Consider the following 144179-nt stretch of genomic DNA (forward strand, 5'->3'; position numbering starts at 1 on the left):
ATATTATTAGTTGGTAATAATAAAATACATTATTACCAGTGGTAAAGGGGCACTAAGCGATTACAGGGATGCCCTAAAACCGACTGGATCGATAAACTAATTAATATTGATATACTCGCGTATACCTACGTAGCAGTAAATAACTAAGGACCGAGACGAGTGGAAGGAGTGAAAAAAGGCTTTCATTTTGCAGTAAATTGACCCAGGTTGATGATAATGATGACATGTCCACTCCTTATGATTCAGAAAACATACACTAACTAGAACATCCAAATCCCTCTTATTGACCAGTTCTCCAAGTCATGTATCTTGCAGCTCTATCGTCACCGTGCTTTCGATGGTATTAAGATATCTATAAGATACTACAGAATATAGTTGGATTGAAGAAATAGCAAGGTAAGTTGGGATTCTTTAGAGACATCAGTACCAAGTGATCGAACTGAGTCAAATATCGTATCTTCGCCCTACATGTGAAGGGTGAGCCTGTGTTTGACACACATTTTTTTTTTAAATAGAGCTCACAATACTTTTGACAAGCAAAAAGAAAGAATTGAAAACATTTCCCATCATTGTCTCCTTGCATAATTGCATTGAATATAATTATTTCTGGAAATTAAACTCGACACCCAGAACGTATACTTTTAAAACCTCTCAGTAATATAATATCATACTAGAAAAACGTTTTTTTTAAACGCCCACAGTTGCCGCGCGGCTTAAGCGTTGGACTATCATGCCATGGGTCCCGGGTTCGAATACTGGGTCTGGCAAGTACACATATTCTATTTCAATTTGTGTGTGAGTCAGGGTATGGACCTAATAGGTTGAGCAAGTGGCTGACATCCATTTCTCTTAAAAAACCAAATCTGATAATACAAACCTCTACTCTGTGGAGGCCCATATGATCTTATTAGGATCGGAGATTTTCGAAAAATAAAACAACGCAACAAGTGGCAGTGCCACCTGTCAACATTATTGGATGTGGCGATATGATAGTAATGAACTGTAAGTAACTGCCAAATTATTATGAGTACATATATATCATTTGTATTCTTTCACGAGCCGATTAAAATAAACCATTCCTTTGTTTGTTTGTCAGCTTATTTTTCAAATTTAGAATTTGGATTTAAGTGTATGTTTACTCTCATATTAACCCTTCAAAAACGTTTTCTTACTATTTCGCTCTCTCCTAGAAATTATTTACACATTTTTTTTCTCGTGCGTTATAGATAGACATTTATACATAAATTAAGACATATATGATAATTCTTTGAATATGTTATATCATAAATACTTGAAAAGGTACCACGAAAAATATATTTTACCGTGTCCGGAAACTTGTACGTGTGCATTTTGCCGTATTATACTTCACCGTGAAATGTTGTATCGGAAATATATGGCCGTATATTATGAAAGGCCGTCTAACCTATTTTGGGTCGTATAGTACTGACATAAAATTCATGTCAAAATAAAACACGGTTCTTATCGGTTTACACTTTACAAGAAGCCAGCAGTAAATAAATTTTGAAAATAGTGGATATATTGGACTATTTTTAGGTAAGGTTAGGTTAGATTAGATTTTCATTCTTAAATTCATGAATTTTGCAAAAATTAGCTGTGATAATTGAATAATTTTTCATATTGAATCTAATAAAATTGGAGACCGTATAGTATACTGTCATCTTTTTCCGATAAGAAAACTTACGGAGAACTGTGATATGGTAAAATGTTTTACGTACAGTATACATGCAACCATATTTTACACGTTACAAAAACCGAACAAAAACACTCTTTCGTGTCTCAAAACCCTACTTGCGGAAAATATTCACCGCGACACGAAACAATAACCCTGTCTGGCTATTTGCAAACTTTTGTAATTTGATAAACTTAGAAAAATATTTATTAAAATGCGGGCAGCGTGGCAGGGGCGTCGGCGCTTCGTAATAAAGTTACGCCACCAGCTATCGCGGGGGGCACTGCGGGACGGAAAGAAGGGGAGAAAGAGGGTGAAGAGTTCATAAGGGTTGTTAACGACATATACTTTGCTTGCTCTTAATTCAAATATCAAATATACACCCCGATGTTGCGATGGTCATAGGCAATATCTAAGAAAACCGAAGTTAGTTTTTGGGTATGAAAAAATATTAAACCAATGCACTTAATAAACGGACTAATGTTGAAAAATTACATATAAGATTAGATAATATAATTTAATTCAAAAATCGATATTTTATAGAAGCGATTAAGATAGTAAATATGATTAGTTGAATTATTCTATTATTTTATCGCTTTTGCTATGAAATTATTTTTTGCTTTGTTGATTTTCTTCACTAAGTTGATTTACCTGTACGTTTTATTCTAAATGTCATGTTGTGAATGTCTTGAATTAATAATTTGTTACGTGCTTAATGTGTCTTGTTTAAATAAATATAAATTATAAATTATATTAAGACATTGGATTTTTGTCATGAATCAAACAAAACATTTTTTTTTTCTTCAGTTGGATCGAAACCAGCACCAAAGCATTCAGAGACGGTTGTTTTTCCAACCACCATTTCATTTGTTAACTATTATACTTTTATTATCTGAGTAAGTAGTTTATGAAGCAAATCAATAAAATTATTTATTTACACTATGTAAGTAATTACATAATATATTTAGATGCATATAAACATAAGTTTAAATTAAATATAATTATTGAGGCTATTGGTTTTGACGTCGGTAACATTTTTTCAAGATTTTGATACTACTAAAGTACTTTTCCATTGTACAAACTATGTATAATCAAATATAATATCAATTCCAGCTTCGTTTGTTAGTAAAATATAATTAAACAGGAGGTTGATTGCAAAGTTGTTTATTTTATATTTTACAATTGTAATGATTTCATGATTTCGAAGAGCGCTGAGTGGTAGGTATTTAATAGCCAATAGCTAAAATATTTGTCGTTATTAGTATGTCTTCCGTAGCATAATGGCTGAATGCGACGAGTTTGGGGCGTTTACCCGTTGGAGATGCCGGTTCGATTCCCGACCGGTTGGCTTACTTTTTTCAAAAAAGTTTTTTCTATTAGTTGTGATATATAGAGATAAGTTCGAAACGCTGAGCGAGTAGGACGTACATTGTGTTGTACCGCGCCTCGTTAGTGAACCATTATCATTACCAATTTTAATAGTGCCAATATAACTGTTAACAACTAATGACAATTGAATAAATTTAAAGCTAAAATTTATATCGCAGTGCAAACATCAAGCAAAACTACTTACGTGATAGTGTAATTAAGCAATCAGTGTTAATCTGCAATTAAGTGTTAGTGCTGTTGTGAATGTTGGTTCATTAAATGTCAATAATTTAATACTTAATGAGAAGTAGTAGTCGAACAACAGGGGTTATCAACTTCACTGAGAAAGGTCTCACACTCGAATACGCATAAAAAAAAATGAGTGACACCGAACTGAAGAAGCGGCGTTCTCCACGACGCCGACTCATAAATAGCGACACCCGGGATGACTCTTCTTCATCGAGGGAAGACTCACCATTCACCCCCAGTACGCTTCTTAAGAGAACACCAACCTATTCAGAACCAAACAGTACCAAGATATGCTCAAAAATAAATTCCACTGAACTGCTGAATCAAGCAAATGGGCTGTTTATTTCCATCAAGGAAGCACTGGCTGCTCTGTCGACTAAAAACCTAAAGGAACAAAAAACAATAATCCTAGACAAGATGGATACACTGATGCATTTGTTCGCCGCAACAGTTGCCGAATCAGCAGAAAATTCAGCATCTGCTAGAATTCTAGCACAACAAATTTCCACGAATGAAGGAACTGTTCGACAAGCAATGGAACTCATAAAAATGAAAGCCTTTAAAAGTTCCACTTCATCATATGCAGGTGCTGTAAAACAAACAATTCCACCACCTATATCCCGTCTAGGCGCTGCAGTACGTCCGACCAAGCCTGCAGTACTGGTTTTCCCGACAAATGACGAAATAAAAGATTCCGCATCAACAAAGGCCATCATACAAGAAGCGATAAATCCCAAAGAGTTAGGAGTGAAAATTACCGGCGTACGATTGGTAAAGAATCGTGGGGTCGTAATAAATACTGCCACAGAGTCCGACTCAGAACGCCTAGCAGCCGCACCAGGCTTCACATCAAACAAACTGGAAGCAAAAATCCCACCCAAAAGACTGCCACGTATAATCATTTATGATGTACCCCGGGAAGTTGAGGACGTAGACTTCCTACAAGGCATTCATCAATCAATCCGCGAAATACAATTACCTGCCGAAGTGTTCACAAAAACAACCATCCGCAGTCATCTTGCAGGACCTCGAGAAGGCCCTACATGTCACCGAGTATTTTATGTCCAACCAGCAGTAAGGCACCTATTAATAGAACAAGGTCGGTGCTATTTTGAATGGTCGTCACACAGAGTGCGTGACTTTACTGGTATAACATTGTGCACACAATGTTGCATGTATGGACATCCGAGCAAATTTTGTAAAGAGCCTCAAGTCTGTTCCCACTGTGCATCACAGGGTCACATATCTACCGAGTGTTCACAGTCTAATAAAACACCAATATGTGCAACTTGTACACGCTATGGGAAGCCCGCTAGTCACAAAACAGGGGAAAAACTATGCCCTGCACAAGAAGCATATTTAAAAAAGTCTCTCAACTCAATTGATTATGGCTGCTAAAATAAAATTAGTACACGCCAATATCGGTCATAGCCAGATAGCAACAGTCGACCAATGGACATCAGACCAAAAGAAAAATCAAACTTCTAGGAATAAGGCAGTCAAAAAAATTATTTTTCTTCAACAAAATCTTCAGCGATGTCGCTCAGCAATGGATCACATAATAGCTCAGGCCAAATACTATGATATATTACTTCTTCAAGAGCCTTACGTCGGAAATACGGGCAGAGTAACATCTCCCCATAATCTAACAATATATCAGGCCGACGGAACATCGGAAAACCCCTGCAAAGCCGTAATAATCGTCTCCAATCCTAACCTCCGCCTTCTTTGGAGAAGCGACATATCTGACCAGTGCAATGCATTTGCAACCTTGAAATCTGGAACCTTGCAGCTAACGATTGGATCAATTTATATACCACCACCATCCTCAACATTGGTAACACTCCAAAAAATTGAAAAATTAGGAAAAGATAAAGGCGAATATATAATAGGAGGAGATTTCAATGCAAAAAGCAGCTGGTGGGGGAGCCCGAAAAATGACAAAAGAGGCGATGAGATCATCAGTTGCCTAGCCAGCATTGGGTGGCACGTATGTAATGAAGGATCAGTTCCAACTTACAGCACCTGGCGGAACGGGAAACATTTAAAATCTCATATCGATATCACTATCTCTTCACCAAACACAACACACAAAATTGCTAACTGGACAGTAGAAGACCAACACAACCCCATCTCAGACCACAACCCAATCACCTTTACTTGGAACAATACAATTAGCGTACTCTCACCCATGACCGACTCAACACGCATTTTTATAACAAATGAAAAAACCGACTGGAGAAAAATAAATGAATTGACAAGGGAAAACATGGCCGAGCTTAACATAGATAAACAGTTCCTTGAAAACATACATACAACTCCTGAACTCGACACTGCAGTGGAAACGGTCACCTCGGCAATCTCTATCGCATGCCATAAAATACTCCCACAAAAAACGCAACATGATATTAGGAAAAATCCAATCTGGTGGAACGCTGAATTAACAAAAATGAAAAGAATAACTCTCAGATCAAAACGGAAATTACAGAACTCAAGTGACATCATGCGACCACAAAAGCTCACTGACTATATCGACAAAAGAGAAGCATACAAAACAGCCATTGAGGAAGCAAAAATTAAAAGCGCTAAATTATTTTATGAATCTCAGACGCCAATGACAGCATGGTCTTCGCTATACAAAATAACAAAAAAAACTAATGCCAGCAATATTCAATCGACACTTACTACAGAGGGAGTAAAGCACTCATCCGCAAAAGACTCTGCAAAAGCCCTAATGGAAAAATTCTTTCCATACGATGATCCAACAACAGATACACCGATTCAACACTACATCAGACACACATCAGACAACCATATTCCGGGCGGAGAGGATGATATCCAATTCACACTTACTGAGATCCTATCCGCCTTACAGAATATGACTCCAAAAAAGGCACCTGGACACGACAACCTCACATTAGATATCTGCCAAAATTTCGCAAAAAACTTCCCTGAAGAAATTCTACTACTATACAATAAATGTCTGACACTCGTTCACTTCCCGAAATCCTGGAAAATAGCGATCATTAAGGCCGTTCCTAAGCCTGGGAAAGATGCTATGGACACAAAATCGTACAGGCCTATCGGCCTCCTTCCCGTTTTCGGAAAAGTGCTAGAAAAACTAGCAATTCAGAGAGTGCACTGGCATCTTACAAAAAACAACAAATTGAGCACTAAACAGTTTGGCTTTACCCCTCAAACATCAACAGAACACGCACTAAACAAAGCCGTACACATAATCTCAACGCATCTCGAATTGAAAGAATCACTCATAGCAATTATTTCCCTAGACATTCAAGGTGCATTTGATAACGCATGGTGGCCACACATAAAAAACGCCCTTGCAATCAAGTCAACACCGCCTAACTTGTACAAACTGTTTTGCAGTTATCTACAAGATAGGGAAGTAAAACTAAAGTATGCAGACGAAGAAATAAAACAAGACCAAACCCAAGGTTGCATCCAAGGCTCAACTTGTGGCCCAACACTATGGAATATCGCCTTAGACAGTCTATTAACAATACTCTTACCCCACAATACATACATACAAGCCTTTGCTGACGATGTGTTAATATTGATAGCAGCAAAAGACACCGACGAACTGGAATTAAAAACCAATAGCGTGCTTCAAAAAGTAAACTCATGGGGTGAAGACGTAAAACTAACCTTCTCAGATATTAAGACAAATATAATGTTTATCAACAAAAGGAAAATACGAACACCAGAAATCCAGTGGAAAGGAAAACCGAAAGAGTTGGTCGATTCCTTTAAAATTCTTGGCATAATACTAGACAGGCACATCAATTGGGCGAAACACGTCGACTACATATGTAAGAAAGCAGCTCAAATGGGAAAATTCTTTTTAAAAACAGCAAGAGCCACTTGGGGGGCGTCTCCTGAAGTTTTAAAAATTATATATCATGGAGCTGTGGAGCCAACCTTAACTTACGCGGCATCGGTCTGGAATAAAGCAACTCACAGAAAGTCGATCCAAAAAAGACTGAATTCCACGCAAAGACCTTTCGCAATATCAATTTGCAAGGGATATCGCACAATATCGCTAACGTCAGCACAAGCCCTGGCAGGAATAGCGCCAATAGATATAAAAATACAAGAACTTACAGGAATATACCAAGTTAAAACAAGCCACATACTTCCCCGACACTTACCTACAGACAGAACATACGAAAACAAAATACACTACACACAACTTCCACATCCTGGTAACAGACATCTAGAAAATATAGAACACATAGGAACAGTTGACGAAGACACTAAAACAAAATACCACATCACAGGATTGGAGATCTACACAGATGGCAGTCTAATCGATAACAAAGTAGGGGCAGCTTTTGTAGCCTACGAAAATGGAACATTAATAACACCCCGAAAATTTAAGCTCGAAAGCTACTGCACTGTTTTCCAAGCAGAAATATTTGCTATCAGAGAATCTCTCGAGTGGACACTCAAAAGATTAAAGTTCCACAGACACGACTATGTAAACATATTCTCAGATAGCCAATCCAGTCTGGTAGCTCTCCAAAACCCATCATCGACACACCCACTTGTAAGAGACATTTTAACACTGTCAACACAGCTTCGAATGATAGGAACAAACCCCAGATTCTTCTGGATAAGAAGTCACACAGGGATAGCCGAAAACGAGGAAGCTGATAAATACGCTAAACAAGCCACAACAGACAAAAGACCTTTAACCTATACACACTTCCCTCTGAGTTACGCAAAACAAAAACTAAACGAAGATACCATAGAGCTATGGAACCACAGATACACAACATCCGCCACAGGATCAATAACGCAGAAATTTATTCCAAACATAAACTGTGCCATCACTCTTGCCAGGAACTTAAAAATATCACACGAACTCACACAGATACTAACAGGCCACGGATCGGTGCGAGCTTATCTAAAAAGATTTAAATTGAGGGATGACGACTGTTGTCCATGTGACGGCAACACATCTCAAACTGTGTGGCATGTCATCAACGACTGCCCTATACTAGAAAGGGAGCGATGGACTCTCAGGACTCGATGTAGACAACATAATCACGAAATTGACCTCCAAAAGCCTCACGAAGCACTAAGCAATAGAACAACACAAGAACACTACACAAAATATTTAATCCTGGCCATAAAGAAAATTAAAGATATAAATGGAGGCACCTAATTAGCCCCACATCAATGCAACTAACCCACCCAACCACCTTGTACGAAAAAGCAAGGGTATGGTTATTATAAAAAAAAAAAAAAAAGATTTACTCTCTTAGTTAGTGTTTTTCTAAATTATATAATGTAATGTATAAGATATTGTGTTTCGCTAATCACTTTTTCTAATTGTTTACTAATATGTTTGGAAAACGTAAACATTCTACTTGCAGCCCTAAATTTAATGTGATCTACATCTATATCAAAATGGTATATTATGAAGGTTATCGAATTTTAAACTGACAGCTTCGTATAAAAGATAATTAACTTTAAACATTCAATTATCGGTCCCATTTTTGTATTTACGATCGAGTTTGTTTCTTGAATGGGTATTTTATGATAAAATATAAAATACCACAAGATTATAATCATACTACCGTCATAGATTATTGAGTTCTCAATACGTGTTCTTCTTCCTTCTTTGATTGTGATGTATTGAAGTGTATTGTAAAGTGTATGAATGTGAAATCCGCACTAAGGTTGTCGAATAGGAATTTGTTTTATTGACGTTGTACTATATTAGCTGATCAGATTTACCAAATTAGATAGTGGACTTTGCTTAAAGTACCGGAAGCCATGACGTTTTTAAATGTAGCCCACCGTCCCTATTAATATAGTCGGTGTTCTTATCCTATTCTGTCTATTATATTTTATTTCTATCATTGGAAAAGGGAAGGAAAAACACGCAGTGATAATTCAAAAATCTATTTCTGTAACAAACAACTGCGAAAGTCTGAATTATTATACTTTAATATTTAGTCGACATTGACGTTTTACTTTATCACTGTTTTACTTTTATAATTAAATTATTGTCACAATCCTCATTTAATTTATCATGAGATTGATTCAATGAATAAAGATGTATCTTATCATAGAAACTTTCTAATTTAAAAGCTCTCATGTATAGTAAGTTATTTCATTGCGTCTTGTTTTTTTTACTCTTATACTTATATTTACAAAAATCTAAAATAATCGAAACAAGAAAACATATTATATAAATCAAGTGACTGGGTTCATGCGATAAACAAGTTCTAATGTTACCAAGATTTAATTTTTTTATTTAGAATATACATAATACAATATGAAGCGAAACATTACAATATCTCACTGTTACTAATTCAGACACTAAATTCTTGGTGGGGTGACCTCAAGTGATTGCGAATATAAAACGCTAAACAGATGTCACCTACAAAACGGGTGTGTCTTGCCGGAAAAGCTATGTTTAAGGTTACGATTTTATTTGAAGAATAAAAAAATAACAAAATACCTACCTGTTTTTAAATTGTGTACAATAATAGATATCAGAGCTCAACCGTATCAAATTCAAATTATTTTATTTACATCTTCATAAATTACACCCACAATGGCTGTATGGCTTAAGCATCGGCCTATAGCATCGTGGGTCCTATTTTAGAACCCTGGGTCTGGCAAGTACACATCATATTTTTCAATTTGTGTATGAGTCAGAGTATGGACATGATAGGTTAAGCCAGTGATACTCAACCTGCGGCCCGCGGGCATCATGTGGCCATTTAAGCTTTTATGTGCGGCCCGAAACACATTTATTATCAGGAATTTCGTATATATTGAGATTCGTTTCGACTTTGACGCACAGATAGTGATACCCGAAGAGGATTGTCATTATGGTTCAAATCAGATCTGGTATAAGAGTGTTGCTATTGCACACGATTAATTTAAAAAACACGCATAATTTTTAAAATTTCAAAAATATTTTGTAAAAAAGGGGGGGGGGTTTCATGATTTTTTTCGTCACATCAGTAGTGATGCGGCCCGCGTTACTTTACAAATATATGTATTTGATCCGAAGAAAAAAAGGTTGAGTATCATTGGGTTAAGCAAATGGCTGACATCAATTTCTTGTAAACATGAAAATCTGTTGATAGAAACCTCCACATGTGGAGGCACATAATATGATCGTATTAGGATCGGACATGGTCGGGAAATTACAAAATTCACAACGTTCACTACATGTAATGAAAAACAAAGAAAATTAGAAGAATACCCTGTTTTAAGAATTTATAAAACAACGTCCACCTATATCAGTTATTCTTACGTAGGTAGAATATATCAATATGCGAAGCAATTTTGTTGAAAAGAGTTATTGCCCTACCAATTGGAATCATCAATGACAGGTTATATTTGCACCTTAGGAGAAGAAATAACTCTCAATGAAACATGCTCTCGATTTTTATCGATTGTAATCAGAGATACACAACCAAATATTACATAGAATTCAAGCACATTCATATAGCAGGATAAAATATACTGATAGAAAATTCAAATAAATCTTGTACTGTTATACAACCTCCCAAGTTTCAGAGTAGGTTATACCTACAAAACTTTGCAAGTTTATAAGGGTTGATAAACAATTTCCATGTGATATGATGCAGTACCTACAGAATATTCTAACTTGATAAACACAAGTGTGGGGCATCAGACGGTCATTGGACTATGGAGCTATGCCGAATATCATACATAAGACGTCAATAAACTAATTAAAATGATATCACCAAAAATGTATAAAAAAGGACACGCACCTTGCGCCCTTCGTAGTTTAAATATTTGTCACGCGTATATGTTATCCGCTGTATATGTACTCGCATTTCCGTTGAATAAACTTTAATGTTTTAAATTTCGTGAAAGCTTATTGTTTCAAGATCATCTTCTCGCCATCTAATTTAAATACATCCTTGAAGGAAAATAACCTGACAATTACCTTCAAGACGACAACCTTAAACGTAACAGCTGTGAATACTACTACTCAAGAGTTGCACAGAAGTCCCGTTTTTGGTTAGGAGACGAAGAAAGGATCATCAAACCACATCAGGTTCCTATCAACCCAAGCTACTTTTGCCTTCCTCCTTAAGGGATATAACAGTACGATGGTGAAATTATTTCGACTAATAGCGAATATTCGTCTCTGTTCTGGCAGAACACACTAACTGGAGAATACTAGTTTTGAGTAATTTGACTTTGAAGTTGTTAAAATGTTAGAAATGGTCTATCATGTGAGTTTATTAAGTAATCGTAAAAAGGACGACTTTAAAATAAAGACTGTTTATTTATTAAAAAGGTTTCCAGACGGTAAAGTTTGAAATAAGGAACATTTTGGTATAACTAACTCAATATGTCATTTTTCGAATTAGTGTCTTCTGCCAGAATAGTGACGAATTATGAAGTTTTTTTTATTACTATAAAGATCACGTAGCCTTATGAGAGTAGTGTAGTAGTATTGACACAGTAATGTACTAGTGGGAGTTAAATAATCACAGAAATACTCAGGATTGGGAAAATCAAATAGGTCCCTCGCAATGAGAAGTCGATATCTTACGTATTGGATTACAAGGATCACCTTCAAAAACGAGTTAATCAAAATAAAAGATGTTGAAAATCTTCTTCTATAGAGATCAATCCAAAATATATTAAATTTAAGTAAATAAAAACCACTGGTCCACTGATTAAGTTAGCTACAAATGAATTCGCATTGAAGAATCATTTGCAAAGAGCTTCATACTACTGCTATGACATTTATTTTTAAATTTGCAGGGTGTATATAATCGTATCCGGAAATTTGCACGTACGCAGTTTGCCGTATCACACTCCACCGTGAAATATTGTATCAAAAATATATGGTCGTATGGGCCGTCCAACCTCTTTGGGTCGTATACTACTGAGATAAAATTCATGTCTAAATAAAACACGGTTCTTGTCGGTTTACAGGAAGCCAGTGGCAAACAAATTTTGAAAATAGTCGATATATTGGATTTTTGTTAGGTTAGGTTAGGTTAAGTTACGTAAAGTTTTTTTGTTTTAAAATTATTAATAACTATGTCTTTGTTTTCTCGTACAAGTTGGTTGTTAGTAATTTTGAAAAATCACACAAATAAAATTTTGCGTTTTATTAAATCAAACAACAATTATTTAGTTAATAATGTATCTAATATATGTTTAAACCAGTTATAAGCGAATAAGTGGTCATAATAAACAATAAAAAATTGCCGCCATATAAATTGAATAAGAAAATTGGAACCAGCGTTTATTAAATAATTTCAAAAGTCATAACAGAAATAACGTAAAAGTCTCCTAATATTTATAGTCGAAATTCTTTGATCAAAACAGAATAATAAAGAGTAAATACTCAAATGGAATAGGCAACTTATTAATGTATTCATGAGCATGCGTATAATATTGAATTAATTATTATAACAATCCAAATACACCCAACTAAGTAAGGGGTGGTTATCAATAATATTATTGGCAAAATTTCAATGACTTCGGATTAGATTGTTTTGGTCAGTTTGGGATGCCAAACCAATTATAGATATTGATCTTAAGTGTTTGTTAACTTACTCCGCTAACGAGATATTTGTTAAGTGTTTACACTGGGGGGGTTAAGCCATGACGTTAAGTCACTCTGAGTGATTTAACCTCACTACTTTACTTACTTAACTTATGGCTAAGGAAAGGGGGGTGCTTTAAGTGAACAGTTTATAATATCCCATGGTTTGCTGAATATCATTTTGATAAGTTAGTCTGATTATAAATCACTTAATAAGTTACATTTTGTACACAGCCGGAAAATTAATTATTAAAAGGCTTATTTTAGTTTTAATAAGTTTCCTGAAACCTTAATAAATTTAACAAAAACACGATTTAATTAGAAAAATATTATGTAAACAGTATTGTTCACTAAATATATAATTCACTAAATATACTATTAGTCTTTGTTTGGCCGCACTTTGGTTGAAGCATTTTGTATATGAGGCGTCTAATTACAAAAAGCGACAAGTCCGCAATTCAATATTTTCGGGAAACAACGTTTTTATGTTTCAAGCTTCAATTATTTGTTTTAACGTGAGATTATTTTTTCCGTTGTTTTCCATGTCAAAATTAGAACCAAATGGCAATTTGTTTCAGCCGATAAACTCTTAAATGTAATAAATATAGGCAAAATAAAATTGGACGTAGCGCTATTTGTACTTCACTTTTTAATTTACTCTGCATAAGGCACATATTTCCGTGGCACTGTCATGAGTTTACCAGATTCTACAGCATGGGAGACGTCCTTTTCAATATTAAATGTTCCCTTATTGGTTGACTTAAACACGCGCGAAATAAACCAAGCTTTAAATAATATGAAACACGGACTTATCGCTTTTTGGAATTAGACGCCTCATATCCAAGAATCCGTAGCAGTATTCTAATATTTTCTCAGGAAATAACAGAATCCTGTAGGTCCTCTGGAATATTATGAGGTTCCAAAAAGGTAGACCGGATTGAGACTTAAAATAATGTATAACAATAAATGTCTAGTATACTTTTATACATGTGGTATTTTTTGATTGAAAGACGGTAGTACTTGTTCGTGATGATGGAGGAGGCGCGAATTTATTTACTGTTTCAAATAACTACAAGGGTACAATCGATGCGATATAATAAATAGGTATAACGAAAATTCGGTGCGATGTGTCTTTGGTGGAATTTTGTAATCGAGTGAGATGTCCAATCAATTATGACCCGGTATTTATACATATTTACACTGTCAAATAATATTATGAAATAAGCAACAAAAGACAAGCACAATTTTGCATTTTTATTTTAAATAAGAATTATAGCCTAGATTTATGTAAATAAAGTAGGTAAAGTTTAAATTTCATTTTCCCAAAAATGACTAAATCAGAGTTATCTAGTTGTATTATTGTGGTGACGATATAATTATAAAAAAAAGAAAAATTCAAAGTTAGATAGACATATATATTGACAAAAACCACTATGAAGTAACTTAAAAAGAAGTTTCAATATGTTTATAATATACTTACAATATTACCGGGTAAAACTGAGTAGCGTACAAGTTCCACTTACCTAAAAGAAAAAAGAAAAAATATATAGCATTAGTATATTTTATATTAAAAAAAACACATGAAAATTATACTCATAAACATAATTAAACTTTTTTAAACTTTTAATTTACTTTCATAATAAATAAAGTACTAGGAGCTTAAAATACTTATCTACAGAGCTTATTCAAAATGAAAATAGCGGAGCGACTTTTAATAGCAGATTGTTTATTAGATAATTTGGGGTTCATGAGGGGAGATGGCATGTGAGTTGATTGAGGCAGCAGTGGTGTAGATGGATGTAGATATTTATTGTCCTGATGCAGAGTAGAGAGAGTTACAATGGCTGGAGTAAAGATTAACGGTGCGAGCTTGTACTCAGACCGAGCCGCGATCCGGTAGCAACGAATATTGACGATAATACTGAGAGTGACGATGGTCGTGTGAGAAATTAGGTGACTATATCGCGAGTCAGGAGTGACTGTATTGAGTGACCGTACTCGAGATGAGTATTAATGAGTTATGGATCGTTCTCGCTATTTATACAAATTAAATCAATACATTACAAGGGTCATTGTCGCAATTATATAAATCATAATAAGCACTATTGATCTAGGTTATGACTGAGAAAACTGCTGACGATTGCTTGTGCCACTCTCGTTTGTTTTGAAAACAAAACATGAATATCGAAGTGTGTCACATTTGTAATACTGAGTTCTATGATTACTACAACAATATATATGATGATTTGTCGTCGGGTAGGTACACCGATGCTTTATTGTGTTAGAGGTAAGTGTTTAACCAAAAGATGCTTGGCTAAATTTTGTAAATTTAAAATGTCCCGCCATTTGCACATAGTATACAAAAATACACAGAGAGAGACATAAGATTGGGCACTCGCGAGCGCTAGCTAACAGGAATACCTGATCGAACCTTATCAAAGCTTAATTGAAAATAAAAGTACTTTTAATATTTACCAATCAACAAAAAAAGGTGTTTAAAGGTATTATAATAAATTTTCACACAGTGGACGTTACATAAAGGAAGTTGGTGTTAACGATTCACCCAACTCATTCTGTCCATATTATGGAATTAACATACATTGAAAAATCTTAACTTAATAATACTTTTAATAATATCATTTTAATAATACTTTATGTATTCCTTATTATTTTGTAAATTATATTTGTAGCTTCCGGCCTGAGATTGGTCCATTGCATGCCTCCGGGCGCAACACACTCTACATTAATAAAATACAAGTCTTAATTAACGTCTTCATATGTATATATATTAAAGCTATACCTCAGTTGATGCATGGTCGAAAAAGATCGTGGCTAGGCGATGCGCGGATTGCGGGTCGCGGGTGCAAATGACGCATGCCGAACGAAACATAATTTGTCATATAAATCCAAAATGCGTCTATTTAATGTTCTGTTTATTCCTTAACTCTCGTGAGACGCGCACTACTAAGCGGGCAGCGACTTGCGCTGATCTCGCTTACCAAAGCCTACCGCACAACTTCTACTGACGCGCTTGCCGTACTCGCGGGGGTGCTACCCCTCGATCTGCACGTCCAAGTCAAAGGATCGATCACCCTCCTCTTGAGGGGGATCAGCACAACACTCGTCGGTGTCCATCTGACACCACCGCAGAGATCCGAGGACGTTCCTTACAGGAAGACTGTAAGTGACATTGTGTACAAGACCGCATTTGCGGCATGGCAGGCGAGGTGGACCGCCTCCCCCAAGGGGCGGCACACTTACCGTTTTTTATCCAGACGTATTTGGCAGGCACCAAACTACAAGACTCCAACCTTCGTACTGGATTAGCCAGTTCCTCACCGGCCATGGCAACTTCGCCGCCAGACTCCACGAGTTTGGCTTGATAGTAGATGGGCCGGGTTGTACCTGCGGGCATGACCACCAAGATGTTGAACACATCCTCTGGAATTGCCCGCTTATGGAATTCGAACGAGCGGAGCTGTTTGCCAGGGTCCGTCCTCACACGGGTCTAATTGGTCATGGAGATCTGGCAGCAACCAAGGCCAACTTTGCGGCATTTGAGAAATTTGCAGCGTCGTATGGGGAGCGGGATAGTCCCGACTCTTTTGTAGACTCATCCATTTCAATTCGTGACACTCAGTATGCGGGTACACAAAGCGCTTAACGTCAGCGGACGGCAGAGCCAGTCCAAAAAACAAAAATTTTCTTTCTTAACTTTCTTCTTTAAGCACTACGGTGCGTGGTTGCAGCATCAGTCCCGTGCGGCTCCGTCTCGGGACGGAAAAAGCACTTAAAATCACTTCTTTTAGACACGTTTAAAGCGTTATAGAAAGCGGCCGTGCATATCCACGGTTGTGCATATATGACGGGTGGTCGTGGGCACTTTAACGTGTTCTATTAGTCATAATAATAATATATTCATTCACATGTTTTCTTTTTCAAGTAAATGCGTAACGTTTTTTAGTCATCTTTACACGATTTAAGAATTAATACCCCCGTCGACATCACGAAACAAATTGACGTATTCACACCTCGATGTTCGCTCTCCGACTGCCAGCTAGTCCGAAATTTTGTTGCGCCTATAGTTGAAAATTATTTACCGTTTCACTGATGTATCGTCTTAATATTATACACTTCTGTGAATAATTCTGTTGGTTAACTTTAATTTAAAAACATAAATAAACAATATTAAACTACAAAGTAGAACAAATTTATTTGATATACTCTTATTTTGAATTATTAATATATAACCAGTACATAACATTAAACCTGATAAAATTGAATGAGAACCTTTTTCCTTTTGAGGAATCTTCTAATATAATGTACAAAATATATTTCGTCGGAAAGCTTGTTGAAAATTAGTGTCACCATGGGACCGCAGGTGTGCGAATTAAAGGTTCAAGAAATTGAATAAACTAATATAACGTAACACACATTATAGAGGCTTTTGAGGAGGACCATGTGTGATTCATAACGCGGGCCGAAGGGTTGAATTTCCCGCGGGGGGCGAATTGGTTCGCGGATTATATGCTCATAATTCGTTTTGAACGTGTTCAAATTTCAATTTGTCTGTAGCGACTCGATTCCTCTGGGAGCGTTGGAAGGTTTCTTATTGTGGGTGAGTAGTTGTGTATTTACAAAATATTATTTTTATCGAGTTAGTTTTGATGCGAATTATAATAAATTGTTTAAGATGAAAGTAGAAAATACTTTTTAAAATTATTTTGCTGTCAAAATATATTGAAAGAATCATTATAGGTACAGCTGTAGCTGTTTATTCATTTAGGGGAACACCATTTGTAGTTTAATTTTTGATATGTCGATACAATGATTAATAGACAGAAATATTTGTATGGTTGTATGCATTGTATGCACTTGAACACTTTATTACATACACAGGATCTGTATATTTAGATAAAACTGATTTAGTTATCTATGTGAATTTTGTATTTCATAGTTTTTCGTCATTCTCGGATAAACACAGTATTTGTAAAACGACTAGTTAATTGAGAGATTAACTGCTTGATTGAAAGGTTTAATATCGACTAAATATTATTATCTAATAATATTATGATAAGTTCGAGTGACAAGTACTTAATTATCGTCTGAGATCGTTAGTTATATTTTCTGTTGAAAGATGTTACTAAACAGAGATGTTAAAATAAATAATCTTGCAATGATTTTTCCGTAATTAGGAGATAAATGTGTCTACTCTAAAACAAAGAAGCGAACCCTTTTATGTTGGAAGTCCGCATTAAGTTAAGTAAAATAATTACGCTGCATTTAACAAACATCAATTAGATGCATTTCAAGATATGCATTTATATAAAAAATCTAATTGGGTAATACAACTGTGTAGTCAGGTACTAAATAACTTCTACAATAAAGGAAACAAATTAAAGCTGGTCTAATTGACTAATTATAAATACACAAAGTAGTTTTATTGCTAATGGATCACTGATATTTATTTTCGAAGACTAATATTACGTCATTACCTTTATTTAAATAACAAAAATGTTAGTAGTTTGTTGAAGGTAAAAAAAGGATAAAACATCAAATACCGTAGTTATTAAAAATTATTTGAAAGAAAAACACTAAGATTAGTGAATAAGTTAATTCAGTCTTAATGATGCTGCTAAAAGTACCTAGGTAAGTCGATAATTTATGTTTTTAAAATTAACAATGGATTATGTGTCTATATATTATTATAAATATATAAACTAGAGAAAAATATAGATAGAACACGCAGATAAACCATAAATAAATTATCAATATGCCTGATTTAGAGGGCACGTAAAAGTTAAAATTGCAATTACTTTACAACTACAATACAACTTTTGGCAGTAACCCCACGAATGTATGTTGAATTCCCACTCAGTCAATATTTTTCCTATGCGTTTCTAATACGTTTATTCATGCAAATTTTAAAATCGTGGAATATTTATATTATATTGAATTAAAAGTAATTTATTATCTATACTATTAGCTTACGCTGGATTATAATTTAAATTCATGAATTGCTCATCTATCAAGAGTCAAGTTATATGCCAAAGTATTTCCCTTTATCCAGCCCCCGTGTTCTTGTAATTAATTTAAAATTGTGTTAAGTTGCGGCGAAGGAGAGCGGGAGATAAAGGGGGTGGAAAGAAGGGGGTTGATAAACTTCGAAACAGAAAGGTAATACCAAAAGCCGAGCGGGTTAAGTCTTTCCTTTCCCTCAAAGCACATTAAAATTTTATTTAAAAAAAAATGTTGAAAAAAACCTTTTTCTATAAAGATGTAGCCTAAATATTTGAAATCGAACCAACAAAAGAGACTCGTGTATACTAATTAAGTTAGCTACAAGTCTATTTCACAAATTTTCCATCAGAAGGTGCATTCAGACATAAAAAACTTTTCAAAGTTTTGTAAGACCTAATTTAAGCTTTCAAAATCGAATCTTACAAACCTACAATAAATTATTTTTTTGTATTAAACAAATATTAATTATTGGAAAACTAAGTTTGGAAATACCTACACATTTTTTTAGTAATATGAAAAGTTTATTTCGACAATAAAGAGGCCATTTATAGAGAATTAGTGTATTGTGAATATAAAGAACCCAATATGACGTAATGTGCACTTTAACACTCCCGTTACTGTGATGCCACCTAAGGTTACCAGTACATAACTGCAAATATTTTAGTTAATATGCACTTCGTTATCTTCATATTTAAGCTATTTCTAGAATCATTAATATTATTACATCTAACGAAAATGTTATTTTTTTCAAAATCGATAGCATTATCCAGTAATCATCATCATCATCAGCCAAAATCTATCCACTGCTGGATGAAGATCTCTTCAAGCTGCTTCCACTTCTCTCGTTCCTGTGCATTGCGTTGCCACGTACTTCCGCAGAACTTTATCATTTCATCAATCCAGCGGCCTCTAGGTCTATCTTGCGGACGTTTTGTACTTCTTGGATTCCACTAGATGACTAGATTTGTCAACTGTCTCTTCTTTGAGCTATGTGTCCAGCCCATCTGCATTTAAGGCTTTAATGAACTCTATTACATCGCAAACTCTTGTCTGCTTCCTTATCCACTCATTTCTCTTTTTGTCCTTTTGCGTTATGCCCAGCATGCACCTTTCCATACCACGTTGTGCTACTCTAAGTTTCTGGATCTCTCTTTTACTTAGGCTCCATGTTTCACAAGTATATGTCATCACGGGAAGCACACACTGGTTGAACGCTTTGCGCTTTAAGCACAGTGCAAGGTCACTTTTGAAGATATTATTCAGGCGGCCAAAAGCACTCCAGCCTAGCTTTACTCTGCGAACACTTTCATCAAATATTTATCCATCTATAGACACTTGTTGTCTCAGAGAGATGTAGATTTTTACCTGTTCGAGCTGAGTGCCATTGACGAGGAATATATATATAATTATAAATATATATAATTGTAATCCATATAATCAATAATATCAATATTTATTATAATATCCGTCAGATTTCATTCACCTGGCATAAATTATAAATACACATCGCAAACAGAGCGTCGGATTCCATTACGAATAAAAGAGACAGATCTTAAAGTATATGCGATGAAGAGAGACATCATGCTCAATAATTGTGAGAAAGATATATTATGAAAGTACGGGGTAAGATCAAGATAATAATATGACTAAGAGGCTGTAAAAATGTATAGATTTTTTCGTACGATTGTAGTTAGGTTTTGATGCGGTTTTGATTATATTATTATATGTCAAATATTGATGATGAAACCTTATAAGACTTAAACATTATAATGCCAAAATAGGCATTTTCCTTTGAAAGTATACAATACAGAACTTTGGACTAGGATGAAAATGATTTAATATATTATAAAAATACTTTTTTTACATAATATTATTATATTATCTATTTACTTACTTATTTATTACTACATAAATTATATTAATACAAGTGAATATCATTTGATCTAATAATTTTATAAGCTTATCAGTATAGTAAAAAGTGCAAAAAAAATTGCAAATTTATAAAATATATACTCTACCTACTGTAATTTTATGTAAATCACGAACGGTAACCTAATGTGACATCACTGGAACGAACGGAATTTATTAGTATCGTAAAAAGAAGGTTACAGATGATTATGAAAATGATTAAATAATATAAAATTTTAAAACAACATTTATTATTTTTATTAGTCAGAAATAACAAACAAATATATTAATAGTAGTGTTTTATAACCTCAGTAGATATAAACGTCAACTTATGAGATCAGTATCATTATTTTATTCACGTTTGTAAAATTTTAATTGCATTACTTTACTAGTTTTCTACAATGGCATAGTAAATTATTATGATAAAATTTTATAATGAGTTTAGTTAAGCTCCGAGGTGTAGTTTTGTATTATTTTCTCAGAACTCCTACAAAGCTAAATTGAGAATTATAGAAGGTCACCAAACACCGTGTCATTTTGCAGAAACGTTGTCATAACGAAGATAAAGTAAATAATATAATATATTATAAGAGCTTCCACGAGAAGTGTAATATTAATTTATTGCATTTGAGCTTTCATAGATACGTTATGAAAATTGGTAAGTTAAATGGTTTCTTAAACAGAGCTTTTCCACAGTTTTTGTGTCAAAAACAAAATGTCAGATGTCTTATACTCTGACTACAATAAACATACTCATTTCTTCCTCTGCCATGTATGTGCGACAGATGCGCCTCGATTATACTGGTCAATGACTTGGCAATTGCTGGGACGACCGCAACAATTATTTTCACCATGTCGTTAATGGTGAAACTGCATACAGGACGCGGTCAGACTATTAGTCGGCTCTCACATCTAAACTCGCCTCGTGTGCCGCACAGCCATAAACCAAACCTTCCAAGAACGGCGATCCAGTGTTGCTTGTGAAGACCGCGCACATCTACCTAGCGACAATCGCGCGTATCCTTCGAAACGTACATAGATATTATATATTTGAATACGTCGATCGGCGAACCGGTATAGGAATGATTGATTCGTAGGTATTTGTCTGCGACCTGGCATCTTCGACTCGAAGCCTGAGAAGTATGCAACTTGTCGATTGCAACAGCAGATGTTTTTTTCAAACGAAACAGTCGCATTCGACCAATCTGCGGAGATCAATTTAGAAACGTGTGTTTTATGAATAACGGTGACGTCACATCGATGTATTCGACATGTTGGTACGTAGGCGAGATGAGCTTTCATGTGAGAGTCAGCTTACGTGCTTAGCAATTTCATCAACGGCTTACTTCCTCGTTTATTATCCTTTCTTCTGGCATCTTTGGTTTATTGTTTTCCAAGTAAGACAATAAAGTAGTAAGATAATGCATAATATACAGAGTAAAAGATATCCCTCTAAGGTTTTAAAAACATATTATAATTATTATAATAAAATAAACGTCACACTGTTCTTACAATATTTTATTATTAATAAGTGCGATTTTTTCTATGTTAAATATTATAATGAATACTTTCATTATTTTCATTATTTTTTTGTAATAATTATTAATTTTTTTAATTAACCTATATCATTCTGTGATATCAAAACACGTTACACAGCTTCATAATATATAATAATTATTACATCTTGGTGAATATGGTCTTGCGTACTTCTCGGGTCTTATTGGATGATATTATATTAAAAATTCTTCACAATTCCTCAGTTCGAAACCGGTTTAAGTGTGGGTCGATTATTTGGGCGCCGCATCAGTTCAAGTACGAATTTATGGTAAAGCTAGTTCAAAATATATTTTTAATATTTCTTTACTTGAGATCGTATGGATACTATCCGTGGCTATACGCAACTGACGTTTTATTAGGTATGCTTACATGTTGCATGGTAAACGCTAGATGAAATCTATATTTAACGCGGAATAAATGAGAACTTTGCAATTCTTGGTAATATTGACGTGTATGTCTTTGATAACTATATTATAAATCGGGAGTATCAGTTGTTTGTTCTCCAAAGATGACAAACTAATCAACTCTTAGAAGAAATGAAAATATAATTAATATTAAATTCTACAGGTTTTTAAAAAGGTTTGTCGATAGCTATTTCGGTTGTAACACCAATATCTTCTTATAGTCTTCCATATAGTCTTGATAATGGCGATAAAACCGAAATAGATATCGACAAACCTTTTTAAAAACCTGTAGAATTTAATATTAATTATATTTTCATTTCTTGTAAAATGGAATTCTACCAAGTAAATGCTAACTCAATTAATAATCAACTATTGTTGATGCCAAATGGGAGAGCAATAACTCTGTTCAACCAAATCGCTTCGGATATCAATATTATACTCCAATAAGTTATAACTTATAACCAACTCGGTTATACTTCTAGCGTAATTCCTCGTAGCTACTTTTATTGTTTGTATTTACTCTTTATAATTATTTATTATTCGTGGGGTGGGGTGTTACTGCCGAAAGTTGGTAAGTTTTGAAATCATATTATGGAGTAATTTCAATTTAAAGTTTGACATGCCCTCTAAAATCAGGCATAATGCTAATTTCGTTGTGCATTATGTGCATGTTCTATAATATATTGGATGAGCTTGAATTTTTTTCTAGCATACATATTTATATATATAGACACATAATTCGTTGTTAATTCTTAATTACTTAAGTTATCGACTTGACAGCAACCCCACGACATTATATTCTAATACTGCTAATATTTTTTTCATGTCATGTTGTGAAAATTCACTATAAGTAAATATATAAATTGAAAATTTTCTATTGTGTACTGTTTATAGAATCATTGACAGAATAATAATGAAGAAATATATATAAATTTATATACCTACGTGATACAACTAGAAAATTTATTCCAAAATACAGTTTGTAATTAGTAATGTAACGCAATGTGACAGCACATGAAGTAAATTAATGTATTAGCTTGGTAAGATAAACGTTATTATCTTCATGTTTCCATGAATGAATAATTTTGTGATTAAAAAGAGTAATTACCTTTTATAGTTTAAGGACGTTTTTTTAAATATAACCAAACTCAAATGTTTAATTTCCCTTCCTTGGGATTTCGGGACACTTAAAAACTTAATTATAATTACCAAGTCAAACATCATCTTTAATTATAAAGAACTAAGGAAAGCAAGCGTGAAAACTAAATAAGTTTAATGAGAGAGTAAGCAGTGGAGGAGTGAATAATTTATTCCGAACTTTAAAGGTTTAATTCTACTAGACGGCTTGTGTTAAATGATAATTGTATTAAAATACTTTCGGTAAAGTCTGTCGCAATAAAACTCAAATATAAAGTGAAAATTTAGGGAATGGGACGATTTGGCACCGCAAACTGGCCTCCGCCGATTGGCCTCCGGTAATTGGCCGCCGGTACAATCGGACGCCGGCCCAATTGGGCGCCGACCCAATTCGACGCCGACCCAACTGGCCTCCGGGAGATTGGACGCCGCACAGTTGAATTAAATGCGCAAAGGAATAGACGTACGTTACGATTTGTTGGAGTAAATAAGCAAGTCAGTTTAATATGCTTCTATCTTCTCAGTAGGTGTACCTTATACATTTTGCGCTTGACACATTTTTAATATAGATTGAGAAAAATTATTATGCCTGATGATGTTTATTAAAAGAAAATAATTCTTCCCTCGCTAAAACTTAAAGATGTGCATAATCAATTAATTTATTGTCTATACATGGGTACTTATTTATATTTACAACAAATATTTAAAATAATGTTAGATGTTAGAATGAAAATTACATTATATTTCAGCGTTTTATCGACTTAATATTATAATAAAGCTTAAATATGTATATTATTATGCATAAATGCGTATTTTAAGATAGTATGAAATTACAAACAAAATATTAAGTAAGTTATCTGCTAAGTATAAATGTTTCAGTAGTTTGATTGATAAACTACTTAGGTACTGGGTGCCGGACGAAATCCCGAAGGCCGAAATCCCGAATGCTGAAATCCCGAATGGCCGAAATCCCGAAAAATGAAAAAATACAAACATCAATAATTGCGCAATTTTTGCAAGAGAGACAAAAACCCATTTTTTGTGGAAATATAAAAAATGTAAAATACAAACATCAATAATTGCGCAATCGTGAGCGCAATTTTTGTAAGAGAGACAAATCCCATTTTTTCGGAAAATGGGTTTTTCTGATTGCGCAATTTTTTTCAGGAGAGACCATTTTGTAGAACGAATGGATTTTGTGCATCTTACAAAAATTGCGCAATCCACAATTGCGCAATTATTGATGTTTGTATTTTTTTTATTTTTCGGGATTTCGGCCTTCGGGATTCCGGCCATTCGGGATTTCAGCGTTCGGGATTTCGATATTCGGGATTTCGGCTTTCGGGATTTAGGCTTTCGGGATTTCGGCCTTCGAGATTTCGTCCGGCACCCAGTACCTAAGTAGTTTATCAATCAAACTACTAAAACATTTATGCTTAGCAGATAACTTAATATTTTGTTTGTAATTTCATACTATCTTAAAATACGCATTTATGCATAATAATATACATGTTTAAGCTTTATTATAATATTAAGTCGATAAAACGCTGAAATATATTGTAATTTTCATTCTAACATATAACATTATTTTTAATATTTGTTGTAAATATAAATAAGTACCCATGTATAGACAATAAATTAATTGATTATGCACATCTTTAAGTTTTAGCGAGGGAAGAATTATTTTCTTTTAATAAACATCATCAGGCATAATAATTTTTCTCAATCTATATTAAAAATGTGTCAAGCGCGAAATGTATAAGGTACACCTACTGAGAAGATAGAAGCATATTAAACTGACTTGCTTATTTACTCCAACAAATCGTAACGTACGTCTATTCCTTTGCGCATTTAATTCAACTGTGCGGCGTCCAATCTCCCGGAGGTTAGTTGGGTCGGCGTCGAATTGGGTCGGCGTCCAATTGGGCCGGCGTCCGATTGTACCGGCGGCCAATTACCGGAGGCCAATCGGCGGAGGCCAGTTCGCGGTGCCAAATCGTCCTAGACCCAAAATTTATGAAGAAAAGCTTGGCATTTAGTAATATTAGATATACCTATTATATAATGGAAATATCTTTATAATATTTATACATTTTTTCCATCGCACATGGGTATTGGCGGATGATCTGGCATAGGAAGCTTGCAATTCAGGAGTACCATATCAGTGGATACCAGAAAACCTGGACTGGAATGAGGCTATAAAAAAATGGGCCAAAGTATGTGGATAGATTTTTACCATAGGGCATTATTAGAAAATTGTAAATGGAGTAAGTCTATTCTACCATCACCACGAGAGGTGCCCTGGTTTGTAGAGTCTCCTTTAACGAGGAATGAGCTTATGTTAATACTGAGGCTAAGAACAGGGCACATAATGGGCAAAAGATTTGATGTCCTCATGGTAAGAAGCGAATCGCAACTCTGCGATGAATGTCACGTTTTAGAGGATATTGTACATATAGCGCTACAATACCCTAAATATGAACTTCACAGAGTACAGCTGCGAATTTCGGATATCAATGAGAATATCGACGAATTGAAAGGTGTCCTGGCGGTGGGTAAGACGGAAGAGCTAGGCAAAATTGTAAAGTTATTTAACAGAATAGGAGTGAGGACCTGATTGGCGTTTCCCCTTCTAGAAGAGAAGAGGCGATATGACAGCGAGTCGCAGTCAAAGCCTCGGTAAAATCACAAAAAAAATATATTTATACGTTAGAAGAAAAAAATCTAGAATTCCTTGTACGCTCTCCCTGTATTCACACATTTGTGTGAGCGAAATCGGAAAAAATGCCCTCTTGGACAATTTACTGTTTGGTGCTTGGCACAGTTTTACACTAGATAGACGATATCTATCGCATAAGGCACTCGTATGAATATCGAAACTAAAACGCATTAAAAATACACTTCCGTTTCATTTTAAACTAATACAAAGGTTAGTACCACAGAAAAAAATTGATTGAACATAATCCCAATACGGTACATTTTGACGCAGGTTTTTGAATGTTCAAAAATGTCCTAAAAAAATGAACCACGCATTATTATAGACGTACAATAGTGTATGTTGCAACTTTCAATACACCAATATTAAATAAGTGTCAGTACATAAATCGAGAGCAGTACCACAGAACAGATTAATAAATAGAATTCCAAACCAGTATATTTAGACGCAGGGTTTTGAATGTTTGAATGTCCTACGAAAATGAACCACGCATTATATACGTGCAATAGTGTGTATTGCAACCTTCAATACACCAATATTAAATGAGCATCAGTGCATAAATCGGGAGCGGTTGTCAGTATTCGACGTATGACGTATTCTTGACACGCTCGAAATCGGTTGCCTACTTCTCCACACCCATTAGGTATTTCAGTTTCCATTATGTCTGAGTTCTCTGGTTTATACTTTGTTTCCTAATTATATAACATAATACATATTATATACATATGACGTGATTGCTCGCAGAAACCAACTCGCATGGAATGTATTTGAGCGCCTGAATAGTATTTTCGAAAGTGTTACCATTGTGTGATGCTACCAACGCTCACGTATGCATGTGAAACGTGGATTCTTAATGAAAGATGCATGCTAGGCATAATGCGTAAAGATCACAAAATAAAGCAATGGATAAGGAAACGGATAAGATTACGCAATGTAATAGATGTCGCTAAGCAGATGAAATCGGTATGGGCAAATGTGTGTTTGAATTTTGGTAAAAATCCAGCCAGCGTTAGGATCTTTCCAAACCGCGTTCACTAGCTAATAATTTAATAAACTTTTGGTTGCTCCAAATTGCGGTGGCCGTAATCCTGACTTTCCACCTCCTAAAAACCTCAAATCCCTCTATTATTGTCACAAGACCAGACGATGAGCAGTCGCGGTCATGAGAGACCGTGATGCAAATAACATTTAGTGACTTCAAGGCAGCCGTTACGTGTAGTCAGCTCAAGCATCAAGTCAGCTTGATATAGTGTGATCGTCGTACAAGAGATATTTCTGAATACCACCTGCCAAGCCGTGATACTGGCTCTCATCATTTATATCACCAATCATCACCATTTATCAATCACATTATCATCCATCAAACAGTGTACCGTCAAGTGCCGCGCACTGGGTAACCCAGACAAATAATACCGCACGAGTAACAATGCAACCAGACCACGGAGCCACTATAAATCATCATTAAGGTCAGTGTCTGGCATTTTGTTTAATCCCATCACCCCTTGATTCGGAATCCACATCATCCTTAAAATTACAGTCCACTTGCGAAAAAGCGCCACCAACTGTTTTTTTTATTCAATGAATAAATTCACAAGATTTAAAAATGTTATACTCTAAATGGAGCGATAACGAATAATACGTTAAATAAAGAATGTTACATTATCAAATATTTTGAATTATTCATTAAATAATATTAAAAAAAAATATGTTTCAACTCAAAGATATCGTTTACCGCAAATATTGAAATGGTTCGGTATTATAAAATATTATATATTATATACATTGTCAAACTGCATTTTAAGTATTAATTACGCTCCAACAATAATTGCACAAATGCAAGCTGCACTCTGTGTAGCCTGTCGCTGTCGACATAGTTCAAGCTCCTCTCACTCTCGCTTCCCCGCTTCGACCACGCCCATATCCGGTTCCGGTGCTAAAGGCGGCAGGAAGGAACCCCCGGAAACCTGCGTACAACCGGGCCACGGTGCTTTGCCGTTAGCCAAACACCCCCGGTTGAGTGTGTGAAGTTTGGTGGATACTACGGTTAAAACGTAGGTACAATTGGGCCGCTGACACTGTTCGCTGCCAGTTTGACTCTGCGTAGTTAACTGCAACACAACTTGTCGGAAAATTTCATTCATGTGTCGTGTTTTGTTATAGCTATAGGTTTACTAACTGTAGCATTATAGTAGATACATACGAATTACAAAGAGAGAAAAGACTTTGAAATCAATGTAATTTTCTTCATTCATAAAACTTATTAATACTTTCAAACCGATACTTATTTTTTTTGGTTTGCGTCTGAAATAATAGCTTTTTTCTATATAAAGATTATAAAATACACTCAACCAATGACGGGAATATCGCAATAAGCAACATGCGTGTTTACTAATAGAAAAGTAAATGGATTAATCTCACCTGCTCCTTTAAATTGTTATTTTGTTTATCTTGAAAAATAAGGTTAAATTGGAAAGTTCTATTGTTTTACAATACCTATTGAATCCCAAAAAATGCTAAAATATTGGATTGAGGTTTATATGACTTTTTAAATCTATTTGCATAAATAATTGTTGGTAATTTTCTTATTAGTAAACAAAACTAATGATAATCATTATCTAAACAAGTTAATTAAGTACCTACTTAGTACATATTATACCTTACACCAATATATCAATGCTATACTGAGATATGTCGATAATTGTTACATTTTAAATTAATTATAAGATTATTTATCTTGCCAACCATTATATTTTACTAATTTGACTGGTAGTTATTAATAGAACAATGGCATATTCAACTTATCTTATGAGTTAAATATCAGGAATGAAAATAATGTCCTAGATTAGCTTTGGGGTATCGATATAATTTCTGTATTTTGAGGCTTTAGTATCAAAGTCGGTAACCTAATTTTAATATTTCACCATAATTTCGGACTACTTAAATAAAATATTTAATTTTTTTAATTATATTAGTAAACACGCACCCGGGGAATAATAGTGGCACAAGTGCAAATTTGTCATTTTTGAGTTAAGTATGCAGAAATGTTCCAAGATATCATTTCTATCCGCACAAATAACGGCATAATTCTTAAAAATATAATGGTGGCCTTAAAAGAATTTTTGTCATTATCATAATATTATAAAATTTTACTTTAATTTAAGCAGAAATAGTGGCACAATGATCATTGTGCAATTGTGATTGAGGATAACATTCAACATAAGATGACTCAAATGTGCCAATTTCACGCTTTTATAAATTAACTGATTTAACATACAAAAATAAAATATTCAAACTGCTCTCCTGCAAAAACAAGATTTCGAGTTGTACCACTATTATTCCCCGGGTGCGACAGTTAGAAAGAGCGAATAGCAAAATAAAATTACTAAATAAAATAATTTACGTGCTCCCATATTTATATTACAAGCGTATTTTTTACATAAAAATAGAAAATAACTTTAAAAAAACTGTAAAAAATTATAATAAAGTTTATTATGATAAAGTGAATAACATAACGTTGCCAAAGTATTCAAAATTTGTCTCCAATGAGAAGCGAATTCAAAAACACATTTGAAACATGCCGGAAGTCCCATATCATAAAGTAATAATATATTTCCCCGATTTAAATTAAGCCCCTGCTGTTTTTCAGTTAGAAATCGACACACTGAAAATGTCCGTGCTTTAAATTCTTCCAAAACCTTTTTACCCGCGCGTTTTTCCCGAACAAATATTAAAAAGGTTTCGTTTTCCCAGCAGTCAATGTCCGTTGAATTTTCTTTTGTGCCCATAATGTATGAAAAATATTAGGGGACATAAAAAAACAATGGTTCTTTGAGCCACCACAGACAAATAATAATGTTTATATCATCACATTTAATGGCATTGCTGTGATTAAAACGAGTTTAAAATCATATCATATTACATTTAATAATATAATAATTATGAGAAAAGTATCATTAAACAGTAGAATATAAAGTAAACTAGAACGCTCGTATTCTATTCCATATGAAGTATGGCTAAATTCTATGGTTTGAAATTTTCCAATGAACGTGTATATTGTTCCATTGCAGGACAGCACAGTGGTATGGTGTGTTGGGTCACTTGTGTGGTGTTCGATGTGTAGATTGAGAATGATGATAATGAAGTCTACAATGTAGCAGGGTGAGATTTATTAGCAGCGTATCGGTACAATAGTATATTATACATGATAGTTACGAGCTAAGTACTTGGATTCGAGTGACATCTAGATAAATTATTCTTCGTTATTTATACAATAAAAAGTAACACATTAACATAAAATTCTGGTACATAATCATATTAGACTAATTATAGAATCAGCGTTTTAAATTGAGTAGCGAAATGAAATATTATTTGTTATTACAGTTGTAAGAAAATATGATACTATGAAAAATGAATATTCGGCTAATACACCGTAATGGTATATTGTGCTGTGATATGATGTAATAATACACCGTCTCTAATTTCGCCAACCGACTTGCTGATCTAGCTCAGTTGTTTACTGGAAATGGATTCGCTGGGAATATATTACTGCAGAGTAATTTTAAACCTTTAAACAATAGATATTTGATCGCTATTATCGCTACAGATGCAAATGATTATTACAACATTTTAATTAGTCTACGTTTTTATGTTACTATTTAAATCGTTTTCTTTTAATACGGATTTTTCCTTTCGGCATGTTTGGGCACTATGCACACACACCACTGGCAAACGTACATCATTTTATTGAACGCAGATGACTCAAACGATTCGTCGGAAAATTTAAAAAGAGGCCTCGACACAGTTAAAATTAGATATATAAATAAAACAAATATCTTTTTTAAAAATTGCGTATTTCTAAGTATTGTACACATAAAAATAAACCACCAAAATCTTCATTGTCATCTTTAATATTTAATTATTTTGATGTACATAATGTGTTTATAGAAAATAATTGATGTTTTTACTGGAATCGTTGGTAGTTGAAATATAAATTCTGTAAGTGGTTTGGCCATTCACGCTACTAAACCCACGATATAGGATTACAGTTATTTTGTGTTATGTGTATATTTGTAGGTACAAAATTAACATACTAATTAATAATCGCAAAATAATATTATTTTTAATTAACAAAACTTTGTACATTAAAAAAAGTGAAGCTCGGGTTTCACAACAGCTGATTTAAATAGAAAAGTAAAAATATACATAAAACAATGTGAATTACAATTCAAATTTCATCAGTTACCTACCCTCAATCGATAGTACTTACTCGTCAATAATTCATCAGTCACAGTAAAAGTAAATATTATTTACATGTTTTTCTAAAATAACGTTTAACACCTAAATATAAATAAATAATTCACCGCACTATCCCTCAAAACTGTTGGTTAAGTTAATTTGAAAAAAAAAGATTATGTACCTACAGTATTATTATTAATTTATCATTGGCTCAGATGATAATGTAAAGTGAGTGATGTAAAAAAAATCACCGTCATCAGCCTGTTTTAATCCACTGCTGGGTGTAAGCTTCCTCAAGCTGTCTCCACTATTCTTGGTTTAAGTCATTTTTTTAATGTGAAAATTCTTTGTTTTGACTTTTTATCATAACTTTATTTACCTGTTCTTTGTAGCATGTTTTATAAAAATAATTTTATTTGTAATGTACCTACCTACTCAATATACTTTTTTTTAATTAAAAAAAAATATTTTTTAATCTTTGACACAATAATATGACGTTGAAGTTAATGGTCCTACCAAACCACAACCGTCCCGCACCACACCCGGTCTACGAAACAGATGTTAAACGTATTTTTTTGTATGACTGGGAATGCCTCTGGAGCAGTAACCTAAGAGCGGAATGCAGAAACATTTGTCATAACTAAAATTTCCTTAGCAGAAAACACTATGCAGAAACATTGTCCTTAGTTAAGATCATTTCTATTGAAAATAATACCATATTTAAAAATTCTCTTTCCTATAGTTTAGGTAAATTATTTTATAATTGTTAAACGATGACAAACATATGACAACTGCATTTTATAAATGCAATAACTATAAATACATATTAATATTTAATTATATTACTCTTATGTTTCCGTTATAAGTCATTATACGTGATTCCACAGGCACCGCAAGAATTTTTTTAACATGGTAACATTAGCGTCAAGTGTCATTCTTCACCTGGCATTTTGTATTTCTGCGGGCTGGCGTATAAAAGTAAAATAATATTCTGCAAGTACATGCCAAACGAATTAACACTATCAATATCCATATTGAGATACATAGTTAAATGAATTTGAGAGTATGGACTGTTTTTCTGATCTGTCAGTGGTAAATGGTAATACAGAAGGGGGCGTGTTCATAACAAAAGTAGTCTATGGTTAAGGATTCCTTAACTCTATACTCAGGATTGTCTATAGTTAAGTCATGCTTTTCGGCGACTTATCCTTAGGATCGAAATCTTAGATTGTGCATTCCGCTCCAAGACTGAGGTCACCATGTACTCAATGTGTGTTGACTGAATTTATAGGACTTTAAGTTTCGCAAATTTTATAAATGCAACAAAAATGGCCTTTGTGGCGACCAAGTCAGACGGTTTGATGGGCCTAACAGTTGGTACAATCAATTAGAAGAGCTATTCTCTTTCCGTAAATATTTTAGGACATTCCCAGAGGATGTGGTTTGCATCCTGTATTTCTCGGCTACATGAATAATATGCTGAAGGGAATGGGACAACTGGACGCTAGGAGCTTTAAGCTAGATAGCAGAATTTCAATCAGTTTCTATCTACTTTTTAGTAGTTTTAATTCATTTTACTCTTAACATAATATTTTTTTTATTACCATGCTTAAGGCTTTATATCTTGTCTCACCAACTATTAAATCATAATATAATAATTTAAATATAAATAATAATATTGAATATATTTTTTCAAAGTACATATAAGTACGTAACATCTATTTAATTTCAAATTGCATGGCGTCCAGTTGTCCCGGCGCCAAATCGTCCTAGAACCTATGCTGAACAGGTAACAATACCAACTTCATACAAGTTACCAGCGAAGCCACCATGTCCAGTCATTACCTTGTCCATCATTTCCAGGTTAATGACGATTTTGTGTAATAATATAGTAAAAAAATATGGCCAGTAATAAAAGTCTATTGTTAGGCCCACATTTTATTGCCGTGAAAAAACGCCGATATTAAAAAGTTTAAGGACAGTGTTTATGCCGCGGTCCGGGAAAGGCAACCTTCGTCAATCCAGATAGACGGGGACTTACAAACACACTCATGACGCGCATTGTGCGTCAGTGTTTTGTGGGAATACAAATGTCCGAACGAGATTCTATCATTCCGGGATATTTCAAGAATGCGATAGTAGTGGGCATCACGTTGGGCGGATACTGCCGGAAAAAGTGGGCCGGAGTACACGTGTTGGAATAGGTAAGTATGCTATGTAAATAATTTTCGATTCTGTTGTTTATTGAGATTTATCTCGAGAAATAAAAAGGTCATGTTTGTTTAAAAGAAAGTGAATTGAAAGCGGTTTTGTCAGACACAAAAAAATACGGAATACAAAAATTCATGCAATCACGATACAGTTTCTACAAGGGTTTATACCAGTGATTCCTAACTGCGGCACATAAAAATAATTAATAGTTAAAATTATAGTAAATTGAGAGGAAAAAAAGGTTTATCGTGGCATAATTTTTAAGTATTTTATAAGTTTACAGTGAAAATCCATAAATAATATCACCGCCTACTACGCACTGTTCCCTGTGTTTCTAACAAAGCGTTTAATGGAATGGAAAATCTTTGGTTGAAAATTAATGTTATTTAAAAAACAGGTAAATCTGTAATAATATTGCATTATTGAAAACTGACTAGGTAAAAATCTTGATATAAAGTTTTAAATTGATTAAGGCTATACCTCAGTTGAGGCATGGTCTTAAAAGATCATGGCTAAGCGATGCGCGGATTGTGCAAATGACGCGTGACGAACGAAATATAATTTGTCATATAAATCCAACATGCGTCCATTTAATGTTTGTTTATTGTTCTAATAGTAACAATTAATAATAATATATTAATTGACAAGTTTTCTTTTTCAAGTAAATGGGTAACGTTTTTTAGTCATCTTTACACAATTTAAAAATTAATACCCCCGTGGCCAACATGAAACAAATTAACGTGTTCCGACTTTTGCTCTCCGATTGCTAGCGAGTCCAAAATTTCGTCGCACCTATAGTTGAAAATTATTTGCCGTTTCACTGAAGTATGCTCTTAACAAAATAGTTTGGAAAAATGTTGTAATAAGAGCACAGGACTACTTCAAATTTGAAATTTGAAGTTTGTGAAAAAGTCGTTGATAGTTTACGCATTTACGCATATACAGAGTTTAAGTGAAGTTACAATTTTTTATTTGACTCTTACTTACGGACAGGTTTATTGCAGATTCATTTACTGAATAAACCGGAGGGTAGTGGCAAAACCTTTTATATTTTACGAATAATTTTAAACATGGTAGTTATACATCTTAATAAAGTTAATGACATTTTATTTCGTTATTAATAAATGTCAACTAAAAGAAAATATTCATAAAGTCCTAAATGTGCATGACAGTTTTTTGTGATTATTGCAAAAAAAATTACAAGATAAAAAGAACTTTTTATATACAACGTTTTTAAATTTTCTGTTGAATCATATAAACTTGACTTGACTAGCTTCAACGATCAAAAAAATGTGTACTTGATAGAAATAATACTGAAATGTCATCTTGACATGTCATATTGATTTCCATAGTAACGCACGTATATATTAATAATTTTATCGCCAGAACCCCAGACCCTTAGCAACCAATGGTTTTGAAATAACTTTTCATACAAAACAGAATTAACTGAAAATGAATTCAATTCTACTTAAAGATGGCTAAAAGTATTAAAAAAATGCATTGGCATCGTGTTCTGATATATTCTTAAAGTTTCACATGTCTAGCTAGTCGGGAAGTTAGTTAAAAAATAAGAATACGAGCCAAGAAAAACGTTGTAATTACGAGTTATACAGATTACTACTTTTGAAACTAACGATATGAAATAATATATTATATATTATGCTGTAATTTTTTAATGGAATGAATAATTCACTTAAACTTTTATTTTTTAACGGCATAGAAAAAGAGCAAAGCAGTTTCATGCGCTAAAGCTTGGTAACCTCTGGCTTAAAGTATAAAAACACTCACCCTACTCGATCTAACTTTGAACTAATACGTGTGTGTTTCTGAGCTTTTTTAAAATTATGTATTTTTATTATTAATAATCTAACATTTTTTATATTTAATATTATGTAGTTAAACTCAGTATCGAACAAAAAAATATTAATTTACTCAGTAACTGAAACGTTAACAAGTTCTGAAGTCTTTTGGGCACACTGTGTGAATTATTTAATCCAAACGTCAGGCAAGTGTAAACAGTGTTACATATTTATCACAAGCTCGCAATCTTTTACACTCACTTTGACGTATCACGTATACACGGCTACAAATTTATGTACCGAAAGTAAGAGGCGGACATTTTTCAATGATGCCCCGTATCTTTTGAAAAATCGACGAACGGGCGGGTATTATTTATACAGAACACCCAATTTTCCGGTACTCAGCCTTCGAATATTTGACATACCGTTCGACTATTTGCTACTTTTGGATTCGGGAAGTAAACCGATTTGATATCTGATGGTGTTTTTCTCGTTATTTGTGCGTCGAATTATGCACTAAATGAGAAAATGTTTCATGAGAAATAGTGGTCATAGTAACTTAATCATGTTTTCTCCGAGCAATTAAAATGCAGCAAGTTAGTCATTCTATCGTAGTAGATTTTTGGGTTTTCACCGTGTGTCATTCTTCCTTCTTTACTCGACGTCTCGGGCTCGTTGCAGAGGCCATTATCAAGAGATGATATGTTGATAATTTTAACACGTAAAAATGACTCATTATTATTACGACCAGCTAATCTTCTAACTAAATATTTTTAACTTGCTTAATTGATTTTTTTTTTTTTGCATCAAGCTTAAAGGGATGCTAGTTGCAAAAGCTGTTTGTAAATTTGTATTATCCTTTTTTTAATTATTCTTAAGTTTTTTTAAGTATACATTTTTCATCTCGTGCTCATTGCTCGCAGAACTAAACTGGCAAGGAGTACATTTGGGTATCTGAATAGTATCTTCAAAAATGACCTCTCATTGGGTCTTAAGGGTATAATGTTCAACCAATGTGTGCTACCAACTCTCACGTTTGAATGTAAAACATGAACTCTTAATGTAAGAGAAATCGAAGTAGCGCAACGTAGCATGGAAAGGTGCATGTTGGACATAAAGCGTAAAGTTCACACAATAAATCAATGGATAAGAAAGCAGATAAGAGTACGCGATGTTACATAGGTCGCTAAGTAGATAAAATCAGCTAGAGATGTCGCTCGGTGAGTGGAAATTTTTGTGATAAATGCCGACATACAGTAATACACTAAACGCCCTAAACCCTGCTTGGTAGATGAACTCATAAAGTTTGGTGGATGTATGTAGTAGCAAATAACTAGGGACCGAGAAGAGTGGATGGAGCTAGAGGAGGCCTTGATACAGCAGTGATCGACCTCAGGTGATGATGATATTTTTCATATAAATATTTTATACATTATTGTTACAGCTAAAAGGAAAGGGTCCTACTGACTTGTCTCGAAACACATTAGCCATTGGCGACAGATTTGCCACCATTCAAACATACGAGCAGGTATGACAAAGTATTATCAGAATGGTCGAGTTAGAAAAGTAAAATGTGTTTTACAACAATCATTTCTAAATCTAGTTAAATAATAATATGTAGAATACAATATATAACGAAATCTTTGTTATAATGCCACGAGATGTCGGTTTTAGCCTAATTCTCGGAGGAAGTCATTTGAGTGAATGTTATTATAAATATCCACCAGTATAAGTTGTCGTAGAAGAAGGCGCCACATGCTAAAATTTGACAAATCATTTAACACTTTTTATAATTTACAAAAATAAAATAATCTATTTGTAGTCCTAATGTGTTTGGTGATTTCTAATATATTTTTTATAATATTGAGGTTACCAATATTGAAACTAACAACCTCAAGTGTTTGACCTAAACATGCTGTATTTGATTCTTATACATTTCATACTATGACCAGACACAGTAAAACAAAAATCTCAAAAAAATCACGCGATTCGGTGACACTAACGCCCACAGTTTCCGCGACCACGCCGAGTTAGGTTAGGTTAGGTTAGGTTGACCGCTACCTGTCAAAATAGATAAAGGTAGAAAACGAATTAGAGGATATCAATATTATGTCAAAAGGTCTCTCCAAAGATTTTCGAGAATTCATCTCTAAAGCTATATCTCAAAAGCATCAACTCTCCTAAGTATCCCCTGGTTTAATGACCATACCTTCATGACAAGGAACAATGTTAGAATACAGGTAACAGTAACCAATACACAATTTTAGGCCTAAGTTAAGGTCTTAATTGCTAAGGAAGTGTCTTATTTTTAGAAAACCTCTCCTTGCTATCTTAATTCGGTACTGTTCGGTTAAAGCGGATACAGCGGAAAACGCATTTTGAAAACAGCCGATAAACTGGATTATTTGTTAGGTTAACCTAACCAAACCTAACCTAACTCAACCTAACCTAACCTAAACGAACCCAAACTAACAAATAATCCAGTTTATCGGCTATTTTCAAAATGCGTTTTCCGCTGTATCCGCTTTAACCGAACAGTACCCTTAATTCTTGTTTTTGCTATTTTTTTGAAACTGGACCAATTTTATAATTAAATAATAATAATAACACAGAATAGATTACACATAATTACATAATAAATATAATATACAGATATATGATCATAAATAGTCAGGTTTCGAATTTGGAATTAAGCTCATCACACAATAATTATTATAAAAAGCATAAAGTGTCCTAAAGTTTATTAAAATTAATAAAATAATTACAAGACCAAAAGAACTTTTTATATACAACTTTTTTAAATTTTCTGTTGAATCATATAAACTTGACTTGACTAGCTTAAACGATAAAAAAATGTAAGTACTTGATAGAAATACTAAATAATGAAATAATGTTATTCCATATTGATTTCCATAGTAACGCACGCATACATTATTAATAATTTAGTTGCTAGGACCCCCTAGAAAACAATAAACACAATCAACTAAAAATGAATTCAATTCTACTTAAATATGGCTAAAAGTATTTTAAAATGCATTGGCATCGTGTTCTGATATATTATAAAAGTTTCAAATGTCTAGCTAGCCGGGAATTTAGTTAAAAATCGATTGCAAGATTGGTACCAGACAAATAAGAATACGACCTAAAAAAAACGTTGTAAAAATCATGTTTACAGTTAATTATAAAATATGAAATATTGTAGCTGTATAATATAAACGACTTTATAATCAATCTCCCATTTAATTATATTCACCCAAACACTAATATGATTATTGATAATTAATGAACATACATAAAAAAAAAACAAAAAAATACTTGCAGAATTAGAATCAAAAAAAAAATGTCAAAAATGTATAAATAGAGATTGTCAATTAAGAAACTAATAGCTTTACTAATATTATCAACAATAAAACAATCATCGGTTTAAAAGTCCTCTGGTATCTACATCATAATAGCAACAGTATACTATTACTATAGGTGTATAAATAAATTAAAAAAAAAGTGCACGTTGGGTGGACGGTTGAATTTTAATGTACGTAAAAATATCCTAGCAGCACATCAATGTACTACGGTACTCCTGTTGGAAAGCTCTACCCAGTGGTAAGATATATGAAATATTTTTCCGCTACATCATGACGAGCAAAACCCACAATTTCAATAGTTTCCCAGTTACACAATCACCATTGTAACATCCTAGTTTGAGGGTTAAGCGATGTAAACCGCCACGGAGAAAATCCACCCATACATATTATTCCATCACAATCGTAGCCTGAAGTCGAAGGCTTAGCACGCTCAATCAATCGCCCAGGGTGCTGACAGCAGATGCTAGCCGTTTATTTCCACCCCGGGGCGCAGACGTTTAGGGGTGGATGGATCTCTGTTACTGAGCACCCACCGTGTTACAATGAACGGTGTGCCGGAAGTGATTGACTCATAATGGGGTGATATTCACAATTAATCGTTGCGATGAGTATTGAACCAACCCCCCCCCCCACGTAGGGTATTAATTAAAATAAATTCAAATTAATACTGGACGAATCTTAGTTGCGTAATGCCAAAATACATTTTTAACAAACAGAAAATTAACAATATACATATTAATTATACTTCAAATATGGGAATCATTTCATGTTTTTCAAAGTCATGAGAAATAATACATACCTATTTCAATTATTAACCATTGTTATATTTTAGGTGTCAAACATAAGGCTAGTATAATATATATACATATATAAATGAAGGAGTCCCCAAAATATGGGTCTATATTATTATAATACCTACATCATGTCAAAAAGTGATTTTATTGACTAAAACGGGTTTATATATAGCATTGCTCACGATATTGGAAAGTTTTATTATTTTAACTGCCACACTTTTTGAGAAATTAGCAACACTAAAATGCTTACCGTAGAAAAAGGGTCTAAATGATTATTTTACTATCCAAAAAAAAAATGTCAAGGCTAAAGAGTGTTTTCATGAACATAATTATTATCACAGATACACTCCAAAAGTTAGCATGATTGAATAAAACGTTTTTTTCCTCACCTGAACAATTTCGTTTTTGCATATAGACCCCTTTTCCGGAGACGCCCTCAGATATTAAATTTAAATTTTTATTCACTAATATGTGTTGCGTTATGTGTTTCTGAGTAGTCATACGTTCTTTTTGTAAGTAGTTAAAACCCTAGTTGCTTTCATTAAAATGTAATTTAAAATTTTTACTCTCTGATACTCTCAATTATCACCACATAATATAATGAGGGAAGGTTGCTGATAAAATATATGCTCAAGGCGTTGTATTTCGAAAAGGTTTACGGGATTACTCTGAAGTCTTAAGAATATAAATGTCCTTTTTTTGAACAGCTGACTGATATTTTTTTAAATTATTAATAACCATATCCTAGCTTATTTGTACAAGGTGGTTGTAAGTAATTTTGAACAGTCGCAAACACACAGGCTTTGAGAAAATTATATAAATATATTGTGTCCTCACCGGGATTGAACCCAGAGTTCCCGGATGGAAGGCCAGCGTCTTACGCTCTGTACCACGAGAGCAGCCTTACTGACTGACAATAATTTAAAACTATACCCAGGACTAACCAGCCTCGTATTTCACATAGTCTAAAGCGTCAATTACATTGAGCTTTTTTACGAGTTGATTATTGGCAAATTTATAATCTGCCTGTAAATTCGCCCAGTGTAATCATCGAATAAGCTAATAAGCAGGTTGTAAACACTCCACCGAGAAAAGTTGAAAGCCGGTCAACTTTTCACACTACACGCCGGCGTGTGGGCTTACTGCGTCTGCGCAGTAGAGCGATGGTGGTGGAAAAACGAACTACTCATTTTGAAATTTACTTTTTTGACGTTTAATGGAAACATTGTTATGGAGCGTAGCGACCTCCCGGTAAAAAAACGAACTACGTTCCGTCAAAATCGCTCGCTGGCTTGTGGCTTATCAGAGAATGGAAAGTTTTGTGTGTAATCATGAAATCGCAGTAGCTGAACCGCCCGCTTTTAAATTCGCCAATAAACAGCTCGTAAAAAAACTCAATGTAATTGACGCTTTAGTGAAAGGTAGATATTAGTTTTTGGGTCTGGGAATGGTTAGAAGCAACTACTTAAGAATTCGGTTATCAGAGTTTCGAGTATAATACTTACCTATTGAATGATTCTTTAATGCCTTGTAGCAAAAAATAAAGTGTAAAATCAAAAATAAAGAAGAAAAGTTGTCGAAATGCTATTTAGCTAGCCGCATTTGTGGCAATTAAGGTTGAGTAAACATCTGACTGGCATTTATATATTGGCATTACGCTCATTGTGCACGATATTGAAATGCGGTTGCCTAAATACTACTTAAGCTCAGCCACTAAACTTTAACATTTAGTATTGAGGTATACATTCTAAACCACATAACTGAGCGTTTCTTCATTAGTTTTAAATTTTTGAGACGCTCAGTATATCCACGAACACGGTCTGTGTGTTAGTTTGTATATTTGAGCTTTCTAGTTAGTAACGTGAAAGCCTTTTTTTCAAAGAATGGATTGATTGATACCCGCCTCAGCAAATGACTAGCTGTTTTTTTAAAGCTCCGTGTGTGAGAAATAGCCATGCGTGAAAGTGTTTCTCACTTCACTGAATAAAGTTTTAAGCAAACCCGTTGGACAGCAACTAGAATTGGTCTTATATGAGCTTTTTGTCTTACAACGTTTTATGAAAATTCCACAAACTTTTTAGCGTAGTTAAATTTGTTACCATAGAACAAAAAATCTTATGTATGTAGTCACATTGAAAGACCAAGCATATATATAATTATTTATTGCTTTTTTATTACGTTGGTCTACAACAGGCATTGACACTCAATAATATAGTATAACAACTTAACTTAACGCAGATTGCGATTTCTTCCCCTGCGCATGGATTAAATAGGATAAATTTAATTATTTTTACCATAACTATTTTCGATTGCTATTTTATGTAGCTTAATATATCATATTTTTCTTTTACTCGGCGTCGTTCTACCTACGTAATATTTTCTGTCAAAACTATTAAACTTCACCCTTAATTTTCCAATTCCATTTTACAAGTGATAATATAAATTAATATAATATTAATTTCTACAGCATGTGTTCAATAGTTTATGCAGTCTTTCTAATGCAAATTCTTTGATTCTGGTACTAGTAAAATATATTTCATTTTTAAATTGTGGTAATAATTAATAATAATAATCGTATTCGGAAATTTGTACGTAAACAGTTTACCGCAGGACACTGTCTTATTCGTGCACCGCAGTACGTAAAAAATGAGTTAGTGTAACATTTAATCAAATAACGAGTTCCTCGTTGAACATTTCACCGTAGAATACAAATGTACGTATGCTACAACATGTGGAGATGTCTTTACTAGGTTAGGTTAGGGTTAATCTAATTAAAACAGTACTATTTGCAAACTATCGCCGCATTTTGTAAGATACGTACAGATGTATTCCACGGTGAAATATTAAACGAAGAACTTGTCATTTGATAAAATGTTATACGAACTCATGTTTCACGTACTGCGGCGCACGAATAAGTGTCCCACGATGAACTGCATACGTACAACTTACATGTAACCAATAATAATACGATATACTTATAACAAACTAAAGGTTTCAATAATTATCTCAGACATAGTATGTCTATGTTAATAATATATAGAATTTACTGAATGAGTTAAATTAAAAGAACATTAAAAGCTTATGGTTTTTGACAGATTCGAGCAATTACAATATGGCAAACCAGTACTGTTAGTTAGCTCATATATAAATCGATACCATAGTTCAATAGGGGAACAATTCAAAAAACCTTGTTCCAAGATAATGTCGTTTGAATTTTTTGCAGAAATTCTCATTTTAATTTTAAAGCCTTGATTTCGATGAAAGTGTGTATTTTTTATATTTAATTTAGTGGAATTTACCAATGCATAATGAAATTGTACAGTTTAATAAGGAATTAACCAATAAATTTGATTATATAACGGAATTACTGATTAATGTCAGAAAAGGTTATTCGATTTTATGACACATTGAAGAAATTGTTGACTATTTTATTTGCTGCATTAAAAAGAAAATACCTTTATACATCGAATGGCATTCTTAACTCAAAACCTTTAAATTATGAGTTGTTCCCTATTGCACTAAGGTATCGAAATATAAACAGGTAAAAATTATGGTTAAAGGGCTTCTTCAACATTTTTGGTATTAAATTTAACGTAGTAACAATGATTAAATTTCATATGCGGTGAATTCTATTCGTTCTTTAAATAGATACATAATAATATAATACTAAAGCATTTTATTTTTTTCCAAAACATGGTTGAGACATACAAAATTTACAACAAAATTAAATAAAATTAATAAACAAAAGCTTTTCATACTGATAAAATGAAATGGAACATTTAATAATGTATTAAATTTCCGTAGACTCCTTTATGAAAATGTTTATTGTTGATAAGAATATAGGTATTCTTTTGTGTTTCTCTCTGATTATTTTTTGATAATATACGTTATTTTTTCATAAAATGTTATACTACTTAGACGGAATTATTAATTGAAATACAATTTGATTATACTGATCAGTGTATTATAAAATAATTCGTCTCTGTTCTGGCAGAACACACTAACTAGAGAATACTAGTTTTGAGTAATTTGACTTTGAAGTTGTTAAAATGTTTGAAATGGTCTATCATGTGAGTTTATTAAGTAATCGTAAAAAAGATGACTTTAAAATAAAGACTGTTTATTTATTAAGAAGGTTTCCAGACGGTAATGTTTGAAATAAGGAACATTTTGGTTTAACTAACTCAATATGTCATTTTTTCGAATTAGTGTCTTCTTCCAGAACAGTGACGATATACGAACTTTAAACTACAATAATTTTACATGTAAACATATCTAACAGAAAGTCAAACGAATATAGCTACGAATGGTGTCAATTAATACTTACGTAAAAGAATCTCAAAAATCGATATAATATTTTTAATAACCATTCCTATATTAAATTTAATAACACAATGAATCCGTACTGAAATACCCACTTGTTTATTATTTACAATGTAGAGTAGCTTTTCCTTAACCTATCTCATATGAGTTTAAAGTTTGCCGACCCTGATCTGCATACTCTACAAGAACCCAATTTCAAATAACATAATACAGAAGACCAACCGAATATATTCTTTTGTCTAGTCTCGTTTCTAACGTTTTGTATATTATTTATCTCTACCTGTATCGAGTTGACGTTACGAATATACACCGCAAAAGAATAAGGGAGCTGTGCAACGGAGCGATCGATTCATGAATATGCAATTTTAGGTTAGGGTAGTGTTACTGAGGTATGGGCAGTGGTATTTAAACTATCCAAAGTAGAGTAAATTATCTATATATTGATTGCGCTAATACTGTTGCAAAACGCCCACCAAATATGTCCATCATAATATACCTTCCCAATCATGTATGTCTCCCTGGCACCTAACCAATTGTTCAGTTATAATTTGACTGCTAATACGTCAACACCAATGTTATTTAGCTATAAACAAATAAACAGCAACACGTACAGGGTGACTCGTTGCGAGAGTGATAAACATAAAAATAGTCAAACCAAGTTTTAATGGAGAAAAAAGTGTACATGCGTTTAAAAATTAATAAATGTAAAAAATCTAAACACCACTGCACATTTATGTACTGAAATATGACTATATTCTAAAACATTCGAGTGAGAGGTTTAAAAGAATACTATTTTATGTAATACAAATACTTTATGCAGTCATCAAATGTTTAAAATAAATATAACGGATAATAAGGCTTCAAAATTATATAAATAGATTATCTACAACGTTTAAGCTATGTCCAGGATCATGCTTTAAAAATTGAAAAAAATAGCTCCATTTTGACCCACGCTGAGCACGTCCGCCCTTAATGAAATGCTACAAATTTAAGAAAACACTGTTATTAGAATTGGCAATAATCATTTTTTATTACCAGCTAAAACATAAATAAAATAAAAAAATAGATAGATATATGGAATTTACAGACAATGGAGACTCGTGATCAATGTTTGCAAAGACAAAGAAACTATACAAAAAAAAGGTATACAAGTGGGTACTCATTTGTTCGAAGATATTCACTGATTCTATCATATGTAATAAATAGTTTAAATGAAAACTGAATTTAAGATTGGCCACCGGCCGACGGCAACCGTCAATGTCAACTGTTTTAAAGCGATCCGTCCATGTGTGCTGCCAGGGTTAAAGTGACTGACTTAGAAGTATATCCCTTAGTGCCGCAAAGGTAATAGTGACAGAATCCAAGGAATATAGAGTCGTTGCAAAACCGCAGCGTTGCAAATGTGTGTAAGAGAAAATCAATGTTGCGTTCCTTTCTACTTCATCCCATTACTTATTTATGAAAAGGTATATTTTGCAACGTTTCAAAGTGTACGAGTGAGTGTCACGACATTATAAGCTGATGCGTAAGCCAGTCGACCATCGTGGGCTTATAACTGCGTTATCTGTAATAATTATTCAGTATCAGCAAGAAACAATAATTTCTAATCGTTGTTCCCTCCAACTGTCAAGCGCCGGTATTATCTTATCAGAAATGACCCACACGCAGAACATTCAAGTAAAGATATGTTACTACGAGTATCTTGGAGGTTATCAAATTTATACAGATAAAATATACAATTACATATTAATATTATTACATATTAAATTTACGTTAACATCCAGTTGCAAGATCACCTGAAGGGTTCCATCCTAATCACCAAAAGGGAATCAATATAATAGTAGATGTCAGTAAATCTTTAGAATAAGAGATATGACACTCACATAACTATTATTAAAAAGCGACCAATTGAAAAATATTATTAATGAAAAACAAAATAGATCAAAAATATAATGCAGTTTATGTAATATTATTAAATTAACCTCTCTGGTTGTGTAACTAATGTGGCTATTTTCTTTTACTAGAATCATTTATTTTATTTATTTATTTATTTATAAAAAAGAGTATTACGGCATTACAGCTTTTGGCCAATGCGCCATAATACATAATACATACAAATATATAAAAATATCTTAATTACAAATAACAACTAATATGACAAGAAAGTGGAAAAGACAGCATGTGTAAATATTAAAGAAATATGATAATATATACAATTATAAATTTATCCTATTTAAAACGTCTACAAACATTATATAATTAATAAAAAACAAATCAACCTTTATGGTGTCATCAAATAAGCTAATTGCACGATACACAGCATCATGAAACATAACATCTGTCCTGCGACGAGGTATCTTGAAGACCGTGGAGCTGCGAGTGATATTGGTGGGAACATGAAAATTAATATTTGCCAGTATATGCGGATTGTAAATGAACCCACGAAGAAGTAAAAAGAAATGCTTTAAAAGAACAATCACTCTTCGGGTAGACAGGGATTGCATTGATAGCATACCCAGAAGAAAACGAGTCGGGAAATTCATTTTATTGTCATTATCATAAGGAAAGAACCCGTATGTTCTTAAGTAGAGAAATCTAAGAAATCTATTGTGGACTCGATCCAGCTTAATTGTGTGCATGAACCTATTAGGACTCCAAATAATGCTGGCATATTCAAGAATGCTCAACACAAATGATACGTATAATGTACGTAGCACTCGGACGTTTTCGAATGATTTTGAAACCCTCATAACAAAACCAAGCATTTTGCTAGATCTAGTACTGATGTTAAGAATATGCTGATTGAAAGTGAACTTTGTATCATACAATACTCCCAAATCTTTTATCTCCGTTACCCTACTCAATATTATACCAGACAATGTGTATGGGAACAATAAGGTGTGCCTTGAACGATTGAATGAAATAATATTACATTTGGAGGTAGCGAATTCAAGTTTATTTAAGATAGACCATTGCGAGATAGCATCTAGGTCAGACTGCAACATCGCACAGCATAATGGGGTTTCAATAGTTCGAAAAAGTTTAAGATCATCTGCGAATAGCAAACAAGAAGAATTGGTTATAACTTTGACAATATCATCAAAAAATATTAAAAACAAAATTGGGCCAAGATTTGAACCTTGAGGAACACCAGAGTTTGTTCTAAAAATCCGCGATTCATTCCCATGGTAATCAACAAATTGACGGCGATTTTTCAAATAAGAAGCAAAAAAACATATTATACTATATGACGCGCCAAATGTACAAAGCTTTTGTAATAAAATATCGTGATCAACACGATCAAATGCCTTGGAAATATCTGTGTACACAGAATCAACTTGAATTGACTTATCCATAGAATTTGAAATAAAATTATTATACACTATAAGATTTGTTACTGTGGACCGCCTGAGTCGAAAACCATGCTGCGAATCGGAGAGGCGAGAGTCTATTTGACGGTTGATGTTTATATGTAATATCGATTCAAATAATTTACATGGAGCCGAAAGAACTGCTATTCTCTGTATGCTGATCTCTGATCTAGATCCCTTTTTATGAAGCGGCCTTAGGCGGGTTATTTTCCATGCATCAGGAAAAGTGCTGGATGCTATGATTAAATTAAATATATGTTTAAGCGGAAAGGATATATGTTCGTAACAGCCCTTAACCACATAAGGTGGCAAGCCATCTGGACCAAATGAACTTTTGGGAGACAAATTTGAAAACCCATATTCCATATCTTTCTCGTCAAAAGCTGAGATTTGAATATCTTGCGTTGCAGACGAAGGACCAGCAGAATCGGGGTCAAGTAGCGGTTCTATTGAGCTATAAAGTGATTCAAAATGCTTAGCAAATGCATCAGATATAACATGGTTCTCTATAGGATCATTATTCAACGTCATCATGGCATTGTCTTTTGTAGTACTACTGGAACTAAGCGAATGAATATATTTCCAAAAACAATTAGGATCTGAGACAATATTTCGACTAATCGACGTTAGATATGATTTGTGAGCCGAAGAGATGTCACACTTCAATGAGTTTCTAAGACAGGAAAATTTACTATAATCTGCAGTCCGTCTATGTTTTTTCCACAGTGCATGATAATATGCCTTTGACCTTAGATTATAAATAATTTCTGGCGTAAACCACTTAGGATATGAGTACTTCGGTAGATGAACGAGCCGGCGAGGGAAACAGGAGTCCAGACTATTATAAAATGTATTATAAAAAATAGCTAATGCCGTGTTTACATCAATTTTTTCATATAAAGAGGTCCAATCTGTAGTACTCAAAGAATTATACAGCGCTAAAAAATTTCCATTTGAAAAATTCCATTGCGGATTATGCCTATTCAGTGGAGGAATCGACGAATCATTTCTGTGCGATACATGCTTAAAAGATAAAATTGTGCAAGTAGAGGGATGATAGACATCTTCAGGAACGAGAAGCTCATCACACGCGCTGACCACCGTGCAACCAACGTTAGATAGCACCAAATCAAGCGTCCGACCGAGACTATTTTTCACAGAAGAAAATTGTTTTAAATTAAATAAATTATTAAAGCTGGTATAATCAGATTCAATTATACCAGCGGAATACAAATTAAAATCTCCCAAAATAATTAGTTTTTTGTTGGGCAGTACCAAATTTTCTATTATGTGAAAAAAGTCACTGTATGTAGTCGCTGAGCTGCCGGGAGGGAAGTATACAGCGGCCAAGTACAGTGAACAAAAGTTAAAATAAACTTTACACAAATTAAAATCGAAATCATATTCAGTTAAATTTGATCTGGTTGGATATAAAGTTTGTGTGGATAATGCTACCCCATTTCTAATTGCCAGCAAAACGCCCCCACCTCGTCTACTATTTCGACGGTCTGTTCTATGCACAGAATATTCACTTCCGAACAGCTCATTGGCCGATATGGTGTCGTCGAGCCATGTTTCGCTTAGAGCAATTATCGATGGTCGGGCACACAATATACCCTCTTTAAATGTATTTACTTTAGTTTTTAGGCCTCTTACATTTTGATAATAAATCTTGCATGACCGAGGTGCGGAAGTTGTTGAATGATGCTTATTATAAGCGAGTCATGCTGAGGATGGGTGAGGGATTTCAATTGAGTAGTCCGTCATTGATCGCTCCCTCTGCTCCGCATACAGGCGAGCCGGACATGTTGCACTATGGGTCGGGTGGTCATATGGCCGCTTGTGACGGCGGCAGGCAACGCATTTTGGTGAAGCTTCCTTCACGGGGCAGTCCGCACGGTCGTGGCCTGGTTCGGCACAGTAAGAACAGGTGACGTCTTTTGCCGAGCATGATTTGGCCATGTGCCCATATAAGTGGCATTTATTGCACTTGGTTACCCCTAGATAGTTCTGGAGTGGGAAAGAGTCCCATCCCATGTACAGTCTGTCATCTGCAATGAGAGCAGACCACACCGCGGCAGGTACATACGTGATATAATGGCATCTGCCAGTCCTGGGACCCGCCTTGTGGCTGAGGCGTACGGCCTGGTAGGCCTCCTCAGATAGACCCGTTTGCTCTCTTGTAGAGTTGTAAATTGCCTCCCGAAGCTGGGGTTCTGTAGTGGAAGCCAGCATATTAAAAATAATAATGCGAGGCTGCTTTTTTCCTGCAAGTTTAACACTCAGAGCAGTCTCTGAGGTCTCCAGAGCACTGACGAGACGCTTGGCCTCGTCCTCAGAGCGGGGGTGTACGATAACACCTCCGTTTCTGACGTTTCTAATTTCCGTTATTTGTACCCCAATATCCCTGGGGTTAAGGGACTTTTTGATGAGCTCTCTTGTCGTTTCCGATCGTTTTTCTCCTTTTCCCGTAGGGAAAAAGAGGACTCCAGGCCTTGGTGCTAGCGGCAACAGCGAAGGAAATGCTGACCCGGTGACAGCAGGTGCCGTGAATGGCGCCGCTGCCGGACGCTGCCGCCTTCCTAACGCAGTAGCCCAGGTGGTATCAATAGGGGGGGCAGTGATGGTAGGCTCCTTGTTGATTTGTAATGTGGCAGTTTTGAGAGTTTTCGTCTGCTCTCTTAAATCAGCAATGGCCAGGTTTTGATTTTCAATGCTTAATTGCCTATCACGAAGTTGAATCTGCAGGCCCTTAATCTCGCATTCCTGCGCTACGACTTTTATCTCCAGCTTGGCCATGCACAAATTCTGCCTTCCAACAGCCTCAGAAAGGCTTAGTAGGGCATTATGTAGCTTATCTTTAGAGTCAGCCCTAAGGGAGGAGTGCACTTTATGTGAGCACGTTTGTATGTCATCATAGATGACATTATTTTCAGGCTCGGTTGTGGTGTCCGATACTGCTGAATCTATAACGACGTTGCAGTCGCTTTCGACATCCGACGTACTCGGGGGTGCAGGCTGGTGGCTTCTTTGTTTGGTTTTCTTTTGCTTTGGCTCTCTTTCTCCATCTTCAGCAGTAGAGGCCTTATCTTGTTGTGATTTGGGGCTCTTCGGCGAGCGTTCCTTTTTTGACCGCTCGCGTACGCGTGTTCCGATTCCTGAAGCAGTTTTTGCAGGGCCTGGAATGTCCGGTAGCGATTCCCCACGAGGAGGGGACCGTTTGAGCGGCATATTACTATGCCTTTGCTGCCAATATGATTTAAATGTCTGAACGGTTGCTACCTTAGGATTTTGCAAGATCACTTAGTTTTACCGGAGTGTAGGTCATTATAACTAAACACAAAGTACGATATTAAATTGTTGCCTTAATCCATAATAATAATAAGAAATTACAAAATTACAATATTAAACTATCCCGTTTATTTATTAACTACAAAATCGTTATTATTAATAATTATTATAAATATAAGATGAACTAAATCGAAACAATTTGTACAACGTTAACAAATTTTTATGAAACACCAAATTTAATTACTAGCTTAACACTAATTTAACGATTTATAATGATCGTTTATGAGCGAAATAGCTAATTAAGCAAAGCAATTATTTGTAATTAGACGGCGACACAAATTTATTGAAAACACGTCTGTTCACGCCGAAGACTCAACACTCAATCATGTATTTATATCCACTCTAATGAATGCGGAACATATTCGAATTGAAGCATGGAGATATTTATCCCATAGATAAGAAGATAATTTAGACATTTAAGAAATAAAAAAGTCAGTATAAAATGTTGTATGGTTATGCTTCCAAATGAAAAATTGATTATTCTTCCATGTTTTGCAAAGTATTTTAAAATTCTGTAATATTATAATCAAAAAAAAATATATATTCTTCAATGTTTCATTATGTTATATTTTAAATATTTCCATCTTTAGATAGTTTGGTATAACATTGCCACGTGCCATGTATAATTTATTATTTAAACAATTGAGTATAATATGAGAAACACACGGCCCGCGGGCCATCGTTTGTTTATCGCTTGCTTTATATTATTAAAGTTAACAGAAGAAAAGAGAAAACTCCAATGAAAAACATGTTGTTATGTGAGGAAAGAAAACATAGTGTTGGCTCGGTAATATTTATATTTCTCAATATAATCCTATGCTTGTGAGTAAAATATGAGAATTTTAATTCGTCGCGTAATAATAGTGCTTAAAGCTTGTCAGGCGCTTTTAAATGTTAGAAATATTCCCCAGTTAAGCAGAAAGCTTATTCTAGCTGCTCGCTGCTCCAACTTTCAGAAACTCCATAATATAACAATGTCTCCTCTGGCCCGTCGCAGATCTCCCGTTGAACTTTTCAATACAAAGTAAACATTTTTATGAATCATATCTCCATAGTGAATTTCCCGAGCATCGAAAGTTTTTATTGGATTTTTGCCGAGCGCAGACGTTACGACTAACAAGCTTGACTTACAAGTGAACATCAGTAGCTCACGCAGCTTATATTTATATAGAAGGGGTGCCGTTTATAATTTATTTGATGGTGGTATTTCAAAATGTTTCATTATATTAAGACGGTACTTCAGTGAAACGGCAAATAATTTTCAACTATAGGTGCGACAAAATTTCGGACTGGCTGGCAATCGGAGAGCGAAAGTTGAGCTGTGAACACGTCAATTTGTTTTGTGATGGTGATGGGGGAATTAATTCTTAAATCGTGTAAAGATGCCTAAAACACGTTACCCATTTACTTGAAAAAGAAAATATGTGAATGAATATAAAATTATTATTACTAATAGAACAATAAGAATAACATTAAATGGACGCATGTTGACGTTTTATGACAAATTATGTTTTGTTCTGAACGTGTCATTTGCAAAATCTTTGCGTCGCGTAGTCACGATCGTTTTAGACCGTGCCCCAGCTGAAGTATAGCCTTAATTCATCTCATAGTTATATTGGCATTGTTTTAAACTAAGTTAAAAAGCATAAGAGAAAAATGCATATACGTGACAAAGCGATTTGCATGAGGGGCTGCAACATGGGTGTTCAAATTAGTCGATCATACATACCTTTAGCAGACACATGTATGTTTGTATGTGCGCGTTACAGATAGACAGATAGATAAATCAAGACAAATATAGTGATCTGTTAATATTATATTATTCAGGTTTATAAATATTTACATTTTTCAAAGTGCTGATTGACGATATCCAAAATGGCATAAAGATCTGGAGCCTAATGCTAAATGAGCATTATGTCAAATATGTAAATTGTTAAATACATCAAAAATCTATTTGGCCAAGTTCTATGGTGATATTTCATGATAATATTATAATTATCTAAGTGAATATAAGCACTTCTTACACAATATGGGGGGGGGGGGGGGTTACTGCCAAAAGTAGGTAAGTCTCGAAATCTTTTTTCTCGAAAAATTTTGGTTGCAATTTGAAAGTTTGACATGCCCTGTAAAATCAGGCATATTGCTAATTTCTTTGTGCTTTATTTATGCATGGTCTATCTATCGGATGGCCGTGATTTTTTTCCTAGTGATGTGCTCTCTGTTCTGGAGAGCTCTATGGAGCATTCTGTTCCATCGCCTCCACCCCTAGATCCGACCTCCTCATCATTCCCTCAAAATAATTACAGTCCACTTAAAAAGCTCTACCAAGTCCTTTATATTATATTTCGTATAAGTGATGGTCTTTAATAAAATGTACTGCTTAAATATTCTACTAAAACAAAGAACTACAGTATTGTTAGAGATCAAAGCTTTATTCATGTGTACTTAGTAATAGTATGGTTTAAATTGTAAATTTGAATAGTTAATATTAACCCTCCTCAAAATGCATAGCAATGTATTGCATTTGAATGCTCTCGCATAATGGTTCGCCTCGTTTGAAGATCAATGCATGCAGATAACCTGTATCACTCGAGAAATTTCCATGTGCAAGCATTTATTTAAAATATTCGGATTTATTTAGAATGCGCTGATATAAGCCATCGAATATCTCGAACGGTGTAAGTCAACTAACACTAAAAACATTTTATATCCACAGATAATATAAATAAGGGAAATATTTATATAAGTGTGGCAATAAACTATTTTTAATATTTTTTTATTCAATGAAATATTCACAAGATGTAAGAATGTAACATTCTTTTATTGAACAGAGAACACCTCGACTTTGAGAAATATATAACCGTTATTTTTTTTAAATACAACACTCAGCGGGGTTTGCACCCGCGCCCATGTGCTCTAACTACTAAGCAATGCATGTCCTATCTAATTGTGATGAAATTAGGTAGTATTTTTTTACAATAATTCTCACTGAAGCGTTTTCTAAATTGCGTTATTGTTTTGGCAATATTCTCACGAAAAATATTTTTTTTAATGGTTATATTATATTTCTCTGTAGTGTTTTCAAATTATGTGTGTTCAAAAAAAAAATGTGATTGATTGAGTGAATGATTATAGATTATTTGAAATATATTATACTATAGAAATATCCCAATACAAAAAAAAATATTTGTAACAAATAAGACTCGAACCATATAATCAGAACATTGTTTTTTTAAGCATATGAAACTTGTTTTAATTATTATTAAATTATGCCGACCAAGTTCTATATAGTATTTTATTTTAATTAATATAATGTCTTTATAGCGTGAATCGGTAGTGAACAATATTAAAGTGATTAATGATTGAACTGTTGGGATTCAAACTTACTAAAATTAACAGTAGTTGACATAGATTTTATTATGGATTGTATTGTACGTAGTTTGTCAGTAAACTTTACTAATAAAATGATAATATCGAATGTTTATAAACATTTTCAAATTGATAAAAATAATAAAGAAAAATACCACAATACCTGGTTGTAATAAGAATAAGACTCATGTTGGTGTCGCCACTGTGGTGCTCGATGTGTGGGTTATGGTGTTGAGGATGGTGATGAAGAAGTCGAAGATGTATACAGGAGCGAGTTTTATTTGCAGCGTAACGATCGATAAAATAGTATAAATACAATGACAGTACATATTATCTACTGAGATAGTTACGAGCCAAGTACTTAGATTTGAGTGACATTTTGATAAATCATTATTCGTTATTTATACAGTCAAAAGTAATACATTGACATCATATTCCCGTACATAACTATATTGATCGAGTCAGCGGTTTAAATCCGAGTAGCTAGTGAATTTTATTTATCATTACAGTCATAATATAATATGATACTATGGGAAAGGATTATTCGACTAATTTTCCATTGCGATACCGTATTTCATATCGCTAATCAATCTGCAAATCCAGCTAAACACTAAACTTGTTTTCCGTTATATGAGTCGCTGAGAAATTATTATTGCGGTCGAATAATTTGATACATTAAAAATAGATATTTGATCGCTAATATACTGATAGCTACAACACTCATAATATTTTTATTTAAAATGTATATATATTTATAAAATATCTTTGGCACAAGTTTTCAGCCCATGAATAGTGAGGTATTTTTTAGGAAGTCGTAAACTGAAAAAAATTGATGATGTTAAATTCATTATTTTTATTCAATGTAGATTTTTGAATAATAATTGGCAAATGTGTCTAATTATTTGCCAGAAAATGTGATGTTTTATTCTGTATGAACTATGTGTTACGTAATCTCAGGATGTCTGGAGTATTTCATACAAAATGATAGGTTCTGATGAGTAAGCCGAAATATTTGCGCATAAATTATTATTAACACACTTAATTAAAAAAAAATCCTATGGCATTAAATCATAATAATATATAAATAAATAAAAACAGAAAATACATAATTAAAACTGATTGCTCAATTTTTTGTCGTCAGTGAGTTATTAAAATGTCATCGAAAATATGTCGTTATCATTAGTGTGTACCTATTCATCAATGGTCATATCGTATTATTTTCTTATTTCCTCTAATTTTACTTGACAAGTGGATTCTTTTCTTTGATCGCCACAGCCTACCTCATTCCAAAATTCACCCTTCGCCACTGTTATATACAATATATTTTATCAGATCACACAAAAAAATCAAGAAACGTCACATAAAAAGTCATAGTGGAATCGGTAAGACATCCAAATCACTAAAACGCGATAGCATCTAATTCAGTTTAATCCAATATAACACAAGTACATCATGTTGCATACCTTCATATTATTTTTCGTGATCTAAATATCATCACATTTCTAAAGTGGGGACTTTCAAATCATATTAATATAACCAGAATAGCCATAGTGAAGTCGGTTCAGATACAATTCTGATACATGGTACATTTTTGTAGAAACCTAAAGTCATAAAGCCTTTCCAGTAGATCCATAGTAAGACAGGTGTTCTTCAGAACTGACGCTTGCCAGTCACGTCACCAAGATTCGTCCTACTTGTGCCTAATCTGAAGCAACCGACAACATGTTATCTATGATGATGACTATACGACAGTGACAAAGGGTGGAGGTAGGCTGTTAAGATACGACATAAACAGTGCACATTAAGCTTTATCAGTCATTCCTTTTTGTTTTTACTGAACCAAGACAACAATTTATTTACAAATAGTGTTGGTTAGTTTTTTTTTCAATCCATTAGGCCCCGCCTAACCAAAACTTAGTAGACAAAAAATATTATTATATCTATAAAATATTCATGGTTTAATGACATAATTTTAGATATTTTAAAGATAGATGACAATTTTTTACTATTATGTACCTATTAAGGCTTCACAGTGTTTAATTGAATTTAAAAAAAAACTAACCGATACCATCCGTAAAATTTTATTGTAAAGTTTATTGTGGACTATTTATGTCGAATCTTAACAGCCTATCTCCACCCTTTGTAACTGCTATACGAAGGTACTAATAAACTCACTGAATTGTAAACGATATTACGATAATATTTCAATTCGAAATTTAGGAACGAAGAAATAAATTCACCAGACAAGCTTAAAGCTCGCTTATATAATATTCCGCTAAGCACAAAAAGTATCGTTATACAAATAGCTAGTATGTTTTGCTGGAGGAAACGGTTGAGTTTAAAAATGTATTAACGAGTAAATATTTTTAAAAATACATCAACTCACCTACCATTGAATTCGCTGCGGCGAGCTTTCCGTTTGCAAAATGCTTTGTGGCAGGCGCTAATGTACATATTAGAGGAAATTTTCTAACGCCGGCTGTTTCAAAAGAAGTGGATTATGTAAAAATATATTATTATTATTTTGCAAGGTATGATACCACCTTGGGGCATTACTTGTTTAGGTAAGTAGGCATTCTTATTTTACAGCTGTGTAAAACATAGTGTTTTTTTGCGCACGCGTTTTGCTGTAGTTATAAAAAAAGTAGTTTAGAGTAATAGCAATGTTGAATTATATAGACAATTTAGAAGGCATTTGTAATTTGATGGTAATAGCTCCGTAAAGCATCAGAATAATGTAAGAAATTTGTAATAAATTAATTTCAGTAAGCTCAAATGTCAGGTCTATACTTAATGAAACTAATAATATTATAATATACTTCACTATAACAGTCTTTAATAATATTTAACCCGTTGAAATATAGGTAGATACTTCTGAATAAACAATTTTGTAAAAATAAATAATTGGTAACGAAAACATTTAACAATATTCATGATCACCTTTATCATAAATTTCACTACGGTAAGTAATAGTCAAGATAAATATTAAAAGAGTTGTTAATAAACCAACATGTCGACTGGGTTAAGGAAAAAGGGCGTAACCCTCGATTTTTCTAAAAGTTCTTTTATTAGATATTACAATGTATATACCTAACTAAATACACGTTCTGTTAAAAGGAAGTCAGCCATAAATGTCGATTTATTATCTTAATTCAGGTTTTAATTAAGTTTTAATTTAAGGAAAAAAGCATTTACCCTCAATTTTAATGATTTTTCTGTAACAACTTCTTTAATTATTAGTAGATCGAAAAGATATTACACCAAATTATCAATCATTATGCACCTAATGTCTGTGCCTATTTTTTTTTGTTAATATTGAACCAAAATCATTCAAAAACGTTTTTTGCTTCTCCTGTAAAATTTGATCTGTGTGGGTTACGCCCTTTTACCACTCTAAAAATTAATGTTGCACCACCCAGGATAATGCAAAATTTTTTTTTGTAACAGGACGCTAAAATGTAATAATCTATATTACAGTTTAATCTTCCTTTCTTCATACTTCTATAATATGGGAATGTTAATACTATCGACCGACATTCTTATTTTCTAAAACATGTGTATTGTATTACCCACTCACTATTAACATATTATAAACTAAACGGTTAAATAAAAAAAAACCTTATTAATGGTACATCGACTGTTAGACTATCAGCGATTCTATTCTAATATATCACCTAACATCTAAAAAGAGCTACATATGGTAATTATATCACATTTATCACTTTACGTATTCAGGCGGTTAATTATTACAATAAAGTTAACCGTCTGAACTGTCAAAAAGTAGTGTCTTTTAACAGGGCGTCCCTTGGGTATGTTAACTTTTAGAGCGAGATAGCGTACGTCAATTTTACATATTGGGAATTAAAATGCATGAATCATATATTATTTTGAAAAATAATTACGTCACGGCTGTCTTAATTTATATTTCCCCGAGAACTGTCAAATATCGAGTGACTAGTAGTAGCTAATTTTTTTTTTGACCATGTCCGATCTAATAATAAGATCATAATTGTGAGCCACCACAGAGTGGCGCTTTGTATTAACATTTATTTGTTTTTAATTAATAATAACCATGCCCTTGCTTTTTTGTACAAGGTGGTTGTTAGTAATCTTGAACAATCACAAGCACCCAAACTTTGAGAAAAACACATAAATATTATGTCCTCACTGGGAATCGAACCTATACCTCTCGGGTGAAAAACCAGTGCCTTACGCACTGCACCACGAGAGCCACTAAGAAACGGATTTTAGCCACTTGCTCAACCTATTAAGTCCATACCCTGACTCAAACACAAATTAAAAAACAATAAGTGTATTTGCCAGACCCAGCATTCGAACACCCACGAGTAGCAGCAACTAGTAACGTAATATTTGTAAGGCGGCTCTCGTGGTGCAGTGGATAAGGCGCTGGCCTTCCACCCGAGAGTTCTGGGTTCGATTCCCGGTCATGACAAAAACATTTATGTGTTTTTCTCAAAGCCTGGGTGTTTGTGATTGTTCAAAATTACTAACAAACCACCTTGTACGAAAAAGCAAGGACATGGTTATTAATAATTCAAAAAAAAAAAACGTAATATTTGTTTTACTACATGCTGCAATCGCAATGACATGACTAATAACATTGTAGGTTATGTTGATATATTAATTGACGTTGCAATGCAAAATTTTCGGGTTCGGGCGTATCCGCCAGCACGAACATACCCGAATTTTACTGACATGTCTACCAACCTAAATTTTTGCCGTATTATGAATTTACTAATTATTATTAGATAACTACCAATAACCGTCTATAACTGCTTTGTGGAATCCATTCAGTGTAAATGTGGACCAATTTAAATAACGGAATAACGTGTCAAGAATAGCTGAGCTGAAGCCAGTTTTGGCCTAATCCCCCGAAGTGGGGTCAAATTAGTGGATGTTTGTATATTACAAAGCAATTTGATAAATTATGTAGGTAGTTGATACACTTGAAGGTAGCTTATAGCGTAGGAAACTCATTAGTATTTATTATCGTTAAGCTATAATTAATATATCGAGAGTTTTATTAAATATTTATAATAATTCAGGTATTGATTACAGTATTTTAAAATAGTACAAACTTAATAGTTTTATTAAATAGAGCTATGTTTACATTGAATACCATAGCCTGCCAATGGCTTTGCATGTAAAATTTATGACATTAAAAACCCAATATCATCAATAAATAACAAATTGATGTTCGGGCTAGTTTACACAAATATAATATACTCCAATAAATATCACACGAGCATAAAACATACAATTTAAAGTAGCAATATCAAAATTTATTCGTCTCTTTCTTTTTTGATAGAGAAGACAGAGATGTTAATATGAATGATGATCAGGCGTAGGGGATAAAAGTGTTGGGTTTGTTTGTTTTAAAGGTTGGTTTACTCTAGATGTCGGTAGTACCAATTTGCATGTAAATTGGTGACCCGGGATCAAAAAGGCAGTGAACGTCAACTCTATTGTATTTTATGGAAAAGTCATTCGCTTTAATGAAAAACGTACTAAAACATAACAGGTAAAGCTTACGAAAGTAAAATATAAACGAGGTTTTGCAAGAGATATTTTCAACCTACGTAGTAGTAATATTAAATGTTACCAGTCCTAACTTGTCTTAATTCAGTAGTTAGTGTCATTGTCTGATGAAATTTCCCTTATTATAATGCTCTTTATTTATATAGGTAATATGGAAGTTTGGCTGATTATGCTTATTAACACCTGTTGGCGGACATCGGTATCAATATTTTCAAAATAATCAATGGTTTTGTTGACTCGCCAAGCCTACTCGAAAGGGTGAGTTTCCATTGTACATCAAGATTATTTACCCAAAACCAAGATTTATACCATGTCAGTCGTAGTGATTCTAATTATGGACAAAACTCATTTATTCGACGCTCTAGTTTAAATTACAATATGTATTTTCACATCATTGACCTTTTCAATAATTTACCTGTTAAATGCGCTGTCTCCAAATTTTGTATAATTGACATTAATCGAATTTTAATCGAACATTTTTTTCCCTTTTCTGTTCTATCTTAAATTTACTCACAATGTTATATTAAATGTAAATTAAAAATGTAAATTACTCATTATGTATAAATTTCAATAATTCTTAACACACATAATATAATAATATATACTTAAATATTTAAAAAATGTCTTTTTTGCCTATAATTATTCAATATTCATTCTCATTTTTCTTATGTATGTAATTTATTTATATTTTATGTTCTTCTTACTTTCCATCCTGTTAGGATTAACTATATTATAATTTATATATATAAGGAAACATTGCTTGATGCAATATCTTTTTTCTAATTTATTTTTAGACATATTTGTCATCAATGTAACTGTTTGTTTCTCTTAATAAATAAATTGCATTTTGTGTCTTTATTTAAAAAATATAGTAAAAAATTTAATTGTTCACAACATATATGGAACGTACACCTATGAACAGTTTTCAACCTTTTCTTTACGATGCTGAAAAAATCCATTCATTCTGGTGATTTCACCTTAGGTTACCGTTAGAAATTCACAATAATATAGTAAGAAAAAGGGAAATATTTATTTTGGCAATATACATAAATCTAATAAGGTTTCTTTATTTGTTTTTTTTTCTGTAAAATTATCTAAAATGCATTAAAACTTAACCTAGAATATATTATATTATACAAGTCTTGGATCAATATAATATTATGTATAGCATACTTTATCATAGCATGGTTAACTGAAATCTGACGGATGTCTATAAATTATATGTATTTATTGGATAATGCCATAGATTCTTAAAATAGTAATATTGATGATTTTGTGAATAGCTAAAAATATAAAAATGATGAAGTGCATAATAACTTAATTGAAGAGGCTGGGTAACCCTATGTTACATTACAGCGATGGCTTACATTTACATTTACATTACAGCAAGTACGGTATTTGGGAAACATTGGCCTACGTAGACTTTTCTCAAAATAACTTTTATATAATTGGGCTTCATTAATTAGTTTTAGAGTTTCTTTAATGTATTATAAAAATTCCATTAGATAAACAGCATTTATTATTAATATTACCTATAATACATAATGTTATCTTATATCTAGTCAAAAAATAAAAGATTAGATTCTAATAGTTTCCATAGAAGAAAGTATTCTTTAAAAGCATTCCCTTGAATTAACTTTGGCGCTTCTGTTCGGTGTCATTTATTTTTATTTTTATTTTTATTAGCTCTAGAATCCAATGTTTATTTTGGCCGTCTTACAAGAAGGTTTCATAATATCAGATTTTTTTGCACTACATAACTTAACCATCCTATTATAATATAGAGTACATGATCTTTATCAAAATACGCATTAAAAATAATACATGAATTAATCATGTCATAACATTTACATGTGTTTATCTATAAGTAATCACGTCCCTTTTTCTGAATTATAACTTGAAATTTTAACAACGATCCCTTTTCCACTTTACCATCTTTTGGACCCCAGCACTACATTATTGATAATAATAATTATAACATTATAAAACAGTACATTGACCAGACACGGGATTCGTGCGAATGAAGCAAAATAAATATCCATTGAGGGGTATATTCTTCTTTGTCGTTCTCCCATGGCTGACAATCGTAAAATTATTGTCTTTTTTTTTGAGCAACCCAAGACTTTCCACCCCTCTCAATCTTCTGCTTCTCTCAGGGCAGAGTGAAGGCTGTCCAGTCAGCTTCTTCACATGGTCGCTCCAGCGCACCGACGTTTTTCCTCAGTTTCATCTTCCCTGGAGGATACTTAAAACCACTAGTCTCTCCAAGTTATCTTCACCGAACAATATGTCCAGAAAACTGTAGAATGCATCTTATGCACGAAATGTGATGTTGGTTCCAAATGATTCGGATTTCTTGGATAGGATAAACCAGCCAATCATCCAAAGACTGCAGATAAAGGAACTGATTTCGAAGGGTGTGTTTTCTATAGTAATTATTCCACTTATTTAATAACTAATATGTCCGGTTCCATTCACATTTTTATTTACATACAATGTAAGACTTCTGTTCGGTGTTACTTGTGCGGTATGTAATTTATTTTCCTACCAGCAGCAATCTTTAAATCCCCCACAAAATGGCAACACATTGTTTATCCCTTGTCCTTTTGTAGCTTGTTCAATGCTGTGCATACACGCTGGCAGAACAAACTATATATTTGCATCCAAATTCTCCGCAATAGACTTATTGGCTTTATCACACCATAAAGTATGATTACATAAAACCCGACCCAACGACGAGAGATTACATCTTTAACATGTAGACAGTCACAATACAAATCTATCGCAATGGTAGGTACCTAAACTGATTATTATTATATTACTACTATCGACCGAAGGTACTTGATGGAATTTGAATTTAAATTCTAATGGATTTAAGCGTTGTACTATTCAATTTGAGTCGTTTTTTGCGACCCGGGTCTCGCCTGCATCTTCAGGTGTACCTCACCAAAAGGCAAACACATACTGACAACGAATATTATTAACTTCAACTTATATAACAAATTAATACAATAAAGTATGTAAAAACTTATCACCTACCTATTAAACATACATAATTTTGAAAAACACTTTCTGAGAAAATATATTATAACCAATAGAAAAAAATCTTTTTGAAAAAAGTAAGCCACCCCGGCAGAGAATCGAACCCTGCATCTCCTGGGTTTACTGTTAGCCCCGTCCGTACATTACCTATATGCTACAAGGCGACGTACTAATTGCGACAAATTTTAACTATTGGCCTTTTTAATACCCACTCATCAGCGTTCTTCTAAATCAAGCTACTTTGGCAATCGGTTTTTGTTTATTTAATCAAAGTAGATGCCTATTACTTCAATTACTAACCGACGTCGTGGATTTCTCCAATATTTTTTATGTTGTAACTGACTTGCACTTGCTAATAATTTATAATTAACTATTTCTTTTATTCAACGAATAATTCACAAGATTTTAAGAATTTACTATTCTAAATAATTTGAATGGTACATTCTTAAAATCTTGTGAATTATTCGTTGAATAAAATAAATAGTTAACCTACCTATTAAATTAAATCAAGGATCCAATAAACATTATAACAAACAAATTATGAATAGATGAAGTGTTTGTAAAACGTAAAGCGTAAATCGTCAAAACCTAATAATAGATCATTAGTAATTATTATAAACAATAAAAATACTACACTCAAGAGGTGTAAAATCGTCCATTCTGTAGGAATTGGTAAATTCCACTCAATAGTTAAATAATTATTTATTATATTTTTTCTTCTTCCTGAATAGTTTGCTCAAATGGAGTTAGCCGATTAAGCAGTCGTAACTGTGTTTTATTGTAATCAATATTATATTTATTATAATACTTCAAGTGTTATATTATAAAATAAAAATGGGTCTATGTCTTAGTTTTAACCAACTTTTTCAAACGTATTTTATATGATCAAGGTAATCGTTGTAAAACACTGAAATTATCCGGTGTAATACTATTTTAATACTATGTGATACGCCAGAATGTAGTCATTTCATTTCTTGTGTCAATCTCCCGTGATCCTATTGAAAAATACTGTGACAGGATAAACAAAATTTGAATGTCGGGAAAAAAATTCCCGACTTCTCGCGTCATGAAATATGGCCAAATTCATCCCGTACATATTTTTGAGGAATATGTATGACATACTGAAATATTCCGAAATCGATCAGGCTCTTGTATTGGTATTGTATTCAACACAATATGGATTCAGAAATATATAAATTTACTGATCGATTTTTGTTTGAAATTGGTTCGATATTACATTCGTACAATTTAAATAATACGAATAGAAAAATTAACAATTATCCATATTCATATTTTACTGCCTACAATATTATTTTTAGAGCAGCCAATAAAAATAGTATTTTATTATTTAACTTTCTCAAGTTTTTAAAATGGAAATATATAGTGTGAAGGTTAGAATAAAATTATTATTATAATATTTTTGTATAAAATAGGTATTACCTATTTGTCCAACATATTTATGGGGCCCTTGCTCTTGATAACAAATTAAAAAAAATATATGATTTTTTCTGAAAACAGAAATATTATTATTATTATGTTGTAAACTGTTATACACACATACTGTGCAAATGAGTACCTACCTAAACTGTTATAATTAATCATTATTTTTATAATAATATAATGAATAATTTACAAGACTTAAGAATGCAATATTCTCTACTGAACACATATAATTTGAGAAGCGATTCAGTTGTATGAATATCTGCTGGTTAAGTTCGTCGTAATTAGGTACAGCGCAATTGACTAAATTTGTAAAGCATTGTGGCTGGAATCTAATGGATGCAGATTCCAATCTTATCATGCGATAATATCTTTTTAAAGACACCTATATCCTTATGTGTTTGTGGTACTTCCAAGCTATATAATATGTATTATAATCTACGTTCATTAAATAATGTTACATTATTAACCCTTAATTACATGGTGTTGATTTTCAGCATCAAACTGTATAATTTGTTATATTTTTGTGTGAATATATTTTTATTTAAAGATTTGCAGTTAAATGCAGTTGACAAAATATGCTGACAAAATAATTATAATATTTATTCACAGATGCCACTGTTAATTTATAATAATATTAAACATTAAATGTGACTGATTAGAAAAGTAAAATATATAAATTAAAGGCTTGCCATCATCAAATTAATATTTTTTTGAATAAAAATAGTTTATTGAATTATTATCAAGTGCAGGTACTACAAGAGAGATTTGTGACACCGGCTATGAATCAAGGTAAGTATTTATTATTAGTTATGTACCTATTTCGATTCAAACCACAAACGCCGAAAGCCAATATTAACGAAATTCGAGAAATGCTTCAGTTACATGACTATTATAAAGACTACTACAGTTTCCAAATTATTTATATGTAATATATTGTTGTAAAATGAAAATAAATTAAATTAATTTATATTATCAATAATAAACAACATATTAACTATGTAGGTACTACATTATTATAATATATTTATGAAGTCGTATAACTGATTATTAAAATGCACATGTACTTAATCGCAAATGTGTTAATGGTAATTTAACAATAGTAAAATGTTTACGACTGCTCATAAAATTAGGATTTTAACTGGATACTATTTGATTCAGAGGGTTTAAAATGCCATTTTTGAGATCAGTATGACATGGTGGTACATATAAAAAATATTTAACGGTCTCAAATAAGTTTATTGTTATTGAAAAATAATAGATTATTCAATAATAATTAATATTACATTGAGGTTTGTATTCATAATACACCTTTAATTGATATTTAATAATATTATTAAGCATTTGTATAGAATTAATAATATACACGGTACATAAAATTGGATTATTTTACTATAAACCTGGGATAGAATTACTTTGTGATACAATTTATGAATGGATACGTTCATTGTCACACTGTACCAATTGATTATGTAGGTACTTTTATACTATAACTTAAATAAGAAAATATTGGTAACTACAACTAAGAAACTGTACACGTGCATGGGTTTACTTGCATCAATAGTATGCATTTAAAACTATCGCGATAATAACTGTTTATACGTAAAAGTGTTGACTGCTGACTGTCTTATCAATCTCAGTGTCTTATTCGTTGATTAAAAAAACAGTTTATTAAAATATAATGCTTATACACCGTTGTAACATCAGTTTCTTGTTGTAGATTCATAATATATTTATACAATTTATAAACTGCCAGAAACTGGTAAGCCTCAAAATCATGTTATGGAGTTATTTCAATTTATAGTTTGAGATGCCCTCTAAAATCAGGTATAATGTCTTTGTGCTTTATGTGCATAATATTCTATAATATATCGGTAACTTTGATGTTTTTTCCAACATACATATTTATATCATCATCATCAGCTTGAATCTATCCACTGCTGGATGAAGGCCTCTTCAAGCTGCTTCCACTTCTCTCGGTCATGTGCGTTGCATTGCCACGTACTTTCGCAGAACTTTATCATTTCATAGATCCAGCGGCCTCTAGGTCTATCTTGTGGACGTTTTGTACCTCTTGGATACCACTGGATGACAAAATTTGTCCAACGATTGTCTCTTCTTCTAGCAATGTGTCAGCCCATTTCCATTTGAGGCTTTTAATGAACTCTATCACATCACAAACCCTTGTCTGCTTCCTTATCCACTCATATATTTATATATAGATACATAATCCGATGATAACTCTGATATCAATCGACTTACCAACTTTAGGCAGTACCCTACAAATTGTCGCTTGATGAATATAATGTTATAAGTTAAACGTAAACCTTTCAATGCTCCCGACATTTAAAGGGATGGGAGAACTAGAGTAGACGTTTGTTTAGCAGTGTATTCACTCCAAGTCATGATGATGATGATGACGATAATAACTGTATTACTTTATTACAGTTTACTTCACAAATTAAAGCGAAACAAACAATGCGAAACATTTTGTAATTTTGGTAGGAAAGACTGAGTTATTAAATTTTATGGAATTCTCGAAACACACAGCGGAGAGACAACTCTAAAAAGTAAAAGCCTATATATTATTTAATTCGCAGAGAATGTAGTTATTTAGAGCTAAGGATTAAATTGCTTTATATAATGTAGCAAACAAAACTACATGGAATTTTTCGAACATTAAAAAAAACACTCGGGCACAACTTTATAACTTGAGTAATACCGCGTTCTCACATGTCGATTTTTGTTGCTCAACTTTATATTGAATGTTGAAAAAAATATAGAAATATTCCCGCGTATCGATTTAAGTTGATCAAATCTTGATCAAGATCGTTTAACCAATTAAAACTTTTTTTAATAAAAACGTCATATTATTTAATTCGGAAACTAAAAAAAGCACAATTGTAACACACGGTAGCCTGACTAAATGAAATAAATACTAAGTATTAGTCTAACAGCTGCAAAAAAACAGCCAGTTCACTCAGAAAACAACCGAAAAAATAGGCATTTTTGTGTTAGATCTGATCTATCCATGTGAATAACTTTTGAGGAGATAATATTTTTATGTTATTTTGATGGTGTTGTACTAACCATTATTGGCAACTGACACCGTTCAATCATCCGAGATTTTTTTGAACTCATTTAGAAGTTAAGAATCTGACAAATTAATATGTGGTTGCAAATGTAATGGATATGGATTACCAGATAAAGCATTCAAAGATCACTAGTTCTAATTGAATAACCACATTTATATCTTAAAAAATATTATATATATTGTTAACGTATCTAACTTAACCTGACCTAACTTAACGGAACGTAACCTAATCTAACCTATGGCGTGCTACTGCCAAAAGTTGGCAAATCTCGAAATAATGTTTTAAGGTAATTGTAATTTTAAATTTAACAAGACCTCTAAAATCAGGCATAATGCTAATTTCTTTGAAATTTATGAGCTGAGCAGGATGATCTTGAATTTTTTTCTTACCTACATAATATGTACATATAATTCGTTGCTAACTTTAAATTTCTAAATTATCGACTTAACAACTTTTGATAACAGCCCCACGATATGAAAAATATCACTTTTTTAACTGGGTGTAGCTATTAGGTACTTATTTACATATACATTGGGGTAAGTGGCTAAGTATTACTCAAAGCGAACTAAATTTCATCCGTATCACCTGCTTTATTCAATTCAGGCAAGTTGGATCTTGATAAATGACTGAGGCGCACGATTAGGTAATTTGTAAGGCTAAAAGCTGTGCTTCATAAAAGTAGCTACTATGAGTACCTACTCTGAACTAGCTTTAGAGAAACCGTTATCTACCCACTTGTCATACAACTTTACTGCTATAAATCTTTCCGCAAACGAACAGTTAATTTGAGTGGTTGATGCTATTACTAAAAGTATATTTTGAAGGATTAATGCTGTAAAAAATAAGCCTATTTATTATACTTACTGATGTTTCTTTGTGAATAATAATCTCTAACCGTACAAAATAAATAATAAAATAGCTTGCAAATAAAATTTAATAGTTTTGAATTCTGATTTAAGTCCGCACTGTTTATTTTGAGAAGGTTTTAAATTAATTACAATGATTAACAAAGTATATTTTTCGTTTGCATTTAAATTGAATATTTGGTTCCGGTACAAGTCAAACGTCGTGTTTAATATACGAAATGGTCATAATATAATAAAATACGTAAATATAGTAATAATGTCCATTTGCAAACAGGGGGCTATCTCTTCAATAGCTGCTCATTGGTTAATTTGTGAAATGTATTATTCTAATGAATCTAAAATTCAACGTATTTATGCAGAATGTAGCCAGTCAACAATAATGTCGAGGTGAGATAATGGCACTTTAGCAACAACATGATATTAAAAATGTAAAAATGTAAAATTGTAAATAGTAATTTATTTCAAGAATATTTTTTTGCGGCTTGGCTATTTTCAGCAGAACGTAGAGAAAACCTTCTCGCATCTGATCTATTTATCATATCTCATGTTTTTTTATTTTTTGTGGACTGGCTACTTTCTACATAACTACCTATGTCCAATTATGTAATATTATATTTTTTTAAGTAGTACGGTAAAGTTTGAGAAACAGATCCTCAATGAAAAATCACTTAAACATAATTCTAACATTACTCCATTAGCCCCGTTTTCAGTATAAATTTCATAATATAATAGTTAAATTCTGTTTGATAAAGAAGCTTTTAATATAATATAATATGTATTTTTTTAAATATTCAATGCGATAATACACTAATTAATAATTTTAAAACCTTAATTGCTCCCCATTTTTTTCATATTTAAAAATGTCACCTCATTCACCTTATAATTGAAACTTGAATTTTTCCAACTACCTCTTTCTTCGACCACATACCTCTCTTTCTATCTGTGAGATGTGTCGATGGACCGAGGGAAGTGGCATGACATTGTTCTTACACTATTCCCCAATTCTGGGGCGTAAAGGTTGAAGTAAGTACCTCTTTCTTGAAAAATGTGACTCTTTCTTCTAGTTCTATCTTACTGAAGAATTAATACAGAAGTTTGTTGTATTCTTCAACTTGTTTTACTATAGTATAGCTGATAAGTCTATGCACTAGGCAACCTCCATTCTACACGTCGATACTCGTAATTTTGATTGTTCTTCCTAAAGCACTCCTAGGACAATTTAAAAGGGTGTATCTTATTTGTTATTCTACAGTATACATATTAAAGAATTTTTAATGATAACATTTTACGTTACATCAAATTGAAAAAGTGAAATTCATTAAAAAAAAATATCACATTAAAACATTTAAAAATTAAGGCATTTTGAGACATAAAATTATTGCTCGTTTTAAATCTTTTATACATTCCACAAAGCATGTGTTTGAGTGTCGCGAAAAATCCTGTTTTAATCCTTGCGAGCTCATTAATAACAGGAGGCGAGAACAGGCGCCATCAAACCAACAAGTAAAACGCTTGCAGTTTCAAATTTAGCGATCCCATGAGCTTTTTCGGCGACGAGTATCTACGCCCCGCTAAGCTTTGCGCCATGAGCTTTTAAATCGGGGCCCAAAGTTTGTATAAAGCGCTTTTATATTGTTCTGCATAATAACAAATATTTTTGTTATCATGTTTAGGTAGAATATTTACATATTATTTTTATAATTTTTTGTACGTATATATTTTTAATCCATAGTAGGTAATAACTTTAAGAATGTATTTTTGGTATCTGTTGAGAATTTTATTTTAAGCAGATAGTTCCGGTCCTGATGATTATTTAATTTACTGAAATTAGTATTACGGATAATTAAAACATATAATTTAATATATAACTTACACAAAGAATATTTAACAATAAATATCGCGAAGACAAAAGTAACGAGAAACTGGTTTTCCGAACCAAAAGCGATCCTGATGAATGGTAATAAATTTCTTTTATTTTGTTAACTGTCAATTCATGGTGGAACTGCATTGTATTGTTGTTTTTATTTAATAAAACGCATTTTTTTTGTAGTACTTATACCACTTTTAATCAATGTCCCACTGAGGCGGACGAAACCGGTCCTAATCTATTGATTAAAAGTGGAATAAGTACTACAAAAAAAAATTGCGTTTTATTAAATAAAACAAAAATGGTAATAAAATCGTGCGAGTCAGCAACTACGTCTATCTTGAACTACAGATGTCAACCGATAGTGGTGTGTGTGGCGAGATTTCTCGTAGAACTTAATTGGTATATTATATAGTGCATTTGTGCGCCTGAATAGTATCTTCAAAAGTGTCCACCCATTGTGTCTTCAGCCTTAAATGTTCAACCAATGTGTGCTACCAACGTTCACGTATGCGTAACAGCAATCCATAAATTAGGAGTAGCGCAATTTTGCATGGAAAGGTGCATGTTGGGCCTGTAAATATCACGAAATAAACCAATGGACAAGGAAGCAGACAAGAGTGTGCGATGTGATAGAGATCGCTAAGTACATTATAATGCATGTCGCTCGGCGAGTGGACAACTGCTGGATGTTTATCCCACGTTGGTACCCAAGCGGCACTAAACGCCTACAGGGTAGCACTAAAACCCGCTGAATAGACGAACTCATAATGTTTGGTGGATGTACGTGGCTGTGAAAAACTAGGGACCGAGAAAGGCGGAGGAAGCTACGGAAGGATTTCATCTAGCAGTGGATTGATTAGTTAATTATTATTATTATTATTATCTGTGTATCAAATACTAATCTAAAATATTACAATTATTGCTTGACGTTATCTGCCTTCCACGGCTTCTACAAAAGGAGCGATAACAAAAACTGATTAATCATATTATCACGACGTGTGATATTGCATTTAAAGAGAAAGGATTAGAGACAGTGACAGCTTGCAATTAATTGCCTTGTGATTGTGCTACACCATGTGAGGTTTCCAGGAAATGAGCATCTGTAGACCATTTCCGCACAAGCTGGCTGTTCGGTGACTACAGTCAGATGCATGCAGAACAAGACACTATTATTAATGGATGTAATCACATAATCACTCATATTTTTTCTACCTACCTTTCCTACCTAAAATATCCTATAGTGGTTTTCAAATGTATTTGTTTCATGGTGTATTTATTGTAAACAAAGTTTTTCACGGCGCGCTAAAATTATACAAGTTAAACATACCTACATAATTTTGAAAACTCTTCTGAGAAAATATATTATATATAACCAGTAGAATAAAATCTTTTTGACAAAAGTAAGACACTCCGGCGGGGAATCGAACTCTACATCTCCTTGGTTTACTCCCCGTCCGTGCATTACCTCTATGCTATAAGGTGACATACTAATTGCGACAAATTTTAACTATTGCCCTTTTTAATACCTACTCACCAGCGTTATTATTATATTATACCAGTTAATATTATGTTAGGTCAGTTAGGTGAGTATTTTGGGTGTTATACTAGCTAGCGGATATCGATTCATGTGTACTCTAAAATTTTAAAGATATTCGTTATTTACTAATACTATATTTTATAATTTCACATCTAAACTCGTTTCAATTGCAATACCTTGAATAATTTATCAAGAAAGCTATGGAAGTTCGTCCAAACACAGGTCAAACGCGACATTTTAGTTAACAACAAGTTAGCAAGCAAAAAAATTCATTCGACATGACGCGCAGGTATCATACCGAAATGTCACATTGGTACATTTGCAGAAGCTGTTTTTTCCCTTTGATTTCAGTTAGGCCCGTTTCAGACGGGACACCGGTGTCGGGCTCATATATAATATAGGAAGCCTTTGTATTCGAATAAATAGATCGTTGTATTATGTTTATGAATGCTCCACAGCTAATGAGTCAAAGCGTGTGCGGTACACTTTTCCGTCAGCCGCTACATACTTAAGCCGCCGATACACTTGTTTTTATTACCGCAGCCAGTTTTATGTTCTAATTTGTAACGCGAAATTATGCGTTGACTCATTAGCTCTGAGGCATTCATAAACATAATACAAAGGCCTCTTTATTCGAATACAAAAGCCTCCTATATTAAATACGAGCACGACACCGGTGTCCCGTCTGAAACGGGCCTTTACCGCATGATGTCAGTGTCTCAGCATGTCTACGCTTGTGCCTATGGAAGATAGTTGCAACATTATGTCTGATTTTAATTTACGATCATATCCCAGTCGAGACGATCTTAAAACCCATAAAATATAATATGCCAAGAATTTTTGAGTATTATGATATACCTACACACGACCACAAACATACATTTATACAATTCGTTATTGCTGCTTGTATAAACTTTGGTAACTTTGCAAAATCATTTTTTAAGTTGTATCATTTGAGTTATTTCCTTAATTTGTATAATTCAGTGGTTGACTTTCAAAACTGGACATGTCCATATATGCCGAAAATGATTTATTATCGGGATATCATTCTATTTCATCATACACACTTTGTTGACTTTCAAAAATAGCCGCAAAACACCAATTTCATATTGAAAAGAGGTTTCAAAAAGTAGGTTGACATTCAAATAGGGACACGTCCAACGTTGTTGACATTCGAAATGAGACATGTCACTATCAGCTAATGGCGGGACTGCACTGAGTCACGTGACCAAGTATTTTGTCATACAATCTGACAGTTTGGTTTTTGTCGCGTGCGTGTTTTCGCTCTGTGTTTTTATTTGGAAAGTTCATTTATCTTGGAGAAGTGAATAGTGGACATGTCCAGTTTTGAAAAATAACCACTGAATTATTAATAGTTATAAATTCATATTTGAACCCATTAAGATAATATACGTGATATAAAAAAATAATATGATTTTACGTGGCAATTCAAAAGTGTTAAAATAAATAAATGAAAATCTTTAAGACCTATGAGAATATTGACAGCTTATTGGCCAGAAAATCAACAGTTATATTCCTAACGTAGAAATAAAAAAAAATGTTTGGCTAGATCTAGTCTGTAATTTTAATACTCGTATAATAGAGCTTTCCCATACGTCGTATAGTAAATCTTAGTTAGAAACAATTCAAACAGATGTATGTTTCGAGTTGTTGGTAATTTTCAGCAGTCTTATCTCGCGAAACCACGTGAACGCTTTTAAGGCTGTACAACTACCGACGTCTGACGGACAGTTCCGCTATTAAAGGGCTGCTTAGCGCCGTTAGCTGTTAGACATCTCTACGAATAACGATACAACGGATCCGTTAGAACGTGGAACACAGTTCGAGCTAGACGGCTGTTCTTGATGGATAGGAGCTTTAATTTCAAATTACTTTGAACTTGTATAGACATATTTTGGAATATACGATTGTGAGCGTGTGTGAAATAAATGCATCAATTTTCCTATTCATTTAAAGCATAAGTGGTTGGTTTTAACGTTAGATTATTTTATCTATCGTCTTGTATTTTTTTTCAATGTTATAAGGTGATAAACGCATTATTAATAATGACCATATTCTATGCTATAACCGAAAAAGAAAATACTTTATATATTCAGGCTGCTTAAATCCACAAGTCCTGAAAGTAGAACAGAATCAATGCCTCGATACTGCAAGAGCTGACTCTGTATACCCTCGTTGTATTACGGGATTATTCTTATAGAATATTCGATGAGAGCCAGACTACCTCGAAAGATTAGTCGTTGAAAAAATATGCGAAATAAAAATTGTAGAGAACAAACACCGAGGAAATAGAGTTACCAATAGAAGAAATTCACTGAAAAACCTTTAACATCCAATACAAAGCTTGTAGTGTAAAAGAAAATAATAAGAAGAATGCTAAAGCTTATACAAATCATGAAAAAAAATTAAACCGGGTCAGCAAATAGTTCATAAATATAATATTTATTTATTTTGTATTCTATATGAAAACTGTGCAATTTATTAAGGCCATGCATTAGTTGAGGCACGGTCTAAAAAAATCGTTGCTAGGCGATGCGCGGATTGCGGGTGGCGGGTGAAAATGACGCCTGTCAAACGAAATATTATTTGTTATATAAATCCAACATACGTCCATTTTATGTTCTGTTTATTGTTCTATTAATAACAATAATAATATATTCATTGACATGTTTTCTTTTTAAAGTAAATGGGTAACGTTTTTAGTCATCTTTACACGATTTCAGAATTAATTGACCCGTCGCCATCACGCAGCAAAGTGACGTGTTCCTGGGTGAACATTCTCTCATTGAATGGCAGCGAGTCCAAAATTTCGTCGCGCGTACAGTTGAAAATTATTTGGCGTTTCACTGATGCGTCACCTTAAGAGATATAAACGTAGGAAAGTATTATTTTCATAAGTATTTGAACCAAAAATGCAAATTTCAAATGGTTTGGTCAAATGCCTAACCTTACCGTAATTCCATTCAATCGTACATTATTTTAGATATTTTATAGATATAAGAATATTGTTTATCTAATATCTAGCTTGCCGCGCGGCTTAATACATTGGACGCTAAAGCAAGGTGGCTATTCGATATAATTAGCATGCTATTTAAATGTGGTGATTAAAAAGTAATTATCTAGTCAGCAGTCAATGTGTCGCCTATAACGTAGTGGGTCCCTAGTTTGAATCCTAGACCTGGCAAGTGCACAAAATTATATTGTCTTTCAATTTATGTATGAGTCAGAGTATGGATCTAATAGATTAGACAAGACTAAGATCCTTGTTAAAATACAATCTGGTAATTATACAAAACCTCTGCACTGTGAAGGCCCATTATGATCCTATTAGGATCGGATATGATCAAAAAAATCTATCATGGTTTGCTAGGGTTTAATTGAATTTTAAAAACTAACCAATACTATCTGCAATTTGTATTCTTAGTTTAATAAAAACAATTAAGTACCTATCTGTGTCTGACAAAATTTAGTTTTCACTATTTATTATATTATATTATTATATCCTTCGCCACTGTCTTATATTTTTATGTTTTGGCAAAAAAAAAATAAACTAACATTTGAATACATACAAACAGTTACAAATTATAGCGGCGTGACTTCGAAAAGAGACCCAGAGATGGCGCGTCCCATTGATTGGACGTCGCAAGCGCTATGTAGACAGATTAGGATTTAACTCTATGTTTAACCCGTAATTGATATCTCTTACAGTTTTACAACCAGTGCTCAGCTTAGTCTGATGAGCTCTGACCCTTTTGATCATACAGGTAGTCTATTTTAAGACTAAGCATCTTACACTATCGAGATTCGTTTCTAGTAATAAGTGTGTTATTTAATTGTCAAATGTGATACCTACCTAAACTGAACTAATCCTTTCGAAAGTTCATCTGGTTATTTGGTTGAGCGAGTCATCTTATTTTGTTAATCTGTTTTACTGTACCGTTTGAAGTATTCTCTGTTATTGTTGATTAATCTTTGTGAACTCTGAATAAATACTAAAACCGGAAGTGTTTTTATTTTAAAAATAAAACATACTATAACTGGCGACCAACGTGGGCCCAAAGTATTTTTATTTTATAAATAAAACCATCCTATAAAATATAATAAATAAGCTTTGGCTTGATTTAAAAAAATACATATTTGAACAATTAATAAAAGAATCTAAAAAATACTTACAATTAATAACACTTAGCAGTTGTATATTGAAATTAAATTTATGTGCATAATTTATTCTGCTAAGAGTACACTGCCTTACTTAGTCCAGCTAGGTAATTATTTTTATTATTTATTTACTCGTAGCTAGTAAATAATTAATTATGACATAGTACACGTGCGTGTTTCAGTGCATTTCCTAGTATGCCACAAAACGCGAGGAATTTCAACTAGGCAATATATTATTATTAATTTAACCGTTGGCAATATTAATTGCCGAGTTCTAACAATAGTAAATCAAGCTTCTTTTGTTAAATAGGGAAATATTATATTTATAATAAAAAAAGATTCACTGGCGCAGTGAACGTAGAGCTATCTAAGTTTGCCAAAGAGGGCGGTTTTGACGAAATTACTTATTTCACCCTGTCACGCACAAGTGTTGGGACATAGGGCAAGCTCAAGGTCATACCACTTCTACAAATATATCGCCACGTCTTGCGCATGTGACACCTGCAGTCACAGAACATAATATAATAAATATAATTCTGATTGGTTATATACCAATACAGTAAATTTTGACGCTTTTGAATATGTGAGTGTCCTACTAAAATGAACCACGCATTATAGACGTGCAATAGTGTGTGTAATACACCAATATTGAATGAGAGTCAATGCATAAGCCGAGAGCAGTTGTCAGTATTCGATGCATGACATATTCTTGACCACGTGTTTAAATTTATCCCGTATTCTCCCTTACTCGAGATCGGTTGCCTGCTTCTTCTTACCCGTTAGGTATTTTAGTTTATTTCTAAGTTCCCTGCCTGCAGTGCATAATATAACTTGAAACTTGACCATGGCGATAGAATCCTTGTGGTTGTGCCACAAAGGCCCATAGTCACACTTTCTGGCTGCAACGGGAACGCATGTACCAACCAAGTAAAGCATCTCTTCATACTTATTTCAATCACCAAGATCTGGCATGTCTGCTCACGAAATCTGGTGTTAGTAATGTGTACCCCTAATATTCGCAAATATATCGATTCTCAAAGCTCAAACCTCAAAGGTCAAGACCTTTGTCGCTTGATAAGATGCCATGTCTCACAGCCAAGACTACGCAAATTAAATGTTTTGAGTTTATTTTGTTTATTCAATAAATAATGATAGTTTACAAAGTCTGTGAAATCTCACGGAGTTCGGCAGATAAAATGGTCGATAATACGCAGTTATCAAGGCCTCTTCTCCCCCACCTGTTACGTCCACGTTAAGGGTCCGACAGATTTAGTACTGACATTTACCGTCAAGAGACTACTTATCTACACAGTTGTATAATTTTTACATAGTCGAATAATATTTGTTAGGCTATGTTTATTTCTTCAAAAGTTAATAATTGTATTGTACCTAAAACTATTTAGATATCATGACCATGTGGGTAGCGACTTTCTTTGTCGAATATAAAGACGTACATCTACGTAAAAAAAAATAGATGTTATGTTATGAAACTGATTGATAACTCAGGTTTATAGAATATAGTTAGGTACTGGCCACATGAGATATTTTCAAAACATTAATTACAATTCAAGATAGTATTTATATTATAAAAAAACAGCTTAGATTATTTTTACTAATTAAGAATGATTTAAAAATAGAAATAAAAATTGTCAAAAAATATTATTAATGATAACTTAGTTAAAAATATCTAAGTAAATTTAAAAATAACAATTTTATTGTGTATTATAAAGAATTTTTTTTTAAACTTTTACATTTTGCATCAATATGCGTTCAAAGAAATCTTTGATGCAATGTAATTCCTGGTTAGATACATATTACATGTCACCCACGATAGTCGAGTGGTTACGCATTAGGGTTATAATATCGTGGATTACTAACTTAATAAAAATCTATGGTTACTTTGGAAGCAATTATTGAAATATTTGTAATATCGATTATATACGTAAATACGAACAACTAGCAGTATAACATAATATCTCATTGTATTTATTACCAATAACGTTCACATTTACTTTCATTAACACAAAATATCTCAGGACAATAATATACCTACGAATCTATTAGGTACCATATCACTAAATTAATAATATATATGTGTCACTAGGTCCACCTTTAGGTATTTTTTTTACTTTTTTGTGAATTCCTGAAGAACTAATGCTTTCTAACATTTCTGCATTATAGAAATGTGCAATTTATTAATTTAAAATATTCTATACTCGAAATAATATAAACTTTCACCCTTGTGACTGTGTACTTGAGAAAACAAAAAGCTGTTTTTCTCCTATTCATCTATTATGGACTTGTCTGATTTTGAAATCTAGCGACACATATATGAATCTAGTACACATATCTTACTCAAGGCCGAGAGGTTACCGCGTCGGCTTATAATGTCGTTGGTCCTGGATTCGAATCCCAGGTCTGGAAAATTCACATATTGTTTTTCAAAGTATTATTGGGGCCCAGGATCAAAAGGTTGAGCAAGTGGCTAGCATCTTTTTGCAAAAACTGAAAATCATAACATCCACTAAGATCTAACATGGTAAAAAGTGTATATGTATTGATTGAAAGTTATGAAATCTGTAAATACGTTAAAAAGATAACGGTTTCCCTCCGCTATTGAAATGTACCTACAGTCGATCTCTAAAATGTTATGTTTAATTTAAATAATAATGGCTGAAGTAGCTTAATATACAGTATTATTATAACATAATAAAACTTATAGGTAATGCACCTAAAAACCTCTCAGAACTATATCATTATTTTTATGTAGTATATAGATATTGTTATCTCATTGTGTAAATTGTGCAATGCAATTTGTATGCAATTAATGAAATTGGAACCAGTTACCCAACGATCATAGTGTCGTGTCATACAAAAATCTTTTTCAGTGTAGGCGGCCAATAAAATTAAACCATAATAGTTTTTTTGTCACTTGTGAGTAGGTAGGTACTATATTAAATTAAAAAAAATATGTAACTTATGTTTAAATAATTACAAGATAAAAATAACTTTTTATATACAACGTTTTTAAATTTTCTGTTGAATCTATAAACTTGACAATTGTTCTATGTATTAATAATTTAGGACAAATAAGGCAACAAATCGTTTATTTTTCTATTTTGCAACAAACAAACAAATATAGAATACTGAAATGTCATTTTGATTTCCATAGTAACGCACGTTAATTATAAAATAATTAATAATTTAGTTGCTAGGATCACCCCCTTAGCAACCAATAATAGTTGATTGGATTACGGATTTCTTCCGAAATAACTTTCATTCAAAACAAAATTAACTAAAAATGAATTCAATTCTACTTAAAGATGGCTAAAAGTATTTAAAAAATGTATTGGCATGGTGTTCTGATATATTCTAAAAGTTTCAAATGTCTAGCTAGTCGGGAAGTTAGTTAAAAATTGAATGCAAGATTTGTACCGGACAAATAAGAATACGACTTAATAAAAACGTTGTAAATTGTATAATATGTACCGTAACCAAGGAAAACTATTCATATAACAAACTGCAGAATACCCAGACATATAAAACCCAGACGTAAAATTTTAAACGGGCAGCAATTAAATGAAGAATATCTAGAGAGACCAAAAAGAAATCAGCCATAAAGAACAGACGTCACCACATATCTTGCAGTGACCGTTCTGGTGCTCTTGGAAACATTGTTATCCGGCGTAATATCTTCAGGATGGTCGCCATAAAGCTCTCGCGGTCGTGCGGCGAGGGTAATGGTTGGCAACCACTGCAGATGCATACGAAAGCTTTTGCAGGGAACGTTGCAATTCATTAGGGGTGGTGTTCGGAGTAAAGATTTCATACGGGGTGTGGCGTTTGCATTATAAAAGAGTTTAACCTTTGAGGGGGTTGCGAAACATACGGAGAAAACAACAGTTTCTTCAAGTAGTTTATTTAATTTCACGTCAGGACTTATACTATGGTTTAAAATATAGCACAATCATAATAATATAAATATACTATTGAAAAAGAGTACATACTTGAAAATAAATTTATTTAAATATAAATGAATTCGAGTTTCCCACCCGCCCACAGGAATTTGATTTATTGGAACGAGTTACACCCTTCTTCAGATATGTGCGTAACTTACCTTTGATAAATATTTATAAATATTGTACATATAAGTATATTATAATATAAAATGACTGATAGATGCTATCGTTCTTTAAATTTTAAGACATTAATTAAATTGTTTATCAATTCGGTAACGAATACGCACACGAGTTATGAGTATCAGATACTTATTCTTAAAAATAATTACAAGATAAAAAGAACTTTTTATTTACAACGTTTTTAAATTTTCTGTTGAAACTTGACTTGACTAGCTTAAACGATCAAAAAAAATTGTACTGATAGAAATAATACTGAAATGTCATATTGATTTCCATAGTAACGCACGTATATATTAATGAATTTTCATAATTCTTCTCAGGGTGACTCGTAATGTATACAAATGTCAAGATAGTACAATAATGAAGTAACGACACCGTCTACAAAATGTATAACGATGGCGGAATCACCTAGGGCCTAGGCTATTCAAAATATTCGCACTGTTTCCAAGCGATCGTTGTATGGAGAAATTGCCTACGTTATAATAATCAATACCGGTTTTGCTTGGTTACAAGGAGACTGTCAATAATTATTTATTTATTAAAGTACCTTCTTACTCTTTTTATTCTTAACCTCAGTTTAGGGGATTTTTTCCATTATAAGGATCAGCGCATCTATTCTATACACAAGACTTCTTTCGGCCGCTACGGTAGCTATCTAGTGTAGCATTTATTGCAACAATTACAATAAATTTAGCGTCTAAACAGTCAAAACTGTCTATCTCGCTCTAAAATTTACCATAGCCAAAAGAGTGCTGTAAAACATAGCACTTATTGTAATTGTTACAATAAGTCCCAATACTTTAATACAAACCTACACTAGATAGCTGCCGTAGCAGCCTAAAGCAGTCTTATGTATAGAATAGATGCGCTGGACCGGTTTTATGTTGTTAGAGGGAGATTGTCAATAATTACACTATTTGTTATAGGAGACTGCGTCGAGTGGAATAATAAATTAAAATGAACTTATCAAACAATTTTGTGAAAGTCTGGACTGACTACCTTTAAATTCTTTTGGAGTACTTAAGGATCAATGTATTTTTTACTGTGGTTTATATAGTTTAGTATGAATATATTATTTTGTAACAAATGTAGAAAAAGTCAATAACTTTACAATAGTCACACGCGGGCCGGGCCTATAGCTTAATAATTGGTTAAGATACTTCACGCGAACAGTGAAAAGACGTGAAGTTCAAGTTCCACTTGGTCTGCTTACGTATATTTTATAAGGTTTTTCAATATTCTATTCTCTATATTACAACGTTTTTCTTAGCTCGTATTCTTATTGGTCCGGTGGTTGTTTGTCCGGTACAAATCTTGCAATCGATTTTTAACTAACTTTCCGACTAGCTAGACATTTAAAACTTTTAGAATATATCAGAAGACGACGCCAATACATTTTTTTAATACTTTTAGTCATCTTTAAGTAGAACTGATTTCATTTTCAGTTAATTCTGTTTTGTATTGAAAGTTATTTCGGAAGAAATCCGTAAAAAGTAAAACTATTATTGGTTGCTAAGTGGGTCCTAGCAACTAAATTTTTAAGTACTTATTTATTCCGTTAAATGTGTCGATAAATATTTGACACTACCTACACACCACCAGATTTACTAAATATTGTGATTATATTTCAATTACAAGTCTTTTTCAACTGAACTCACCCACTTATAATATGCTTCTTGCAAATGAAATCGGATTGTTACATTACAGTTTAAGGGTTGATTATTACAAATAATATATCATTCATCATATTCATCTCAGAACTGAAAAGTTTTACAGGAGAACAAAAAAACTTAATAGAATATCTTCCTTGTGAATTATAAATTACATTTCTTGATGCGATAGCACACAATATGTGTATATTTTTCAATGAAAAATAATAATCATTAGAACTTTTTAAGGCTATACTTCAGTTGAGGTATGGTCTAAAAAGATCGTGGCTAGGCGATGCGCGAATTATGCAAATGACGCGTGCCGAACGAAATATAATTTGTCATAAAAATCCAACATGCGTTCATTTAATGTTATGTTTATTGTTATATTACTAATAATAATAGTACCTATATTCATTGACATGTTTTCTTTTTTAAGTAAATACGTAAAGTTTTTTAGTCATCTTTAGACGATTTAAGAATATTTTCATCCGACGCCATGACAAAATAAATTGACGTGCGCACACTTCACTGGCCGATTGGCGAGTCCAGGCGACGAGTGAGAAATTTCATCGCATCTACTGTTGAAAATTATTTGCCGTTTCACTGAAGTACGCTCTTAAGTACCTATCAGACAACATATAATATTTATAGACATATTATGTTATTTGACATACTTATTATGATTTATAATATGTAGAAACTTTGTTGTCAAATGTTTTTTTTGCTGGCATCAAAGAAACTTTAACACCTTTTAATTCATGTCATGCGTTGTTTTTAAAATAACGGTAAATGAGAGCATATGGACGAAGTTTTTTAAAACAATCACACATAAATCTCAAATATGAAAAAAACTGACGTTCGTGGTGTTCCTGCCAAAGTTGGTAAGTCTCGAAATCATGCCGTTGTTAACTCTAAATACCCAAATTATAGACTTACCAATTTTTGACAGCAATCCCACGTGGTGTTGCTGCCAAAAGTTGGTAAATCGATAATTTAGGTATTTACAGTTAAAATGGATTATGTATGCTAGAAAAAAATTAATGGCCGTCTGATATAGAATATGCACATAAAGCACAAAGAAATTAGCATTATGCTTCATATAAGGCATGTCAAACTTCAAATTGCAATTACTCCATAACATAATTAAGAGACTTAACAACTTTTGGCAGTAATCGACGATATGTTTTTTTTGTCAATACAATAAAATGCCATTATTTTTTTCTTTTCCTAGTTGTAATAATACTAAAAAGCTTCTCTTTTAAGTGATGTAACTTGATATTTTATAATATAGTTTATAATAACAAGTTAACTCGTACACAAGAAGTTTCACATATATGGCGCACGCTATGTACCTAACTAAAATGCAACAGATCCTCGCAATTCTATATGTGCATCCGATATAAATGTGTATATTTGAATCGTTCCAAAGATTCAGTACAGTGTTTCTCGGAGCAAAGCAATTTCGGATGTAGATTAACGATTCACGTCTGCAAGACTACCTACTTATATGATACAAATGCGCTTTAAGGTGCATAATTTATAGCCGCAACTGCTGGCAACAGTGTGACTGATATTTTTTCAAATTCAATTGAATAGCTCCTTTTTTATTCTAAAAATGAAACTTGTTTTACTAGACGTGATCTAAATTGATAAAAATGAATCTAATAAAAGACCGCATTGTTTAGGTAGTCAAACATTAAAATTATTCACAGGTCAGTTCAAGCAAACTTCAACCTGCTATCGCTCGCATTTGTCAAAAAAAGAAAAACAATTTAATACAATTTTTGATTAACTCAAACATTCAGTTTATGTAAATTATCAAACCCAATATGCATTCAGTATTGAATTATTTTTATGCCATAATATCTATTATCAGACGTCGGCTATAGTTGAGCCATTTTCTCCTTATGCGTCGCTGCTTTAAATAGGGGTGTAGTACTGAGCTTAAACCAGTCTCTGATGTTCTTCAGTCAGAACGTTTTTATTCTATCAGGGCCTCGCTTACTGGAGATTTTCCTTTAAATACTAAGATTCAAAAGATGATATCTGACGGGATTTTAGCAATTTTAAAGAGATTTTATCCAATTTAGAAAGAAAAAAATTTTATATAATGATTTTTGATGTGTAAAAGTTTTGAAAAATACGATAAATAACAGTGATCGCTTAATTTTATGTCGTTGGTAAGTTTTTGAAGTTTCATTCAATTAGTGTGTCGTTGTCATTAGTGTGTAACTATTCATTAATAATAATATCGTATTATCTTCTTATTTCTCGTAAGTATATCTGACTAATGTGCTCTTTTTCTCAGATTTCCACAGCCTACCTCTTTCCAAAAGTCACCCTTTGCCACTATAAAACAATAACATCTATCCAGGGATTATCTTGGCAATAAATAGCTGTACATTTAGGCTGAGATGCATGGAATGTTACTAATTGCTATTAGTACGTTATTTTTCCATTTAATACGTAAAAAGACATGCGCATATTATTATGACTAGTGACAGGTGACATCTATTCTGTCAGATGCAACTTGCAAGTATTCACGCAAATAACAACTGAAAACCTATGGTTTCCTGTACTGCAGAAATATGAAAAACTAGTAGTTTTCAATAATAATTCTCTTTGTAACAACATTGACATTTACCTACCTTCGTAAACACACGCCATGTTAATGTATTGCCATGTCAATAAAAATATCTGAATTCAGTATACCTTATTAGGTATACTGTCTCACTAGGCGTATTGTGGTTAAATTCAGCTAAGCAATCATAAACTAACGATTAATATTTTTAAAGTTTATAATTATTATTCCGTTAATATTATGTCGTTTGCATACTTTTATTTACCACTTTATTACAATTAAAAGATATTTGAATATATATGGGGAAAATGAAATTAAAAATAATATGGCAATGATACTTACTATGAACGTGACATTGTCCCACTATATCACCACTTTTGCAGCTGCTGTCATTGTGTTTTGATATATGTATATAATAATTTTGACATTATTTCGATATTGTATGCTTCTTGGGCCAAAAGTTAATTTAATAATTTATTAAAAAAACCTCTTTGAGAAACATTCGTGTATGTTTTGACCCCATGCTGTGAATACATGCATTTCTAATAATACCAGTAAAATATTTTTTTCTTATTTAGTGACGAAAATAAATAAATTTATTGATTTGTTTAGCTGAGAATAACAGCACATTGTATTATGTTTTCACTAATACGGCGTGTAAATTGATTTATTTCGGAACTTTTGGTAATAAATTAGAGATCGTGATGAGATTGTCATCGAAAAAATTAATTAAATACATTATTACAAGTAGTTTGTTCCGAATGGAGATTAATTATTTTGAAACGTGTTCATAGTAAATCGTGCCCAAAATGTTGCGTGTTAGCCATTTGATTTTATACGTAAGGTCAGTGAATTTTATTATTTAGTTATTTATTATTTAAGACAATTAAAAAAAAGGAAAAATTAGCTAATAAAAAAATTCTGTAGTACCAAGAAAAGTTAAGTTAGATCAATGTGAAAGTAAGGTTTGTTTACTAAGTAAACCATTATGTCATATTGTAATGTTCACAAGGCTTAGAGATATTTTCTAAACTTTTTGGTTGTATATCCAAAAAGCAAAAACGTCAAGGTACCCTCTCTTATATACACAACATTTATTATTATCAGTAAAGAATTAATACTTCATACTAGGCAACTATTTCAAGTTTACATTATTAATAATAAAAAAAATAATTGTGTATAAATGTACTTATTAAACTAATAAAAAAATATAATTTTCCAATGACATAAATTCTCTCTGCAGGTATGTACTTATTATAAATTGATTGGCGACTTGGTCAACCAGACGAAACGTATCACTCCCGCCAATACGACGTAACGAGCTATTCAAACAAAATCAAGCCAAACACACAAAATAACTAAAAGATAACACACGTACACAATCTCAAAATCTGAGGCTTTAGGTATGTAAACCTAACATGTTTTGTATTATATTAGTGTTTATTAGATTTTTTTTTGCGCTCGATCTGATTCAAATGGTTCCTTGGATTATGCGCTGAAATACCGAGACAGTTTTCTATGCCAATTTTGAAACTGGGGTTGTACATTATGACTTATCTATTTTAGTGTTTCTTTTTTTCGTAAAATATAATATTTTTTTATTCAGTAAGATACTGAAGATGAACACAATTCAATTTCACCTTTTAAATATGACTGTCCTAGAACCTTTCAGTTACCTTCCATAGTCTACCAACCTTCAACAGACACCCTTCGCCACTGACATAATATGTATCGGTAATTATATAGGTAAAGCTGGGCTGGAGTGCTTTTGGCCGCCTGAATAATGTCTTCAAAAGTGACGTCCAACTGTGGCTATAGCGCGAAATGTTCAACCAATGTGTGCTTCCCGTAATCACACATGCCTGTGAAACATGGACCCTAAGTAAAAGTGAGATCCAGAAACTTATAGTACTTATTAGTAGCACAATGTGGTATGGAGAGTTGCATGCTGGGCATAACGCAAAAGGACAAAAAGATGAATGAGTGGATAAGGAGACAGACGAGAGTTTGCGATGTGATGAAGTTCGATAAGAACCTTAAATGGACACGGGCAGGACACATTGCCCAAAGAAGGGACAATCATTGGATAAATCTAGTCATTCAGTGGTATCCAAGAGGTAAGAAACATCCGCAAGGTAGACATTGGATCGATGAAATGATTAAGTTCTGTGGATTTATGTGGCAACGCAACGCACATGACTAAGAAAAGTGGAATCAGCTTAGAGAGGCCTTCATCCATCAGTGAATAGATTCGGGCTGATCATGATGAAGATATAGGTGTGAACTTAAACTATGTGACATAATATGTGACTTTGTGGTTATTTTAATAATATATTGTACTTACGATATTACCCGACATAACGTGGTGAGAAAGTTTCACTTACCTAGAAAAAAAGAGAAGAATATATTAGTATTAGTGCATTCACTAAAAATAAACATAATACAATTATAATATACATACACATTGAACAAATGTTATTATTACAACGTTTTTCTTAGCTCGTATTCTTATTTGTCCGGTGGTTGTTTGTCCGGTACAAATCTTGCAATCGATTTTTAACTAACTTCCCGACTAGCTAGACATTTGAAACTTTTAGAATATATATCAAAACACGATGCCAATGCATTTTTTAATACTTTTAGCCATCTTTAAGTAGAATTGAATTCATTTTCAGTTAATTCTGTTTTGTATGAAAAATTATTTCGACACCATTATTGGTTGCTAGGGGTCTGGGGCCTAGCAACTAAATTATTAATATATACGTGCGTTACTATGAAAATCAATATGAATGTCAAAATGACATTTCAGTATTATTTCTATCAAGTACAAATTTTTTTGATCGTTTAAGCTAGTCAAGTCAAGTTTATGTGATTCAACAGAAAATTTAAAAATGGTGTATATTAAATGTTCTTTTTAGCTTGTAATTAAATATTATTTTAATTAAATGACGATTTGACGAATAAAAAATACTTTTTTATAAGAAAAGTTGACTGTATTGTTACGTTAATTATTATTGAATATAATATAAATATAGGCATTATTTTTATTACCAAAGAAAATGGGATACTTATATATATTATATTATGTAACTAGATAAAATATTGGAAGACTATGACGCCATAAATCAATGACTGACTCAATCGTGACCCGTAAATTAAAAATTAGTGTAGTTTTTGAAAACAAAAATTGCTGTTTGCATGTAATAAATAAACAAGGCGTTACCTAAAAAGCAGCAAATTATTTTTTCGACACCCAGTTTCTATTTAGATTTATGAATGGTTCGCGCCTGCTAAGGAGATTGTATTTTATTATTATGTGTTTTAGTAAACTGTCAACAAAGGCATTCAAACTCCATTTTTATAAATATTACAGACAGTAGAGAATCTTCAGGGAACTATGTAGGTATTAATTTATTTCAACAGATTGAATTTTTATACAAATTAGTAATGGTAATTATTATAAATATGCGACAGGTAAAACCTCAGAGTATTAATATAAAGATAGTGTATATTATTCAACTATATGAAGCCGTGTTTTTTGCGTGTAACGCACAGTAGAACCTTAATTTTATTATTCTTAACTTAACATATGAAACGTTATACATATGTTGCTTCTCAATACGGCTACCAAATTTAAATACAGCGTAGTTAACCATATGTTCTACTAAATTAATTTAAATTAATTACCACCAACTTTATTTTTAAATTTCATACTTGAATGACTGGAGTCAACCAAACCAATATTTGCCGGCGACGTGTATAAAAATATTTAATTCAGCGGTAAAAATTCTATCTTATTCTAACGCATATTGTGGAGAATATAAGCGTGCCGAATGCTTTTTCACTCGTACTTATGGTTCGTTTTTGTTCATGCCTTGGGTTAACCACTTAAAGTTAAACGATTAAATAGAGCAAAAGAGATAGGGAGACATACACGTTACTTCATCTATATTGTTCTGATATTACGATAATATCCTGATAGATTGACATATCCTGAGAATTATTTATTATCGGTGAAGACTGTGTCCTAAACGGAAGTAACACAATTTGAAACCTTCCACTTATATATGAACAAACATTGCATTTAAATAGTTTTTTACTTGTCTGTGTCATTTGATGTGTTGTTACGTGACGATACGATTCGCTTAATGTTTGCCAATTTAACCATGTAGTTAATAAATTAGTTATTTAAAACTGTATATAATTTAAATGAACTGTGGCCAATCCAAAGATACTCTTATTAAATAGGCTTAAAAAAACATTATTAATGAATCTTCAGTCAAAAAATATTCATAACTTATTTGTGTATATATTTTTTTGTGTGCATTACTAATTATCATATATGATAACGATGATTTTCATGGTAAAAACATTTGAAATAATCTTATAATTTGTTATTCTAATATTATATATTACACGACTAATAAAAATAAGTGCAAAAATTCAACACACTATTATTTTCCTCTGAATTTGAAAACTTGCCGCGCATTATTATAAAAACATCACGTTTAATAATTGAAATTCAAACTAAATTGATTCGAAATTTGAAATGATAAATGTTTGAATTCAATTAAAAATAATTTATTGAAAAAAATCGTGTCGAGAGTAATGTGATTATTACCACATAAAAACTGTGTTTTTAGTAGCAAAAAATCAATACAGTGTTTACATATTGATGGTATTGATAAGTACGCAATCATAATAATTCAATTATTAAAAACGTTTTTTCATTATCGATTTCAATAAAATTAATAAACATCGATGTGAATTAAATATTATTTAACCAATGATTTTAAAGACAACTTTCTTCTACGTGTATAAAGTTTTTATCTCTAACAGTGACGTCCCGTGGGAGTAGGCAGATTAAGCGTCGCTTGGGGGCGGCAGTTATCCAATGGGCGGTAAATCAAGGAGAATCACTAGGTTTATATAGAAATACGTAGGTACTCGTATATAAGTATTAACGGAAATATCTTTCCATTAAAAAAATCAGCTCACTGGTTGGAAACAAAATGTAATAAGTAGATACTATAAAGGTTTTTACAAGAATTTTTTGTCGGGTTAGCGATGTCTAGTTTACTTCCGTTGTTATTGGACGTCACGTTATTGGTAAACAGAAATGACGCGTGCAAACCTTATTTAAAATTTATCCAAATATTTCAAATATGGTTATCACTCGCGAGTTTTGGAAGTTGTTAGGTGTATTTTTAAATGTAGCTATCTGAAACCGTAGACTCGAAATGTTGTATATTGAAGCAGAGATGGCATTTAAATAAGATTTAGTAATATAATAATATGATCTAATATCCAGTATAAAATTGGTATCGATTTACCTCACTCTTCCATTACCATTCGTCAGCTTAAACAAAAATGTATTATTTTGTTGAGGATAATGAAGCATTAAAAATTACACAACACTATGTTTTTCACGATCACAAAGAAATACTAAGGCTGGCCGCACACTAGGCAGCCACACTAAGGGGCAGCCAAGTCTTGCAGCCAGTTGTAGCAGCCAGCAGCAAATGTCACCAGTTCTTGGATTTTGAACAAAAAAAAATGAAACGTTGTTGGATTCACCCCCTGCTTCTCGAGCGACACTCAAAAGGTGTATTTGAAAGTTAAGTGTTAAAAAACATCCATAATCTTTTTTAAATATGCAAGAATGTCAGTACAGTCATTTAATGAGCTGTTGGATAGTTTTCCAGAATCAATCATATGAACTGTTATACAAGGTTGTATAACTCCCAAAGAAAAATATTTGTCACATTGAGGTGTATGTACATAAAACAAAATTGTATATGTTTAATTTTTTTACAAATTGTATAATATATCCCATAGTGCTTTTCGATATTCTACTTCTCTAATCAAACTCTCTGCATCAAAAGACATCATACAATTTGTCACAAAATACAAAAAACGCCTGGCTGCCGCGACAAGTGCGCGAAGATTGAGGCAGCCACATACATTTTACTCTGTCGAATTTGGCTGCGCAATCGGCTTGTTTCGACTGTCTCCCACAGCCAACGACATTTAGCTACCTAGTGCAATTGCTTGAATATATTTTAATTCAAATTCGAAAATCATGTTGGCTGTCGCTGCCAGGCTGCGGGAGACTGGCTGCCTAGTACGCGGTCTCCTATGTGTTGGTCGCTGGATACTTTTTGCACTTGTCGGAAAACTATTCTTCCACTATGCAAAGAGCCTATTGCGCGACGGTTAGGGGAACTACGCCTCAGTTAAAAGTGTGTGCATTCATACTTTGCCTTTCTCTAACCTTTACGATAGGCCGTGAGTGATGCAATACCATGAGGTCACGCGGGCTTTCTCACGGTTAATTTAAAACGACTTTCATATTGTAATCTCGTTAAAAAATAAAAATAAGGATGGTTCAAAGTCTTAATGAAATCATATTATTATATTACAAATGAATGTAGGTACGCGATTTTTACACTTTCACGGCTCAATTCTTTTTATATTGCGATCGATGCGTTGGACATGCCTGACCTATTATATTATATTGTTTGATTTTTGGATTGTCACCATACATTCTTCCTCGTTCTATCCTCGACGTTTCGGGCTCATGGGAGAGACCATTCTCAAGAGACAATGTATTTAAATGTACTGTTAGTTACCTATATAAATTTGAAAGCCACTCTCACGTCAACGTCACCTATTTGTTTTAAAAGTTGAATACATATCGATTTAACTGCCTTCTAGGTATGTGGGTAGGTACAATGCGGGATGAATTACCAATGATTTGCATAACATCATTTGGTAGCGATTTCACACTGGACAGAAATATGCCTGGGAGGTACCCATATAAATTTGGAAGGTGGGGTAAGAATACGGACATTGCACAATCAAATAGTGAATCTGCATTACAAAATGATTTTCATCTATTGCTAATAAATGTAACTATCTAGTCATCTTTTCACCTTCATTGTTAGAGATCAGCGACGTCCCTAGACGAAATGCCGCCCCTAGGCAGTACCAAAATGCCGACACATTTGTTTTTATACAGTTCTTTTTATCATCCTTTCATTACTCCAATATCTAAGAAATGTGTTGTATGGATACATTACTAACAAAATATAACTTACTTGGAATTGGGTATGCCTATGAATTATATGTTAATAAATTAGCTTTTTATTAAATTTGTCTGATTCGTGCATATTAATATGATAACGCACTTTAACGATAGATAAGCATAATAAGATTAAGTATTTTTGTTTTTAAACAACATTATTTTCATGGTTAGTTTTATCAAACTTATAAATAAAAACACTTCTGTTTAAATCGAACATAACGATACAACATGTCATATTTTTTAATACAAAAAAACGCATTATCAAGGTTCCATCTACACATGAATCACAAGGCAGAAAAAAAGTAATTTTATTTCGAGTGTTTTATTGTTCAATAATTCATCTCTGAAGATGGAGATAGGGAACAAAATATATTATTCATGTATGGCCAGGCCTTCTGTTATACAAAATGGTTACAAAATATTAATGTTACTTCAATATTTTTGATTTTTTCATTCATACACGGAGATTATTTTAGTTAAAGTCATGCATGCAGGAACACAATACGATAGAAATGTGGATAAGAGAACTTGGGACTGAGAATTTATAATATCCCATGTATAAGAATGCAATGTAAAGAATGTCATTAAAGATTATGTTGGCATTAAGTGGTTAGTAGTCTATACAAAAAACTTGACGATGTAAATACTTGAAAAAAGACGTGTTATAATTAATTCAGTTTAGAAATGATTCATAACACACATAATTATCGTTACTGATTTTAAGCCGTTTAAACCAGGGGTTCACAAACTTTTTCGTCAAAGGGACAATTTTGAAATCAAAAATATTTGGCGGGCCGCCCTTTCTTTTGTATATATTTTTTGTTTATAAAAAACATGAGGCATTTTTTTTTTAACAAAATATTTTCTTATTACTCTTATTATATACCTACTTAATATTATATTAAAAAATTTTCACCATGCGATTTATGTAATTGTTTGTTTGAAACTAAATCCTGCAATCTAGACTCAAATTTTCTGGACCATTCATTCTTGCCAGAGGAAAGGTATTTAATTATTAGTGTAATTTTTAATATGCAATAATATGAAGAATAAAAATAATACATATTTAATATGAATCTCGCGAGACACATATTGTGAAAAGCTAGTTTAAACTGTAAAAAAGTGCTATGTTTTAACAGTGCCTCTTTTGCCTGTGTTAACTTTTAGAACGAGATAGACAATTGTGAAAGTTTAGACGGCTAACTTATTGTAACAATTATAAACTTCAATACATAAATATGATAAACCACCCTCAATAGCCGCCGATAACCGCGTTTTCTATAGAATATACCCACTGGAAGGCCTCTAAATACCATCCACAGGGTGTGGGCGAAGATACGTGATGCTAGCATGAAATGGGAAGCTACGTCAAGAAGATTGGCAAACGAAAGTAAATATTGGTGGACTAAGAAGAAAAAGAATATTTACTATTGTCAACCCAATGCTTACGGGCCCTTTTAATTAATTTTTAATTAACGTGTTAATTTGCATTTGAAAAGCAATTAGCAAAAACACAATTGCATTGGGTTAAATATTTATAACAATTAGGTAATTACAAACGTGTTGGTCTATTTATATGAGTTAATTATTATATAATATACTTATTAATGAAAAAAATACTGTAAAAATGTTATTAATAATATATATATAATTTTGTAATTATAAGTAGTAAACATTTAAAATATTTAATTCAAGATGTTCACAACATGATATGAGGAAAAAAATAAAGAAATATTCATAAAAAGTACACGGAAGCACACCGAAAGAGCAAGGTCAACCTTATTTTAAAAATAAAATATAAAAATACAAATGTCCACCTTAAGTCATCCTCGCATTTCCACAAATTGGAGGTTATATTAACAGATTTTGTTTTACGAGAAATGGTCGTTGGCCATTGCCCCGAACCCGCGATTCACGTTTTCAGAGACAGCTACTCAACCAAAAACCTGTGGGTATTTTAATATTATAATTTTAATTATTTCTGTACACATTTATTACTTACCTACTTACAAAATATTTTTTTCACCAAAAGAAGCACATTATAATATGGATAATTATTCTACTTTTAACTCTATATATTATATATCTCATAATATAATTTATATACAATAATATTTTAGTATGTATATTAATTAGGTAGCTACTTTTTTTCTTTCTGGAAAAATATTTTCAAACCTTTATTAAAAAAATTATTTCGGTAAAATAAGTAGGTACCTAAGAATAAAATAATAATGATAATCGAAATATTTTTTTTGTATGTGTTTTTATTTTACTTATTCAAATCACTTTATATGAACAGGGTAACTATGTACCGATATATTAAAATAAAAGTAAAGAAATCAACAAATTAACTACCTATTAACCATTAAAAATTTATCCAATCGCAATTAGATATGACGTGTAATTTGAGCTCGAGAAAATTAAATGATGGATAATGCTCGATCAATAAGCTAATAACCAATCCTCATAAGCGTCTATTAAAAGTAACTAATATAACGGCCATCTTTGTACATATCTTTGAGAAGAGAGTTTAGAGAAGAATTTTTGAGACTGTTCAAGAAAGTGGCATTTTGAGGTCAATGTATAATGGTGTACACACTTTATGGGGAAGATCACGTGGCATATGAAAATACAGAGACTGCGCTGGATTGACCACGTGCATGGATTCCCGGAGAATATACCAGTGAGGCGGGTTATGTACGCAACCCCCAATAGCAATAGAAGACCTGGACGCCTTAAAGCAACTGGAGTCTCGGAGCTGCATTGCTCATGATGAATAAAGTTTTTAAAGGAGCCCAAGAGCAGCCAAGGGTTGTAGTGCCATAAATGATGAATGAAACGGCCAAGATCTACACTATATTTCAGAGTAAATTAAGAAATATATTGGCTTATTTTCCAGACAGTTACTTAAAGAAATACAAATTACAATAGTGATGACTGTATTTACTAGACATTGAGTGGGTAATTATTTTTTATACTTACTAAGTAAGCTCTGTCTTCAAAATAAATTCAGCAAACTGAATAATAAAAAGTTTGTCAAACAAAGTGAAAGTTTAATTATTTCTTATTTTCGTAAATAAAATAAAAAAAATCATTATCAACTCTGTAATCAAATAAAGCGTGCCCGTAACTCACGACTTTCGTAACATTTCAGGCACAGTAAATATTGTTACAAACAGATAATGGTAAGTTAGTAAGTATTTTTTTACAAGACTGAAACTACAGAAAGGTTGTTGTTGGGTTACGTCAGCGTAAACCAAATATTTTTAATTATGGAACCCTTTTATGTTTTGTACATCGTATCAAAGCTACAGGTTACAATGAAAACTTTTTGGCTCGAGTGTCTCCAATGACATATTAAAGTGTCTCGAAAAATTATTTTACTTAAGTATGTGATTTTTTTAAAATAAAATTCGATATTTTTTCATAATTAATTATTGATTACATTCTATCGCAGCTATTCTTAACAGTTAACACTTTAGCGCGTTTCCGTTATTTTTATTGGTCCAAATAAACAAGGAAGGCATTCTATACACAAGGCAGTTATCGTTATAATTTGATTAGTCATGTCACTGCGATTAATGTTGAATTGATAAAAATATCGATACGTTAAGTTTAGGCATAGCAATCTCAACATACAAATACCAATTTTATAATTGTTTTATCTTTAAAATCTAAACTTTAAATAATTTTAATATACATACAGCAAAGTAAACTTTTCAATGTAAGAGACCGATATTAATATACTACTTATTAATAATTTTTGCGTAATTTATTTACTTCAACTTTTTACGTAAGTACTTATAATATAATCTATAAGAAGTAGTTATTTAACAAAAGTGTTAAATTGTATCGTACAAAAACCACCAACCCTTGTGGAACCCCTAATTTTACTTCGCGGAACGTACTTTGGAAAACGCTGAGTGAAGTATACAGAAGCTTACGTATTTTATAATTATTATTTATTGCGACTTTCCCAGTAAATTAAATTTACTATGTAAATTGGATCTACGTATAAAAAGCTCTCAAAGCTCTTTTTTTTTGAATTGACATAGTTAATTATATTTGCAAGCAGACCTATAAGCAATTTTATTCCCGTATATCTCAGTTATATAATTATTATATGACGAAGGTTTGTGTAGTGAGATAGCTCAAATAACCAAACTGCACCGCGATTTCCTAACTATCGTCTCGTGTGGCACCAGACGATAGTTAGGAAATCGGGCCCCTGTTTTGTTGTGGATTGGAATACTAATATATTATCGGCAATATACCCTTGATCCATGAAGTACCTATAGAGGTGTGCTAACAGCTCTAATACAGGCTTGTGAAACGTACACTTTTAACGTAAGAGAGTTCGAAAAATGAGCAGCGCGGTGTGGCATAGAAAGGTGGATGTTAGTCATAATGCATAAAATCATAAAAATGTGTCGCCAAAATTATAAAAAAAACAACGATCGGGAAAGGTTGAGTCGGCGAATGACGTAGCGCTGAATAAAACAGTCATACAGCGTTGTCTGAGGCCAGTGGTAAATTAAGCTATGTGGATAACTGAAGAATTTACAAGTTTGGAGGCACCCTTATGAAAAAAAATTGTGTGCGATAAATCGCTATAAGGTACTGGTGGTGGCGTGCGATGAATTTTCTTAGAAGGAAGCTGTGAAAAAATACATATTATATTTTTGTTGCATATTATCCACCTAGATTTTTAGAAAAAAAAAATTTTAGTGTGTGGTATTGCATCGTTTGTAGCTCTGGTATATTATTCTTACATTTTTTTTTTCCAACCATGTCCGATCCTAATAGGATCATATGGGCCTCCACAGAGTAGAGGTTTGTATTAACAGATTTTGTTTTTTACGAGAAATGGATGTCAGCCACTTGCTCAACCTATTAGGTCCATACCCTGACTCACACACAAATTGAAAAACAATATGTGTAAGTACTTGCCAGACCCAGGATTTGAACATGGGACCCACGGCGTGATAGTCCAACGCTTAAGCCGCACGACCACCGTGGTGTATACTTACAAAATTTACTTAATATTTATATTTATTTTACCATACAATCATTCAATACAAAATAATATCTAAATAAAACATTTTATTAAGTAGTAATTTATTGGGGATGCTACGAATCTACAGCATCTATGTACCGCACGCCACTGGTATTGAGATATTATTGATAGTTATGTTGCTGGAATTTTAGTAAAATCTTTGAATGTTTTTTTAGACGCACATTATTAATCTCAATCATTGATTATACTCGTACCTAGGTACTGAGCGGTTACTTCATCTGGTTCGTAAAAGAGCACCGCTGAGCTAAGGGAGCTTTAACTCTTTAAAACTCGATTATTCGACGAATTTGACAAATCCAGCAGAAGTGGAGTATACGTTTTATAACTTTGCACTTTTTTTGCACTCTTTAATAATATACTGATACGCCCCTTTGTCTGATCACGTAGCATAAAATAAGATCAACTGATATTTACTTGTATTAATGGCCCACATGCTCGTCGTAGGTCAAAATTGAGTTTTTATTGTATTTTCAAACAATGCTCCTGGACACTCCTTAAACGATGTAGATAATCTATTTATATAATTTTGAAGCCTTATTATTCTTTATATTTATTTCAAGCATTTGATGACTGCATAAAGTATTTTTGTCACATAAAATAGTATTCTTTTAAACCTCTCGCTCTAATGTTTTAGAATATAGTCATTTTTCTGTACATGAATGTGCAGTGGTGTTAAGATTTTTTGAATAATAAAATGCCTAATTCTTGTCAAATTTGGAATCACAGAGATTATCAATATAATTTTTATCGTGAATATTTTACTAAAATTATCTCGTCATAAATTATACTATTGGTTTTATAAATGCGTTTAAAAATTAATAAATGTAAAAAATCTTAACACCGAAACCGAAATATGACTATATTCTAAAACATTAGAGCGAGAGGTTTAAAAGAATACTATTTTATGTAACAAAAATACTTTATGCAGTCATTAAATGTTTGAAATAAATATAAAAAATAATAAGGCTTCAAAATTATATAAATAGATTATCTACAATGTTTAAGGAGTGTCCAGGATCATGGTTTGAAAATACAATAAAAACTCAATTTTGACCTACGACGAGCATGTCCCCCCTTAAAGACAGTAGGCATATTTCGTAAAATATATTTTTGGAATATATTACACAATTTTCATCCTAGAGCTATAATGCAAAGTTATATAGCATATACTCAACTAAGGGTGTAAATCTATACCACAATACTGAACAGTAGTATATCAACTTCAGCTGATGACGATTGGAATTGTTACTATTGTATTATTCACACGTAAAGTTCTTCTGCTCAGTGAGCATGAATATTGTTTTACTTTTAAAAGCGTTGTAAAAATAAAAATGTTATATTAATAATAGTATCCTTGATAATCAGCGACTGATAAAAATGAAACATTATTATCCAATTAGCATACCTGGAGTCGTCTTCATGGTTCAGTTAAATACATTTGGGGAAGATATTGAGGTATGGTTTGACCATTGACTATGATGCACAATGATTTTAATAATATATTCAGCAGGTATATTATTATAAATAGGCCTGTCAAATTATCTATAACTTAGATATTTAATTATTATACTTACCTAAATAAAAATAAAGGTTTATTAGTGAGTATTTATTATATACTTACTATTAATTCTTCAATTCGTATTACATACATAATAATATGTTGTAAGAACTTTTTATACCTATTTGTATGCCTGTCGTGTGAATTTTCAATGTTCACTGTATTAAAAATAACTACAGAAACAAATAGTTTCTGGAACTATATTTTTACAACGTTTTTCTTAGGTCGTATTTTTATTATTTGTCCGGTACAAATCTTGCAATCGATTTTTAACTAACTTCCCGACTAGCTAGACATTAGGAACTTTTAGAATATATCAGAACACAATGCCAATGCATTTTTAATACTTTTAGCCATCTTTAAGTAGAATTGAATTCATTTTTAGTTAATTCTGTTTTGTATGAAAAGTTATTTCGATACCATTATTGGTTGTTTAGGGGTCCTAGCAACTAAATTATTAAATAATATATACGCGCGTTACTATGGAAATCAATATGAAATGACATTTCATTATTCAATATTTCTATCAAGTACAATTATTTTTGATCGTTTAAGCAAGTCAAGTCAAGTTTATAATATGATTCAACAGAAAATTTAAAAACGTAGTAAGTATATAAAAAGTTCTTTTTATCTTGTAATTATTTCAAAATATACATACAGTAGTATTTATTATTATATAATAGTATTATGCATAATTGTTTAAGGTTGGTTGCCAAAAGTTGGTAAGTCTCGAAATCGTGCTATGAAGTAATTGCAATTTCAAAGTTTGACGTGTCCTCTATAATCAGGCATAATGCTAATTTCTTTGTATTTAATGTGCATGTTCGATAATATGTCGGATGATATTTAAGGTGATTCATCAGTGAAACGGCAAATAATTTTCAACCATAGGCGCGACGAAATTTTGCACTCGCTCCCATTCTGAGAGAGAATGTAGAGCTGGAAACACGTAATTTTGCTTCGTGATAGCGACGGCCGTAATAATTCTTAAATCGTGTAAAGATAACTTTAAACCTTACCCATTTACTTTAAAAAGAAAACATGTCAATGTATATAGTATTATTGTTACTGATAAAACAATAAACAGAACATTAAATGGACACATGTTGGATTTATAAGACAAATTATTTTTGGTTTGACATGCCTCATTTGCACCCGCGACCCGCAATCCGCGCATCGCCTAGCGACGATCTTTTTAGACCGTGTCTCAATTGATCTATGGCCTTAATTTTCTTTGTAGCATACATATTTATATATGAGGACATAATCCATTGTTAACTCTAAATATTTAAAATATCAACTTACCCGCTTTTGGTAGCAACCACACGATTATAATAATATGTGAATACGAATAATCTTTATTTCGGTAAATAAAGTAAAGGCTTGTGTAAAAATCTATGATTGATAATATTATTATATTAAACTATCGATAGATACAAATAAATTCTACGTAATATGTGATTATTTTTAAGTATATACTTAAAAATATCAATTCGCACAGTCATATCATTGAAGACCATCGCTGTGACATGACATCTGACAAAACTCCATGGTTTCGGCTATTTGAAAATCAATAACTCCGATAAACCTTGTCAATGCAGGGGTGTGACCTCCTACCTCATTCTGGGGCGATGCTATAAGAGCGGTCTACATGCTACATTGGTGACGTGACGTAATAGGTGAGAGACGTGACAATGGAAATAGCATGACAATATGCTTTACTTATAATCATAATCGTGGCGTTACTGTCAAAAGTTGGTAAGTCTCGAAATCATGTTATGGAGTAATTGCAATTTAAAATGTCCTCTGAAATCAGGCATAATGCTAATTTATTCGTGCTATATGTGGATGTTCTATATGAATGATGACCTTGACACATAATCCATTGTTAACTCTAAATACTTAAATTATCGACTTACTTACCAACTTTTGGCAGCAACACCTGTTGGACTATTGAAGTGAAATAAATAAGTTGGTAAATTAAAAAAATATATGAATGACTGACAATGCCTATAGTAATGATAGACTGATTCAATCGGCATTGGCTGGCTGGACACTAGTTCTTTAGATATACGTTTTATATTACTCAATTTATACATTCGAAATACGAGTACTATTAAACGTAACACAGACCTCCTGTGGTTATTTCAAACGCACCGGAAATGCGTTAACAATAATTAATTAAAAGATCCTAGATTGTAGTTGCCTACTTCTTTTGTACGAGTCTCATTAAAACACCTGTAAAACCCACTTAAAATAAATAACATGTTTAACTGTTGGAACTTGACATATTAGGGAGTGAGCATTTATTTTGTAAAGCATTCTATTTTTTATTGAAATCTTGATTGTATATTATATTCTAACACGTCCATTGGTTTTATAAAATGAAACATACTTATTTAATACACGAAAGAAGGGTAGAAAATAAAAGAAGAATAAATAAGATAATGGAGAAGAATTAAAACGCATATAATATAGTTTTTGTGAATAATAATAAACTTAGAAAATAACAATTTAATTATATGTATAAGGAAATTTAGGTTGTCATTTATTAATAACTATGGGTGACTTAAGTAGGTACAAATTACACGCCAATAGTCTGCCATCACACATATTCTATACACAAGGCAGCTATCGGCGGCTATCAATGGTAGTTTATCATATTTTGCGGTAGGTAAACTGCAGAATATAATACAGAAATTGGATATTATATTAAAGCACACATAAGACTAATAATTAATGTTCATACTTTTAAGACTTTTACAAATTCCGTTATATTAAAGAGAGTAATATTTTGTTAAGATAACTAAATTTTAAATCAAGTTAAATAAATTAACAAAACTTAAATATTTTAGGAGTTAACACTTTAACATTTTTAATATTTTCAATAATGTATTAAATTTACTCATAAACATACTCGTTGAAGATAGTGAATAACAACTGCTGAACCAACTTTCTGTTACATTTACCGTTTAACTGGATTTAGTTTCGACAAAATAATAATTAGAAAGTCAAAGTATCCGGCGTACATAATACTCGAGAAGCGCGACAGAACTTACTTGTAACAGATACTGCGTTCGCTAAAGAGGGCATAGATAGACGTTGTATCAGGGACACAGAGGTATACCTAGCTCGGCACGGGCGACTCACAAAAGGCTGCCGACCCATTAAACCCTCGGCATTTGTACAACAAAAAGCATGACATATAAAGCGGGGAGGGCGGGCGCCTCGCCGATGCGAAGTAACGAGAGCTTTTGTTGTTCCTGAGGCAGCGTGTTTCTATTGCGTCAGATTTCGATACTCTTCGAGGTAGCTGTACTAAACTATCCTCCCGCGTGTATTTCTGAGCGCCCGATATATTATTGTATTTTACATTACACGTGTTGGCTGTTAAGAAATCAACATAATAACAATTTTGAAATTCATTGTTTGGTAAATTACCTAGAACGAGAGTATGAGAAATGAATATGTACCTAATTAACGTTTTATTATTTATTATTATATATTCGACCATGTCCGATCTTAATAGGCTCATATGGGCCTACGCAGAGTAGAGGTTTGTATTAACAGATTTTGTTTTTTACGAGAAATGGATGTCAGCCACTTGCTCAACCTATTAGGTCCATACCCTGGCTCACACGCAAATTTAAAAACAATATGTTTACTTGCCAGACCGAGGATTCGAACCTGGAACCCACGGCGTTATAGTCCAACGCTTAAGCCGCTCGGCCACCGTAGGTGTAAAACAAGGTTTTGTTAAAGACAAAATAATTTTAATTATATTATAATATACATAATTTTTGAAAACACTTCGTAGAAAATGTATTAACCAATAGAAAAAATCTTTTTGAAAAAAGTAAGACACCCCGCAAGAATCGAACCTGCATCTCTCGGGTTTCGCGCCCAGGCACATAGATCACTATGCTAAAGGTACCATACTTAATTACGACAATGTTTGACTAACGTGTCTCATAATACCTACTTTCTGAAGCGTTTTCTAAATTGAGATACTATTGGCTATATATTTTCTAAGTGTGTGTTGATAACTACAGTATGTAAGAATACATAAGAGAAGGTCAGTCGGATATAGCAACGGATAATAATATCTACACATCCTAAAGTAAAGGAGTCGCAAAAATATATTATGAACAATCTCCACCATACGGCCGTACTTCAACTGATGTCGTACCCAGTCAATAGATTTATGGGGTTTGATGTGAGTTACCGCTGTGGGAGTCGTCGACGTGTCGTAAGTTATGGTGTTGAGGATGATTATGAAGATGTCGGTACGATAGTATGTTACAGTAGTTATGTTACAATACTTATGATAATGTTCCGAGCTCCGAATCTCGGTACAATGAGATGTTGTGCGGGACGATACGGAGATTGAATAGTAACAGACCGGAAACGTATATTTGAGTGAAATTTCCGATGAATTATTATTCGCTATTTATAGAATCAAAATATTATTCTTTTTATTGAAATAATAGAGTCAGCAATCTGGCGTTTACGTCAATGGATAACTGACTAAAGAATTTGTTATTGAGGTCAGCTCTTTACCGATTTAGCTATAATTTGATAGTACGAAAAATAGATATTTAATTTGGAATTCTATGTCTCTATAGATCCATTATCAAACCTGTTTCTAATTAAGGAGTTATATAGATTTTGGCTCAGTTACTTAATTCATTAATTTAATATTTCTATGGACCACATTGTTGTTAAGATGACGTCCATTGGGTTTATGATCAATTTTATAAAGATTAGGAATGCATTATTCAAACTAGCAGCTCGTGCGAAGCGATATCATACGAAACTTAGCGGCAAAGGGTCGGCGTCTTGCTAACTTCTCCCAAAACTTTTCCGGGACTTCCTTTTTCGAATAAAGTTACGAATTTGCAGTTGCCATCAAAGTGCTTGGTAGGGAAACGAAGGGGAAGTCGCAAACTCGTATCGTGGCAGACGCAATGTGTTGGTATCTAAAGATCACACGCTGGTAACTACATGAGATAACTTTCAGCCTGCCTACTTAAGATAATCGGTTTTCTAGTCATATTCATATACAGGAAATGTAAGGAAAATAAGCAGCAATAATGAATTCGATCAACGTTAAACTTTTGGTTAAATTCAAAATTAAATATAGTGCCAAGAATCGTTATCTTGAAAATTACAGATATTGTTTCAGATATTTTATTAATCAATCGATTTCTTGGTTATACCGCATTATGTCCTCATAACCTTGTTTTGTTGAAACAACCAGTAATCAGTCTCCTTTACTAGTCTCCTTATAAAATAATTGAAGAACGCGTCTCGTGCATATATAATATGTAAGACGTCTTTCAATTAGAACGCATTTGTATGGTGGGCATGGCCCGTCTTAAGGGAAGAGCTAATTTGGCTCTACCCTGGGAGCCTAGGCTCAGGAGGGCCCGGTATGACAGGTAGACCGGATACTTAAGATAAACACGCATCACAAATTTACACTAATAGTAAAAAAAATTCGAGGGTTTTTGATTATTGATTATTTGATTATAATTTAAGTGGATGCATTCATAAACACAAGAAATCTCTAAAATATACAGAATACCCTTAATTTAACCTCGAACACCATTTGGAAAACGCTACTATAGAGCATAATACTGCGTTTAACCTTAGTGATAGGTAGAGGGCCTGCCAACGATCCTAGTTTGGAGGATCGCTTCATGATGGTAAGACATCTATGGAATGCAGAACAAGTACCTCCCACGCGCACCATATCTTGAAATCTTGATTCTCTTTCTAACGGATTCTATAATAGTAATCGTTGTTTCAACTCCGTATATGGGTATTAAATGTATCGGTTTTTAAACGAGTCAGAAGCAAAAATACATTGTTGAGAATTCTCTGACAATACGCCACCGTATTACCTACAAGGTACACACTAAGGTTATAACCACGTGTTTCTGCTTCGGTAAGTTAAGTAGGTATATAAAAATAATAGTGTAAATTGATTACTTGCATTTATTTATAGAGATCACTTTTTACAAAATAATTGTTGATTACCTTTTACCGTTTATCTAAATTTGTCTATCTCTCTGTCTTTCTGAAAGAAGATATAAGTAAGAGAGATCAAGACAGGGAGATGATGTATGAAATAAAAGGGATAAGATGCACAAATTCTAATAATAAACTTAAATGCAAAAAATGAGTATTTCACTTTTAATCGGATTGTGAAAGAAAGCAAATAATAGAATACTGTCATAATAATTTGACAGATGCTTACAGTAAAATAGTATATTGAACATGATAGATTGATCGTAAGATATAAATACGTATGCAATTTGATAAGTTTATAATCAAAATAATTTATGTCGTAGAACTAAGCGAAATTACAGAATGTTGACAGGTGCCTGGTAATTTTTATAGTTAGATAATATTGATCAAACTACTTTAATTAGCGCTTTGTGCACTTGATTCGCTGTTAACCAACGAAAATGTCATAACAGCCAAACAGGTGATACTTTGGTCTACTGAATCAAATGAAATCTAGTACCTCTCCTGTCGTACAACAATTATGATATACATGATGTTGATCTGGCCAATATTGATTGACCTGGAGCCTTATGTTATAACTTGTGACATGAAGTCACCCGAGGACATGACGTAATTGTGACGTAACCTCAATACACGCATCGAGGCGAGCCGCCCAAGCACACGGCTCACCATAGATATTATTATGCTGAAACACCTATTTGTGTATGGGGACAATGAATAACGCCAGTATTTGAGTAGCGTTAATTTCTCGAATGCTATTATCACTCCGGTAGCACGTCACAATGATGTCATATGACGTCATGTCGACCGGGCGACTTCAACTTGCAAGTTACAACATAAGGCCCCTGAAGACCGAGATGTTGATCTCTTATCAAGACCGTTAAACGTAAGCTTGATGTCCTTATTCAAAAGAAAGATATTACGTGCCATATAGTATGGGCACATCTTAAAGGAGACAAACGGCGTATATGATAATATAACTTAGATATCTACAACCTCTGCTTAACTCTTAATTGCATATGTTGCCCTTCAGCATTTAACTGTATTATTCTTTATATTTTTTGAGTGAATGAAATTTTATACAAAAAATCACAGTTCTCTGCAGTCAACAAAGTATGCTGACAAAATAGTTATAGTTTTTATACACATATTGTGTCACTGTTAATTTAATATTTACCATTACATATTGTGATTGATTAATAAAGTAAAATGTATCTACAGGTTAGGGTTCCTATCATGCATTTAAGGGTTACGGGTTATGTAGCAAGAATAGACAAAACCCAATCACCAATGGACATCCTGGATGGCAAACTGGAAGGTTCAGACTCCGTATCAACAAGGATGCTAAAGTGACCGGTGTAGAAACCTAAACCACTTAGCCCAGAATATCGGATGACGCCATAAATGATAGTGAATAATAGTAATTATGTTTGATAATTTTACTGGTAAATAAGATTGTAAAGCAGTTTGCATAAAACACTTGCATATTATTAATAATAAAATCAGTTAGTGGCATATATTTGATGATATGAATTACGTAAATTAAATTCAAGCCTCCTTATAAAATTGCAACGGGGGTGTTTTAGTACTGAACGTTTAATACCGTCCATATAGAAAATGCTCTGTGAACATATTCATATAGCCAGCCAATATGGGGAACACATTGCAAAGAGGGGAGGAAAACGCCGCGAAAATTTTGCGCGCGACACTTCCAAGTGGGTGATATAAAAAAATATTTTATTTTATTTTCAAGTCTGTGCGGGGATGGTTTTGACAATATTGGAATGAAAACGATTCACGAATGTTATGTGAAAACAGAAATGTTTAAAATTATATTTTAAATACCATAATTTTTATAATAGGTACATTTATATTTTTAAATAATAATTTATAGATATATTATCAGTACTATATTATATGAGTGACACTAACTTTTTGTCTTTAGATATTTATATGTACTAGAATACAAAAAATACATTTAAAATTACTATATATTTTCAGCCGGGGTCGATCCACTGCTGGATGAAGGCCTCCCCCAGCTCCCTCTACTTTTCTCTGCCACGTACTTCCACCAAACCTGACAAGTTCGTCAATCCGGCGGGTTTTGGGGCGCCCCTGTGGCCGCTTAGTGCTCCTTTGGTACCACTGACTGACTGTATTCGTCCAGCGGTTGTCCGTTCGCCATGCGATATGTCCGGTCCACCGCCATTTTATCAATTTGGTGACCTTTATCACATCTCTCACTCATGTGTGCTTCATTATCCATTGGTTTTTTCTGCGGTCCTTACGCGTTATGCCCAACATGCACTTTTCCATGCCACGTTGCGCGACTCTCAATTTTTGGATCTCTCGTGTGTTGAGAGTCCATGTTTCGCAAGCATACCTTAGCACTGATAGCACACATTGGTTGAATACTTTACGCTTCAGGCATATTGGATGGTCGCTCTGGAAGATAAATATTAAGCGCCCGAATGTACTCCATGCTAGCTTGGCTCTTCAAGCAATCTCGTCATCTATGCCTCCATCTACAGACTTATTACTACGGAATTATTATATATTCATATTTAATAAAATGATTAAAAAAAATTAAATTAAGGTTACTCAAGTAAGTAATAGCATTATAATGATTTACCAATTATAATATTAGATACCGTAGTTGTTAAACACTATTAGGAAAATGGACACTCGGGCCGGTAGATAATTTGTTTTAAAGGGAAAAAGAAAGTGTATTTAAATCTCATTCAGTCCATGTTTTTCTTCAAATTTCTTGATCGATGTCTACCCTTCATTTGGGGTATTTAGACGTCAGGCGGCGCCTCAAAGAACTTCTGTCACTCTCCAATCTTCAGACGTTTAGAACAAAAAGGTACACGTGGCTGAATCAGGTCTAACGTCGCTTCTTCACCTTAAAAATGGTGAGGTGATGCATGCTACGCATCCTTGTTTCTTTAATACTTCTGAATTCAAGCAACGTCACACCGAGGGTTCACTCCAAACATCCGTTTTCGAAGCATATTATACTGTTACTCTGAGCCTTAATGATGTCGCATGACTTACTAACGTAAAGAATTAGGTATAATACTAATATACCCGATAAAACTCACCATCAAAGCAAAACGTGATGAATAATTGTTTTTGTAACAGTAATATATTCGTATTTCTATATTATATCAGTGGCGAAAGGTGACGTTATGCTGTTAAAATCCAACATAAATCCAACATAAACTTAGTCATATATAATTTTGAAAAACACTTTCTGAGAGAGTGCCTATATTATAACCAATAGAAAAAAACTTTTTTGAAAAAAAGTAAGTCACCCTGACGGGGAATCGAACCCCGCATCTCCAGGATGTACGCCCTATCCGTCGGATTTAACCAATATGCTAAGGCGAGACATACTAATTGCAACAAAATTTAACTATTGGTCAATTTTAATTCCTACTCATCATGATTTGGAAGAACGCTGATGAGTAGGTATTAAAATTGACCAATAGTTAAAATTTGTCGCAATTAGTATGTCACGCCATAGCATATTGGTTAAATGCGACGGATAGAGCGTAAACCCTGGAGATACAGGGCTCGATTCCCCGTCGGGGTGACTTATTTTTTTCAAAAAAGATTTTTTCTATTGGTTATAATATACTCTCTCAGAAAGTGTTTTTCAAAATTATATATGTGTAATAATCAGAATGATATATTCTTAAATCTTGTGAATTATTCGTTGAATAAAAGAAATAGTCAATTATAAACTTAGTCAGTCAAACGTGTTTGTTTTAATTTAACTAAAACTACAATGTATACATAGTGTTTGTTTGTTTTTAAAATACAAATAAACATTGCCGAATCCAAGCCATAGTAGATAATAATCAAAAAATATTTGTTTATTCAAATAATTTTATAGATAGAAGAATATTGTTTTTCGATTATGGTTTGGTTAGACAGGGTTTAGTGAATTTAAAAACAAAACAACATCTGCAATATGTATTCTTAATTCAATGAAAAGAAATAAGTATAACTATAAAAGTGTGCATTATTTTTCTCGAATCATCCAAAGCATACCTAAACTACTATGATATTATGGCTTGGGCAGGGTTTAATTGAATTTTAAAAACTAACCAGCACCATCTGCAAATTGTATTATTTAGTTCAATGTAAGCAGATAGGTAAATATCACTGACAAAGTTTAGTGTGCACTATTTATGTCGAATCTTAACAGCCTACCTCCACCCCTCGCCTCTGATATATTAATCTAATTAAAATATAAACATCTATGTAAAAGTATTGAATCTAACATTTTTTAAATAATATGGTACGATAAAAAATAGATTCCAATATAGTAAAAAACGCAAACTTTCGTAATATAGGTACCCTAAGTCTAAAGCAAGTATCAACTTCACGTCACGTATGACAGGAGAGCAATACGGCGGTACGCGTTGTCGGGGTTTTCGCGAGGAAATAGAAAATCCCAAGCTGAACAGCGCCGGTAGCGTCGGTAGCGTCGCCAGGCACTCCAGTCCGGAGGCACTAGAATTCACCTGCTCTTGTCAGGTTATTCCCATATCACTCCGGCAGCAAGATTACTCCGCTAGCGTGGAAATTCGCAGAAAACTTGGCTGCTTGGTGATTATTATTAATACGATATATTGAGAATTTATTAGAAACCACCTTGTTAAATACTTGATTCTTAATAAAAATTAATATAACTATGTAATTCATCATGAATAAATTCAAGTGCCTAATGTCATAATCTTTATGGCAGCTGTAGTATATAGCTAGTAAGTATTTTCTACATTATGTGACGTACGTTCAATTATGCGAATATAATTTGGAACCGATTTCGGTGTTTGACGACTTGAATTTATAAAATTATCACTTTGCTGACACTTATAATATAGAACATAATATTATAATATAGATAGGTATGTAGGTATTATTGGAACCTTGGGTAGGTATAACATCTCGATTAGGGCTATTGTATTGAGACACTACTAGTACTATACTATCGTAACGTCATCTATTTTTTCTAAATAATGTACTTAGGTTATTTTTTTCATTGGTGATAATACATCTCTCTATCGAAAAATCATGTTTAGATATATCTATATTAATTTGTAGGTCAATATATTTGTTTTATTGTTGGTATTCCGTATTGCAACACAATTTTTGATTCTGTTTTTAAATATTAAATAAATATGAAGTGATAGTATCCTAATATTAAAAATAAATTAACCCACTTAGTTATTAGGCTATATATATATTAGGCAGTAGATTGTGTATCTCAGGTCTGGAAAAATTGACAGGTTCACGGAAAATTTACCGCAGGTCCATGGTAATCTAATTTCATGATATTTTTTATTATATTTATATGTATTATGGTTACTAAATAATTTTTAAATATGACCAAAAGCATACATATTATGCTTTTGCTGTCACATATCTTTCCTTTTATTATGACCTTGAGTTAATTATATTTTTAATTGTAGAAAAAATGACCGGAAACAGTTTGCAGTTTAACAGTAGTTAAACCTCCTTTTCTTTCCCTTTTTTTTCATTGGCAATGTTATCAGCCCATAGAAGCTTTCTGATTTTTATTTATTTTATTTTTATTTTATTTATTAGGTAAATAAACAGTTACATATTGATTACAAAAATATAAAATATAATAATGAAAAGTTATTGCAACCAGAAAAGTTTCCATGTATACATTATAATATAGTTAAGCCTAACAAGATAGAGAGTAAGAATAATATAAATATAAAGAAATTACATAAGAAAATTACACGAGAAAAATGAGAAAGAATAATGAATAATTAAATTATATACAAAAAAAGTAACATAAATATATATATATATATATCTATTTAAAGATAATTTTGGAGATAGCGCGTTTAAATGATTCTGAAAAGATGAAGATTAGGAGTCGTTAATTTACATTGTTCTGTAATATCGAGATGATTATATACAATCTTGAAACCATTATGAATAATATCAGTAAAAGTAGGCTAATATAAAAATATCTATGTGTTCTTTTTTCAAGTTTAGATGTTAGGTTATATTTAATTAATCGAACGGTTAAAAAAAATTCATTTAAAAAAACCCCTGTTAAGAAACCACCTCAGAGGGAGGTTACTATGCACACAAGGTTGTAAAGTCAATGCAAATAATAAAAAAAAAACATTTTTTTATAATTTTACATTGCCCTTTATAAGAAGGGGAGAATTGTAAAGCAGATGCTATTTTTGTACCTAAAACAAATGATAGCTGAATAAAAAAGCGTATCACATGTAAGTATCAGGGATTGCAATCCCGGAATTTCAGGATTGGAATACTCAATCCCGATTTAGATATCTGGATAATAGAATTGGAGAAAACATAAAATCTTACGAAAAAAATAATAATTTTCAGAATATGTGTGATAAGTTTTATTTGATACGTTTATTTTGAAATTAAGTAGATACTTATAGTTTTAAATCATTCAAAAAATATTAGGAATAATGAATGTGCAATGTAAATGAACATGATATCTGGTGCTGAGAAGCAGAAGGCGGTAAATCACAAAAGTGAAATTGTTCAGGGGAGCAGTTTTAAAATTTAAAACTGCTTTGAATGGTAAAATATAACAAATGAGACAGACAATGATAATATTCTTATTTTTTTTAAATGTTACATATCAAAATAAGTGTATCTTTTAATATAAAATAGCATTGCGAAATAAGAAGTGGACTTACTTCACTCTGCTACTGAAAATGTTGCCAGCCAAATGAAAAACTTTAATAGCACAATGAAGTAAGTCCAAACTTTAACAGTAGAATGAAGTAATTCCAAAATTTTTCATACATTGTTGTAGTCGATGACTGTCACAATTTAGAAGCGTAATGCGATAAGTCACTCTGCTACATTCTGCTTCTACATGGTAGAGAACTTACTGCACAGATTTATGATTTATCTTTAAAAGTACAACATTTTTGGACTTGTTGCAATCTGTTTCTCGTAGATATTAGTCTCATATAAAAATTGGCACCAAAATATCAATTTCAAAAAAGTGTACTTACATCTGCTTCTGATCCCCAGATATTATGCTTGTTTCAAGATTTTAATCAAAAAGTCTTAAAAATTATCTTCAAAGTACACTCCGTTTTATTTTACGGAAAAGTACTGATAAAATTTGCAAAAGAGAAAGTAAATAGCATTGATTCGATCAAACGTCTCGTAACATTAAATAAAGTCTAGTAAGTATATGAAATATAATGTAAATTACTATAGAGTTTGATATTTTAAACATTTTTTCGTTTCATTTTTCTTAAATTATCGCACAAAAAACTACTACTACGTTTTTTACTAAAGAATGAGGAATAAAATTCATATATAATATTATACAGAAAAGGCATCATATAGCCAAAATAAAATGCAGATTACGTATAAATGTAATAGATATCTTTTAATAATAAACTCATATACAGTCAATCCTATACACAAGCAAATTACACATAATTTCTTTTGCAGTTTTTCTAACGTCTTTTTTTTAATGTATCTATATTTTTTTAATTATGAAGGTTAACAATCACGACCAATCAAATGAGTGCCAATACAATATGGATGAGTATACGATAGAATTTAAATGAATAGGGGATGGTCGCAATAAAATGCGAACGTAGAAAGCATTATAAAATCAAAGTTATTAAGGATCACAATGCAAAACAAAACAACAAAGCAAGCAACAAAAGAATAGAAAATAAAGATAAAAAAATTCTAGCTATATTAGAAAAAAAATCAATTAACAATAGAGTAGTTTTCCTGTGATTATGGATGTCAAAATAATTTTGCTTTACCTAAAAATGAGACAAGAGATCAAAACAGTTCCACTAGATCATTATAATAATTCAAGATTCTGCATAGACAAGATCAAATAAATTTCAGTAAAATTTACTAATTAAGACCAGATAAATAATTTGCTTTCACAATATCGTAGGTAAAGCGGTGAACTTTCATCCGAGGGCTCCAGGCTCGCAAGGTCAAATTATATTTTATATGATTTATATGATGATATTAATAATTGTAGTATTAAAGAGAATATAATATATTATTAATTTTCGGTGCATAATACCTACTAAATTTAATTAAAAACATCTGTTTTCACATTAATCTCAAATAAAAGCATATAGGTGAGTAGTGCCAAACCTATGACATGCGTGCCACTAGTGGCACGCACGATGATTTTGCATGACACGCGAATGTTGTATTTTGAAAACAAAAAAAAAATGCATATAAGAATAATAAATAACAGATCGGAAAAAAAATAGCAGGTAAATACTCTTCAAGAATATGCATTACGTATAATGTAAATATATAATTACATAGGTCGATCTTTAAGTTTTATGCGTCAGATATAATATCGCACTAACCTCATCAGGCGGTGGAAAAAGCCGCGCCGCGAACCTCTGATTTTGATCGATTTATAATGGTTGAAACCACTGTAGCGAGAGAATGCCTCATTTGATCGAAGCAATTCTGGTGTCAATTTGTGCGTAAGTAATATTATTATAACAAACATTTTCATTTCTACCACAAAAATAGCTGTACCAAACAAGAAACAAAAACCTTGTGGAGCTTGTAGTAGTAATTCCTGCAGACAGTTTCAAAATTGGTAGACCGAAATGTACCTATGGCGTAATTAAAAAAAATTATAAAGCTATAATGTATGCTATGTTCTAGGAGGTATATATATTATAATATCATCAGTTTTAATAGGATTCTTAAATGAATCTTCTCCACGAAAAACTGCTAGGCACGTCAGAAAGTCGAAAAATAATATTTGGGAAATTTTGGCACGTGTACGTAAAAAGGTTCGCCAACCCTGGTATAGGATGCTGCAGATTTTACACTATCATAAAAATAAATACATCTAGGTTATATTGAGTTTGCCACGTATAAAAGTAAATAATGAATCCCGAAATAGCAGCATTTAAAATTACGGGATTTTACGATTAAAAAATCAAGCAGAATCCCGGTATTTTAGAAACCCTAGTTAGTACAGCCCGCACTCGCAAATATATTGAAACACACGCGGCCGTAAATTTTTCCATACGCTCTCCTATGCATAGTACGACTTATAATAAATACGCAAGCGAGACAGAGTCGGGAGGAAAATATTCTTCCTTTTACATCGGGCAGAAGAAAAAACCGTTTCATGGTTACCAAAATGGCAATAGACGGCAACAAAAGGCAGAGAACACAAAGGCTGAACGAAAGAGTCGCCGAAATTTTTGTTCCTACGCGAACTTTACGGCGATACCTACGTTCATCTCGACAGCAAACATAAAATACATAGAAGGTATTAAACTAACCCTCACAATTCTCTATAGAAAAACAATATTATTACATTGTTAATTTAATCAAAATTTTCAACATAATTTCAAGAAAGCTTCTCAAAAACATACTACTAATATATTACATAATTCTCCATAACATTTCAGAAACATATCTTTATACTCATATATTATTATAATATAAAATCTAATCCAATATTTAGTACCCAACACGGTGTACTGTTTCTAATCTTATTTTTAACTTCAAATTAATTAATAATCATTCAAATTGACGGTAATAAAATTACTGTCTATCATTACGTTTAATGTAGAGTATAATTATGCTTCATAACTTTGCACTCTGGTTATAGGATGAAAATGATGCAATATTTTTTATATATTATATTATTATCTATATATTTATTTATTGCTTGGTATTAATTACAAGTGAATATCATTCGATCTAATTTAAGGCTATACTTCAGGTGAGGCACGGTCTAAAACGATCGTGACTACGCAACGTATAGATTGTGCAAACGACGCGTGACGAAGAAAACATAATTTGTCATAAAAATTCAACATGCGTCCATTTAATGCTATGTTTATTGTTATTTAAGTAAAAATAATTCTACATTCATTGACATGTTTTGTTTTTCGAGTAAATACGTAACATTTTTTAGTCATCTTTACACGATTTAAGAATTAATTCCGCTGACGCCATCACAAAACAAATTGACGTGCGAACAGGTCAACTATCGCTCTCCGACTGGTAACGCATGCAAAATTACGTCCCACTTATTTATAGCTGAAAATTATTTGCCGTTTCACTGAAGTATGCCCTTAAGGTGATCTCGAGGTGATCAGATATTCGTATCAGTGTTACTATTCATTATGTTATTATTCATTTTGTTATCATTATATACATTTTTTATTCGTATTAGTGTAGTACAAAGTGCAAAAAGAGTGTAAAATTATAAAACGTATACTATATCTAGAGTCAAATTCGTCCTCATACAATTTTACTTCTTTATTTATTTATTTAGAAAACGAAACATTGTGGACATACCAAATCTAAATTCAGGACGTTCACAGCATAACATATTTACATTATAATTATAACAAATATTACCCACACAAGAGAGAAGAGAAAAAAAATGACATAAACAATTTTGTACAGTAAAATATAAAGTTTCAAAAATAAAATGCACAAGACACCATTGAAAATGTTCATGTCTTTATGGAGCGTATTGACTAGTCTTGCATCCTTCGCTAATGAAACCTGATATGGTTGACTCGAGGAAATAGTTCTGACCCAGAATAGGTAATGGCTGCGACCATAGGCATAATATATAAATTTAAATTCTTTAGAATTCCAGGATTGGAAACCATCCCTCGTGATAGCAGACAAAAATGTCTCAAGAGAAGAAGTAACGTATGAGATAAGATGCAAGAGAGTGAAAAGTGAGCATGCCTTGTATAAAGGCACTAAGAAAGTGACATTCATACATATAAAATCAATCTAGGTTACAATATTGTCCCGTGGCTTGACTCTGCAGACCCACGGATCTTCACAGTAGTTATCAGTGATCAAGTGGATCAATTTTTCTATTTTTCTTATGATTACTACTAGTTATGTGTTTTATTTTTAACTACTTTCAATAACTCTCCAATATATTCTTTATAACTGTGCCTAATATCTGATGTAATTTAATTTAATATAATATAATATTATCTGTTTTGTGTCTGTCACAATATATTCATTTATTCTATATTCTCATTATAATAAATTCTCTACGATTGATCCTGTTGGTTCCCCTAAAAAATATAAGAAATATATATTATTATATATTTTTTATTGACATATGTGTGTATATGTATGTAAGTGTGTGTGTGTGTTTGTGTGTGTACCGGACGGGATTATGACATCAATTCATAGCGATCGCCTTCGGCGCTCTGCGCTTAACCACCTGCACTCATCAATAATTATGACGATGAAATTTTCTAATATCAAACTGCGGTATGTACCTACTATTTTTAATTTCGTTAAAGCGAATACTTCACCTACCAGAAGCACCTAGCGGAAAAATATGAAAGCTAGCAATTTGACAACACTCTTTTTGATAACATACATTTTTTTTTGATAATTTACATTTCAAACTTATCAGACTAAATTTTAATAATAAACATGACCACAGAGTAATAATACATAATAAAATACAATACGATGTTATGATTAGACGAGATCTCAATAATATATTCGTATTAACGTTTTTATATGTGTATGTTTTAATTAAAACACTTTAAAACGTATATTATAAAAAAAAACTAAAATTAAAAGCTTCGTATTTTACTGTTAGTCTTAAAGTTTTTGAAAGCTGAGATTTTTTTCCTCGTATGTCACAATGGGCGACCAGTCCAACTGAGAGTCGGACCAATTTGAGAAGCTTTTTCCTTTCAACCGACATATGTGGACGCTCCGAATACTCCCAGAGGATGTAATGAGCATCCTGCAATTCGCTACATAAACAAGTCTGAGATTCTATTAGGCCAAGTATTTCCATGCGCCACTTTATTAATGAAAAAAAAAAACATTTTTCTGCCAAAAGAAGAGGAGGTATAATAATATGATCCCTGCCATATGTCAAATTGCACCGGCCCATGGATCCAAGATCCAAAGGCGGCGATATTACCATTATTACCAACCTACTCCCAAACACCCGAGTATGGCTCATAAAACTAATAGCCCTAGCTCATATTTTTGTTGAATATCTACTTTGGAAAGGAAAAGAGGCGTAACTCATACTAGTCAAATTTTACAGGAGGCACAAAAACGTTTTTGTTATGGTTTTCGGTCAAAGTTAAAAAACAAAATAGTCATAACCTTGAAGTGCATGATAATTATTAATTGGTTTTTATATCCCTAATATTATTATATTAATTATTGAGTTAATTTAAAAAAATAATGGGTAACTCATTTTTCCCACGTCACTTTCTTCTTCTTCTTTTTATTAATTGTTAGCTAAATTTAGATAATAAATCGGCATTTGCAGCTTACATCTTTTGGACACGTGAGGTATTTAGTAATATACAATGTTATTTTGGAATAAAACATATTTTGAAAAAAACTGAGAGTTACGCCCTTTTACCTATCTAGAATCGATTAGTTAGGCACAGCACTATTGGTGTAAGAAATCCTAATCATAAGGTTCTGTCAAAAAACCATTTTCGATGTTTTGCATTCATTGTCAATGATTCCAATAATAACTGCGATTTTGGAATGTTCAATATTTATATGTAAGTTAATTTTCTTACCCTTTTCTATTGTTTGGGTAATAAATAAAAATAGAATTTTTTGCCCGGCAGAACGCAAAATGTATATTGTCATTTAGAGTAAAAGAAAGAAATGTTAAAGGCATGAAAAATACTACCCGACGTCTCTTTATAAACTCTGAACGAATGTGACTGTTTAGACATGTCGTATATGCGCCATATGTCATTTTTCCTCCAGTAAATTCCTACGCGTCATGTACTATATTATGTTATACACACACAAAGTATGATAATAATATACATCTGACAAAAGTCATATTCTACGGTAGAAACTACTTACGTTGGATCGTTGTCAGACAATATACTTGGCTAACTTAATTTAGTAATACGCATCAAATATACCATAATGCTTAAGTTGGCGTCGTGTTCTTTTGCTTGGAATGGCAATAAGGGCACGGCGAGAGATTTACCGTGTATAAATCTATTATTATAGATATAAAAGAAAACTCTTATTATAGACGCGAACCGATACTATATCGATTTTAAAGTAGATATTAGTTTGTATAATAATTAACAGATGGCAATATAAAATTAGTATATTTATTAGAAAAAATACTAAAATATCATTTATTTATTTAAAAAAAGAGTATTACGGCATTACAGCAATTGGCCAATGCGCCATAATACATAATACATACAAAATTATAAAAATGTCTTAATTACAAAATAAATTACAACTAATATAACAAGAAAGTAGAAAAGACAGCATGTGTTTATGTAAATATTAAAGAAACATGATATTTACAATTATAAATTTAACCTATTTAACACGTCCACAAACATTATATAGTTAATAAAAAATAAATCAACCTTTATGGTGCCATCAAATAAGTTAATCGCACGATACACAGCATAATGGAACATAACATCTGTGACTGCGACGAGGTATCTTGAAGACCGTAGAGTTACGAGTGATATTGGTGGGAACATGAAAATTAATATTTGCCAGTATATACGGATTGTAAATGAACGACGAAGAAGTAAAAAGAAATGCTTTAAAAGAGCAATCACTCGGGTGGACAGGGATTGCATTGATAGCATACCCAGAAGAAAACGAGTCGGGAGTATTATTGTTCCAATAATTATAAATTATATTATATAAAATAAAATTACCAATACATTCACACACTTTAAAATATACAATGTATGCCCGATACTAATAACTAATCTACGTTTGACTACGTCTTTTGGCTAATATTTAACGACCAAGAAGGCTGGGTCTCTGCTCTCGTAGTCCAGTGCATAAGGCACTGGGCTTTCATCCCGGAGCTCCGGTTTGATTCCCGGTGAGATTACAGTATATTTTACATATTATGTGATTATCTCAAAGCCTGGATGTTTGTGATTGTTTCCCTTCTTTTACTTCTGTCATAGTACCTCATGGATTGTTGTTGTATTTAAAAACAACCGAAACTCTTTCATTCTACTAAATATGCTACATCAAGAGGTATAACCACGACATACTTTTCAGATGCAGGAATGTGACATGGTGTGTAAATCATTATTTATTGTATCATCATCATCAGCCGAGGTCAATCTACTGCTGGATGAAGGCCTCTCCAAGCTTTTTCCAACACTCTCGGCCATGTGTCGTTCGCTGCTACGTATTTCCGCCGAACTGTATCAGTTCGTCAATCCAGCGGCTTTTAGGGCGACCCTGTGGCCGTTTCGTACCCCTTGGGTACCATTGGATGACGGCATTTGTCCAGCGGCCGTGTGCCAATGTGCTCCGCCCATCTCCATTTCAGCTGTTTGGCAACGTCTAATACATCGCGTACTCCTGTCAGGTTCTGAACCCATTCGTTTCTCTAACGGTCCTTTCGCGTGATGCCCAACATACACCTCTCCATGCCTCACTGTGCGACTCTTAGCCTTTGGACATCTCTCGTGTTGAGGGTCCACGTCTCGCAGTCAAACGTGATCACGGGCAGCATACATTGGTTGAGCACCCTACGCTTAAGATATAATGGTAGGTCACTCCTGAAGATACTATTCAGTCGTCCGAAAGCACTCCATCCCAGCTTTGTTCTGCGAGCAATGTCATCGTGCATGCTTTCGTCTATGGGCACCTGCTATCCAAGATAGACGTAGCTGCTGACTTGCTCGAGTTGGGTGCCATTGATGCAGATAATCGCAGGGTCCGAAAAGCAGTTCCTCATAACTTTTGTCTTTGAGACATTTATCTTTAGGCCGATCGTTTGACTGACATCTGCGAGTTCTTGCATTCTACCTTGGAGGTCCTTCGGGTCTTGTGAGAATATAATAATATCAATATTTATTGTGTAGATAAAGAAAAATGTTCTTCATTTATTAATCTTAGTATATCGCATTTAATATTGAAGATAATGCAATACATGGGTAACCCTGTATTTTCTGGGAATGATTTTTGAAATTTCGCCGAAAATTAAACGGTTTAGTTTTGCGCGGCACTAATATAAACATTTCGCAGAATACCGTTATCTTAATTATTCGAACGTCACGCGGCGCCATTTTGTGGATTTAAAAGGAGAATAAAATTCAAATCGCCGAAGTGCGCCTCATTTCACCGCTAGTCACTTTCGAACAGTGTCGTTTATCTTGTTTAGCGAAAATGCGTGTGTTCAGCGCGGGATTACCGCGAGTTTTTCCCGCGAAATTGGATTTGGCGGGAATTTCACGGAGACAGAGCGAGGGATAGAACGAGTGAGAGGAAACACACAGTGACGTTCCGTAGAAGTATTCAGACTCCACATACCTACCTAGTTATTATAAAAGGTGGCGAATTAATTAATAGACAAAAATAAATATAATATATAAAAACACTAATTTTAACCCCGAATGTGTATAATATCGCTATAAAGTTATGGTTAATTCATGGATTTAGAGTTGGCCGATCAACGGAAACTAACCTGATGGTATTTGTAAATTATGTGTCGTCAGCACTAGATAGAGGCCATCAGGTTGACTGTTCCTACAATGACTTCTCAAAAGTGTTTGACAGAGTCGATCACGACATCCTGTTGGAAAAACTCCAACTAATTGGATTGTCCGATCGTTTTCTGAAGTTATTCGGGAGCTATTTTAGGAATCGTCAACAATACCTATCGTATGGCGTCTATCAGTCACAGATGTTCAATACATTTTCTGGTGTCCCTCAGGGCTCAAACTTGGGGCCATTGCTGTTTACGATTTTTATAAATGACATAGCAATGGTCATTAAAAATGCTATGTTTTTGTTGTTCGCTGATGACCTGAAACTTTTCATGGAAGTTGTCACCTTGGACGATTGTCGTCAACTCCAACTTGATATAGATAATATATTAGATTGGGGCAGGCGTAACAAACTGGACTTCAATATTGAAAACTGCAATATTTTATCGTTTACCAGAGCCTCGCGAGTATTATTTTTCCAATATTCGATGCATGGCAGAGTTATTTTGCGAATAGCATCTGTAAGAGATCTTGGCATTACGTTTGACAGTACGCTGTCATTTAGTGGTCATATTGCTATCATTTGTAAAAAGGCGCTACAAATGTTGGGTTTCGTCTTGCGTACTTCCCGGATCTTTTCAGATGTTACTGTATTAAAAATTCTTTATAATTCCTTAGTGAGAAGCCGGCTAGAGAGTGGGTCGATTGTTTGGGCCTCGCATCAGTTGAAATATGACCTTATGGTGGAGCGAGTTCAAAAGAAATTTTTGAGACTCCTTTATTTGAGGTTATATGGATACTATCCGTGGCTTTATCCAACTGACTTTCTCTTAGGTATGCTTACATACTGTAGTTTAAGTGCTAGAAGATATCAATATTTGGCCACGTATTTTTTTCGACTGATACGTGGTGTGAATGAGAACTCTGCCATTCTTGGTAGTATTGACTTGTGTGTCCCTGATAACTATCTTAGAAATCGGGAGCATCAGTTGTTCGTTCTCCCGAAGAGCATAACTAACCTGCCATTGGTGATGCCGATTGGGAGGGCAATAACTCTGTTTAACCAAATCGCTTCGGATGTTGATATATTTCATCTACGTGAGGATGAGTATAGGTGGACGTTATTTTATAAATTATTAAAATAGAGTCTGCTTAACTCATGCTGTGTACCTACTTCCTTGTACCAATATAATTTTTTTGTATTTACATATTTATACTGTAGAATAACTTAATACTGATCTATCTCTTTTGTTATGTACCTAATATTTATTTATTTTATTTATTTATTTATTTAAGAATACAAAACATTGTGGACATAACAAATCTAAATTCAAGGCGTACACAACATGAGATTTACATTATAAGTCAAACATTACCCTCACAAGAGAGAAGAGAATATAGAAAAAGAAATATATATATAATAACAATAATTATAACAAAAAAAATATATATATAATCAAAACATACTTAAGTATAATTTAATACAGAAAAATATAATTTTTGAGAACGGAAAATATACAATTTTATACAGAAAAATACAGTTTCAAAAATAAAATGCAAAGTACATCATTGAAAATGTCTATGTCTTTAGGGAGCGCATTTACTAGTCTTGCACCCCTCGCTAATGGTGCCTGATAGGCTTGACGCGAGGAAACGGTTCCAATCCAGAATAAATCATGACTGCGACCACGTAGGTAATTGACAGGCGCATGGAAATTCAAATTCATTAGGACACCGGGATTGGAAACCATCCCTCGCGATAACAGGCAAAAGTGTTTCAACAGCAGAAGAGATCGACGAGATTCAAGAGAGTGAAAAGTAAGCATGCCTTGTAGAAAGGCAGTCGGAAAATAATCATCTGACGAATTATCGAAAGGAAAATAGTTAAATGTTTTAAAATAAAGACATCGAAGAAATTTCTTCTGGACGCGTTCTAAAATAAGCTTATAGGAAACCTCATAAGGACACCAGATAATCGACCCATATTCAAGAATGCTACGCACTAATGAGACGTAGAGTGTACGTAATACATTAGGATTCTTGAATGGTTTGGATTGTCGCATGATGAATCCTAGAAGCTTACTCGCACGTAGAGCCGTGGAAGTTATATGCGAGTGAAAGGATAATGAAGAATCAAAAATTATCCCAAGATCTTTCGCCTCAGATTGACGTTTTAAAGAATTTTTTGACATAATATAATTGTATTTAATCGGAGTTCTTGACCTAGAAAAAGTAATACAAAAGCATTTCTCAGTATTAAATTCTAATTTATTCTTTTTTGACCAACTTTCAATTGAACAGAGATTTCTCTGTAACATGCAACAGTCCAACTCATTGCGAATTGGTGCATATAATTTCAAATCATCCGCAAAAAGTAAAAATTCTACTCCATACATGGCTTTAACTATATCATTGACAAATATGAGGAACATAATTGGTCCAAGATTTGATCCTTGGGAAACACCTGAAAGAGTTTGAAAGACTTCAGATGCACACCCAGCGTACTCGACATATTGACAACGATGCGAAAAATAAGATTTGAAAAAATTTACAAAATTAATAGATCCGCCTACTGCACTTAGTTTAGTTAAAAGAATATCATGATCAACTCGATCGAAAGACTTTGACATATCCGTATAAATTGCATCAACTTGACAATGATTGTTTTAATAATATTTCGTTGTTTCTAAATGTCATTTTGTAAACGTCTTAAACTTATAATTTGTAATGTCCACAATATGTAAAAAAAAAAATGAATTGAATTGAATTGAATTAATATACTCGTATCCAAGTTTACCTGCAATAAATATTTTTATAAAAATTGGTTTATTTAATGACGTCATCATTGGTAACTCAATTTATGGAACCAATGTCGTAAACCAAAACTAAGTGTGTGTGTATCAAGCCGTGTCCGGTAATTTGCACGTATGCAGTTCGCCGTATTCACAGTGAAATGTAATGTCGGACATATATTATGGTCGTATATTGAAGACCGTCAAACCTCTTTGGGCCATATTGTACTGAGATAAAATTCATGTCCAAATAAAACACGGTTCTTATCGGTTTACAGGATGCCAGCGGCAAACAAATTCTTAAATACACAAAAGTTGCTTACAGATAATTATTTACATCAATAATTTTTGTTTGTGGTTTTAAATCTTCTCTTGACAGAAACAACAATTTTTAAAGGTTACTAAAACCTCATGGTCGCGAACTGTCAGAATCATAGACAGTGAGAAAAGTCCTCTTCAAATAGTATCTGGCCCAAAACTGCATAATTGTACCTACGTCAAGTGTTTGTCGAAATTGACTTAACATACCTACACAAAACGTTCGTATGCATTGCATCGTAATGCTGTAAAACTATTGTATGTCCATTTCTCATACATCTCAAATCTTAAAATTGAATTTTCTTAAAACATAAAAAACTGGATATATAACAATATCTTTTCACTAAATCATCGATATTTAATATGCAGTCATCACAATACAAAATATGATAATTCGAACCATTTCTATTAATGTTTCTGCCTTTGTTATAATTTTCAAAATCGTTTTTATCCCTGTAAATTCGGATACTCAACTCGCCGCAACGCTGATCTTGTCCGTAAGCTGATATGCACATCTCATGGAAGATGCGAATAATTAATATTCGCAGGTAGTGCGAGTAATATTCGCTTTGGTCTCGGACGTCATTAAAAATAGATATTTTACCTCAGACACCACTAGCGCAGCACTCCGCGCTAAACTTTAAAAGTTGCCTGGAAGCACGCCACTGCATCGAGAGGCGAGATTTTAGTTTTCAATCGGAAATATGGCACTGAAATATCTGAGGCGATCAATCCGCAGCCCTGCCGTATCGGGTAATTTCGCCAATACAAATTGTGGCCCTTTGTGCGCCTCCGACGAATAGAATGGAAAGTAATAAATGTCACATAGTTTTGAGCCTTTCTCGTATTTTTTTTATTTTTTCCTCCTATTATAAGTGTACGGAGGCACCAGCTGTTTGCTTGTTGAAAAATATGACGTAGTTTATCAATTATTTACGAAATGTCGATGCGCTGTATTCCGCTATAACGAATGGTTGGCGGTACCTACATATCACCTATATTCTATTCTACGTCCCTGTTTCAATATTACAAGGTTGTATGTAACATTTTCTGTTTTTAAATATTATAAGGGTCATTGATAATATTGGGTATATACAAGAGATACAAGTACCCTTACAAGATCAGTAATAGGTACTGTCAACACAATATATAATAATAAAAGTAACGTGACGACAATAATATGATATAAACATCACCTGCTCTCACTTTCTCTTTATCTGAATGCCGTCGCTGGCTGACGTCCGTGTGACCTTTCATGAAAATTTCTTACTGAAAGAATATCAAGTAAAAGTATGTTACAATCTTACATCTAATCTAATTTTGACAAAAACATTAAAAACCCACAATAAGATCTTAAAATATTAAATTTATTTACCGGTTATGTATATATTTTTAAAATTAGTATGTAATATAAATATTCATATAATAATATATTCTTTTTAACACTATAACAGGCCATGCATCCTAATGACAAAACTATATTTAGTAATAGAAGAGGTTTTGAGAAAATCACATAATTTAAATATATGTGACCTCACCGAGAATAGACATCGGGCCCCCTAGCCTAGCGCCTTAAACACTGGACGACAAAACCACCCAAAGTTGGTTCTGGCCTAATCCCAGAAGGGGTATCAATACAGTGGGTGTCAGATGTAGGTAGCTACTATAATATATTTCGTTTTATTAGTAGTAAGTTGTAGAAAGATAAATATTTTTTTCCTATAAAAATGAATTTCCAGATTTTTTATCTCTAAAACCTTAAACCCATTTATCTCTCAATTATTTGACGTGGAATTAAAATTAATTTTATTAACATGTGAATACGTAACGCAGTTCTCATCAATCTATACTATTAATCTAATTAAAACAATTGGTACTGTTCGGTTATACCGGAGCCAGCGGAAAACGCATTTTGAAAATAGCCGATAAACTGGATTATTTGTTAGGTTAACCTAACCAAACCTAACCTAACCTAACCTAACCTAACCTAACCCAACCTAACCGAACCTAAACTAACCCAAACTAACAAATAATCCAGTTTATCGACTATTTTCAAAATGCGTTTTCCACTGGCTCCGGTATAACCGAACAGTACCAAACAATTTATACTACTATAAATTGTTTTATTGTTCCTTTAAAAAATAAAATTACCGAATGAGAAAGCAGATACAGGATTAAATATAATGCAATTATTGGGTTAGTAATCGTAACATTAATATTAGTTGGAATAAAGCAAGTAGTTACTGTACTAAGAAGAAGTATCATATTATAAAAGATCCTGTTAAACTGAAGGTTTAGTTTATAATGGTTTATCTCCATACAACAGGCCACTACCCTGGTATCTAAGGGCATAAGGAATAGGAGAACTGGACGCCAGGACAATTGGACGCCACACTGTCGATTGAAATAAATACACGTTCGTTACGATTTTATACAGAAAGTAGACGAGGAATTTCAATCAGTTTCTGTCTACTAGTTAGTAGTTTTAATTTTATTTATTTTGCTCTTAACATAATGTTTTTTTTATTGTGGATTGAGAATTATCATGCCGGAGGCTTTATATAAAAATAAAATAACTCTCTTCTAGATAGAACTTAAAGAAAATATCCACAATTAAATTATTATTTACGCATGCATAATATTTAAAAGCTCATTAAGTATTAAAAATAATAAAATTATAGTACTACCTATAAATAATTCACGAACATCTATTTATTTTTGAATTTTATTCAATTCCGTGGGGCCCAATTATCCTGGTGCCGAATCGTCCTACACCCAGCACCTATATTTTAAAAATACAATGTTATAATAAAAAATAATTAACAATGTAAATGGTTTAATCTGCATTATATAAATGATTGTATGTATAATATTTGTGTATTTTGAAGTGGTGAATTTTCCAAATAATATTTTCCATTGCCAAAAAAAAAGTAGAATACGACCTTGTAATATTGAAACGTCGAAATGCGTAGGTGGCGTGCAGAAGCTCTTTTGTGTTCAATAATATATGACGATGTGTCACAACAAAAATGGTAGGTATACTTTTTTCATTAAAAAAATAGATACCTATTTTTATTTTCACCAAATATTTTTTGTTTGACAGAATTGCGGCTTCACCTCGAAAATTTGTCATACGATCGTGTTTTTTATAGTTAATGTGTGCTTTCATTTACAAATATAACAATACATTTCCCATATTAATAATATAAATATGAAAATTTAGGTTGATATAACAAAATCAAGTATTTTCGCTGTATGAAAGTATTCTGTTTTTGAGTAATATAATTATTACACATGACAATTAAATATTTAATTTTGTAAATTATATTGAGCAATATTTTTTTACTGTGGAAAATTTTAAATTTGCTAAAAAATATTAATTTAGTGATTTAGTAGGTAAGATGAGCGATTCTAGTCAAATGTAGGCAATGGGTGAATTTTATTGAAATCCATAAAATCAATGAACTTTTCCTTGCATAATGGAAATTATAAAAGTTGTATTCATAAAATAAAACAAAATAATTATTGAACTCACTTTATCCACATACTCAGGACAGATTTCGTCCGTTTCAGTTTATTGTATCGTTTTCAAGTACCTAATGTCACATTGCAACATGTCTTACAAAGTTGATTAGACATAATCTTCTTCTTCTTCTTCCACGGCGCTACATCCCGGGGTGGGATTTGGCCTCCTCCACAACCGCTCTCCACTCACTCTGGTCTCTCGCCACACTTCTCCAGTTACCGGGCCTTCCTATATGAAGCCAGTCCACTTCTACGGCGTCAGCCCATCTCTTTCTTGGACGGCCTCTGGGTCTCTTCCGTTGGGGTAGCCACTTCGTCATGAAAACAAAATAATTATTGAAATCACTGTATCCACATACTCAGGACAGATTTCGTCCGTTTCAATTTATTGTATCGTTTTCAAGTACCTAATGTCACATTGCAACATGTCTTACAAAGTTTATTAGACATAATATCCTGATTAAAAAAAAACTACATAATAAAAGTTTTCCCCGCTCTCATGTGGTATAGTTTCGAATCCCGATATTCTTGAAATTTGAATTTTTATGCACCCGTCAATTACATGCGTGGTAGCAGTCATGATCTATATTGGGTGAAAGCTATTACCTCATGTCAGGCTCACCAGGCACCAATAGCGAGGGCTGTGTGGCTGGTCAATGCACTCCCTAGACATGTAGACATTTTTAGCGATGCATTATGTATTCCGCTTTTAAAATTTATTTTTATTAGTTAAGTAATTTGTATTTTTTTTTTAATAATTGTTGTTTTTTTATTTTATTTTTTTTCTATAAGATCATATTTTGCTTTGGTTTTTTTCTCTACTTTGTTTTTCTCTAGTTGATTCACTTGTACTTTGTGTCATGTTGTGAACGTCTTGAATTAATAATTTGTTATGTGCTCAATGTCTTTTTTTTTAAATAAATAAATAAAATTGAAAAATTTTATCTCTTCTTGGTCGTACACTCGCTGAGGATCGTAACCGCATTTGAATTTCGTCATCCTTTGAGGGACTAAGACTTTCCATCCTTCTCGATCTTCTGCTTCTCTCAGGGCAGAATGGATGGTGCCCCCCCCAATCAGCTCTTTCACTTGGTCACTCCAGAGCGCAGACGCTCTTCCTCTGCTTTGCCTTCCCTTATTTAATACACTTGAATATACCGGATCGCTTCACATTTTTGGTGTTTTCTGACGATCTCTATAATGCGGTTAACCTATATGATAGCAATATATTTGTGTATTTTTGTAAACAATTTAATTGTTTAATATTATGGCAGTTTAGTTTATTTTTATTGACTGTTATTTTTAAATAACATATTTTATTTTTTATCTAAGATAGACATAGTGTAGAATCTCTTCAATTAAAAAAAACTGCATACAGGAAACACTGAAAATACCTATTGAACAGTTGGGAAATAAATTGTTTTAAAAATACTCCATTAAATCTGTTGCAATCAAGTTTACTTTTAAAATTCCAGGAAAAACTAACCGATGGAAGCTTCGGGCAGTCTTCCGCACTAATTGGACATAGTGAATCGGCAAAAGTCTTAACAAATTGGCGATAAAAGATTTTAATGGAATCGTTTATTTGGAAAAAAAAACGTAATTTTTAAATTGATAGTGGTCGATTGCAAATGTTATTTTAAATTGTCTAATTGAACAGCGGATCTACTATTATTTTATAGTTATTATACATTAAGCTACTAGATCAATGTGGCAATTAATAATATTGAACATTTATTAGCTTTTATAACAATTATTTATATTATACATTAGAATCTTCCTACAATAGTATGATATTAAAACCAGGACACACACTTGCAAAATATTACCAGCTAAATTCAAGAGATCGAAGCTGAATGGTCAGGAGGATGCTCAAAGGCGGCATCAAATGAAGTAGATTTTGAGACAGTTCACCTTTCAGATGAAGTGACAACATCAAGAAAGCCACTGAGTTAACATTGTTTGAAGCAACAAGATCAGCAGACTCCAGATAGAAATAGATAGAAACGAAATGAAAGTAATATGTTAGTAAATTATCATCGTTGTCTGCCGGGGTAAGCCCACTGATGGATGAAGGCCTCCCTAATGGCTCTTCCCACTCGTCTAGGACTTGTGGTTATTTAGTGACTATTGGGTATGGCTTCTAGAAAGGAAGGGGACTGACTGTTCTAATAATAAAAAAGTCACCTGCGGTGCAATTTCACTTCACAATTATTAACATTTTAAAACATCTGGTTTTGCGATACAATGATGCTGCTGATACCTGACAACCATATAATTCAAGCGAATGTATTAAACAATACAAAATATCATTTACCCCGAATAGTATTGGGAAACGCTGCTTCTTTAAGCGATAGTCGATTTTCTCAAAACAAGGATTTTTGACTTATAGCTTTCTGCCAGTATACCGACGATATTATATAAATAAACGTGAGTATCATTTGATCTAATTTTATATGAGGTAATCAAGAAAAGAGACGTATCAGTGTAGTAAAAAGTTCAAAAAGTGAAAAGTTATAAAACGTATACTAGGAGTGGACTTCATCCAACTGTGGATCAATGCGTGACAATGATTACGTTGAATACAGAAACAATAGATAATATTAAAAAAACGTATACGTTAAACTAAAAATTTGGTGCCAGTTTTTTATTTTGTCTGAGAGGCACTATATTTTTATAATATTATTAAATCAACTGTCAAGTACAAAATAATTTTCTTGACTTAAAAAAAATGTACTTCACACAATGACATTATCTTTAAAGCATTTGCCGCTTTAAAATTTGCTTTAATTAAACCAATTTAGTTCGGAATAACCTGGTGGGACAGTTTTTGTCAGCCACTTAGGCGCTCTCGGGACATTCGGTATGCAATTATGGAATTATCTTCTTGGTTTTTTGGTCAAAAAGTATGTCTTAATGAACACGCATTCCCGACTTAATGACACGGAATTGTCGCCATGTCAGCGCAATTGTGGCATACTAAAATATTTACTGTAGATTATAAACTCGTTATAATATTTCATTAACTTAACCTAACTTTCTGCTTTTGGACTGGTAATTTTGGGTATAAATATAAACTGACTGCAAACTTAAACTTATTAAAAAGGTTTAATAACAATTTAATTAATATATTTTCTTCTTCTTCTTTGACCACTGAACCATCTGAATTATTGTGCTAACTGGGTGTTTTGATCACTTGACGATAGCCACCGCAGTAGCGAAGGGTGGATGTAGGCTGTTAAGAACCGCCATAAATAGTACGCATTATAGGTACTTTGTTAGTTATACGCATTTGTTTTTATTGAACTAAGACTACAATTTACAGACGGTGTTGGTTATTTTTAAAAAAATCAATTAAGCCCTGCCTAACCAAACCATAATAGTTTTGGTATACTTTGGGCGATACAACAAAATTGTGCATACTTTTTCAGTCATACTTATTTTGTTTTCGTTGGATTAAGAATGCATATAACACACAGAAGCAACATTCTTTTTTTTTAAATAAATAGTTTTTAAATATTGTTTATTATGGATTGGTTTAATTGAATTCTAAAAACTAACCAACAACGTCTGTAAATTGTAGTATTATTTTAATGAAAACAAATACGTATGACTGACAAAGTTTAATGTGCACTATTTATGGCGAATCTTAACAGCCTATCTCCGCCCTACGCCACTGCGATCGCGCTACCTACTCTTTCAATACAGCATACAGCGAAATGTCTAGCAGTACAAAGTTTTCATCGAGTGAATAATTATTAGCACTGAATCCATTCGTTTCTGCATGGCCAAATAACCAAAGCATGTCGGCAAGTTATGCAAATGGTGGACAATTATGAAGATGTATCCAAGTCTTGTGTATATGTGCTGAGTTGTCCGTGACAGCGTCTGATCTCGAGTACAGACGAAGAACTTGGATGAACGGTTCCCATGAATATTCATTGCTGATAACGCGATCAAAGGTCATGGGGGCGGCTGGGCAGGGGCGTAACCAGATAAAACAAGGAGTGCTTAGAAAAATAAAGGATTAAACATGTTTAATCTTATGAAAATATTACGTTTAATATTATACCGTGATAGAGTATATTTTGTAAAACGACCCTTATAAAACCGAAAAAATGTTTTGTAAAATATCATAGCAATACAGTAATTTAGCGAGTGTGCCATAGTGTATTATTAAAAAAAAAAGAATACCTTCTTCTTCTTCGGCCATATCCGTCCCTCAATTGAATCAAATGTATACCACGCGGTGCCTCTAAGAATCCTTGTCGCTCGCAAGTCTTCTTGCTTCGTTCCAGGTCAAACCAGCATTCCGTAGCTCCGCTGTATATACTCTATAGATAGTATTTAGCGGCCTTCCAGGAATCCGGAATCCGGTCGGCTTGAAGAACAGGCAAGGCAGGTTCAAGTTCTTTTCTTGCATCTGCAGCACGTGGCCAAGCCAGGTCTAACGTCGCTTCTTCACTCTCATCGCGATGAGAGGAAACTGGGTGCGTCTTCTTATCTCCTCGTTGTTCTTAAAGTCATACCACTCCACCGCACACCCAGTATCCGTCGCAAACATCTATTTTCGAAGCTCAGTATACGGATGCTCTGAGCTTTTGTAAGGTGCCATGATTCGCTACCGTAAAGCAGCACCATCAGAATGCAAGCGCCGAATAGGCGGCATTTGGTTTTGACCGAGTACAATCGTGAGTCCCACACATTCCGCATCGAGTTGAATGTTGCTCCAGCCATTCCCATTCGGATAAAGAGCTCTTTATGCAAAATGTCATCTCCCGTGATGTGTACCCCTAGGTACTCAAAGCTGTCAATGCACTCGATGTTTTGTCCGTCGCTAATCAGAGGGAAATCTGGATTAGCACAGGCGATATTACACAAAACGTTGGTTTTCTTCGTGTTGATTTTCAAACCAACGCGACATGAGCGAATATAGCTCAGAGGTAACAAAACATATTTTTTGGTTTCTACCGAAATGATTTCATTGAGGTATTTATGATTACGGTGGGTTTTTTTACAACGTTGTTGTTTGTCCGGTACAAATCTTGCAATCGATTTTTAATTAATTTCCCGACTACCTAGATATTTAAAACTTTTAGAATATATCAAAACACAATGCCAATGCATTTTTTTAAAACATTTAGCCATCTTTAAGCAGAATTGAATTCATTTTCAGTTGATTCTGTTTTGTATGTAAAGTTATTTCGGTAGAAATCCGTAATCCAATCCACTATTATTGATTGCTAGGGATCTGGGGTCCTAGCAACTAAATTATTAATATATACGTGCGTTACTATGGAAATCAATATGAAATGTCAAAATGACATTTCAGTATAATTTCTATCAAGTACAAATTTTTTGATTGTTATAGCTAGTCAAGTCAAGTTTATATGATTCAACAGAAAATTTAAAAACGTTGTATATAAAAAGTTCTTTTTATCTTGTAATTATTATATATTTAATATGCTGTTTGTATGCAAAGATGTGATGTCATTTGCGCGATAGTAGGGTGGCGTTAAGGTTAACCTGCGAATTATGGTTACGCCACTGGTATAGGCTTGTAAGGTGACTAAAGCTGGAAGGGCGGTTGTCGTTAAACCGGGTGAAGCGGGAGGTATTTTTTTGATGGCTTTTCAGAATATTAAAAATTCGGCTTGTTGATTTGATTACCGCGGTGTCACGGACAAAAGGTATGTAGGTACTGATAATATGATATTATTATTTTTTTGATAGCATTTTTAAATCACAATTTAATTCTGTTTCGGAATGATATTCAATTATCATGTTCGCCTTTTCAACGGCAAATTTTTTCCATGTAACTCAAATATCAAAATAAGCCATTGTAACTACCTGATATAATAAATTAAAATAACATTTTTTTCACAAATCTGTCGACAGGAAGAAAACTGACAATGAGATTTTTAATTGAAATTTCAAAAAAGTGCAGTATATAAGCAAACATCTATTGTATTACCGTCATAGCTTGTTTTATCACAGATTATATATTTATTCTCATCTTTGACAAATATTTCATAGTCACCATTTTTACAACGTTTTTCTTAGCTCGTATTCTTATTTTTTCGGTGGTTCTTTGTCCGATTCTTTGTCCGGTTGCAATCGATTTTTAACTAACTTCCCGACTAGCTGGACATTTGAAACATTTAGAATATATCAGAACATGATGCCAATGCATTTTTTAAATACTTTTAGCCATTTTTAAGTAGAATCGAATTTTATTTTCAGTTAATTTTGTTTTGTATGAAAAGTTATTTCGACACCATTATTGGTTGCTAGGGGTTTGGGGTCTTAGCAACTAAATCATTAATAAATATACGTGCATTACTATGGAAATCAATATGACAAGTCAAGTACAATTTTTTTTTATCGTTTAAGCTAGTCAAGTCAAGTTTATAATATGGTTCAACAGAATTTAAAAACGTTGCATGAAAGTTCTTTTTATCTTGTAATTATTATAATATCTACTTAAATGGTTACTTACTTACGAAACCGTTTCGACGCCAAAAAAGGGACTGATATGAATAGGTATTGTTAAATTTATGTATGATATCACTTGGTGGTAAGTAATTTCATAATATTTTGACTGTGGTTGAAATGACATTCATGAAAATTATATTTTATGCTATGGCGCATTGAAGAAGAATGCAGGGTATTTTGATGTTTTTATATTATTGGTACCCACTCTTATTGATTAATTGGCATTTGTATGGATTATTTCAAACTATGGTATTATATTAGAAAATTATTTTATTAACCGACGATCATTATATTTTCCCGTAGAATCGCATATTTATTATATAATAAATCTCAACAAAAATAACAACAATAACAGAATGGGTTAAAGACATCACACTAATTGAAATATAGGTAGCGTTAAGTTAATCAGTTGTATGCAATATGCACATTACAAATATAATTATTGAATGACATATCTGCACAGTAATATTTACGATAGAAGAACATAATAATTTTCTTTACACATATATGCGGATTTACAATAATGAACCTTATTACAATGCACTTCTTTTTTCGACAGAGTATATTCACTTGAATTTCGGTTCGGTTTAGGAAACAATTAAATTTATAAAATAGTGTAGGAAGAATGTAGTCTTTTTCTTGAGTGTCTTTTTATGATCAAACATACTATTATACTATACCTAACCAGATTGCGTGGCATGAAATAACGCGAATTCATCAAAGAAACAAGACAGCGTGTGTAATTTTATCCGCACATGCCTAGACGACAACTTTTCAAAATTCAATTCAAACAATTACGATGGCAAAAAGGTCCCATCATGTCACCATAGTACCCTCATCAAGGAAGGGCGAAATTAACCCCATCTCCCCCTTTCAAGTGAAAGCGTTTTACAGCCTCCACCGCAAAATTTCATATAGTATGAGCCCCCCACACCCTACAATTTCAATATAAATTCTCATTTAGCAGTCAATTTAGGCGACTTATCTCAGAGCATCTTGCCTCGTTGTATTTCGTATCGCAGAAGAATGTCTTGTCAAACATCAAACATTCCACTCTATTTATTATCCACGTTTCTGTTATTTATATTGGTCCAAATTAACACGGAAGGCATTCCATACACAAAGCAGTTATCTATATTAATTACAAGTTTAGGTTAGTACACGTGTCGGTAAAATTTGTATATATTCGTGCTGGCGGATACGTCGAATCCAAAAATGTTGTATTGAAACGTCAAACATATTTACATAACCTACAATTTTATCAGTCATGTGACATATCATTGCGATTGCAGCATGTAATAAAACAAATAATATGTTACGACAAGCTGCTACTAGCCACTCGTTATTATCGCAGGGAACAATAAAAAAATTAAAGCAGTGGTCATGACGTAATTCTTATTCAAAACAGTTGGATCTTGCATCTCAATTCTCAATATGTAAAATTGATATACTCTATCTCGCTCTAAAAGTTAACACAACCAAGAGAACTGCTGTTAAAAGATGGCAGTTTTTGATAATTTCAACGCAAATGAGACTATTAGACTATTAAAATCAAATCAAACTTATGAATAGGCAAGCGTAGGATTTGTTTGGCACTCATATTGAATAAAAAGTAGGCCCTGATATATCGTATAATGGTTAATATACTGTTATATCTGAAATATTAGTATAAATATTATTGAATATACTAATAGTACGTATAACGAGTACATATTATGTCTTTATATAATGATGGTTCAAAAGTTGTTTCATTTCTATTGTTTTACAACAATGTATACCACAAATACCAAACATATTGTTAATTTTTATGTTTTCACAACTTTTCTAAAACCTCATATACATATTAGAAATACGCTTGCAAGTGGATTAAGACAGGCGTGTTCATTATAAATAAATATTATGTAGTATGTATCCACGAAGTTGTATATAATTACAAAGTTTTTCTTAGATCGTATTCTTAGTTGTCCGGTGGCTCTTTGTCCGGTACAAATCTTGCAATCGATTTTTAATTAACTTCCCGACTAGCTAGACATTTGAAACTTTTAGAATATATTAGGACACGATGCGAATGCATTTTTTAATACTTTTAGCCGTCTTTAAGTAAAATTGAATTCATTTTCAGTTAATTATGTTTTGTATGAAAAGTTATTTCGACACCATCATTGGTTGCTAGGGGTCTGGGGTCCTAGCAACTAAATTATTAATATATACGTGCGTTACTAAAGATATCAATATGACATGTCAAGTACAAATTTTTTTGATCGTTTAACCTAGTCAAGTCAAGTTTATATGGTTCAACAGAAAATTTAAAAACGTTGTATATAAAAAGTTCTTTTTATTTTGTAATTATTTTATATTTTATTTAGGGCATTTAAGAATTGTATTCATACTTACCTTATAAAGGGACAAAAACGTCCGAAAACCGAAAGATGTTGCACGCTGGATAACTGTTGCCCATTGATTTATTGTGATTACTTGATATTTTGAATAAAGATAAAATTTGGTTACTCTTCGTAAATACGTGATCATGATGGTTATTTATGGATAAAACTGTATTGACTTAACATATTATAATAAGGTTGGGCATTTATAAATGTTACCGAAATTGACAGAACGTCACATGAAAAAAAAGCTGTATTGAATTTTCAACAATCTTAACCTTATTCGGTTGCTAAGTTTTTTTTATATATATAAAGAACACCCCTGTTTTTTTTTAAATATGCAGGGAATAAATTATTCATGACGTATCCATATGAAAAATATTTATTTTAAAAGTATTAGCTTAGGTACCTACAATGTGGCGGTACTTTTCTACGTACGGTTGCTAGGTAACACTTGTTATTTATCAGAATTGTTTGATGTTTAGTATTTATTAAAATATTGACTTTATTTAAAGCATTTTTTTTTGTTTTGTTTTAAATAGAATGTGTGAGGGACTTGGTGTATTTATATTATCAAATAAAGAGGAGTTTCTGATGTATGATGCTATGCGCCGCAATAAAGTGATCGTCGCTTCTAAATTTACGAATTTTAGCGGCTTTAAGACTATGCAGATATTTCGTCAAAAGCCGAGATGGATATAATTTTAAGAAGATCTCAATATGAAAATGGCAAACCCGCCCGTTTAAAATTTACTCTAACACATTTTATGTTACACGCGCAGGAGGGAGAAAATATTAAATAATATCAGATCAATGTTATTATGAAGTTTTGTGTAATACTCGCTGAGCGACTTCAAATAACTAATAGTGGAAAAAATACATTTAGAATTAAACAAAAAAAATAATAAAATCTATGCAGAAATACCATGAAAGATTCATTGCAATTCCCTTGTATAATTTCAAAATTAGTCACAATTGAATTATTATTATTTTAGTTGAAAATTATTTGCAGTTTCATTGATGTACCGTCTTAACGTGTCATTTTTTTATATTTTTATTTAATTATATTCCGAAACATCTATTAACATGTAAATATTATTATGGCAACATTATTACAAAAACTTTCTTTCAAAACGATAAAAATACTTTTTAATAATTAACATAATTAATATTGTATGTAGCTCCGAATAGATGAGAAAATCTACCACACTCGATTATCTTACCTAAATATTCTTCGTATATACCTATCATTGTTTGAAATTTTTTTAGCTACCTACATAGAAATATACATAATTTGAAAACATCTCATGTATAAATATCTCATGTAAAGATAAAAAAAACTTTTTATGTACAACGTTTTTAAATTTTCTGTTGAATTTTTATGCTCTTGTTCTTAATATTAAGTAAATAAAAAACAAACACACAAATAAATATAGTGAAATGTCATTTTGACATTTCATTTTGATTCCCATTGTAACGCACGTATATATTATTGTGTTTGGTGCTAAGTGCTTGGACCACCACTTAGCAACCAATAATAGTCTTTTATTTTTTACAGATTTTTCTGAAATAACTCTCAATACAAAACAGTATTAACTGAAAATGAATTCAATTCTGCTTAAAGATGGCTAAAAGTATTAAAAGAATGCATTGGCATCGTGTTCTGATGTATTCTAAAAGTTTTAAATGTCCAGCTAGTTGGAAATTTAGTTAAAAATCGATTGGAAGATTTGTACTGGACAAACAAGAATACGAGCTTATAACAATGTTGAAGTATCAATTTTGTAGAAAAAAAAATACGACACCCGAACAAACCGTAGTTAGAATTGTTAATAGTTTAACTGTTTTTTTTATTCAACAAATAAGACACAAGATTTGAGATTGTAACATTCTCAAATCTTGTGTCACTTTCGTTGAATAAAAAATATAGTTATTACCTACTTAGGTACTATTTCAATTCATAACGTCAGAGTAGTTTTTTATGCATTTAATTTTTTTATCGGCGTTCGGTTGGAAAACATTCAGATGTCCTGACAGCCAGATGGCAGTGCCAATCTTTTTAAACCTCTTTGAAAGACACCTAATGTACGTTACGTCCACATTTCTGGTATGATAGAATATTTTCTAATATAGAGTATTTACTAAGTTAATGGTGTTGCTTAATAATTCCATCAAGTTACACATTACTATTATGTCACTTTCAAGTAAATCTAAAAGTCAAGACGTCGTATTTTGTAAAGTAAATTCAGCAAAGAATGTTCGAGCAAATAAAAATAATATTAATTATGTCGTATTGTACGGAATAATATAAAACAAATAAAAGTGAAATTAGTTTAATTAATCGCGAGAGTGAAAGTTATGTTGATTATTAAGAGGGAATTGAATCAAGATGGCCGGCGCCGCGTTTTAGAGTTGTTTTTAGAAGAGTGTGCGTGTCTGAAAATGCAAGACGTGACTATTTTCGAATGTTCAGAAATCCAAGAGATTCAAAGAAATTTTATATACTTATTTTATATATTTAGAAGTATTCACAAAGTATTAAAAATAAAGTCTGGACTCGCTATAAAATTAATTTATCTAATAATCGAGCGTATTAGTTGCGACGTCAGTTACAATCCGCAGTTTTTTTATACTTGTGAAGAATTTTATTTTTTAACTACGTTTATACGATGTATTAGTCAGTTAGTAGTGTATTCAATATCAAATTACTATAATTAATAATATAAATTCTTTACTTTGCAATGCTTGATAATAAGTGAACATTTAAGATAAACGCATACTATAACCTACTGTTACATAAACTAGATGGTGGCGCTTTTTTGCAGTGGATTGTATAATTGTGAAGGTGATGTGGATTCCGGATACAGACACTGACCTTTTATGATGTAATGATGGTTCCGTGGGCTGGTTGCACTGTCACTCGAGCGGTATTGTATATTTAGGTACCCGGTCCTCGGCACTTGACGGTACACAGTTTATGAATGTTGTAATATAGAACATTCATAATTTTGAAAAACACTTACTGAAAGAATATGTATTATAACTAATAGAAAATTTTTTTTTTCAAAAAGATTTTTTCTATTCTTCCAAATTTGGAAGAGCGCTGATGAGTGGGTATTAAAAGTGCCAATAGTTAAAATTTGTCGCAATTAGTATGTCACTGCGTAGCATAGAGGTAATGCACGGATGGGGCGTAAACCCGGGAGATGCAGGGTTCGATTCCCTGCCGGGGTGGCTTAATTTTTTCAAAAAAGATTTTTTCTATTGGTTATAATATTATATTCTCTCAGAAAGTGTTTTTCAAAATTATGTATGTTCAATAATTAGAATGATACATTCTTAAATATTGTGAATTATTCGTTGAATAAAATAAATAGTTAATGATATAATATAGGATTGATGGATGCGACGTTCACTCAAATCGTAACAGACTTATTTGATGTCATTCGAGCTAACTAACTGTTATTTGCATCACGGTCTCTCATGACCCGTGACTGCTTATTGTCTGGTCTTGTGATAATAATACTGGGATTTGAGGTAAGTTGGAAGTAAGGATTACGGCCACCGCAATTTGGCGCAACCACCAGAAATTTTTTTTTTAAGTCATGTAAGTGATTTGTCAGACAAATCAATGATACGAAATAAAGTATTTCTCACTTATTAATTGAAGATTGTTGCAACCATGCCTTCGGAAAAAGATCCACAAATGGCGCTTCACACTTGCTTAGAAGTCGCAAGTGTTATGCAGACGGAATATGATTTAACCCTATGTTCGTTCCGTAATCTTCACTCACAATCTATCAGCCTCAGTTTAGTGTGATTAGTTATGACCCTTTCACTCATACAGGGCCTCTATTTTCAGACTAAGCACCCTACACTATTGAGATCCGTTTCTAGTGCTAAGTGTGGTTATCTAGTTGTCGATACACACCCGAAGTGAACTAATCTTTTGGCAAGTTCGTCTGCTCATTAAGTCAATGGTATTATTTTTTTTGGTGTCTTTTTAATAATTATTGGCATTTTTTGTGTAAAATTTCAACTCCTATTGCAGCTAGTATCCTCCAACAGAAATAATTATTACGACCTACAACCAAGTTCATTAATTTTTATTTAAACCGATTATAAAAATAGTCAGTGACTATCTACTTCATACAATTAAATACCCTACAAAATGGTAACCCACTGCGTCGAAAACCATTAGTCTGTCATTTTGTATGACATGTCAAGTATCCCGGTATAAGATACAACATAGCTAAGTAGACTGGCGCTGGCGACTCGAAACATTGTATAATAATATAATCAAAGGAAGAATTTTATTATCCGTAAAAAATTCTATATTTAAACATATTCACGAGAAACGTTTTAATATGCTTTTATTCAATAAAAAATATCTGTAAAATATATTTATAAAACAAAACCAAATTAACATCAGTAGGTATATACTCGAACTGTGCTATTTATGTTGAATATTAAATTTATAAGTACTACATAATTATATTTAATATTTCTTTGAACTTTTAAGTAGTTAATTAATTATCTATCTGTTGATGATTTTGTTTATCTTGGGAGTGGTATCATAAAAATCAAACGTTTGGTAAAATATTCAATCATGTACTTATACAAAATACATTTTAATGAACCAAAGTTTACGTGGTAAAGTCCCTATATAATATTAGAAGGAAGCTTATATACTAGAGAAAATCTAGAGAAATTAGGGGCACCTCAAAATATGTTTTATAAAAAGTCTATAGTTTTTTTTTCACTACTTAGCCATAAAAGAGAGTGTGACACTCCGCAACTTATGCCAAGGATTACATCGCCATGGCCAACTCTTTTTCACCCTGCAGCGGTACTATAAAACTGGATATGGTAATGTATCGAAGGAAGTAGCGTGACCTTGTACCAGTGCTGAAGTGTGTAGATAGAATGTCAAGATATGACATAAATAATGCACAGTAAACTTTGTCAGTCAAGCGACTTTGATTTCATTGAACGAAGACTTCAGTGCGTAGATAGTGTTTGTAAGTTTTTAAAATTCAATTAAACCTGCCTAATTCTAGCTATAAATACCTAGTAGATAGTAGTAAAAAAATATTCGTTTATCTAGAAAATTATGATATTCAACCATACATAATTTTAGATAATTTATAGATTTAAGAATATTTTTATCAATTATGGTTTGGTTTAGGCAGGGCTTAATGAGTTTTATAAAAACTTACCAACACCATCTGCAAATTGCTTTATTATTCAATGTAAACAAATAATTATGACTGACAAAGTTTAGTGTGCAATATTTATGTCGAATCTTAACCTACCTCCACCCTTGCCACTGCCTTGTACTTGCCCTGTACTCCAATTCTAAAAATGACAGGGTGAAGAAGTATTCTTCAAAGATTATGATATCATAGAGAAGCATTTTAGAGAGTGCCTAAAGGTAACACAGAATAAACCTTTAGAGACCTTCAGATATTCCCATGCTGGTATACAATGATATAAACCTTTTGAATTGAGTCACAATTTGTAAAACAAATTTCAATTATAACATAGGTATACATAACTTTATGTAATATAAATAATTTTCAACTTGTTATAAATTATACTTAATTATACCTCCAAAGCAGAATGCAGGAACTCGCTGAAGTAAGCAACAACGTAGGTTTGAAAATAAATGTAACAAAGACGAAAGTCATGTTCGCGGGTGAAAAAGAGATCCTCATCAATGGCACTCAGCTCGAACAGGTGAAAAACTACATCTATCTGGGACAACAAGTGTCTATAGATGGATGTATATTTGATGAAATTGTTCGCAGAGTGAAGCTAGGCTGGAGTGCTTTTTGCCGCCTGAATAATGTTTTCAAAAGCGACCTTCCACTGAGCCTAAAGCGCAATGTGTTCAACCAGTGTGTGCTTCCCGTAATCACATATGCGAGTGAAACATAGACTCTCAGTAAAAGAGAGATCCAGAAACTTAGGTTGTAGCACAACGTGGTATGGAGAGGTGCATGCTGGGCATAATGCGAAAAGACAAAAAAGGAATTAGTGGATAAGTAAGCAGACAAGGGTTTGCGATGTGATAGAGTTCATTATAAGCCTCAAATGAAGATGGACTGGACATGTAGCTCGAAGAAGAGACAATTGTTGGACAAATTTAGTCATTCAGTGGTATCCAAGAGATACAAAACGTCCGCAGGATCGATGAAATGATAAAGTTATGCGGAAGTACGTGGCAACGCAACGCACAGGACTGAGAAAAGTGGAAGCAGCTTGAAGAGGCCTTTATCCAGCAGTGGATAAATTCAGGCTGATTGATGATGATGATGATACAATTTATTTTATAAAATAATTTGCTTAATTCAAAGATATCAATAAAAAATATTAAAATTACATTAATGTGAATAAAATACACTATTACAGAACTAGTTGACATTGTACTAGTTGTGTTTATTTACATTTATATTTGAAATAATTAGCGTTGAATCGGCGTTAATGATTATTCATATATTAAGCCATTAGAGATCACGTATCGATTGACTGATTCCTTCGTCTAAAAACAGATGCCAAAGGTTACGATAAGAACATCGTATCTTTTGCTTACGAGCGTGTGAAAACTTCAAATTCCTTATTTTTTATCAATACTGAATCATAAATCATTTATCTCATCCGACAGTTACATTGAACGGTATTAATTACGAATTAAATATGCTAAAATAGTATTTTCTAATACTCAATCAGAGGTAAAGACTTGGTGCATAGCTTTACAAACAATGTATGCAATATATTGTTTATTGACACTCAAAACTATTGAGATTTTCAGTCAATAAAAGTAAGAATAACAATATATTATTATTACCTAGATTTGAAGTTCAGTTGTCTCTTTTCTGGTTGATTGAAAAACTCATCGCCAAGGCCTGAACAAAAACGATGCATAAGTGCGAGTGAGAAAGTATTCGGCACCCTTATAATCTCTGCGACACGCGCTAAAGTAAGATAAAAGGTTTACAGATGTGGGAGATGGTTTGATACGGTGTAGCCGCCAAATCTTACCTTATTGCTTAACTAAGCGTCGATAACCGTGTTGCTAAAATTGCTATTTTTTGTGTTAAACATAAACTCAGTGGTAAATATTTTAGTTAATTAAGTAGAAAATATGGTTTTGTGTGTTGTATTAAAATGTAGTAGCCGTACTGATAAGCAAGAAGATGGTATTACGTTTCATAGGTAAATAATTGATACATACATGTTCATGATAATTTATTTGTATATTATTATATATTTTAATATCAAGTGACCGTGTTTCTTTAAAATAACTTAAATTATGGATATTTTTACCTAATGGTTGCATTTTGACCGTTTAAAAATACTATATAACGTAAAAAAATAGAAAAATATATTTTAATTCTGAGCGTCTAGTGCGAGCACTTTGGGCAGGCACTAGCGAAATGGTCTATAGTCTCGAACATTTGAATACGAATGCGTTCGCTCGCCTACAAACCAAACGCACGGCACGCGGCTTCATTTAGCAATGCAATGGGTGGCGTTTAGATGTATCTATAGTCTAAGCTTATCGCTTATTTTGACAGCGAGATTCAACCACAAATCGTAGGAAGCCAAACCGCAGCATTTTCAATGAAATAAACTGTCCAAAAAATTAACACAGATACTGCTATATTCTTCGGTTTATGGTTGCGTCTAGCCGCAGTAATGAGCGGTGGACCTAAACTAAGAATTATAATTTGTTGGAAAAGCCAATAAAGATAACTCTACCATTAGCTACTAGAATTCGACTCCTATATCGTGACGTAGACGTCACTGCGGCCATTTTTAGAACTAAAGTCATTACAATACCACTTGTAAAATGCGCGTGATGAAAATACATAAATCGAAAACACCGCAATGACGTAGCTGTCAATATTCTCTATTTCAATCTTTCTTATCGATGATAACTATCAAGAATTTTCTAAAAATATACATTAAAAAATACGAGTAGCTCTTTCAAACATCGACAAAAACACAAAAATATGTGTGATTTTAAGGGTCGTAAGTATCTTATTAAAGGAATTGATTGTCTATTATTATTAACATTATTTAAAAAGTTGAAATGACGCTTTTTCGTTAGGTACTTTTAAAATAAAATAATACCAAGTATTAATAGATACCATAACACCCTTGATTGCTATAGAAAACGTCTATTATATACGTTTATATGGTATTTAGTTAGACGATTAGTTAGGTGAGGTTGTGAGGTACAGTGTGGATAAGTACAAGATAAACTTTAAGCATGCCGTGGTTACAGAATGTATTAGTTTCAAGTTTCAATATTTACATAATATACATTAAAATTTATAACTCATTAGAGGGGCTCTGTATTTCTTACATTGCTTATCCCTCATTGTTATACAGTAAAACTGCCGTCAAAGTCTTTGACTATTGCGACTGAGATTCGCGCTTCTATCTTATTAATCTGTTCCGTTATTAACTCAAAATTAATTCATTAATTTGATGGTTTAAAAAATAAACGTGGAATATTACAAGTATTCTTCAGTGTGTGGAAAAATATATATGACTAAAATAGTGTGCCGTGCCGCATAAAACAGTTGGTAAACACTGAATTAGTGGATACAGGTATGCATGTTGTGACAGAGCGTGATGTATAGTTAACATAATATTTTTTATATCAAAAGGCAGACGCTAAAAACCAGCGTGAGTCAAAACATTATGTCAATAAGATGGCTTCAAGCGGTTAACATAATGCTTTGGACATAATCAAATACACAGACTGTACCTTAATAACAGTGATACGTTGTTAAATCATTATTCTTTAACGTTAACCCATAGTCAGTTAGTTAACTTTAAGGTCACTGTCAAAATGAACGTATACAGTTAAAACATAGTCGTAAGAAATAATAGCGTTGTTAAGCTATTAAAAATGCAGACAAATTCAATAAATTATTAGTGAG

The sequence above is a fragment of the Rhyacophila brunnea genome, unplaced genomic scaffold, assembly GCF_057557595.1.
Source record: "Rhyacophila brunnea isolate RB1 unplaced genomic scaffold, BYU_Rbru_1.0 scaffold_20, whole genome shotgun sequence".
In the NCBI taxonomy this organism is placed as follows: domain Eukaryota; kingdom Metazoa; phylum Arthropoda; class Insecta; order Trichoptera; family Rhyacophilidae; genus Rhyacophila; species Rhyacophila brunnea.